The 134025-nt window shown below is 38.7% G+C and overlaps 9 protein-coding genes and 2 pseudogenes across 9 annotated transcripts; 2 read left to right on the forward strand and 9 right to left on the reverse strand.

Moving 5' to 3' along the window:
• Nucleotides 1-9088: 9088 nt before the first annotated feature.
• On the reverse strand, nucleotides 9089-12180 carry LOC143563686 (clavaminate synthase-like protein At3g21360). Its single transcript, XM_077051176.1, has 3 exons — nucleotides 11747-12180; nucleotides 9838-10091; nucleotides 9089-9521 (listed from the first exon to the last, which is right to left on the reverse strand). The coding sequence occupies exons 1-3, from the start codon at nucleotides 12131-12133 to the stop codon at nucleotides 9161-9163; spliced, it is 1002 nt and encodes a 333-aa protein (XP_076907291.1). The 5' UTR covers nucleotides 12134-12180; the 3' UTR covers nucleotides 9089-9160.
• Nucleotides 12181-22922: 10742 nt separating this feature from the next.
• On the reverse strand, nucleotides 22923-26360 carry LOC143563688 (clavaminate synthase-like protein At3g21360). Its single transcript, XM_077051177.1, has 3 exons — nucleotides 25909-26360; nucleotides 24728-24981; nucleotides 22923-23372 (listed from the first exon to the last, which is right to left on the reverse strand). Exons 1-3 carry the CDS (start codon nucleotides 26281-26283, stop codon nucleotides 23015-23017), a joined length of 987 nt encoding a protein of 328 aa, XP_076907292.1. The 5' UTR covers nucleotides 26284-26360; the 3' UTR covers nucleotides 22923-23014.
• Nucleotides 26361-28172: 1812 nt separating this feature from the next.
• LOC143563709 (clavaminate synthase-like protein At3g21360 pseudogene) lies at nucleotides 28173-54326 on the reverse strand (annotated as a pseudogene).
• A 2854-nt stretch (nucleotides 54327-57180) lies between these two features.
• Nucleotides 57181-59703, reverse strand: LOC143563689 (clavaminate synthase-like protein At3g21360). Its single transcript, XM_077051178.1, has 3 exons — nucleotides 59325-59703; nucleotides 58063-58316; nucleotides 57181-57593 (listed from the first exon to the last, which is right to left on the reverse strand). Exons 1-3 carry the CDS (start codon nucleotides 59691-59693, stop codon nucleotides 57239-57241), a joined length of 978 nt encoding a protein of 325 aa, XP_076907293.1. The 5' UTR covers nucleotides 59694-59703; the 3' UTR covers nucleotides 57181-57238.
• Nucleotides 59704-64374: 4671 nt separating this feature from the next.
• LOC143563690 (uncharacterized) lies at nucleotides 64375-68652 on the forward strand. Its single transcript, XM_077051179.1, has 4 exons — nucleotides 64375-64706; nucleotides 66378-66479; nucleotides 66580-67438; nucleotides 68250-68652. Exons 1-4 carry the CDS (start codon nucleotides 64494-64496, stop codon nucleotides 68459-68461), a joined length of 1386 nt encoding a protein of 461 aa, XP_076907294.1. The 5' UTR covers nucleotides 64375-64493; the 3' UTR covers nucleotides 68462-68652.
• Nucleotides 68653-69856: 1204 nt separating this feature from the next.
• Nucleotides 69857-75188, forward strand: LOC143563710 (MMS19 nucleotide excision repair protein homolog). The gene is made up of 15 exons (XM_077051197.1): nucleotides 69857-70005; nucleotides 70093-70155; nucleotides 70632-70686; nucleotides 70780-70877; nucleotides 71358-71516; nucleotides 71602-71661; nucleotides 71740-71928; nucleotides 72017-72067; nucleotides 72156-73244; nucleotides 73336-73409; nucleotides 73485-74388; nucleotides 74485-74596; nucleotides 74673-74749; nucleotides 74827-74907; nucleotides 74999-75188. The coding sequence occupies exons 1-15, from the start codon at nucleotides 69931-69933 to the stop codon at nucleotides 75080-75082; spliced, it is 3171 nt and encodes a 1056-aa protein (XP_076907312.1). The 5' UTR covers nucleotides 69857-69930; the 3' UTR covers nucleotides 75083-75188.
• A 1254-nt stretch (nucleotides 75189-76442) lies between these two features.
• LOC143563691 (protein PAF1 homolog) lies at nucleotides 76443-80103 on the reverse strand. The gene is made up of 12 exons (XM_077051181.1): nucleotides 79218-80103; nucleotides 79050-79118; nucleotides 78774-78881; nucleotides 78493-78676; nucleotides 78320-78393; nucleotides 78121-78240; nucleotides 77947-78052; nucleotides 77764-77848; nucleotides 77604-77674; nucleotides 77458-77529; nucleotides 77212-77352; nucleotides 76443-76722 (listed from the first exon to the last, which is right to left on the reverse strand). The coding sequence occupies exons 1-12, from the start codon at nucleotides 79883-79885 to the stop codon at nucleotides 76576-76578; spliced, it is 1845 nt and encodes a 614-aa protein (XP_076907296.1). The 5' UTR covers nucleotides 79886-80103; the 3' UTR covers nucleotides 76443-76575.
• Nucleotides 80104-83742: 3639 nt separating this feature from the next.
• LOC143563692 (histidine-containing phosphotransfer protein 4-like) lies at nucleotides 83743-84718 on the reverse strand. The gene is made up of 5 exons (XM_077051182.1): nucleotides 84647-84718; nucleotides 84396-84526; nucleotides 84173-84313; nucleotides 84010-84082; nucleotides 83743-83927 (listed from the first exon to the last, which is right to left on the reverse strand). The coding sequence occupies exons 1-5, from the start codon at nucleotides 84707-84709 to the stop codon at nucleotides 83880-83882; spliced, it is 456 nt and encodes a 151-aa protein (XP_076907297.1). The 5' UTR covers nucleotides 84710-84718; the 3' UTR covers nucleotides 83743-83879.
• Nucleotides 84719-92991: 8273 nt separating this feature from the next.
• On the reverse strand, nucleotides 92992-97497 carry LOC143563715 (protein phosphatase 2C 56-like). The gene is made up of 4 exons (XM_077051200.1): nucleotides 97114-97497; nucleotides 93855-94127; nucleotides 93343-93454; nucleotides 92992-93272 (listed from the first exon to the last, which is right to left on the reverse strand). Exons 1-4 carry the CDS (start codon nucleotides 97495-97497, stop codon nucleotides 92992-92994), a joined length of 1050 nt encoding a protein of 349 aa, XP_076907315.1.
• A 4408-nt stretch (nucleotides 97498-101905) lies between these two features.
• LOC143563716 (transcription factor MYBS3-like) lies at nucleotides 101906-105611 on the reverse strand. Its single transcript, XM_077051201.1, has 3 exons — nucleotides 105371-105611; nucleotides 102501-102697; nucleotides 101906-102415 (listed from the first exon to the last, which is right to left on the reverse strand). The coding sequence occupies exons 1-3, from the start codon at nucleotides 105609-105611 to the stop codon at nucleotides 101906-101908; spliced, it is 948 nt and encodes a 315-aa protein (XP_076907316.1).
• A 9082-nt stretch (nucleotides 105612-114693) lies between these two features.
• On the reverse strand, nucleotides 114694-116183 carry LOC143563693 (UDP-glucosyltransferase 29 pseudogene; annotated as a pseudogene).
• Between the last annotated feature and the right edge of the window lie 17842 nt (nucleotides 116184-134025).

Raw genomic sequence — 134025 nt, forward strand, 5'->3', positions numbered from 1 at the left:
TATATAATAATATATAGGGGTCTAGTTATTTTTAATATTTTTTAATTAATTGGAATAGACTGTCACATACACATCACCACATATTTATTTTAATAAAGTTTTAATATTTTTTAAAAGTTATGAAATTTGAAGTTACCATATTGTAAGGTGATTTAACTTTTAAGTAAAGAAAGATTAAGAGTGAAGGTATCAAGTGCATTAAGTCATTAACATTAATTTTCATAGTATGTTTGTCTATCACTATTTAAGACAAAATTATAACTTTAAAGACATATAAATTACAATAAAAAGGTCATTTCATGTATTAATTGTTAGTACTTAGTAGTAACTTCATTGTCAAACAAATTTGACAACAACTATTTAAGTTTCATCCCGCGTGTCAAGTACCGGTTAATCACAACACGCTTTTATGTGATATTGCGAAAAAATCAAGCGAAGATTATGAATAATAGATTTAAGACTGGAGTTAAAAACTCGTCTAACATAATCATTTTTCTTACTTATGTGTATATAATTATCGTTTGATACAATGTGTCCTATTTGTAGATCTATCTTCAACATTCTATAATGGTGTAGTAACATATTGATTAGTAATCTTGTATATACTTAGGTAATATTTCTTATATTTTATGCTCTATATCTTTTTATTAGGGGTGTGTAGTATGTTCAGTGCGGTTTTTGACTAAAACTGAATCAAAAATCAAACTTTCGGTTTTATGATCTTTTAAAACCATTCGGTCTCGGCTTTTGATTTTTGGGTTCGGTTTGGTTTTGAATGCGGTTTTTTCGGTTTTGCTAATCAAGCCAAAACTTTTTGGACAAAAAAACCCAAGATATTGAAATTAGGCATGCTATTTTTTTAAACTAATAATTAATAAAATATTGAATATTTGGAATCAAATATTACAAGTTAATAAAAGATACAATTAAAATTCTAAATCAAAACCTAGTAGTATTAGTTATTAACCATATCTAGAATCAAATATATTTGTTATTAACCATATGTTAACACTAAACAAATAGTCATCAGTAGATTTTGCTTTAATGGTTACGAACTAATGGTAAAGAAATTTTTTAGTGCTTCAATTTTTTGTTATATCGGTTCGGTTTTTTCGATTCTTAACAAAATACATAACCGAACCAAAACCAATATTTCGGTTCGGTTTTTTTGTTTTTTTCGGTTTCGATTTGGTTTTTTCGTGTTTATGCACACCCTTACTTTTGATGACCAATAGTCAATTGTTAATTTATGATTAAGAAAAACTAATAACTTATAAAAGTAAACCATGACTTTGTTGACAATGGGATTAAGATGTTAGTTACCCTAGGGGTACTCAATGAGATGACTTTCAAAATTATCCTTGAAAAACAAGATGAAAGTTGGGTACAAACTCGTGTGCATTAAGTTGAGTTTAATAAGATATTCAATTACGTGTCTAAATTTAATACCCTTTGGGTTTCTTGACTTTTTTGTCAATCCCATCTTGTCCCCTTAACCTCATCTTGTCACATTGAAATCCAAATTCACACGACAATTAATGGAACATGTTCAAGATCAAAGGATGGTATAGTAAGTAGGTCTATGTAACTATGTTCCCTTCAAGTCAAACATTTTTATAAATGTTCATTCAATTCATGTTTAAAGTTGATAACTTGATAAGATAACCACTTAACCAGTACCTAATTAATCCAAAACAAGTAATTAGCGAGTGAACTCTAAAGCCTAAGTCGGTTAGGAACAAAACTATCTCTTTATAGTTGATTTAAACCAGCGTGTTGCCACGGGGACGCGATGATAACTTGATAGGTATCGGTTTAGTTCGTTATAGTACTGTCAGAAAAGTATTTTCTGAGCAAGGTTAAAAGTGGAAACATGTTGGGGGTATAAATGAAAAAAGTTTTTTTGTGACTAATTTGTAAAAGTCTTAGACTTTGTGATCAAAGTTGAAAAGCTAAAAGTTTTGTGTAATTTTAAAAAACGTGAAAGTTTTATAGCCAGTGTTGAAATGCTAAAAATCTTGTGTCAAAAATGTAAAGACATAAAACTTTGATGGTAAAAGTTTGAAAACTAATAACTTTAATGGTCAAAATGAACTTTAAAACTTTTTAACCTGTCTTTTAAACTTTGGTGGCCAAACTTAAAAACTTCAAACTTTGTAACTTGCCTTACAGATTGAAAAGAGTTGACTTTAGATAAGGAAGAGTAAATGAAGTTAAAGTTGAAGGATGCTATGTGTAAATTGCAAGGGTTTTACTGTTTTAAGACGACACAGACTTTCTTTTTTTTGGTTTAGATCACCGTACTCTCCAATTTGGAGAGTCTGTTGTCCCACTCTGGACAAACTATGTTGTATTAATCGGACTCACGCTGGCTTCAAAGTTTGGCTTGGGCGTTCCCTCGGGAAACCATTCCGCCGGCTGCCACTTGACTATCTGATGTAACACACGATGAGACGAAAATCCGGGTGGTCTCGAGACTTGTGCTAACAACCTTGCAAGGCCTAGCTCAAATCGTTCATTGCAAATATCTACCCAAAATGACACAAGTAAGGATCGAAGTTGGATCTCTACTGAAAAATTCGAGTCTTCCTGTCACTTGACCACAATTCTAATTTAGCAAGGGGTTTTTATGTGTTAAATTATTGAGATTAGGCAGGTTTGTTCTCTTGTAAAGCTCCACATAGTTTGCCATATTTGTCCATATACTGACTTTTTTGTTGCTGAAAAAGCCATCAAATAAGTTGTCTTGTTCAAAATAGTGCAATTTACTTGTTGAAACTGGTTTCCTAGTCCACATGGCCAAAGATAAACAAATAAATACAATGTTAGATAGTGTATCTAGCAATTTTTTGACATATTATTTTGTCATATCAATATCATCTATTGACTTTGAATAAATGAAATTTTAACTTCACACGTGCAGTGTGGAGGTCCTTGGGGGCATGGACGCCGACGTGAACTATTAGGCTCATCTCTAATATTTCGGATGCCCTGATCGAGTACTTTAAATATAGAAAAAATTCAGGCATCGATTGATAACCCAATGTCGGTGTTCGAGCTTTCTTAGTTGGTTCTCAAATACAATACTTGTCTGATTTAATATCTGAATGCTTATTGTGAACTAAACAAAATAAGTATTGAACTCTCTTAGTTTGTTATTATTGAGTTACAAAAAAGGTTGGAAGTGATCACTATTCCTTAATGTCTTTGAAGTCATCTTCAAGTAGACTCCAAAAGTTTGAATGAATATGAAATTAAGGATGCTTTGTTAATTCATAATCCCATACATGTTTGATTTTATCCTTTGTGAAATAAGAGATCAAACTTTATGTGTTGATGAATGAAAATTTTTAAGACCCCTCCGCCTCTTCGAGTTTCAGTGAGAAGTGGAAGTGAAGTGAAATTTTTGCATGAAAAAAATGGAATACTCCCGCTTTGATGCCATGAACATAGAGAATGAATTTTTATTTCAGAGATAAACATGAGCTTGTATTCGTTTCTAATTGTAATCGAAACTTTATAAACCCCAAAAAATTATAGTTAGAGTAATGGATAATTGAGCAAGTTTTAAGTTATTTTAATATTAATAAAATTGGTGAGTCGTATTAAATATTCTCCATGTGTTTAATTCGTGCCAACTAATCGACTGCTAGTTCAACTCCCGACTCCCATCAGGGCCGGCCATGGCCTATGGCAGGGTGGTCGACGGCCATAGGCCCGACTACCCGCTAGGCCCGAAATTTTTTTTAATTTTTTTAATGTATTTTTATGAAAAACAATGTGTATACTTAATGTTTAAACTTAATTAGATAAAAACTAACTTGGTCTAGTGGTAAAGAGGTATAACTTTCAACCCAAGGGTTGTGGGTTCAAGTCTCATTTGAATCATTTTTAAGCCTATTTTTTATACAATAGTTTTTTATACAACCAAAATCATAAATCATAACCAAGAAAGTCAAATTAAAAATTAAATTGTTTAAACCCAACAAAATCCTTTTTTTTTTACTTAAGGCCCAAAATATTTTTCGCCTTCGACCCAAGTTTTTTTTTTCAATTCTCGGAGCCGGGCCTGACTTCCATGACTATAAAGTAACAAAAATTAAAGGTCAAAGTAAATAATAATAAAAGGAAGTGTTATTACGTTTCTCACCTATGTAACATTTTCTCTTTATTTAGGATGGTATTCTGTTAAAAGACTAATGATCGACCATCAAACATTAACGTGCTGCTATGACTATGAGGTCGGCAGTATTATTTTTAGTAGAATCTTTGTTATTGTCTCACGTCTTCAACCACTCTCTTCTAGTAACCTCGTGATTTACACGCGCAGGGTAACAAGAGTGGTGATGAAACACTACGTATTATTCCACCTACATCCTTCATAAATAATAAATGAATTACAAGTTTATTAGTAAAATATTATTTGCTAGATATGAGCTCACACTCTCGTATATAGGGCTATTGACATACTAAATGTACAAATGCGGCATAAGATATATAATTTCTTCCGGTCATCTGAGTCATAGTTACGAATAAAGTTAACTAATTAGTAACATATATAATTAATTACGCATAAAATTAAATAATTACGTAATATATGTAGATCCGGTGAATCCCTCAACAGATGGACCGCTAGGGGCTCCGTCCGTCCGGACTAATGGTCGGCTCGGACTACCTTTAGTCAATGGTGACCGCGTACGAAGTACCCGGCATTACTTAGTTCAAAAAAATATATATGTAGATGACCACCAACAATAATTATGCAATACAACTAAATAATACATAATTTATAATACAATAAGGATGCGACCTATGTTAATAATTACGCAACTTATATTTAATCATACATACACTTTGTGTGTTAGCAATCATTTGTATATATGTTATAATATATTAATAATGACTTATATAATTATATGATTCTCATGATTATTAAATTAGTTATAATGATCAAAGACTTAAAAATATCCTAAGATGATAATAATTCGATGGACGTAATTACTCATACTATTCTAATTGGATTTTCCCTTGTGTGTATATAAATCAAGAGATAGTTAGAGAGAATTAGGTTAACGAAATCATCACAAAGTCCCCCCCCCCCCCCCTCCTCTCTCTCTCTCTCTCTCTAGCCGCCATCATTTCGTACACCCTAAACAGGAACCGACTACAAGTATGAATCACGTCATCCCCCGTCTCTGCGTTAGCGGGATTAACATGTACACAATATATTTCTTGTTTTCTATTAACATGTTAAAAAGTTGATCAACACGGGTGATATACGAGTAAACATCAAGAAAGCCATTTTTAAACAATATTTTTTTATCTTTTATATTGTAATAATATTTGCTTGTATATATACACACCCACACACATGTATGTAATTATCGAATTATATATATATATATAATTTTATGAATTACATATTTATTTAGTATTTTTTTACAACACTAACTTTTTAAAGTTACATATGTTTATACATTCATGCCACTTGATAGAAATAGTTAGTTAATTTGTTTGTTTGAGAGATTCTTTAATAACGTACCATTATTTTTATATTTATTTTATTTTAAAAATTAAAAACTGGGCTATTCAAACTAAATTATTAAGTTTTCATGTGATTTTACCACAAATTTATATATGGACGGCTTACTAGATCATAGATAATTGAATTTGTTTACAAATACTAGTGGCATGGTTTCATGTTGAAGATTTAAAGTGTTATTATTTACATGACGGCGTATACTATTTCCCCACATCTTTATTTGTGTGATTTAAATAAAATCCACGTTTTCAACATCCAAAAATCAAATGTGTCATCATCTCACATCCACCCAAAAGGTGTTGTCACATTCTTCATACCCACCTTTAGTTATTTCGGCTCAAAGGATAAAGAATATATTCTATTACTAAGTTTTTTTTTGTTTTTTTTTCTTAAAACCAATAGAATGCTTCAGATTTCGAGTATTATATTAAAGTGTTGGTAATTTCGGGCTCCAAGACTTCAAGTTATAAATGGTTAACTTAAAAAACCAATATTAACAAATATGTCATAGTTGGTTATGTTTTATAATTATAATATGTTTTATAATTTCATTATAATTAAAATTGGTAGTGTTTTAGCTAACAAGTTAGGTTGGTAGCATAATATTTAAACCGAGTTAATGACATCTTAAAAAAAATTGGATCTAAGAGTATCATAATATTTGTTAAAGGGAATTAGATACATAAAACAAAAGCGAAAAATTGTGCGCTAATTTTGCATTTTTTCAAGAAAGTTGAGGGGTAGTCGGGCTACCTCTAAGCCCTTCATAGATCTGATTACCGAGTTATGGTTGGACATTGCATAGCAACCTACTAATAGGGGTTTTGAGTTAAAAGTTTCCTATATAATATACTAAGAGTTATTCAATATTCATTTCGTGTGTGGCTTTTTGTTTTGACTAGCTATATCAATTTGTTCTTGAATAAGTTGTTTCTGTATCTTTTATCAAATCACGAATTCCAGGTTTTACAAAATAGCAAATTGTTTTCTTGTTCTAATCCATAGAATATAGTTCAATCATAGATAAATCATGAAATGGAACAAGTAAACAAAGTTATTATTAACTTATTAACATGAAACTTATATGGATATCCATTTATTACATAAAAGAGACAATAAGGATAACTACAAAACCCCTTTTGAATAAAGAAAAAAAGAGCATGAAGCATCACTTCCTTGGTCATGAACAACACCACCTCACTTTATTATCACTATATGTCTAGTGTAATCTTTAAAGCTATAATCATAGGTGAAGAAACACTAAGTGACCTCGACGGATTATGGATAATCTTAGGGTTAAGTAGATGTTTCCCACGAGGGTTAGGTCATGCAAAGATGGTTATTATTCTAATGACCTGCAAAACAGACACCGTGAGCTCGTCACTGAGAAGGGGGGGGGGGGTTCCTCCTTGTGACCACCCTCCGGCGTGAGAATCAGACTAGATTGCTCTGAATATAAGTGTATATTGAGAGAAATAGCTAGGGAAGATAAGATAATATCAGATGATATGTCATGATACCGTTCCAAGGTGTTGGAGTATTTATAGCTGAAGGTAGGTTTCCAAGCAGGTACAGCCAGCTGTATAATATTCCTTTTCCACTAACTGTGGGCTACGTACGTGCCATGCTGGTGGTTGGTGGGTAGGCAGCGGCTGATAGTGACATGGCCGGCTGTGTACTATTCCTTTTCCACCAACTACAGGCTATGTACGTGCCACGATGAGGGTTGGTGGGTAGGCAGCGGCTGATAGTGACATTTTGTACTGGAGCATGCTCCTCCTCGTACTATTATTGGTGAGCTGTCACCCTGTGATTGGTTCATGGGCTGCTTTGGTCAGATCTTGTCTATTTTGTCCATACCTTGGCAGGTATAGTACAAAAGATCTTCCAGAAACATACGGACTGGCTCTTTTGGGCGGGAATATTCCCGCCTTGCTCATTCCTTCTTCAGGTGACATTGCTGAAGTATTAAGAGTTAGTGCCTTATGCGTGTAGCTTTACTGTTAGTGCGGGTAGCCTTCCTTCTCAGCTTGTACCCATAGCTGCGGGAACAGGCAGGGTATTGTACCAAGGGAGGCTTTCCTGCGGGAACAGCTGGCTTACTGCGTGTAAGGTCTTCATCTCTCTGAGCATGGTGGGTCTTGCGGAACCAGTTGGTCTTTGCGCAGACGTACCCCATCAAGGTGTGTCTTGCGGGTCCAACTGGGCTTTGCGGGGACCTACCTCTTTAACAGGATAGGAAGATAAGCATACATGATGTTAACATTTTACTTATTTTGAGTATTAAATACAGGCAAACAATTGTTCTAAGTTCTAAAGTTACTAAAAAAAGTTAATATTTTGGGTGGTCATGAATAAGAAGTACACATGCAATGAACCCTCAAAAGTGGATTGGCTTAAGGGAAAAAAGAGGATTTTGAGGCAAGAAAGGAATGCCCTTTTTGAGATGGTTATCATTAGGGTTGGCCCAAATTTGTGAAATGGGTCATTAGTTTATAAATTATTGATCCAATCAATGTGAGTGTAATCATTTGTAGTTTTAAGAGCTTTAAATCCTATATTTAGTTATTAGAGCATCTAAGAAAAAATAAAATGTGATTCTTTTATTGACAAAAATATGTCATATACAATCATTTGTAGATTTAGGAGCTTCAAATCATGTCTTAGATTTGTTTAAAGATTGCGGGATTTTTGGATAGAGTTTTCGTGGTTGATGTTTCGGACTCCAGTGTGTTGTTTCATTGATCTTGGAGGCACTCAGTGCCTCGGTTAGAAGAGGGAGAGAGACGGCTGAATTGGATAACATTTGTATGGACATTAATTTTCCATCTCGGTTGAGAAATGGTGATGAAAGGGCGGGGATAGACATGATTTGGTCAGGAATGTCATTTTTGATGTGTTAAAACGAGCGGGAATCTTGGCAAGAAAAGAGGCTCCTGTGAATTTTTTGTCGGATCCGCATGAAGGAAGGTCTACTCTCCGACCAGCGAACATTCTTGTGTTTGGATGGGCTGGGGGGAAGCATGCTTGTGTGGACCTTACTGGGGTGTCCCCTCTTGTAGGGCGTAGGGACACCGGGTTTGTTGCTAGGCAGGCCGTGTTAAAGGCAGAAGCAGGAAAAATTGCTAAGCACGAGAAGGCGTGTGTGGAGAATCAACACGCCTTCATTCATTTTGTTTTTAATACATTTGGGTCTCTTGCTCCCGATGCCGCTACGTTTCTAAAAAGTGTTCAGCGGGTCGTGCACGGTAACTCAACGACGCCAAATAACGATAATTTTATTTTCAGTATGATCGGTTTTGTCATTCAAAAGGGGATGACAGCGCAGCTTGTTGCCCGCTTACCTGCATCTTTGTTATAATTTGATCTTTTTATTGAAAATGAAAAAGTTTCACTGTATGACAAAAAAATTGAATAGTTACCCGACGGATATTTGCCTAGGTGGCACTTGATTTTGTAACTATGTATAAGACTGAGATTACCAAGTCTTAAAATTCACAAGTACAGCACCCATTTGATGAAAATTATAAAAAGTGAAATTTTATTTAACTAAAGGTTTAAAATTTAAACAAGGGTTTAAACACAGCTTCCACACAATCATCATCGTCATAATCCTTTTCACTGACAAAGAGAAGCCAAAACCCTGCGCGGCGGCTCAAAAGGCCGACGAGCATGAAGAACCGCCAAGTTATCGAGAAGCAAAACGTCTCCTTTCTGCCACGGAATTGCCACACTTTCTTCCTCCAACAATTTCAAGCAGTCATATATCACATCTGCTGGCAAAGGCGTACCATCCCCGAATGTCACCGCCTTCGCTGGATCATTCCTTGCATCTTCCCAACCGGTATAAGCCGCCACCATGCTATTGAACCATGTTTTCCGGCCTCGTGTTTCATCAACTTTGATCGCGGGAATCGGCCCCATTATCATCTTCACTCCATCGTCCGTCCACTCTAGCTTCATTCCAAGCTTCGCCGCCCTACAATTTAATAACATAGAATAATAAAAACCACGTGAGGTGCAATGTATTATTATTATTATTATTATGCATAAACTATGATAAAATAATAAGTAAATTCTATATATTATATTATTATGTTACATATAAAAAATATATTAAGAAATTTATGTAGAAAAGTATAAATATAAGTAAGTAATTATAATTTATAATTAATAAACGAGTCGAGCCCGAATTAAACTCGAGCTTAAAAACTACTCACGAGCCGAGCTCGATCCTTAGAAGGCTCAACCTCGGCTCGTTTACACCCCTATAACACACAGGATTATTTGCAGACCTTTCTTCAGCGACGGCTTTGTCTTTCGTCAAGAATGTGGATACCCAACCACGACCGATTGGAGACGAAGGATCATCGTCTTCCCCAAGCACTCTTGTGTAGATTAACCCGTGTTGTTCCAACCGATCAACGAACCCAGGGTGTTTCTGCTTCATCTTGTCGTAAATTACATGGCTGAGTACTATAGGTGTTTCGCCCCCAACTTTCGGTTCTACTTCGCAGAAGAAAAAAACCTTAAATGGAAACTTAGGAACCTGTTTCATAACAATTCATGTTTATGATGAGTTTCAGGCTATGGAATTTATGTAATATTGTTTAAATCTAGGGGTGTGAACAAGCTAAGCTATTTGAGATATGCTCGAAAAAAAACTTGAAACAAGCCAAGCTACTCGTGATTAAATGAGCCCAAGATTAAAAATAAGCTTGTTTAGTAAACGAACAAGATCCCGAGCTTCACTAATTGAGCTTGAGCCAACTCACGAGTCTAAACGAGCCCATTACTAATAGAATCTTTAATTCAATCAATCATGCCCAGTAAAAATCCCATTAATAGCACAACTATTAGCAGGATCTGGAGAGGGTGGGATGTATGCAAAACCGTACTTCTATCCCAAAGAATAGAGAGGTTGCTTCCAGAGAGACCGCAACTCGAATATAATTTTTAACTAATAAATTAAATATATCTTTATATACTATAGTTATTAATTTATAAAATTGTGAAAAAAAGAAATTATAAAGTCATTAATTTATAAAAATTTATTAAAAATAACTAAAATTGATATAAATTAATTAATAAACAATAAACGAGCTAAGCCCGAGCTCTCATAACTTAGACGAGCCGAGCTTTAGAAACAAAGCTTGAATCAAGCCAAACTCGAGCTCTCATGATTTAAACTTGCCGAGGGCTCGGCTTAGCTCGTCTGCACCCCTGAAAATATTATAAATGTTTTTAAGAGTTCAATACTTCATATATTAAATAAAAAGATCCAATTACAATAGAGAGGTGGATAAGCGGGCAACAAGCTGCGCCGCCACCCCCTTTGAATGGCAAACCCGATCCTACTGAAAACAAAGTTATAGTTTTTTGGCGTCGATAAGTTACTGTGCACGAAAACAAAGTTATAGTTATTTAAATCAATTGTAACTAATTAGAAACCCTAAGATAAGCAATAAACGAGCCGAGCCGAGCTCGTCTTTAGATACAAAGCTCTAATCAAGCCGAGCTGACCCTCGGCTCGTTAACACTCCTAACTTAAAATCAGTTGTATCCTAAAAAGCTACTCACGAGCTCGAGCTTTACAAACAAAGCTCGAATCAAGCCGATTTAATCAAGCTCGAGCCTGGTCGAGTTCAGGCTAAGATCGGCTCGTTTACATCCCTAATTAAACCTCAATGTTGATTTCGATTTCGATTTTGACTAGGGGTGCAAACGAGTCAAGCTACTCGAGATTGGCTCGTTAAAACGCTCAATCGAGCCCAAGCCAGAGCTCGAGCCTAAAAGTAAGCTCGTTTAATAAATTAGCCCGAGCCCGAGCTTCACTTATCGAGCTCGAGCCGGCTCGCGAGCATATACGTGACTGCCATTTATATAAAATTTTAAAATATATATTTAAGAATTATTAATTAATATATATAATGTTATGGAAAAATAAATAAAAATAACTAAATAATATATGTTATTTTATACATAAAATATTATAATGCAAAAAAATATATAAAATAATTATAATTATATAACAAATAATTAATAAATAGTAAACGAGCCGATTTCAAGTTTGAAAATCTATTCACGAGCTCGGCTCGTTTGCACCCCTAATTTCGACTACGATCGTAATCAATTAGAAACACCAAGATTCTAAGATTATAAACTAATAACATCAATTCAATTCAATTACATAATAACAAACACCTGAGCCATCTCATGATGAAACGGGATTTTCTGATCAGGCGGAGACTCATTCGACGTAAAAACCCGTCCCACCACATTCGTCCGTGGGGCCGCCCCACCCACGTACGGTAACTCATCGTAACCAAAAGCTTCAACCACTTCGTTAAACTCTGAAGCCGAGTCAACCGATGAAAACCCACGGAACAATATAGCTCCGGTTTTATGTAGCACGGACTCCAGCCACGGCTTCTGGTCACGAATAATATGTTTCAGATCATTATTATTGTTGGGTGTTAATACGCTTGGAAAGATAAGAGTGTTGTTGTTGTTGTTGTATGTTTTTTGTTGAGGTAAGGTTGATTGTGTGAATATGGTTTCTGGCATGCTTGGTTTCAGTGTTATGGTCATCAAGTTTGTGTTATGTTTGTTTACAATAATATTAATATCCTATCGTTTTAAAAGATATTAATGGAGGAAGATGAGTTTGATTTCGCTTTTGACTGGTTTTGAGTCCAGGTTCGTAGATAAAGAAGTAACTGTCAACGTGCTTATCTTTAATGAAATTAAAAAGGAATTATTTTTTAAATATTCGGATATTTTCCTAGGATGGAAACACTCGTTACATTATACGTTTCCGGTTCTTGTATTTAAGGGTATTCATGAAACCGAAAAAATCAAACACAAAATAAAAGGTTGAGGTTCGGTTTTATGTTCTTTATAAAACGAAATTTCAGTTTGATTTCGGGTTTGTGTGTAACAAAACCGAAAAACAAAGTTTTTATATGAAGTATAGTGGAGAGAGTTAGTAAATAAAAAATACCGTCACATTGGTGTCACGTATGTGGGGAGGGATTAACTAATTAGGTTTCCAAAGGAAGGTAATGATTTAAAGCTCCTTCACAATGTCATGTTATCGTATGTAGAAAATAGGGTCGTCGAAGCCCTTCTTCATAACGCCCCGATGTGATATATACATACATATATACGTATGTGTGTGTGAGAGATGGGGAGAGAACGACGTCCATCGTTGTGAAGCCCCCCCCCTCCCACCCACCCGGTTCCGTGCCCCTCAACAGTGTGCTACGCCAAGGTCGCTCTCAAGGGCGCCCATAGCGGACGGTCTTAGAGCATTCCCAGCTCATTCCGTATATTATTCCCTATAATTTAGCTAAAAAATATCATTGCATAAATTTATCTATCGTTTTTCAAAAATTCTTCACATTTAATTCCCCGTCACATCAGTGTCACGTATGCGGAGAAGGATTAACTAATTAAGTTACAAAAGGAAGGTATTGTTTAACAAAAAAATAATTATTTTTTAATAAAATATAAACATGTATTTTAATTGATTGAATTTGTAGTTGGTACGAACATTAGAGCCCTTACTCCATTACTATAGGGCTCTCCGGAAGGGCATTTACTACTTTGGGACCGCATCTTCACACGTAATGGTTTAACACTCAAAAAAAGATGTGGCATTGAGTTAACACCTAATATCCACTCCATTTGGTTTTATAAACTTGTAGATGTGACCATCTCAAGACACGTAAAACTTATGGGTTTGGCTTTTTATGTACATAATATATTTATAATTCATATGCTTGAAAAAGATAACATAACAAACATTGTTTGTTTGCTCCAACCGATAAATCATTCAAGAAAGATAATGTATATTAAATAGAAAAAATTATCCGTTAATTTGAAATCTCGATAACGTTGAAGAATCGAGTGGTTGGACTAAAATGTCAACATTTTACATTATTGGTATTAAATCATAATTGTTACCTTTTATTTTATTTATTCTATCTTGAAAAAAATCAAGATTGGGAATCATAATATAAAAATTTACTTTTGCACTATTTTAGTATGAAAATATAAATAGCAATAACACTAAAGGATCTGAATAAATAAATGGTATAACATTATTTATTTCAGATGTCATTTCAAATCAAACTTCTTTTTATCGGTATTTTGTAACTATCCCATTACCTGAATGAATATTTCCTAGACGGGATGCCAACCTTTCATATTTATTTTAACGCTCAAGAATTAACTCGTCCGAAACACAATCAAATAGGAAACACATCACATAAGAAAACCCCTTGAGTCTGGTTTCAAACTTAAAACCTTAAAGATCTTAAGCCATAACCGTATATTACATGAATTAGTTTATGCTATAATACATGTAACTTATCTGAAGAGGTAGGTCCCAGCAGAGCCCAGTTGGACCCGCAATACTCACCTTGAAGAGGGACGTCTGCGCAAAGACCAACTGGTTCCGCAGGACCCACCATGTTCAGAGAGATGAAGACCTTACGCGCAGTACGCCAGCTGTTCCCGCAGGAAAAGCCTCCCAATGGTGAAGTACCCCGCCTGTTCCCGCAGCTGCGGATACAAGCCATCAGGGAAGGCTACCCGCACTAATAGCAAGGCTACACGCACAAGGCACTAACTCTCAATAATTCAGTAATGTCACCTGAAGAAGGAATGAGCAAGCCGGGAATACTCCCGCCCAAATGAGCCAGTCCGTACACTTCTGGAGGATCTTTTGTACTATACCTGCCAAGGTATGGACAAAATAGACAAGATCTGACCAAAGCAGCCCATGAACCAATCACAGGGTGACAGCTCACTGACAACAGTACGACGAGGAGCACGCTCTAGTACTTAATGTCACTATCAGCCGCTGCCTACTCACCAACCCTTGTCGTGGCACGTACATAGCCTGCAGTTGGTGGAAAAGGAATAGTACACAGCCGGCCATGTCACTATCAGCCGCTGCCTACCCACCAACCACCAGCATGGCACGTGCGTAGCCCACAGTTAGTAGAAAAGGAATATTATACAGCTGGCTGTACCTGCTTGGAAACCTACCTTCGGCTATAAATACTCCAACACCTTGGAACGGTATCATATCTAATCTCATACCATCATATCTTATCTGCTCTAGCTATTTCTCTTAATATACACTTATATTCAGAGCAATCTAGTCTGATTCTCACGCCGGAGGGTGGTCACAAGGAGGTACCCCCCACTTCTCAGTGACGAGCTCACGGTGTCTGTTTTGCAGGTCATCAGAAGAATAACCATCTTTGCCGGACATAACCCTCGTGGGAAACATCTACTTAACCCTAAGATTATCCGTAATCTGCCGGGGTCACTTAGTGTTTCTTCATTGGCGCCATCCGTGCATAAAACCTAGAACTAATTCTTTTTCAGTTTTTTCAAAACCTCTGGAAAGATGGTTAAGGTTACTCCGGTGCCAAGGCCAGCGAGTGACCAATAAACCCCGGTAACCACAACCCCAACTACTGGGGGGAACACCGGCGAGTACACAATTTTTATGAACACTACCCCGGTTACCCAAGCCGGGGCAAGTGCAGTAAACAATCCTTCACTGGGATTCACCGATACCCAGTTGGAGAGAGAACAGACGAGGCTCCCCCGCCAAACACTTGATCAAGTTAAAGCGTGGGCAGAAGCACGTCAGAAAGAATTCCAAGCTGAGTTGGATGAACGTTTGCGTTCACTCCAACAGGCTAATGACGAGTTCGGAAACACTCAACAGCTCAACATGAGTAATGAGTGCGAGTATGATGAAGATTGGAAAGAATCTGACAGTGACGCAAACCCGCGCCATAGGGCGAAAGGGAAGCGTAAACAAGCAGATTTCCACAGAAGAAATTTTGGAGAAACCTTTAAGCCAAAAAACGCGGGTGGAAACCCACGTGACTTCTCTAAAACCTCAGACCAACTGTTGCAAATGCGGGAACGTCCAAATTTGCAAGGGACATTGCGGAAGCAATTGCCCCGAAAAGTGCCAAACAAATGTCCAACATAGGCACATATGATGGTATATCTGACCCAGACGATCATTTGAACAGATTCATAGCGAGGGCAACCGTCAGCAATTGGACGGAACCCACGTGGTGTTACATGTTCCAAATGACGCTTGTTGGGGCAGCCAGAGCGTGGTTCGACCGTCTACCGGTCCACCACATCTACGATTGGGCAGACTTCCAGCAGAAGTTCAGCCAACACTTCAGTCAACAAAGAAAGTATACCGAAGAGCAATGGACGATCCTCAACTGCATCCGAGAGGAAGATGAGTCTTTACTAGACTTCATCACGCGCTTCAATTCAAAGAAGCTAAGTCTGGGCACTATTAGCGAAGATCTTGTTCGCGCTGCTTTCATCCAGGGCGCGGAAGACCCAGAGCTCATCCGCACCTTGACGGGTAAAGATGGCATGCCATCCACGTGGGATGCCATCATGACAGCAGCTAAACGCTTCGCGGAAACGGAAAAGCAACTGGGTAGAGATCTTCCCCAGAGCACAAACCTCTACACCCAGAGGACGAGAGAAAATAACGTCTATACCGCCCGACAAAACAAAAAGAGGAAGCTTGGTATTTGGCAGTCAAGGGTAAACTTTGACACCTCATCCAGCTCTCGCCCTCTCTTAGGCGGAAAGGACAACATGCAGTCGAACCAGAATCCCAGATGGACGCCACTCACCAAAAGCGTCACCGAAATATTTGCCACCGAGAGGCTCCCATGGCCAAAGGCTCCAATAGTCCGACAGCGTCACAACGCTGATCAGAGCAAGTCCTGTGACTTCCACGGGACAAAAGGTCACACCACTGAGGAATGCATATCCTTGAAAGATGTCGTCGAGACATTTGTCAGAGATGGGAAACTCACACACCTCGTGGCGTAATGGACGCTAAGTAGGCTAATGCGTGTAGAACCCCAGTTGGGGAAAACACGAATGAAACTGCAGCTTCAATGTTGGAGACTACATACTGCGTAAACAACGAGATTCCGAACCAGGTGCATATCGGCTCGAAAGGCTCGATGACACCCCCTTCACAAGAACATGGAAGGGAGCTCAATTACACAGGCTGCATGTAGATCAATTCCAAACTTGTAAAGAAAAGGCCTAGAGCCACTTCTAATGGAAATGATTCTCCTTATCACATTGACGCTGATGGTCTTACATTTATACTTATGATCAAAACACTGATATGCCGGTATTCACCGCATAAATAAGTGGGGAAGTAAGTCGTTGCGTATGGAAGGCGGCAAAACCCGCATAAACACAAAAAACGGCAAAAATTTCTAAGGAAAAGATGAGGAAAACCTTCACGCAGGTCAGTTAGAGGTAAAGTTTGGTCATCCCACTAAATGAAAGTGACGGTCCTACCCGCACAATCATGATAGAGGAAACTGAACATTAACCTATTGACAACCGCGCGTCGAAAGGTTAACTTATTCAAAACACTGATATGCCGGTATTCACCGCATAAATAAGTGGGGAAGTCGTTGCGTGTGGAAGGCGGCAAAACCCGCATAAACACAAAAATCGGCAGAAATTTCCAAGGAAAAGATGAGGAAAACCTTCACGCAGGTCAGTTATAGGTGAAGATTTGTCATCCCACTAAATGAAAGTGACGGTCCTACCCGCACAATCATGATAGAGGAAACTGAACACTAACCTATTGACAACCACGCGTCGAAAGGTTAACTTATTCAAAACACTTGGAAAATTGCTAAGTTAAACTAAAGTATGCACGAGCGAATCATATATTGTTTATGAGGCAAAACAAGTGCCAAATTAAACTATGATATGCATGAGCAAGTCATATAACGTTTATAAAGCAAGTCATTAAGTGAAAGTGACGGTCCTACCCGCACAAACATTTCAAACATTACAAGAATGGCCAGGTATCTACCCGCCTACAGAAATGTAAATCTATCCTAACGGTGGGAAGGGATCTCAAGGTTCAAACTTCAGGACCACTCCCTCCAAACCCACTCGAACCCGCACCATCAGTTGGCTGTGGCGGTTCAAGGAAAGCCTTGAGAATAGTTAGCCCATCATCAGCAGCAGCAATTTCGTTCACCTTCTCCACCACCGGATGCGGGAAGGCAGCATACTGGTTCACTGCTTGGTCGTAAGCAACTTCAGTGTCCACGTCATAAAGAGGGAAGTTGGAAGGCGGGATGCCCTTCTCAACAAACCCCAGACCAAGCAGGAAACCAGCCTTTTCCCCATCCTCATGGGAAGCATTGAGAGCTGCGCTCATGGCATCGTCATAAGATGTGTTCGTGAAGATCCGATGCACAACCTACGAAAAAAAATATATATATATGTATCAAAAACTTTTCTAAGTATAAAGAAAAGCTTAAAGATATTATGAAGCTACGCATACCTGCGACAACACTTCTCGTAGAAGCCATTCCTTGGTGATCAGAGCTTCCTGGAGGGCAGTTTGAGCTTGGTCACGGGCGCGTTCGGCTTCATTTTTGTTAAGGTTGGCAAGCAACACTTCCTTAGCAGCAGCCTCTTCAACGCCCTTCAGCTTACGCTCAGTGTGGTCAAGCATACCCCTCTGGTCCAAGATCTCTTGGAGCTTTTTGGCATCTTCTAAAGCCAAAGCATCATGAGCCTGCTGAAGCCTCTCTAGTTTGGCTTTAAGCTCCTCATTCTCAGCGCGCAAAGGTTCAGCAATGGCTTCAGCTCTGGTGGCCCTCTCGGTCGCGTTCCGCGCAGTTTCCTTAGCCAACCTAAGCTTTTCCTTAGCCAACCTAAGCTGTTCGTTAACAGCTTGGGTAGCCTTGGAACGGGCCTCGAGCCGGGCCTGAACTTCAACCTCGAGGGCCTTGAAGGCCTTTTCCTTCTTCGCAGCAATGGCGGCAAGTCTCCTGTTCTCCTCCCGGATAGCCCGCGCCTGAGTCACTTCCTGGCTACGCGCCGCCTTTAACTTGTCGTTTTCACGACAAAGCAACTCGACGCGCGGCTGCATCCGGGCAAGGAGAATCCCAAGCTCATTCATCAGCCTACCCTCCTGGTAGCTAGACATGGCTTCCCCCAACGCACCACTTGGGGCTGCGTGACGCGCCCACTCGACGCAGTCCACAGCCGTTCGAAGGGTTGTTCCCCGGCGGATGTTCCACCGTGGAACATACACCTCATTGGAATCCGAAACTTCAAAAACAAAAAGCGGTTAGGAAAAAATGATAAAAAAAAATAAAATAAAATAAATAATAGGCCAAAATAACCCTACGCACCTGTAGGGTCGACAACAGGCCGGTAGCCGCCAAACCCATCACCCGAACCTAAGGGATATCCATCCAAGAGGTCAGGCAGATGGGAAGGAGGCAGAGATTGGCTAGAAACCCCAACCCTGAACATACCTGATGAACCGGCCGGGGACAAGGTAGTCGCCGGCGCCGGAGGCACGGTTGAAGCCGCCGCGGTAGAGACCATCGGAGGTGAACTCACTGGAGGTGAACTCACAACCGAGGCCGCCGCTGCGGAGGAGCCCGCAGAAAAAATCACCGCCGGCTCAGTGAAGGATGCAGTAAAGATGGCACTGACAGCCGGCGGAGATGACGTCACAATTGGAACAGTTGCCTCAACGGGATGAGCAACTGAACCAACACTGCAAACAGGCGCAGCCGCCTGGGTCATCGCCTCGGGTAGATTGACCAAACCTACCGTCATGGGTCCAGAGATGCTCCTTCCCGCTCCACTTTGAAATGCGGTTGCATCCACGCCTGCATGAAGATAACAAAATATTAAAAACAATGGCGGAAAGAATTGCGGGTAAGATTAATTTATACTTACGAGTTTTCTTGAGCTTAAGGTTCTGACAGGCGGGGACGAACCCGATGGAGCCGGCCTCTTCAAGCCGGTCACCGTCGTCGTACTGGGCTGCCCGGAGGTGACAGCTGTCTCAACCTCCGGAACAGTAGTCTCACCATCACCAGGGTTCCCCACTGCCTCCTCGCTTTCGGTCTCCGAGTCGGACCGATTTCCCTGATCGGCGGAGGCGACCTTCGCCTTGCCTTTCACGCCGGCAGCTTTCTTCTTCCTCACGAAGAAAGGCCCATCTGCGGATCCCTCATCAGAAGATGATAATATTAGGGAAACTCCAGCAGAGGTTTGAGCATGAAGAGGGCGAGGGTTAAAGAATCCCTTACCTGGCCGCGTGGCGCTCAAAATCTCGTGGCCGGGCGGGTAGACCTCCACGAACCTATCCGCCGTTTGCTCCAAGATGGGCAACTCGTTCTCATCAAGAGCACGAGTACCCAGCCGAGCAGGACCACCGCTCTCACGCGGTTGCAGAAGAGATTGCAAGTTGTTTCCCTCTGAAAATAAAAGAGAAACACTTAGAAGAAAAACCCTAAATCAACAAAAAAGACGGAGCATACCGTAGGGAATAGAATTCAAACCGTATTCGAGGATGATAGGTACTTGCGGCGTCCCAGAACCGGCATCCTTCCATACCCGGCTCATCCCAAGCATCACCATCCCAGACTCCGCAAAGCGGTAAACCACAGTATGGATCCGGGAGATCTTGGTAAACCATTCCGCCTCCTGGTAGTTGGAGGCGTGAAGGTTCGGGAGTGCCCTCCCGTTCTTGAATGTCATCGCAATAGGGACGAAACGGGCAGAGATATAGAAGAACTCCCGCTTCCAAGACCGAAGACTGCGCTCGGTAGCACAGATCTTCAAACCCTTGATCCGAGTGATCAAGGTGTACCAGCCCTGGATGCACCTCCAGGGGTAGAAGGTCATCAGATGGTCGACGCGAGGCTCAACGCCCAGAATGTGGCACACCCATTCAAAGTGGCGAACCTTAGCGATCACCATTGGGTGTACCTCCGTCAAATGTATACCGTGTTTCTCCAAAACACGGTACACAAACTTCGTCAATGGGAACCTGAGATTCCCATAGATGAAGAATGCAGCATACACCCCTATCTTGCCCTTGGGGGCATCATACACCGTCTGGTGAGGCTCAGGAAACTCAGGCTCGAAAGGCTCGAGCATGAACTTCTTGACGATGTACTGATAAAGGTCGACGGAAAGAGCACACTGGCACTCGCCAGCAGTACTCTTATCGTCCTTGTCAGACGCGGACATCGGGTTCTCAGGGTATACGTCGGACTCTTCGGCAGTAACCTCAGGATCATGAGTATAAGACATGTTGAGGTTGGAAAGAAGAACGATTTCAGGAGAATGCTCGACAAAAGTTAGAGTATTCGCCGGAAATCGCTTAGAAGAAGAAGTGAAAGTGTGAGTTGAGATGCATCCTCTTCCCCCTTTATATACCCATCGCAATGAATGCGATGAATTTAATGCGGGGGAGAGGGAAAAGCGCAGACACAATGAGACAACGACACGTGGAAAGCAAGCTGGCAACAGCTGTCGACAGGACGCGTGCCGTAAAATTCGCGCCCACACGCCCGAAAACTCGCGCCCACGTGCCTGAAAAAGCGTCTGGAATGACCATATACTGTCACGTCGCCATAACTTCCTGCACGTCCTGAAACTGTCAGAAGAAACCGTCGGACGACGCTAACGTCCCTTCAACAGTTTGGACTATTCTTATCCTTTCACCAACTCTTCGAATTTCAAAAAGATTCAAAAAGATTCAAAGATTCAAAAATAAGAGGGAATATACCCCCCTTACCTTGGTAACCAAGAAACCGTAAGACAAGTGCGGGTACAGTGTCAAGGCGAAACCCTTCACATACTTAGCACCTGCAGGGAATTGAAGCCAAGAATACCTTGGTAACCAAGAACCCGTAAGACAAGTGCGGGTACAGTGTTAAGGCGAAACCCTTCACATACCTAGCACCTGCAGGGAATTGAAGCCAAGAATACCTTGGAAGTCAAGTAACTATAAGACGAGTGCGGGTACAGTGTCAAGGCGAAACCCTTCACATACTTAGCACTTGCAGGGAATTAAAACCAAGAAGGATCTTCTGGGCCATGCTTGTGGAAAGGGAAATAACATCCCCGCATAGCGGGAACGTTGAGAACTAGATTGTTTGAAGCTCCAAGATGGAATTGGTTGTTTAACATAATTGATCACTATGTCTAAAACTACCAAAACCTCGTGGAGAATCTACACAAGTGAAACTCAACGCTCCTGACTTGCGAGGAGGTTACACACCTACCCGCATCATACCCTAAGATCAAGCATAAAAGTCGGGAATTTCTGCACGTGACATTAGGAAAACCGCGGGAAGAATCCCCACGGAAAACCTTAAAACTAAAAACCCTTTTCAAAACCCCTTGCTTAAGTCCAAAAGTTCACCTCACTTATTAACAATTCATGAGAAGAACATTGGACTGGGGGGACTTGAAGAGGTAGGTCCCAGCAGAGCCCAGTTGGACCCGCAAGACTCACCTTGAAGAGGGACGTCTGCGCAAAAACCAACTGGTTCCGCAAAACCCACCATGCTCAGAGAGATGAAGACCTTACGCGCAGTACGCCAGCTGTTCCCGCAGGAAAAGCCTCCCAATGGTGAAGTACCCCGCCTGTTCCCGCAGCTGCGGATACAAGCCATCAGGGAAGGCTACCCGCACTAATAGCAAGGCTACACGCACAAGGCACTAACTCTCAATAATTCAGTAATGTCACCTGAAGAAGGAATGAGCAAGCCGGGAATACTCCCGCCCAAATGAGCCAGTCCGTACGCTTCTGGAGGATCTTTTGTACTATACCTGCCAAGGTATGGACAAAATAGACAAGATCTGACCAAAGCAGCCCATGAACCAATCACAGGGTGACAGCTCACTGACAACAGTACGACGAGGAGCACGCTCTAGTACTTAATGTCACTATCAGCCGCTGCCTACTCACCAACCCTTGTCGTGGCACGTACATAGCCTGCAGTTGGTGGAAAAGGAATAGTACACAGCCGGCCATGTCACTATCAGCCGCTGCCTACCCACCAACCACCAGCATGGCACGTGCGTAGCCCACAGTTGGTAGAAAAGGAATATTATACAGCTGGCTGTACCTGCTTGGAAACCTACCTTCGGCTATAAATACTCCAACACCTTGGAACGGTATCATATCTAATCTCATACCATCATATCTTATCTGCTCTAGCTATTTCTCTTAATATACACTTATATTAAGAGCAATCTAGTCTGATTCTCACGCCGGAGGGTGGTCACAAGGAGGTACCCCCCCCCTTCTCAGTGACGAGCTCACGGTGTCTGTTTTGCAGGTTATCAGAAGAATAACCATCTTTGCCGGACATAACCCTCATGGGAAACATCTACTTAACCCTAAGATTATCCGTAATCTGCCGGGGTCACTTAGTGTTTCTTCATTGTCAGTAATTATTTATATAACACAAATAAACAGCACCCAATACAAGTATTAAACTCCAATATTTGAAATGATATTTATTAAGGTACATATATTTGAAACGATACTTATTAAGGTACATATCAACACCATATTCCAAATCACAAAACTCACTTGCAAAACGATGCCAAAACACGACGAGGCAGCGTGATCAAGGGTCGTCGGGCATGCAAAACCGCCAAGTTATCTAGCAGCAAAACATCACCCTTCCGCCATGGCAACGCAACACACCCTTCATCAAAGATCTTAGCACAGTCATCAAAAACATCAGGAGGCAATAGCTTACCATCACTAAACACCACTGCTTTTAAAGGATCATTGTTTAGGTTATCTTCAAATCTTCCCGCCACACTATTAAACCAGATTTTATGTTTCTTAACCTCAACGTATTTAAAACCAGGTTTCGGCCCGATTATAACCCGAAGTGCACCTTCCATCCACTCTAGTTTCATCCCAAGCTTTGCAGCCCTGCAAGTTTGTTTTAAATAATAACAATAATAATAATAATAATAATAATAATAATAATAATAATAATAATAATAAATATGTTCATTAAACTAGGCCTGTAAATGAACCGAGGATTCAGTGAACTATTCGTTGCAGGAAGTTCGTTTATTTAATAAATGAATGAACATGAACACATTTTTGTTCATATTATTAAACGAGCGAACATGAACACATATCCTGTTCTTTCTTTTATGTTCGTGAACGGCATATTAATATAATATAATAAAATATTATTTGTATTTTTACAAAATATATCTCCCTAATACCTATTAAAATATTATTTATTCGTTTTTGTTCATTTAAGTTTGTTTGTTTATTTATGTTTGTTTGTGTCCGCTTACGGTCGTTCATGTATGCTCATTTATGTCCGTTTAAATATGTTCGTGAACTGTTCGTTTAAATTTTAAATGAATGAACATAAACTGTTCCTTCTTTTATGTTCGTGAACGACATATTAATATAATATAATAAAATATTATTTGTATTTTTACAAAATATCTCTCCCTAATACCTATTAAAATATTATTTATTCGTTTTTGTTCATTTAAGTTTGTTTGTTTATTTATGTTTGTTTGTGTCCGCTTACGTTCGTTCACGTATGCTCATTTATGTCCGTTTAAATATGTTCGTGAACTGTTCGTTTAAATTTTAAATGAACGAACATAAATTGTTCCTTCTTTTATGTTCGTGAACGACATATTAATATAATATAATAAAATATTATTTGTATTTTTACAAAATATATCTCCCTAATACCTATTAAAATATTATTTATTCGTTTTTGTTCATTTAAGTTTGTTTGTTTATTTATGTTTGTTTGTGCCCGCTTACGTTCGTTCATGTATGCTCATTTATGTCCGTTTAAATATGTTCGTGAACTGTTCGTTTAAATTTTAAATGAACGAACATAAACGAGCACGAAAATGTTATATTTTTTAAACAAACGAACATGAACACAAATTATATCTCCCTAATACCTATTAAAATAATTGAATATTATTTATCCGTTTTTGTTCATTTAAGTTTGTTTAATTTATGTTTGTTTGTGTCCATTTACGTTTATTCCTATATGCATATTTGTTCGTGAACTATTCATTTAAATTTTAAATGAACGAACATAAATGAAGACGAACACGTTCATTTTTTAAACAAATGAACACGAGCACAACTTATTATCCGATCAACTGTTTATGTTCATGTTTGTTTAAATTTAAATGAACGAACACAAACATGTCCTTGTTCGTGTCGGTTCGGTTCGTTTACAGGCCTATGTTTACTCATCTTCTGAACGGTGAACGATGAATGATGAATCAAACCTTTCTTCGGCTACAGTTCTGTCGTCGGTCATGAATGTCTTCTTCCAGCTTCGACCGATTGGTGATGAATGATCAGATTCATCTCCAAGAACTCGCGAGTAAATCAATCCTTTTTCTTCCATTTCTTCAACAAATTTCGGGTGTTTTTGTTGCATCTTTTCGTATATTACATGACTTAATGCTATACATGTTTCTCCTCCTTTTCCTGGTTCTATTTCACAGAAGAAGAACAATTTGGATGGATACATAGGAGCCTGTCATAAGAAAGGTGGGTGAGTTATAGGGGTGTAAACGAGTCGAGCCGCTTGATACCGGCTCGTTAAATACTCGATTCGAGCCATGCTTAAGCGAGCTCGAGCCTGAGCTTAAAAATAAGTTAACCAACCAAAACGTACTTCATATCTCATTAAACACAAAACGATTGCAATAAAGTGCAGACAAACGGGCAACAAGTTGCGTCGTCACCCCCTTTTGAGCTAACACGCGAGCCTATTATTCTAGTTTTTATTTAATACAACAAATTTATACTTTTATAATAATTCTTATTATATATAAAATTATAATAAAAAATTAGTTAATAATATGTTTTGTGTTATATATAAAAATTATCATTAAAATATATACAAAAAGTAGGTATAAAAATAATTAAAAAAATAATAAACTAGTCGAGCCCGAACCCGAGCCCAACCCAAGCTTGGAAAATCACTCACGAGCTAAGCTCAAGCATTAAAAATAGAGCTCGATACGAGTTTGAAAAACTACTCACGAGTCGACTCGATCTTGAAAAACCACTCAAGCTTAGCTGAGCTAGAGCTGGAGAAACTACTCATGAACCGAGCTCGAGCTTGAAAAACTACTCATAAGCCAAGCTCAAAATAGAGCCCGAACTGATCCAAGCTCGAGCTTTATGAACAAAGCTTGAAACGAGCCGAGCTCGAGCTTTAAAAACAGAACTCCAAATGAGCCGGGTTCAAGCTTTAAAACTAGAGCTCGAAACAAGCTGAACTTGAGCTTTTAAAAACAAAGCTTGAAGTAAGCCGATCTCGAGCTTGAAAAACTAAATATATGTATAGTAGACGAACAAATCAAAATCAATATATATTTAATAATTAAATATATATCTATCACAATCCAAATCAGCCGGAATATTCTGTTCCGGCGGATGACGTAATCATACATACATGAGACATCTCGTGATACATCGGAATATCCACTTCCGGCGGAGCTTCATTAGCCGTATACACTCGACCAATAACTTTACTTCTAGATCCTGCACCACCAACTCCGTAGCTGAAGTCCTCATAACCAGAGGCTTCCACGACGTCATTAAAGTCCGAAGCGGATGACACGTGGAAGCCTCGGAAGAGAACTGCACCGGATTGATGGAGTAAAGAGTCTAACCATATTCTGTTAGACTTAACAGCTTCTGTTAAGTTTGTTACGGGTTTGGTTATTTTGTTGGGGTTAGGAGTGAGAAGGACTGGGAATGAAACTTCACCGTTGGATTTATGGTTTGGGAGTGATCCAACGGTGAAGAATAACGAGTCTTCGGACATGTTTGGTTTTACAAAATTTGTAAAATTGTAAGTACTGAAATGTATAGATGATGATGATCTTTATGTATTGATCAATAATGAAACTAGAAGTCAAAAAGCAAGTCTAGAAAAACATGTATCTTATTCTTACATTATGAATGTGACATTTATAAATATTTTATTTAACTTATTTGAATACATAACTGTTTCATTAGATTTAGAGCATATGTAACTTAGTCAACGGTACTTAGTCAATGACCATTATCTATTAACCAAAGTCTTAGAACTCTCTCCTAACCGGTAAACGAACTGAACGTTCACTGAAATGTTAGTAAGAAGTTTGTTCGGTTTAGAGGTGGGCAAATAAACTGGTTAACTGAATCGAACCAAAAACCGAACCGGTTTGAAACCGATTATGTAGAAACCGGTTTGTAATTTTCTCCCCTAAAACCGGTTAACCACACCGAAACTGACCAAAACTGAGCAAAAACCGGTCAAAACCCGAACCGAAACCGATTAAAACCCGAACCGAACTGATCGCAACTTGGTCGAGAAACGGTTTCAACCCGAACCGAAACCGATCACAAAACCGGTTTTGACTTTTGTTGACCAAACCGAACCGGTTTCAACCCAAACCGGTTTTAAGTTTTAAACCGGTTTGTGCACCTCAAGTTCGGTTCGTATGGAGGCTTATTCTCCCCTATCCGGTCTCACCTTAGCGTGTTTGAATTGAAAACCCACCGCATCGACGAATTAGGGATTTCGGGGATTGGGTTACAAAATTTCTTTTTACAATTCTATAAAAGATTATTATTTTTTATGTATAGGGGGCATGTTACGGATCGGCGGCGATACTGGGGCGACACGAAGCGAGACAGAATATGGGAAGTCGGAGAGGTGTCTGGGTGAGAGGTAGGAGTTGATTCATGATGACACGATGCACTAAAAATCAAAATTAAACCAATTAGGATTAGAAATTAATTGGTTTGAGTCATGGTCATAGAGTTTTAAAGGGTGAATAGTTAGACTAAAATAAGAAATTGGACTATCTATTACGCTACAAATTATGGCTAGACACTACAACTTATAGCTAGACGGTGGGCATTGGGGCCCACCCTCATTTTCCTTTGAATATGCCTGATAGTGATATTAAGGGGCCTCATTCGGGTGATTTTTCAGAATTTAGCTTGATGAAAATCAATGTGCAAACCGACCCAATGTAATATGGGTTGATGGGTTTCGGGTTATGGAGATCGTGTTAGATCGAGTTCGGTTGTATGGGAAACCAAGATTGAGAGTAGTAGTAGTCATAAAACCAAGATGACAAAGTACCAATGATACAAGTATTTTATATCATGACTAGTTAAAAAACAGTTAACATAAACATGGTTGTAACTTGATTATTAAGGCTTGGCATAGTAAGTTTCAGGCTTGAATCAAACAATCGGTTATGTTGTGTTCGAACTTAGAATTCAAATGCAACCGAATTGATAATTCTCAATAACGAATAAAACATGGAAGAAAAAACTCATAAAAGAAGCATAACTTGAGGCTATGAGCGAGTTTTATGGCTTATAAGTAGTAGACTAAAAGGTCTTGTCGAGCCAGCTAAAGACAATTTGTCATAGTTGTCGTACCCAAATTCCATCAAAAGACTATGACTTCATGATTGACGATTTTCCACAATCTTGTATATTTTTAATCTTTTATCGTATTAATTTTCGCATTTATTCCAATATTTTAGTTTACACTTGGCAATTTTGAAAATTTGGCAAAGCCACTATACAAAGCACTCTCATGTAATGTTTACAAGGATCCTATAATATATATTATTTTCTTTAATAACTTTTTATATTTATCTTTCGTATTTTCACTCTTCGTACAAAGGATGCAAAGATTTTGATCTCGCATCACTTGCAAAGGGATGCAAGGATGCAACGAGGTGGCTTCAATAGCGGAAGCCTGCTATGAAGGACCATCATATTATTAACAAGCATAACATCACCTTTCTTCCAAGGTATTATAACACATTCTTTTTCCAAGATTCTCAAGCAGTCTCTCATGGCCTCATCAGGCACAACTTCACCATTTCCAAGCTCAATAAACGTATTATCATCATAAATTTTACCTTCCCCGTTAACAGGACCAACCAAATTATCGAACCAAGTTTTGCGTTCTCTTTCCTTGTCGAGTCTGATAGCTGGCAGTGGACCGGTTATGGTTTTTACACCATTCTCCATCCATTCCAACTTTGTTCCCAACTTTGCCGCTCTTTCTTGAGCAACTCTCTTGTCGTCGGTCATGTATGCAGACTTCCAACTACTGCCAGTGAAAGACGATGGATGTTCGTCGTCACTCATTATCATTATATAAGTCAGTCCATGCTCCTCGAGTTGTGACACGAAATCCGGATGCCTTTCTTTCATCTTTTCATATATTATATGACTCAAAACTATCGGAGTTTCTCCCCCACTTTTGGGTTCTTCTTCGCAAAAGAAGAATAACTTGGATGGACAATCCGGAACCTATTAACAACAATGAATTTGAGAATATTTTTTTAACATCTTGATTTTTAGGCGGATTTTTTTAATTAAATGTAGAACTAGGTATGTCAAAACACGAGGCTTGAGAAGCAAAAAGTGAAGTCACGTAGGAGTGACTTTCACTTCCGCAAAAAAGTTAAACTGAAAGTCACTCCTTGTCACTTCACTTTTTGTGTGCATTCCTCAAAGCCGCTGAAGAAACACTAATTGACCCCGGGCAGATTACGGATAATCTGGGGGTTAAGTAATGTTTCCCACGAGGGTTAGGTCCGGCAAAGAAGGATGTTCTTCAGATGACCTGCAAAACAGACACCGTGAGCTCGTCACTGAGAAGGGGGGGTTCCTCCTTGTGACCACCATCCGGCGTGAGAATCAGACTAGATTGCTCTGAATATAAGTGTATATTGAGAGAAATAGCTAGTGAAGGTAAAATACCAGATGATCCTACCGTTCCAAGGTGTTGGAGTATTTATAGCCGAAGGTAGGTTTCCAAGCAGGTACAGCCAGCTGTATAATATTCCTGTTCTACCAACTACGGGCTACGCACGTGCCATGCTGGTTGGTGGGTAGGCAGCGGCTGATAGTGACCAGGCCGGCTGTGTACTATTCCTTTTCCACCAACTGCAGGCTATGTGCGTGCCACGACAAGGGCTGGTGAGTAGGCAGCGGCTAATAGTGACAAACAGTACTAGAGCATGCTCCTCGTACTGTTTGTCGGTGAGCTGTCACCCTGTGATTGGTTCATGGGCTGCTTTGGTCAGATCTTGTCTATTTTGTCCATACCTTGGCAGGTATAGTACAAAAGATCTTCCAGAAGCATACGGACTGGCTCATTTGGGCGGGAGTATTCCCGCCTTGCTCATTCCTTCAGGTGACACTGAATTATTTAGTGCCTTGTGCGTGTAGCCTTGCTATTAGTGCGGGTAGCCTTCCCTGATGGCTTGTATCCGCAGTTGCGGGGACAGGCGGGGTACTTCACCATTGGGAGGCTTTCCCTGCGTGAACAGCTGGCGTACTGCGCGTAAGATCTTCATCTCCGAGCATGGTGGGTCCTGCGGAACCAGTTGGTCCTTGCGCAAACGTCCTTCTTCAAGGTGTGTCTTGCGGGTCCAACTGGGCTCTGCTGGGACCTACCTCTTCAAGTCCCCCCAGTCCAATGTTCTTCTCATGAATTGTAAATAAGTGAGGTGAACTTTTGGACTTAAGCAAAGGGTTTTGAAAAGGGTTTTAAGTTTTAAGGTTTTCCGTGGGGATTCTTCCCGCGGTTTTCCTAATGTCATGTGCAGAAATTCCCGACTTTTCTGCTTGATCTTTGGGTATGATGCGGGTAGGTCTGTAGCTCCTCGCAAGTCAGGAGCGTTGAGTTCCACTTGTGTAGATTCTCCATGAGGTTCTGGTAGTTTTGAACATAGTGATCAATTATGTTAAAACAACCAATTCAATCTTGGAGCTTCAAACAATCTAGTTCTCGACGTTCCCGCTATGCGGGGATGTTATTCCCGTTTCCGCAAGCATGGCCCAGATCCTTCTTGGTTTCAATTCCCTGCGGAGTGCTAGGTATGTGAAGGGTTTCGCCTTGACACTGTACCCGCACTCGTCTTATAGTTACTTTACTTCCAAGGTATTCCTGGCTTCAATTCCCTGCAGGTGCTAAGTATGTGAAGGGTTTTGCCTTAACGCTGTACTCGCACCTGTCTTATAGTTAGTTGGTTGCCAAGGTAAAGGGTATAGTCCCGCTTACTTTTGAATCTTTTTGAATCTTTTTGAAATTCGAAGAGTTGGTGAAAGGATAAGAACAGTCCAAACTGTTGAAACGTCGTCCGACGGTTTCTTCTGACAGTTTCAGGACGTGCAGGGAGTTATGGCGACGTGACAGTACATGGTCATTCCAGACGCTTTTTCAGGCGCGTGGGCCCAATTTTTTGGGCGCGTGGGTGCGGATTTTACGGCGCGCGTCCCGTCAACAGCTGTTGCCAGCTTGCTTTCTCCACGTGTCATAGTTTCATTGCACCAGCTCTTTTCTCTCTCCTCCGCATTAAATTCATCGCATTCATTGCGATGAGTATATAAAGGGGGAGAGGGTCCTTTGTAATCCACACTTTCACTTCTATCTTCTCCTTCTAAGCGATTTCCGGCGAATATTCTTTCTGAAATCGTTCTTTACCTCCAAAACATGTCTACTCATGATCCAGAAGCTATCGTCGAGGAGTCTGACTTGTATGTCGAGAACCCGATGTCTACGTCCGATAAGGACGATAAGAGCACTGCTGGTGAATGCCAGTGTGCTCTTCCCATCGAGCTCTATCGGTACATCGTCCGGAAGTTCATGCTCGAGCCGTTCGAGCCTGAGTTTCCGGAGCCACACCAGACGGTGTACGATGCCCCCAAGGGCAAAATAGGGGTATATGCCGCCTTCTTCGTCTATGGGAATCTTAGGTTCCCATTGACGAAGTTTTTATACCGTGTTCTGGATAGACACGGTGTGCACCTGACGGATGTACACCCAATGGCGATCGCCAAGATCCGCCATTTTGAGTGGGTGTGCCTCATTCTTGGCGTGGATCTCCACGTCGACCGCCTGATGACCTTCTACTCCTGGAGGTGCATCCAAGGCTGGTACACCCTGGTCACCCGGATCAAGGGTTTGAAGATCTGCGCTACCGAGCGCAGTCTTCGGTCTTGGAAGCGGGAGTTCTTTTACATCTCTGCCCGTGTCGTTCCTATAGCGATGACATTTAAGAACGGGAGAGCTCTCCCCAGCCTTCACGCCTCCAACTACCAGGAGGCGGAATGGTTCTCCAAGATTTCCCGGATCCAGACTCTGGTTTACCGCTTTCCGGAGTCCGGGATGGTGATGCTCGGTATGAGTAGGGTGTGGAAGGATGCTGAGGCGGGTGCACCACAGATTCCCATCGTACTTGAATACGGTTTGAACTTTATCCCTTACGGTATGCTCCGTCTTCTTTGTTGATTTAAGGTTTTTTCTAACTGTTTTTCTTTTTATTTCAGAGGGAAATGACTTGCAGTCCCTCCTGCATCCGCGGGAAGCTGACGGTCCCGCTCTGTTGGGTACTCGCGCTCTTGACGAGAACGAGTTGCCCATCCTTGCGCAGACTGCGGATCGGTTTGTGGAGGCCTACCCGCCAGGCCACGAAATACTAAGCGCCACGCGGCCAGGTAAAAGACTATTTAACCCTCGCCCTCTGAATGCTGAAACCTCTGCCAGAATTCCTCTAATCTTGTCATCTTCTGATGAGGAATCCACAGATGGTCCTTTTCTTGCGCGGAAGAAGAAGGCTGCTGGCGGGAAGGGCAAGGCGAAGGTAGCCTCCACCGCCGACCAGGTGAACCGGTCTGAGTCAGAGACCGAGAGTGAAGAGGCGGCGGGGAACCCAGGTGGTGTTGAGACCACTGCTCCGGAGGTTGAAACGGCTGTCACCTCCGAGCAGCCCAGGACGACGACGGTAACCGGTACGAAGAGGCCGGCTCCATCGGGTTCGTCCCCGCCTGTTCGCACCTTCAGGCTCAAAAAGACCCGTAAGTGTTCATAACTTTAACTTCATATCTTTCCGCTATTATACTTATATATCTTGTCTTCGTGCAGGCGTGGATGCTACGGCATTCCAAAGTGGAGCGGGAGGGAGCAGCTCTGGACCCATGAAGGTAGGTTTGGTCAACCTACCCGAGGCGATGACCCAGGCGGCTACGCCTGCTTGCAGTACTGGTTCAGTTGCTCATCCCGTTGAGCCAACTGTTCCAGCTGTAACCTTATCCCCGCCGGCTGTCAGTGCCATTTTCACAGAATCCATCACTAAGCCGGCGGTGATTTCTCTTGCGGGTTCTTCTGCAGCCGCGGCCACGGTTGTGAGTTCACCTCCGGTGAGTTCACCTCCGTTGGTTTCCACCGCGGCAGCCTCCACCTTGCCTCCTCCGGCGCCTGCGACTACGACCAGTCCTTCAGGTACGTTTGGGGTTGGGGCGTCTAGCCAATCCCTGCCTCCTTCCCGTCTCCTTGACCTTTTGGATGGATATCCCTTAGGTTCAGGTGATGGGTTTGGTGGCTATCGGCCAGTTGTCGACTCTACAGGTGCGTAGGGTTATTTTGGCCTATATCCCTTTCATCATTTCTCTCTTAACTGTTTTTTGTTTTATTGCAGTTCGTGATTCCAACGAGGTGTACGCTCCTCGGTGGAAGATCCGCCGGGGAACGACCCTCCGTACTTCTGAGGATTGCGTCGAATGGGCGCGTCACGCCGCCCCAAGCGGTGCGCTGGGGGAGGCCATGGCCAGCTACCAGGAAGGTAGGCTGTCCAACGAGCTCCGAATTCTCCTCGCCCGGATGCAGCCGCGCGTCGAGCTACTTTGTTGTGAAAATGACAAGTTAAAGACGGCGCGTAGCCTTGAAGTGGCTCAGGCGCGGACTATCCGGGAGGAGAATGCGAAGCTTGCCGCCGTTGCTGCGGAAAAGGAGAAGGCCTTCAAGGCCCTTGAGGTTGACGTTCAGGCTCGTCTCGAGGCCCGTTCCAAGCCCGCCCAAGCTGTTAATGAACAGCTTCGGTTGGCTAAGGAAACTGCACGGAACGCAACCGAGAGGGCCACCAAGGCTGAAGCTGCTGCTGAGCCTCTACGCATCGAGAATGAGGAACTTAAAGCCAAATTAGAGAGGCTCCAGCAGGCTCATGATGCCTTGGCCATGGAAGATGCCAAGAAGCTCCAAGAGATCTTGGACCAGAGGGGGGGTGCTTGACCACACTGAGCGTAAGCTAAAGGGCGTCGAAGAGGCTGCAGCCAAAGATGTGTTGCTTGCCAACCTTACGAAGAACGAAGCCAAACACGCCCGTAATGAAGCTCAAGCTGCCCTCCAGGAGGCTCTGGTTACCAAGGAATGGCTTCTTCGAGAAGCGTTGTCGCATGTATGCGCAGTTTCACAATTTCTTTACGCTTTTCCTTACACTTTGAAGAGTTTTTGATATACTTCTGTTTTTTAGGTTGTGCATCGGGTGTTCACGAACAGATCATATGACGATGCGATGAGCGCAGCCCTCAACGCTTCTCATGAGGATGGGGAAAAGGCTGGCTTCCTGCTTGGTCTAGGGTTTGTTGAACAAGGCATTCCGCCTTCCAACTTCCCTCTTTACAATGTGGATACTGAAGCTGCGTATGACCAAGCAGTGAATCAGTATGCCGCCTTCCCGCATCCGGTGGTGGAAAAGGTAAACGAGATTGCTGCTGCTGATGATGGGCTAGCTATCCTCAAAGCTTTCCTTGAACCGCCACACTCTACTGATGGTGCGGGTCCAAGTGGGAGTGGTCCTGAAGCTTGATACTTTAGATCCCTTTCCACCATTAGAGTAGATTTTTATGTTTGTAGACTTCTAATCTTGTATGCGGGTATGTACCCAGCAATTCTTGTAATGTTTGAATGTTGATGGAATAAAAATTATTTGTTAATGCCTTGCCTTGTTTATTTCGCGCATATTTTGTTTTAACTTAGCAATTTCTTGAGTACTTAGATAAGTTAACTTTTCAACGTGGCAGATAATAAGTTAAAGTTTTGCTTCCTCTTTCGTGATTATGCGGATAAGACCGTCACTTTCACTTAGTAGGATGGCTAAACTTTACCTATATCTGACCTGTGTGGAAGTTTTCCTCATCTTTTCCTTTGAAATTTTCTAAGTGTTTTGAATAAGTTAACCTTTCGACGCGCGGTTGCCAATAGGTCAATGTTCAGTTTCTGTTGGTACATGATGTCAGTAGTTCAGTGTCGAGTGTCTGTAATCGTGTTAGTTAGATTTGAGTTTTGTATGTAAGCGAAGTTGCTAACAAGTTCGCTTATATGGGCGAACTTGTTAGACAAGCGAAGTTAGGGACAACTTCGCCTGAACATGCCAGGCGAAGTTGTCGTGTCTATATAAGCTATTTGTTTACGGCTTATTCGACATCAAGTTAATTCAGTTTAGATTATTCGTGTATTTGAGTCAGAGAGTTTTGTATCAGTGATCATAGCATCACGTGTTTACGGTTGGAATACAACGTGTGTTTGGTTATCGTATCGTGTGTTAGCTCGTATTGTTTTCTATACTCGTAACGTCTTACGTAGGGATTCCGCACCTACGTAGAACGCCATATCTCGTGTAGATCCGGCTGGGAACCTACAATTGGTATCAGAGCAGTCAAGGATTAATCTTATCCAGACCCAGGCTATTCAGCGCCTAGTTGCAGAGAATCAGATGCAGTCGTCCCTGCTGGTACAACATGGAAAAATCATAGATGCTTTCAAGGAGTTCTTGGCATCTCAGGGGGAGACGAGCTGTAAAGGCGATGAGTTGAGGACAAAGAGACGAAATGATTGAGACGATGATCCCAATGCATCGAAAGATGCAGGTGGTGAGTTGCCAAGAACTGGTCAAGCTCTTGGAACTTCCACAACTCAGGGGGAGTCGACAACTGCAGCTGGTGGTGATGATGTGGTGGTAGTGGACGTAGAGGAGATGGATGATGGTTTGGTTGGTGATGATGCCCCCCAATTGGTATCAGAGCTTTTGCTCGATTGTGTGGTTCGGGATTATCACGCGGGTATAGAAATCGTTCCGTTCGACTATTCGCGGGACGAGTTTTCTGAGTTTTTATGCTATACTCACCTCCTACAATCATAAACAACCCATAACACCTTCACAAACCTCGAAAAACCCAGAAATCTAATCTGCAGAAAGTTCGTGTTCATCAGGCGAAGTTGCCGTCACTGATAGTAGGGTTTCGGCGAAGATATAAGGTTAAGCGAAGTTATCCACAACTTCGCCTACCTCTTCAAGTTCGCTTACCTCAAGCGAAGTTACCCACAACTTCGCCTACCTCCCAAGTTCGCTCAACTTAAGCGAAGTTATTCTCAACTTCGCCAATTCGGCGAATTTAAGAAAGTGAGCGAAGTTACAAATTCAAGCGAAGTTATCCACAACTTCGCCTACAGTGTTGTTTGAAAATAAAATTTTTGATTTTCGGATTTCTTTGAGTTTTGAGAAAGATGTCTTCGATAAACATTACCGAACTGGTAAAGATGGAAGTAGAAGCGGGTTCGGCTACAAAGGCACCTAAGATGCTTAAGAAAACTGATTATGTAGCGTGGAAAGATCGTTTTGAACAATATGTCAAGTACCAAGATGCTAAGATGTGGGTGTGCATACAAGATGGTTACATTCCACCTACTGCTGAGTATGAGGGTCGTGATCAGATCAAGAAATACAAAGAGATGGAAGAAGAGGAGAAGAAAATGTATGAGGCCGAAAGCAAAGCTCATGCAGCAATTACAATGGCTCTTCCACAAGAGATACTTCACACCTTCCGAAAGTATAAAACTGCTAGAGAGCTTTGGGAAGCACTTGAGAACCGGTTTGAGGGCAATGTGGGAATTCGTGCCTCGAAAATTAAACTTCTAAAAACCCAATTCTCGGTCTTCAAGTATCTGAAGAATGAATCACTTGATGATATCATCACTAGATATTATCATCTGATGACTGAACTCAGCAACTATTCAATTGCTTACAAAGAAGATGAGATTGTTGAAAAGCTTCTTGATTCTCTCCCACCGAAATGGGAGATGTATACTGTGTTGATGAGAGAAGACAAAGACTTTGCTGACTTTGACCTGGAGACAGCAGTTAACAAGCTAAGAACGTTTGAACTGAACATGGTACGAAAGGAGACACCTACCGATCAGGTTCAAGATCCGGGTATGTAGGGTGCAAAGGTTAACTCAGGATCAAGTTCGAAAACTGAATCACTTGCTTATTACTCTAAGGGAGAGTCAAGCGCTAACTCAACACACGAAGGACATGTATCTCTCAACATGAACGGTGATGTGTGCTTTGTAGCTGGAGGATCAAATGCTTCTCAACCTCAAGCGACCAAGAGTAGTTTTTCCCCAAGTGTGTCAAACAACAACTACTCGAAGATGCCCATGAGTGTTAAATCTGCTGAACAGCAGTTTGCTCTCTATGTATCTTTTATTGCTTCGTATGAGAACTACATTCAGGGTAAGATTGTTGATCCTGCAATTTTGGATGAAGACTATGATCAGATCGATGCTGATGATCTGGAGAAGATGGATCTGCAGTGGCAGATGGCTATGATTGTCAGAAGGGTGAAGAGGTTCATGAAGAAGACTGGCGGGAAGTTTGTCGGAGAGAGGCCAGGGTTTGATAAGTCGAAGGTACGCTGTTACAACTGTCAGCAGAATGGCCACTTTGCAAAAGAGTGCAAAAATGAACGTGAAGAACGCAGTCAAAACAGATCTACACAGCAGAGTGGTAGTGGTAATGACTATAGAGCCATGATTTCCAGACAGAATGAGGAGTACAACTGGAATCTGCATGTTGAAGAAGTATTTGAACAGGCCAATTTGGCAAACATCGAAACTGCAGATAGTGAGAAGGGAACTGGCAAAAATAAAGCTTACATGGCAGATGTGGCAGACCAGCTCTCCGAGGTAAGTACCGAACTCCCTTGTACTAAGTGTGAACATCTGTCTGAACAACTGACAACTATAACTGATCAGTTTGTTAGTTTGGATGCGCAATTTAAAACTTTAAAAGAAGATCATCATTTCACTAAAGCTAGAGAAAATAGTTACAAAGTAAAAATTAAAGCTAGTGAGAAAGATATTAAAAGTCTTAAAGCAAAGCTTGCTGAAAAAATTCAAGTGATTGATCTTAGCTATGAGGTTCTAGAAGAGAAAACCAAACTAATAGCTGAAAGGGAAAAACAGATAGCTGATCACCAGGTAAAAGTGGTGGAACTTAACAGGAAACTGGAGCAATTCAGAAATTCCTCCGCTATACTTGATCACCTCGTTAGTGATCAAGGTTCCCCAAAAAGGGGAGGAATTGGTTATCATGAAGTTCCACCACCTTTCAATCATAATTACACTTATGATCCTAGTAATCAGAAATCTGTTGATGTTGACTATGGTCAGACAGTTCCAGTTAAAGAACCAGAAGTTAGTAAGCCTGTTGCAAGTGTTAAGATTTCTGCTCCGAGTCCTGTCTCATCTAACTCAGACAAGTCTTCTGAGTCGAGTGAGACAAAACAAGAGGAAGTGTTACCAAAAAGTGGAGAGAAAAATAAAACACCTGAAAAGAAGTCTCCACTAAACCCGTATGTCCCACCATATGTGAGACAAACGGGCAGTAATACAGCCTCAACATCTAAGACAACTTTTGATAAGAAAGTTGAACACATGAGTTGTTTTAGATGTAATCAATTAGGACACCTTGTTGCTGATTGCCCTCTGAAGCAGAAATTCAGAGGTGTGAGGACTTCAAAATCTGAGAAAAGAACTAACGTTAATCAATATAATGGTAAAAATGAAAACCCATCAAATTTCAGAAAATGGACTAATCCAGGTTTTCAAAGAAATAGATCTCAGTTTTACACTGCTAACAACCAAACCTTAAGTAATAATTCTTTTAATTCACGAAGGTTTGGATGGCCTCATAGTCAATCCACAAGAAGGTATCCTGTTAGGACTCACAGAAATTATTATGATACTAACTTTGGACAGCCAAGGTACGAAATGTATCGACCCAAGACCAATCGGTCTTGGGTCCCCAGATTTTAATCATCTGCTTTAATCGTGCAGGAACAGTTGAACAGGGCTGCCAACAATCAATGGGTTGTGGATAGCGGCTGTTCCCGGCACATGACGGGTAACAAGAAATTGTTACACGACTTGAAACCTGTTCAAGGAGGAAGAGTGAGTTTCGCAGGAGAGAGCGGTGGAAGGATTACAGGAATAGGGACGGTGTCGAATGGAAAGATGACTTTGGAGAAAGTAAATTTTGTTGAAGAACTGAAGCACAATCTGCTGAGTGTTTCGCAGATTTGTGACAAAGACTACACCGTACATTTTACAAAGAATGAAGCGATTGTGTTGTATCCTGGTTTTAAGATACCAGAGGATTGGATTGTTATGAAGGCTCCAAGAGTGAAGAATACGTATATCATGGATATGAGGTCGACTGAGATGGCCACAGAAGAATCGTGTCTTCTGTCAAAAGCAACTGAATCGGAGTCCGAGTTGTGGCATAGGAGAATGTGGCACATTCATCTTCGGAAAATGAACTACCTTGTCAAAAATGGGCTTGTGCTGGGTGTTCCCTTGAAGAATTTCAACTTTGAAGACAAATGCTTATCATGCAAAAAGGGAAAGCAACACAAGAAATCCCATCTCACTAAGAAGGTCAATTCAATTGTCAGTACCCTAGAATTACTTCACATGGATCTCTTCGGTCCCGTGAATGTAAAAAGTCTAGGAGGAACATCTTACTGCTTGGTGATCACTGATGATTTCTCACGATATTCCTGGGTATATTTCCTGAAGTCAAAGGATGAAACAGTGCAGATGGTAAAGAACTTGATTACCAAGATTGAAAATATCATGGGGAAACGGGTTAAATTCATCAGGAGTGACAATGGAACTGAGTTCAAGAACTACGAGATGGAGATCTTCTGCTTACAGAAGGGGATAGAACACCAATACAGCGCACCGTATACACCGCAACAAAATGGAGTGGTTGAAAGGAAGAACAGAACCTTAATTGAAGGAGCCAGAACCATGCTGGCTGATTCGAAACTTCCCGTGGTGTTCTGGGCTGAAGCTGTTGCAACAGCCTGTTATATCCTTAATAGAGTGTTAACTGTTAAAAGATTAAATAAAACCTGTTATGAACTTATGCATGGGAGAAAGCCCAGCTTGAGTGGTCTTGAACCATTCGGGTCCCCATGTTCGATATTAAAGACCAATTCTAAATTTGGTGAAGTAGCCGACGAAGGAATCTTAGTCGAATACGTTGTTGGGACTCCCAACAGACGGGTCTTTAATACATCGAACAGCAAGGTTGAGGTGGTGTGTAACACTGATATCACAAGTTACAAATCACCAAAACCAAGCACGGGACCGGCTGGGGTTTTCGACTATGATAGACTCTTTAAATATTTTAACATGCCTTATTTGGATTTTTGCAGAAGTTGAGGAAAGAATTGCTACGAAGATGATATGCGACGAGGAAGACACTTTGGTGAAACGACCACAGTATGATGAATGTCAGCCTTCCTCGTCAAATGCTGTCAATACCCCTGCTTCCTCTACTGAAGAGGAATTCATCAATCCGTTTCACTCTCAACATCAATCACCCATTGATGAGCTATCTTCGAACTTGGAAGATAATCTGAATGTCAGTTCGGTTCCGACAACGAGAATTCACAAAGATCATCCTTTGGAGAACGTGATAGGTGATCTGTCCGCCGGTGTACAAACAAGACAAAGCTTGAATGAGCACACCTGTGTTTACACAAGCATTAAAGAATCAGGCATTATCAACGAATGCTTGTACACCTGCTTCATCAGCCAGATTGAACCAAAGAACTATCAAATGGCTCTTAAGGACAGCTCGTGGGTCGAAGCCATGCAAGAAGAGTTAGCTCAGTTTAAGAAAATGGAAGTGTGGAACTTGGTTGCAAAACCAAGGAATGTGCATGCGATAGGCACGAAATGGGTCTTCAAATGTAAGAGAGATGAGAAAGGGATTGTTATCAGGAACAAGGCGAGGCTGGTTGTTAAAGGCTTTAATCAACAAGAGGGGATTGATTACAATGAGGTGTTTGCTCCTGTGGCAAGATCGGAAGCCATTCGTTTGTTTTTGGCATTTGCTGCTCATAAGGAGATGAAGGTCTTTCAGTTGGATGTGAAGAGTGCGTTCCTAAACGGTAAAGTCGATGAGGTTGTGTATGTTGAACAACCTCCGGGTTTTCCTGACCCTGACTTTCCCGATCACGTGTACAAGCTAAGTAAAGCGCTGTATGGACTACATCAGGCACCTCGTGCCTGGTATTCAACCTTATCAGATTACTTGCTTGAGAATGAGTTTGAAAGAGGTAAAATTGATAGCACATTGTTCTTCAAGAGAAAGGGTAGCGACTTTCTGCTGGTGCAAGTCTACGTGGACGACATTATCTTTGCTGCATCAAAGGTCGCCATGTGTCAGGAGTTTGAGGCCGTCATGAAGAAGAGATTTGAAATGAGTGCTATGGGTGAACTAACCTTCTTTTTAGGATTGCAGGTTGATCAGAAGAAAGACGGGATGTTCATTCTTCAGACGAAGTATGTCCATGATGTTCTCAAACGCTTCAAGATGGAGGACAGCACTCCATATGATACTCCAGTCTGCGTCAATCACAAATTGGGTGCTGATTCAGACAACGATGCAGACGTGGACCCAACCCAATATCGGGCTATTATAGGTTCTTTAATGTACTTAACTGCTTCTAGGCCTGATATAATGTTTGTTGCTTGTCTTTATGCACGCTTTCAGGCAAACCCAAAAGAATCTCATTTGAAGGGTGCGAAGAGGATACTGTGGTATCTCAAAGGCAAGCCGAAGCTGGGGTTGTGGTACTCGAGAGGAGGAGACTTGGAGCTAGTCGCTTACACAGATTCTAATTATGGAGGGTGCAATCAGAGTCGGAAGTCTACAACTGGTGGATGTCAGTTTCTTGGTGGCAGACCAGTGTCGTGGCAATGCAAGAAGCAGACCTCAGTCGCAATTTCAACCTGTGAAGCAGAATACATGGCAGCATCCAACTGCTGCTCCCAGGTTCTTTGGATTCAACAACAGTTGCGAGATTATGGTATGAATTTCTCACTTACTCCTATTTGCATTGATAACACTGCTGCTATCTCAGTAACTAACAATCCCGTAAAGCACAGTAAAACTAAACACATTGACATACGTCATCATTTTATACGGGATTGTGCTGAGAAGAAACTGATTGAGCTCGAAAAGGTTGACACGTTAGATAATTTCGCTGACTTGTTCACGAAAGCGTTTGACAAAACTAGATTTCAAAACCTTGTTGAGCTGAATGGGATGATCAATCCCGAGTAACCATGTCATATGTTTGTGTTTGAATTAAAAAAAAAAAAAAAACGTCACTATCGCTTCGAATTATGTCGGTTGCCTCAGTTTGAAGGACATGTCTTCGGATATGTTTGGTCCTCATTTCTACTTGTAGAATATGAGGATAGCCATTAACCAGATGACTGAAAGTGACCGGGGCGGTTTATGATGTGTTTTCATTCTTTCGCTGAAAATTAATCGATCATACTTAGTTAGAAGAACACATACTAGTATGTGGTCGGTCCAGCTGATCCATTGGATCTTCGGGATAGCCGTTTACCTGAAGACTTAGATTTGTTCGGGGCGATTGAAGTTAAATTTTTTTTCTTTCCGGGAGATGAAATTATTTTTCAAGTCTACTACTTCGTAAGAAGTATCTTTACTATGTTTAACAGAAAATTGATCCAACCTTGGAAAGTGATAGATATACTGATTCTGTGTGCTTAACTAGTGAAGTTATTAGGCCTAAAAGACTTTAGAACAGTCATTGTATGTCATGGTAGCTTTTTATGGTGCGTAAAAGTAGAAGTGATACTAACTAAATCTACTCGATTTTATGTGGAAACTCCTTAAGAGTTGTGCATGTCTTCATACATATCTTTCCGAATGATAGGCAGAAAAGCGTTTACCCAGTCATACACGAGCCCGTGAGTGTTCTGATTCCCGTGAAGATAGCGTGTCAAGACGCTGCAGTGATCCAGATTCGGGACTTGCAGTTATTTTCTACTTGAAATTGTGTATATATTTGATTATATAAAAAAAATGTATTCTAGAGTTCATAATGTTAATGATTATCAATCAAGACGCAAGAAGGTGAACGGGAAGCAGAGTCTAAGATCGAAGAGTAATTGTTACTTAATCAGACACTGCGAGTCGATGTCAATTCGGGGTGACTTGGGGAAAGCCAAATACGCCTTGAGAATAGATAGGAGGCATCATAATCTCTGAGTTGTTGCCCACTTAAGTTTTGAGCTTAATTGAACCTAACTCGTATCACATAAACGATGAAAACCATTTTAAGTATATTACCTGCTTACAACCTGTTTCTTTATGTCATAATACAGCTGAACACGGATCTGTGTGACAGTCACGTAATTAGTATGATTCCTGTTCGGATCTTTTCTAAAACATGGTAGTCCCTGTCGAGACTGAAATTTGATCCCGTGTACTTTAATTTTTAAAATTTTTGTTACTTTTGTAATTGTTTGATTTTATACCTGGTTACTTGGTCTTGATCGTATCATTTAACGCTTTAAAGGATGTTTTTAAAACTTTATTGAAAATTGTTAAAAGTATAGGGGTTTGTTTTGTAAATACCGGCGAACTTGTTCATAACTTCGCCTGGAATAGGCGAAGTTATCGATAACTTCGCCTGTACTAACTTTGACCCTATATAAAGAGGTTTTAAGGTCAAACGATTTATTATTTTCCAAAAACCAGCGAACTTACTCTCTGTCAACCTAAGCGAACTTATCGATCATTTATTCTCGATCTTCTGTGTTTAACCTTACTTCGATTCAAATCAAATTCAAGGTGTGTAGGGTTCGATTATCATATTATCAATGTCTTTTGAGGTTAATCATCGGTCGTTTCGACCCGATTCACGACCTCGTTCTTTCGAACCTTAAACACCCGATTTCAAACTTGTTATTACGTGATAGTAAACTACTTGAACGTCTAAAACTTCATAAAATCATGTATTTCGGAGTCCTCGATCTCCAAAATCATCATATACACGTCGTTCGAATACCCTATCTGTTGCCGATTCGAATTCGGCGAAGTTACAGTTTAGGCGAAGTTATCCGTAACTTCGCCTGAGGTTTAACTTCGCCTGATTATAGATGAAACAGTTTATGAGGCGATGTTGTGATTAGGCAAAGTTATCATTAACTTCGCCTGGACCATTTTACTTAACAGTTATCAGACGAAGTTCAAGTTGAAGCGAAGTTGTTTCCCAACTTCGCCCCACCTTTAACTTCGCCTGTATAGAATAGATCACAACTTCGCTCTTGGTAACAGGCGAACTTGTGATTCGCTTTAACGTTTATCTGACTTAACCTGTTTGTTGCAGATATGGCTGCTGTTGCTGGAGCAGGTGGTGCAGGCGGTGATGACGGAGGTGATAACCAGAGGCAGTTCTTCCCGGGTCATAACATGTACATTACATTAGACCCGGAGGCGAGCGGAGTTGATGATTTCCGCGAAATCATCACATTTCTGTTACGCTCTCGGATATTCCACGCGATTACAACAACTCTGCCAATATCCTTGCCCAATATTGAGGATTTTTGGCAGACCGTGGAATACGACTGTAGAGTCGAGCCCCCGGTGATGCGCGCAACAGTCAACAATCAGATTGTTCAGTTCTCTTCTGAACAAATCCGGGCGGCTTTACGATTTGGGAATGAGACAAGGGATGACTCAACAGAGTTTGTAGCTCCTTTCCGTGATGGAGCGTTTTTGAGAATGGGATACTCTGGTCCCTTAGGAGATACGCAGAGAAGGAAGGGTTTCTTACTTGACCAGTGGCGCTTTCTCATGCATGTCATGATTGTATGCATGTCAGGGTGAAAGGCGGGCACTGATGGCATGGGCGCGACCATGCAGTCAGCGATGACTGCTCTGACTTACAACAAGCGATTCAGCTTTAGTCAGATGGTCTTTTATGAGATTGATCGTCAAAGAAGAGCGATGGCCCGTGAGCGATTCATCATGTATCCAAGATTCCTACAAATGATCTTGAATCATGTTGCTCCAACGCTTCCTCAGCGCCGTGCGATCCGATATGTAGAGAGTGTGAACAAACGGATCTTCGCGCAATGTAGATCCTCCAGTGCGAGGAGCAAACCTGAGCTCCGTCCTCGGCATACTCCACTCTTTGGGTACTTGATCAACCCGGGGTATGTGCCTGCTCGTGGGGACGAGTTTAGGGACCCGGCACCACAACAGGCAGGAGCATCTCAAGCTATACCTGCTGCTCCTGTTGTGTCACCGGAGGAGAACGTGGACCTTGATGCAGAATTTGGTGGTCAAGGCTTCTTTGATATGGATTGGGTGGATCCAGAGGAGAACGTACAGGTCTCGGTAGCCCAAGTGTCGACTGTGAATGTTACTAGGACAGCTGCTACGGTGGCTGGTTCTGATTCTGATGATGAAGTGGCAGAGGCGAGAAGGATTATGGTCACTCGAGAAAGACTACATGGGAAGAGAAAGAGAACTGTTGATGACAGCGAGTCAGATTATGAAGAAGAGGTACAACAGTTGATCCGGAGGTCAAGAAGGGAACGGATAGGTGCAGGATCGGGAGCCGGTGAGAGCTCTAGGGTGGTACGTTTCACTCCACCATCACTATCCGGTATGACAATGGTTCCCTCATCACTACATGTTACAAGGCCAAGCGCTACGGTTGTTCCCGTGGTGGCTACCTCATCATTTGGCATCCCACCCACTACTTTCTAACTTTCGACTCCTGAGATCGTTTCATTGCCGCCTCCGACTGTTACTCCATCGGAGGTCGTGGCACAATTTATAGAGTCGACTGTTGTGGCCACTGCAGGGCTATCGGTGACGATACCACCTGCGGTTACGTCTATTTCTACTTCTGAGGTCCCGGTGACATCGGAAATCCCTCCTCAGTACACTCAAGATATATCACATATGAGGTTCGATTTCGATGCAACCCTATCAGACTCTGAACGAATAGCAGCACTTGAACGGGTCGTGGCAGAGCAGTCAAGGATTAATCTTATCCAGACCCAGGCTATTCAGCGCCTAGTTGCAGAGAATCAGATGCAGTCGTCCCTGCTGGTACAACATGGAAAAATCATAGATGTTTTCAAGGAGTTCTTGGCATCTCAGGGGGAGACGAGCTGTAAAGGCGATGAGTTGAGGACAAAGAGACGAAATGATAGAGACGATGATCCCAATTCATCAAAAGATGCATGTGGTGAGTTGCCAAGAACTGGTCAAGCTCTTGGAACTTCCACAACTCAGGGGGAGTCGACAACTGCACCTGGTGGTGATGATGTGGTGGTAGTGGACGTAGATGAGATGGATGATGGTTTGGTTGGTGATGATGATGTACTACCGAGGGATGAGATAGAGAAGATTGGTGAACAGATAGTGATTGATAATGAGATTGAAGAGGGAGAGATAGTAGAAGAGAATGTGGAGCATGAGATACCAGATGTTGAGAAGATAGATATGAGTTAACAGATTGGGAATGATGAGACTGAATGGGAAGAGCAGCCTAGATGGAAAGAAGGCTATGCTCAGTGGTTCGTCAAAACGAAGAAACCGGCGGTCCCCACAATGTTTAAGAAGAGTTACAACATTAAAGGCTATGCTGAAGCGAAGAAAGGGATTATTTGCTGGATATATGATGAGCAGTTGAGGCTCTTCGTGATTAAAAGGTATGACGGTGTTCAGTACTTTAGAAGGATGTTGAGATCGTTGAATACACTGCCAGAATGTGAAGTGAAAGACTTAGCCAGATTGGGATTGATAAACAGAAGTGACGATAATATGGCTAGAGTCATTGGGAAGATTGTGTGGAAAGAGAGTATAAAAGAGAAGAAATTTGAGCTGTTGAAACCACAAAAGGGAAAACTTGTTGAAGACAAGGATAGAGGTTTGAGAGCTGATGGAAAGCCTTGGATGATTATGAAGTATAAACCGATCCGGTGTTTGAAAGAAGTACCGATGAAGCTAATGCCCAAGGATGTGCTTAAAGACCTGAAGTGGTGGTTTGTAGATTGTGAGACAGCTGAGGCAGTGATGGAAGACGAGGATGAACAAGAGGTGCTAAGAGTTTACGATCCGATGCACTTGGTAAACTTATCGCAAGCTGATTTGCAGGTGTTGAATGATAAGAAGATATTTTATATTCCTGCTTGGAAAGACGAAGCGAGGAAATATCAAAGAGTTGTCTCGGTTTGTGTTCGAGAAGGAGTGAATGCTTGAAGATAGAAGATTGAAGATTACTAGACACGTGTTTGAAGCTAAAGAGATGAAGCTACTGCCAAGGGGGAGTCTGTTGGTGCATGATGTCAGTAGTTCAGTGTCGAGTGTCTGTAATCGTGTTAGTTAGATTTGAGTTTTGTATGTAAGCGAAGTTGCTAACAAGTTCGCTTATATGGGCGAACTTGTTAGACAAGCGAAGTTAGGGACAACTTTGCCTGAACATGCCAGGCGAAGTTGTCATGTCTATATAAGCTATTTGTTTACGGCTTATTCGACATCAAGTTAATTCAGTTTAGATTATTCGTGTATTCGAGTCAGAGAGTTTTGTATCAGTGATCATAGCATCACGTGTTTACGGTTGGAATACAACGTGTGTTTGGTTATCGTATCGTGTGTTAGCTCGTATTGTTTTCTATACTCGTAACGTCTTACGTAGGGATTCCGCACCTACGTAGAACGCGATATCTCGTGTAGATCCGGCTGGGAACCTACAGTTTCCTTTATCATGATTGTGCGGGTAGGACCGTCACTTTCATTTATTGGGATGACCAAACTTCACCTATAGCTGACCTGCGTGAAGGTTTTCCTTAGAAATTTTTACCGTTTTGTGTTTATGCGGGTTTTGCCGCCTTCCACACGCAATGACTTACTTCTTCCCATATTTATGCGGTGAATACCGGCATATCAGCGTGGGAAGTTCATAAGTATAAAGGTAAGGCTATCAACACAATGTGAAAGGAAAATCATTTCCATTAGAAGTGGCTCTAGGCCTTTTCTTTACAAATTTGGAATTGATCTACATGTAACATTTGCGTAATTGAGCTCCGTTCCATGTTCTTGGGATAGGAGTGCCATCGAGCCTTTCGAGCCGGTATGCGCCTTTTCCCAAAACTTCTTTGATAATGTATGGTCCTTCCCAGACCGGTGCCAGTTTTCCTGGGCGCTCTTGGTTTGAAGCCTCGTTGTTACGCAATATGTAGTCTCCTACATTGAAGTTGCAGAGTTTTACCCGCGTGTTGTAGTACTTTTGCATTTGTCGCTTGTAGTTTTCTTCACGCGCTGCGGCTAAGTCTCTGCGTTCCTCGGTTAGCATAAGGTCTAACCGTCTTTCCGCATCATTGTCTTCTGGCTGAATCAAGACCCTTGGTGAGGGCAAACCAATTTCGACTGGGACCATGGCTTCAGTGCCATAAGTGAGGCTGAACGGGGTTTCTCCCGTACTGGCCTTTTTCAGCGTTCTGTTTACGTGTGGAACTTCGTCTACCCAGCCGGATCTGTGTTCCAGGAGTCTTTTCTTTATGCCTTCGACGATGCTTTTATTTGCTCTTTCCACCTCACCGTTACCTTGCGGGTGTGCCACTGAGGTAAAGGTGTGGGTGATTTGAAGTTCTTCTAGCCACTTTTGTAGCTTCTTGTCAGCAAAGTTGGTGCCGTTATCACTCACCAAAGTCTGTGGAAGTCCAAAACGACAAATAATAAATTCCCAAATAAATTTTTTAATATGTTTTGCGGTTGTTTGGGCTAAGGGTTTTGCTTCTATCCACTTGGTGAAGTAGTCGATGGCTACCACTAGGAACTGAACGTTTCCTGCTGCCGTAGGAAATGGGCCTGTCACATCGATGGCCCACTTCTGAAATGGCCATGAAGAGGTGACTGGAACAAGTTCATTCTTCGGGCGATGCGTGTTGGGTGCGTAGAGCTGGCAAGACCTACACTTTCTGATGTATGCCATCGCATCCGTATGCATCTTTGGCCAAAAGTATCCCGCGTTGTTTAGCTTAGCTACAACAGCGCGTGGACCTGCGTGTACTCCACAGATGCCTTCGTGTACTTCCCTTAGGAGGTAGTCAGCATCTTGGTTGTCCACGCATCTTAAGAGTGGGCCAAGAAAGTTACGTCTGTAAAGGATGTCATCAATGAGTTGATAGTTTAATGCTTTACAACGTATTTTTCTTGCCTGTGTTTTTGACTCTGGTAGTATACCCGCTGCAAGGTAATTTATTATTGGTGTCATCCACGTTTCTGTACCGGTTTGGATGACACAAATTTCCTTGTGCGGGACCGATGGTGCTTCAAGGAGTTCAATGCGGATGTCCTTTCCCAAATGGGTGAAGGCTAATGATGCAAGCTTGCTTAACGCATCCGCAGATTTGTTTTCGCTACGCTTGACGTGTATGACTTTACAATCATTAAAATCGCGCATAAGGGTTTTTGCTTGTGCGACGTACAGGGCCATTGTGTCGTTCACGGCCGTGTACGTTCCGTTTATTTGGTTGGCTACTAACATGGAATCCACGTGGGCTTCCAAGTTTTTCACTCCCATTTTACGCGCAATTCTCAGCCCTGCCAAGAATGCTTCATACTCGGCTTCGTTATTCGTACTTGGAAAATCCAGTCGAATAGCGTAAGTGTATTCTTGGCCTGCTGGGTTGGTTAATTTCAACCCTGCGCCTGAACCCTCGTTGCTGGCTGCTCCATCAGTGTAGAGTCGCCAGACATCATTGATGTCCTGTGCTGGGGAGGGTTGAGCCTCCTCCTGGCACTCTTTCTCCCGCGAAGCGGGGACTTCTGCAATAAAGTCGGCCAAGACCTGGCCTTTCATAGCTGGTCTTGGCTTGTACTTTATCGCATATTCCCCCAACTCAATTGCCCATTTGGCTAGACGTCCCGATAATTCGGGTTTGCCTAGAACGTTTGCGAGTTTGAAGTTGGTGAGAATGGTGATTGGGTGACCCTGGAAATATCGTCTTAATCTGCGTGAAGCTTGTACAAGTGCTAAGACTAATTTTTCCAGGGTGGAGTACCGGGTTTCTACGTCTGTTAGGACATGGCTAACATAGTAAATAGGCATCTGGATACCTTTCCGCTCTACTAGCAGGACTGCCCCGGTCGCTCTATCTGTGGCAGAAAGGTATATGATTAATTCCTCCCCCGCTTTTGGTGCTGTGAGCGTTGGGAGTTCGATCAAGCGTGACCGAATTTCCTGAAAAGCTGCTTCCGCTTCTGGTGTCCAGCGGAAGTGCGTTTTCTTTAAACAGTTTCTCAATGTTGACACGAATGGGAACGACCTATCCGCATGGTTTGACAAAAAGCGGTTAAGTGCGACTAGGCGTCAATTCAGTGTCTGAGCTTGCTTGATGGTAGTAGGTGATTCCATTTTGATAATGGCTTCGACCTTTTCAGGGTTCGCTCTAAAGCCATCTTTAGTAACAATGACTCCCAAGAACTTCCCTTCTTCCATCCCAAAGGAACACTTGCTCGGGTTGAGCTTCATGTTTATCTTTCTGAGCGTGTTGAAAGTTTCTTCGATGTCTTTCAACATCGCTTCTGGCTCAGGGCTTTTGATGACCAAATCATCCATGTAGACTTCCAAGTTTCTCCCAATTTGGGCATGAAACTCTTTGTCCATCAGGCGTTGGTATGTGGACCCTGCATTCTTAAGTCTGAATGGCATCATTTGATAACAAAATGTGCCATCGGGCGTCCGAAATGCGGTTTTGTCTTGATCATCAACAGCCATGTGGATTTGATGGTACCCCTTATACGCGTCAAGGAAGCATTTAAGACGAAACGGTGCTAATGAATCCACTTTGAGGTCAATTTCGGGTAACAATCTTTGGAGTATGCTTTGTTTAAATCTTTGAAATCTATACACATGCGCCATTGTTTGTTAGCCTTCGGTACCATAACGGGATTTGCAACCCATGTTTTATATCTACTAACGCGTACGATGCCCGCGTCAAGGAGTTCCTTGACTTGGGTTCTACACGCGTTAGCCTGTTCCGCCCCCATTACTCTGCGCTTTTGTATGACTGGCGTAAAAGCCGGGTCACACTTGAGCTTATGCTCTGCTTTACTTCGAGGTACACCAGTCATGTCAGTTGGTGTCCACGCGAAGATGTCAGCGTTTCTTTGTAATAAGCGTTTGAGTAAGGTGCGCGTAGGATCATCGATTGTTGGGCCAATTGTAACAGCCTGGTCAGGGTATCTGCCATTGAGGGCCCATTTTTCTTGTTCGGTAATGGTTGGTTTAGCCATCTTTGGTTTGGGTTTAGATGAGACGGATGCGATGCATACCTGGGGGATACCGGTGATCATCGCTACACCCTCAGCAGTTGGCCATCCCATCATGCCGTGGACAGAAGATACCACAGCGTTGAATCTTGCCATCCCGTCTCTCCCGAAGAGAATGTCGTATGTGTGATGTGGCTTCCTCATTACGACGAAGTCCACGTCTTCTGTGCGGGAGTATTTCCCGTCTTTGAGAATGACGGGGAAAAATAGGATACCCAGGGGGGTAATTGTGCTGTCGTCGAACCCTTCCATTGAGGCGTAAACCGTTTCCAGGCGTTCTTTGTCTTCGTCGTCTAGCTTGTCGAAGAACTGCCTGTACATAACCGTTGACGAGGCGTCGTTGTCAGCAAGAGTGCGGGAAGTTATGTAATGCCCCAGCTGGCTTTTGATGACGATGGGGCCTTCCTTGCTGGGTCGTCCTGGCACTCGCGGGAAGCGCACCTCAGCTTCCTTCCATTCGCATGGTTCTGTCGTTCGTCTTTTTCTTCCTCTGATGTTGCCATGAACCATGTGGATGCTGATGTCAACGGGCTTTCGTCCATTGCCTTTATACCGGTTATCATTCCTTCCTCCATTCTTGATTGATGCCACAAGGTGTGCAAGTCTTCCATCCTTGACGAATGTTTCAACAATATCCTTCAAGGATGTACACTCCTCTGTACTGTGACCCTTTGTCCCGTGGAAGTCACAGAATTTGCTCTGATCCGCATTAGGTCTTTGTCGGATCATTGGAGCTTTTGGCCATGGGAGTTTTTCGGTGGCAAATATCTCCGTGACGCTTTTGGTGAGTGGCGTCCACCGGTGTTTTCGTCTTGAAGGGTGCGTGTTATCCCTTCCGCCAACAAGAGGGCGAGAGCTGGATGAGGTGTCAAAGTTTACCCTTGACTGCCAAATACCTAGCTTCCTTTTCTTGTTCTGCCGGGCGATCCGAACATTGTTTTCTCTGGTCCTCTGCGTGTAGAGATGTGTACTCTGGGGAAGATCCCTACCCAGTTGCTTCTCCGTCTCGGCAAAGCGCTTGGCCGCCGTCATGATGGCATCCCATGTGGATGGCATGCCGTCCTTACCCGTCAACGTGCGGATAAGCTCTGGGTATTCGGCGCCCTGGATGAAAGCGGCGCGAACAAGATCTTCACTTATGCTGCCCAGACTCAGCTTTTTGGAGTTGAAGCGAGTGATGAAGTCTAGTAAAGATTCATCTTCCTCTCTCACGCAGTTGAGGATCGTCCACTGCTCTTCAGTATATTTCCTCTGTTGACTGAAGTGTCGGCTGAACTTGTGTTGAAAGTCCGCCCAATCATAGATGTGGTGGACCGGTAAACGATCAAACCACGCCCTGGCCGCTCCAACCAGCGTCATCTGGAACATATAACACCACGTGGGTTCCGTCCAGTTACTGACGGTTGCCCCCGCTATGAATCTGTTCAAGTGATCGTCTGGGTCGGATAGACCATCATAAGTGCCGATGTTGGACATCTGTTTGGCACTTCTCGGGGCGATTGCTTCCGCAATGTCCCTTGCAAACTTGGATGTTCCCGCATTTGCAGCAGTTGGTCTAAAGGTTTTGGAGAAGTCGCGTGGGTTTCCCCCCGCGTTCCTTGGTTTGAAGGTTTCTCCGAAATTCCTTCGTTGGAAGTCCGTTTCTTTACGCTTCCCTTTCGCCCTATGGCGAGGGTTTGCGTCAGTGTCGGATTCCTCCCGACCATCGTCCGAATACTCGCACTCACTGTTCATGTTGAGCTGTTGTCGAGTGCTCCCGAACTCGTCAGCCTGTTGGAGTGAACGCAAGCGTTCATCCAACTCAGCTTGGAATTCCTTTTGACGTGCTTCGGCCCACGCCTTAACTTGATCGAGTGTTTGGCGAGGGAGCCTCGTCTGTTTCTCCAACTGGGCATCATTGAACCCCAGTGAAATATTGTTTACTGCACTTGCCCCGGCTTGGGTAACCGGGGTAGTGTTCGTAAAATTTGTGTAACCGCCGGTGTTCCCCCCAGTAGCTGGGGTTGTGGTTATCGGGGTTTCTTGGTCACTTACTGGCCTTGGGACCGGAGTAACGTTAACCATATTTTCAGAAGTTTTGAAAAAACTGAATTAGTTCTAGCTTTTATGCACGGATGGCGCCAATGAAGAAACACTAATTGACCCCGGGCAGATTACGGATAATCTGGGGGTTAAGTAATGTTTCCCACGAGGGTTAGGTCCGGCAAAGAAGGATGTTCTTCAGATGACCTGCAAAACAGACACCGTGAGCTCGTCACTGAGAAGGGGGGGTTCCTCCTTGTGACCACCCTCCGGCGTGAGAATCAGACTAGATTGCTCTGAATATAAGTGTATATTGAGAGAAATAGCTAGTGAAGGTAAAATACCAGATGATCCTACCGTTCCAAGGTGTTGGAGTATTTATAGCCGAAGGTAGGTTTCCAAGCAGGTACAGCCAGCTGTATAATATTCCTGTTCTACCAACTACGGGCTACGCACGTGCCATGCTGGTTGGTGGGTAGGCAGCGGCTGATAGTGACCAGGCCGGCTGTGTACTATTCCTTTTCCACCAACTGCAGGCTATGTGCGTGCCACGACAAGGGTTGGTGAGTAGGCAGCGGCTAATAGTGACAAACAGTACTAGAGCATGCTCCTCGTACTGTTTGTCGGTGAGCTGTCACCCTGTGATTGGTTCATGGGCTGCTTTGGTCATATCTTGTCTATTTTGTCCATACCTTGGCAGGTATAGTACAAAAGATCTTCCAGAAGCATACGGACTGGCTCATTTGGGCGGGAGTATTCCCGCCTTGCTCATTCCTTCAGGTGACACTGAATTATTTAGTGCCTTGTGCTTGTAGCCTTGCTATTAGTGCGGGTAGCCTTCCCTGATGGCTTGTATCCGCAGCTGCGGGGACAGGCGGGGTACTTCACCATTGGGAGGCTTTCCCTGCGTGAACAGCTGGCGTACTGCGCGTAAGGTCTTCATCTCTGAGCATGGTGGGTCCTGCGGAACCAGTTGGTCCTTGCGCAAACGTCCCTCTTCAAGGTGAGTCTTGCGGGTCCAACTGGGCTCTGCTGGGACCTACCTCTTCAGGCGCTCCCACGACTTAACTAGTTCTACATACATTAACATAACCAGCTACAATTTCTTTAAGTAGAAAAATACTAGAATCGAAAAAGAATTTACATATGTCATCTCATGATGGAAAGGAATCCGCATTTCTGGAGGGCATTCATTTGCAGTGTAAACCCGACCAATGACTTTGGTTCTAGAGGCTCGGCATCCCACGTATAGTGACTCTGGGAAGCCGAAAGCTTCCACAACGTCGTTGAAATCAGAAGGAGAGATAACAGGAAAGCCTCGGAAAAGTATGACACCATTTTTCTTGAGTAGAGATTCCAACCATGGCTTGTGATATCTTATAGCTTCTTTGAAGGCACATAGTTTCGGTTCTTCACTAGAATTAGGGGATAATACAACCGGGAAGAGACCTCCGTCGTTGTAAGTTTTTTGCTCAGGCAATCGTAGTTCTTGGAAGAATCTTTCGGTGGCCATTTCGATTGTGTGTTTAGTTTCTTTTGATCTTTTGCCTCTAGTGAATGAGTGTTTTGTGTGTATATATAGAGATATATATTAATAAGAAGTTAAAGATTCTAGGAATGCGATGATAACTTGGAACTAATAAGTAGATAATCCAAGAATTGATGAATTAATATTTGTTACATTTGGAGGCTGGTGAGCTAAAAGGTATCAAGTATCAACATAAAACTGATATAAAAACATTTGCTCTAGTTGAAGTTACATAAGTGATCTATAGTAATGTTTAGAGATGTGTTAATATGTGCATGACTTGATAGATGACTAGTTAACAACTATATATCTAATCGTGGTCTTGAAATAGTTCACGTTCGTTACAAAATCGCAATTCTTCTAAACAATTTTTTTTAAATGACTTTTTAGGCATTTTTACAACGCGTCAAAAGTTGGATAACTTAAAAATAAACGCGTGTTTAAAAGTTAAAGCACTTTCAAGAGTAGCAACAAACTAGCCAACACTAAGCATACAAGACAAACACAATTCATAAAACACTTTCAAGAGTAGCAACAAGATGCCAGTCACAACTAATAAATTGGCAGCTGACGGTTTCATCTTTTAACATATCTGTTCCCAACGGTCCGCGAACAACATAATCCTAACGTCGGTACTTGTGGGTCGCCGGAAAAAAGTCTGGGCAGAAAAGTCGCATTTTTTTGCTGGAAAACTTAACATGAACACCGCCACCACAACCAACTGACTTACCACCAACCAACCACCACCACTTAAGCACCGCCAACCGATTCCGACAATGGTTGTAAGGTACCAACGACCTCAGTATTTTGGGCTTTTACTAGAAAAGGGTTCCTAAAGGTCCGAACCCAAGGTTACAAAGATGCTTGTGATGAAAATGTTGAGTTTTTCGGGAAAAACGTGAGTATTCAGGCCAAAAACGTTTTTCCATCGACCTGCAACTAACATCGTTATAATTTGTTAGTCACAGACCGTTGGAACAAATACATTGAAAGATGAGACCGCCAACAATCAATTCATTAGTTGGGACCGACGACAACCAAAAGATGATAAATGGGATTAACAAAAACCAATATTCCTCATAATTTTAGTAACTTAATAGACAAGTGTAACGATTAATAATGGTCACTTTTGACAAGCTTTAGTGGGCATTTAGATGCCTATATCTTAGCTAGAAGTTGGGAGAAATCATTATATATTATATATGTTGAGATTGATTATATCGACCTAAGCTCACTATGTACTAAAAGAATCAACTCGTTATGTTCATTTGATTCTAGCTAGGTGGCCGTTAATAGGATGTGCTTGATTTTTTTTATCTAAACGGCAAATTTCTTTAAACCCTGTCATAGTCTGAATACATAGTGTTTTTCTCAAATAGAAATAAACATAAAATACGCTACAATATATGTATTTGTTAGAATCTACACACACACTAACTGAACACAAATGAAAAGCGATAAACGAACATGAGGATTTAATGTGTTTCGATCTAAATCGACTTACCAACTAAGAAAACGGGTCCAAACAAGACATGCGAACTTAGCAACACTCGTAGGCTAAATGGGTGTAGTGTCTAGTCTAGTCCTAGTTGTTATATTGTTGGTAGTAATTGCATATATCAATGTAGTTTTTAAAAGACTGGGTTTTGTAATTCAAAAAGCGTTTACCTTTCATATGTGATAATGTGATGGTGATGTTTGATGTGATATTGTTTGTTTTATTTTTTAAAAAAGTTTATTGTGTTATAAAATAAAATAAAGGGTTAATTATATGAATGATAAATAGTGTTATTTGTACGTAAAAATAATGATCCCCCCTAATCCTCCCCCCCCCCCCCTCAACCACCACCACCCACACCCCAAAATAAAAAAATTTGCGTCACGAACGTTCCCATGAAAAGAAATCCTAGGTCCGCCATTAATGTGATAAAATATCCAAGCTTGTTTGTTACGTATTTTGTTCCTAGCTAGATGTTACTTTGGGCTTCTCGATTCATGAGTTTGAAACTAGTATATATTTCGACCCACAAAGAAACGTGTTAGGTTAAAATTTTCCGGATCTTTGATAGTTATGACTAGATATACTATTATTATTATTATAATATTAAATTATTATTAATTATTCAAATATTAAATTTGATTTGATTTAATCACTAAATGGGTTTTTTCCAAAATGGGTAGTTGTGTAAGATAAATAAAAGTGACCCTTATAACATGTTAGAGCTCAAGAAATGAAAGTAGGATTGAGAAGTATTTACAAGATAAGGTGAAGATGACCTGAATACGACTCATTTAGTTAAACGTGACTTGTCTAATAATTGACTGGTTATATATGATACTCAACCTGTTTAATTTGTGTCATGTAAAATTTGTGAGGAAATGTTTTCAAAATCACATGCAATGATATGTAGTTTTTGCGCTTTTAATATATATGTTTTGGCGTCTTATTTTCTCACGAAAATAGGCACACCAACGTAAACTTCTTATAAGTCGTGAAAGGCTTCGCAAATTGCTGGCAACAAGACAATTGCAACCGTTTTGTGACTGAATATGCGGTCACAAAAACCCTATTGTCTAGTAGTGTCGGGCATTATAGTATAGATTTAAAAAACTTAACTCAAAATTTAATTAGTAATTCGATTAAGCTTTATTCGATTTCGGTTCAGTTTTATTCAAGATTGTAGGTGACTTCAGTAAGCATGCAACAAATGTAAGATCTTTAGCATAATACATAGTCTTTTAGTTGTATTGGTAAAGTATATGTCCTAAGTAATAATATATTTCTTGAATAGTAACACACAACAAACTAATACATGTTTTGCACTAACATTCCAATACTACAACATTTATTTATGTCTTATGTCTTATGACAACATTTTCTTACAAAAATCATTAAATCACTTGCATAGGGAAGCCAGTATCCGACGAGGAGGCTTTATTAGTGGTCGTCGGCTATGAAGAACCGTCATATTGTTAACCAAAGGAACATCCCCATTCTTCCAAGGTATCGCAACACATTCTTCTTTCAAGATTCGCAACAAATCTTTCACATCATCATCCACCGGGCCACCATTACCCAACTCCACCCATGTATTCTTCCTCTCACTCGTCCCAACACTACAAGTAACCACAAGGCTATTAAACCATGTTTTCCTCCCACTCGCCTCATCATACCTGATCGCTGGAACCGGACCTGTTATTGCTTTTGCAGTGTTACCAATCCATTCTAGCTTTGTTCCCACCTTTGCCGCCCTATTATTACACCATTATCAATACTTGATAAGTAGGCCTGTAAACGAACCGAATGTTCGGTGAACTGTTTGACGGGAAGTTCGTTTGTTGAATAAACGGACGAACATGAACACAAAATTTGTGTTCATTTAATTAAACTAACGAACATGAAAACATGTTTCATTCTTTCATTTATGTCCGTGAACATTCATATATGTTCGTTTATTTATGCCCATTTGTTTATGTTCGTTTACATATTAATAGCAAGTAATTAAACATTATCCTGAAGAGTTAGCTGCTTAATGGTTTTATATTTGTTCATTTGTGTTCATTTAAGTGCGTTTATATATGTTCATTAATATTTGTTTGTGTTCATTTACATTTGTCCATATATGTTCATTTATGTTTGTGAACTGCCAGGTTCATTTACAGGCCTATCGATACCACAAACATGTTAAGGACGGTTTATTGCAAAGATAATAAGACACACCTTTCCTCGGCAATATTCTTATCATTAGTTTTGTATGCGGTCTTCCAACTACTACCTGTGACGGATGTTGGATCGTCCTCCTCGCCTGCTAGGTTTATATATGTTAATCCATGATCCTCGAGGTGTGCAACGAATTCCGGGTGTCTTTCTTTCATCTTTTCATATATGATATGACTCAAAACGATCGGTGTTTCTCCACCTTCTTCGGGTTCTTCTTCGCAAAAGAAAAATAACTTGGTGGGGGATTTTGGAACCTGTTATAAGCTCAACTATGTTCAGGTATGACGTAGAGCAGAAACACAAAAGATATATAAATGGTAATACGGAAACACCAATTTGATGCTTTTAGATGCTTTTGGATGGACATTTTGGACATTTTGTCTCTCCAAAAAACAAAAAACATTTTAAAGAAGCAATCCCAAACATGCCCTAATACTTATCGAACTTAAGACCACAAAATAGACGTGAAAATTATACCAAGAAGGCTGTGTATGAAACCCAAAAAACCGAATCAAAACAATAACCGACGGTTTGGTTTTATCTTTTCGTTTCTTTATATTTTAGCAAATAAACCAAACCAAATTTATAGTTTTTTAGTTTCTTTATACTAAGTTTTAAGTAATTGTAATAAGTTATTAAATGCTCAAACCCAAATATATTATCCCAAATGTATAATAATAAATAAATAAATAAAAATATTTATGCCAAAATTTATTATTTTGGACCAACTTCTTTTTGTCCCCAAATTGCAAACACAGATGACAAAACCGAAATCGAAATAAAAACTAGACGGTTTTCAAAAATTCAAACACCTAAATTTTGGGTTTTGGTCCGGTTTTAGCCCAAAACCAACTGTGCACCTAGGGTGCAAACGATTCAAGCCACTAGTTAGCTACTCGAGATCGGATCGATAAAAAACTCGAAACAAACCAAGTTTTTTTTTCCAGCTTGAGCCTCAATTAAAGCTCACTTAGTTATCAAGCACGAGCTTGAGCCTTATACAGTATGCTCGTTCAGGCTCGTCAAACCTTAATGAGTCATGTGTATTTTTAAAGTATACTTCTTTTGAACTTGTAAACTTGTATGTATTCATTTCACACCTCACAGTCGAGCTCAAGCCAGGCTTAGACTCTCGTCTAATGACTTTATTAAAATTCTAAAAATCACTAAAAGCATATATAAATTAAATATTTTGTTAATAAAAATGACTCGCTAGCCGAGCTCGAGCTCTGGTAAGTTAAAGTCACTTAAAACGAACTTACGTAAGCCATCTCATGATGGAAAGGAACTTCCTTATCTAAAGGACTCTCATTCGCCGTATAAACCCGGCCAGCGACTTGTTTTCGATAGGCTCGACCACCAACATATGGGAATTCTGGGAAGCCGAAAGCTTCGATGACATCGTTGAAGTCGGAAGGTGATATAACTGGGAAACCTCTAAACAAAATAGCCCCACTGTTAACTAGAAGTGACTCTAGCCATGGTTTATGGGATTTGATTGCATGTTCAAAAGCCGCGAGTGTTACTGAAGCGGAAGAGGTGGGTGATAATACTGTCGGGAAAAGTACGTTGTCGTTTTGAAGCTTTTGCTCCGGTAACACGACTTCTCGGAAGAATTTTCCGGTGGCCATTTGGAATGAATATTGGTTCAAGTTCAAGTGTTCAAGTGTTACATTGATATTGATATATTGTATATAGAGGAGTTCAAAGATGGAAGTAAACGCAAAAGTGTAACACGTCTCATGGAATAGTGGAACGTGTATTTTAATATATAAAGTTATATAACATCTTTAGACTCTTAGGCTATGTGTAGTGGATGGGCTATAAAAAGGGGCGATTTACATCATGTGACGCTCAACCAGCTAAGGGTGAGTTTTAGTTTTTGGGGTATAATGGTGTTGTAGCCCCATACATACATAACACACACAATATTAATAAACACACACACAAGATCAGGCGAGGAGTATTTCTCGCCCCCCCCCCCCTTTCATCGCCCGGGGAGGGGGGGGGTGTTACACAAGATCAGGCGAGGAGTATTTCTCGCCCCCCCCCCCCCCCCCCCCTTTTATCGCCCGGGAGAGGGGGGGTGTTAAAGTTGATTGTCGCCCCCAAAAGGGGTTGTTTTCTCGCCCACTATAGCTTCCCTTTGAGGTAAAGTAATATTTGTTTATAAATTTTCCTTACGTTGTTATATACAAACCTGACTTATTTCTAGTATGCGAAAAAAAAAATAATAAAATTACGAAGTGAACCAGCTATTGTTCTTTTGATTTTTTTAAGCTCCTGGCATATTTTAATGTACATTTTTAAGTGGTTGACATACCAAAACGACTGTAATATTAACGTACAGGTTAATCAATGTTCTTCTTGATTAATTTGCTATTGATCATATGAACATTCTTGTTGATGATTGGGAATGTATTGTATCAACATGACAACATACAAATTGTTATATCCAACATTTATATCTTATTTTTTATATTTATATTGTTATCAAAATAAAAAGTATTATATGTACCAAGAAGAAAAAATGAAAAATAATGAGTTTTAATGATAAAGCAATTGTCACACCCGGGGAGGGGCGGATCTAGTATGTAAGTTGCGGGTTTACGGGAACCCACTAAGTTTCGGATTTTTAATATAATACCTCAGGGTGGCAACCTTGACCCAAACCATTCCAAATGGGTCAATTTGGGTTGTTTTAAAATTCAAATGGGTTGATTTGGGTCATAGGTTTTAATTAAATTGGTCAAAATGGGTCACTTGAAATTCCACATTCTTATTTTTGGGTCAAAATGGGTTGACAAATTTAACTACATGGGTGGATGTGGGTTAGTGTCTTAAGGAAAAGTGACATGTTTGGGTTGAAACGGGTTTTAGATTGGAACGATATCGGTTTAGGTTTCGGCTCGGATCAGCTTTCGTGCCGACACCAGTTTTAGCACTGGACGGGTTGGGTTTCGGTTTCTATCGAGTTTTCGCACTAGACGGGTCGATTAAGGTTTTTGATTTCTTTTTCGTCGACATTTCGGTTTCGGTTAATTTGTCGGGTTTTTTTTTTTTTGATGAACGAGGATAACGGCGAAAATATTTTAGTTTTTTTACTTTTTTCGTTATTCGTTTATATTTTGAGTTATGATTTTTTATTTGTTTTTTTGAAAATTTTTTTGAGGGATTTTGATCTTAATATAAACCATCAAAAAATATTCAAAAAAATTAATAAAAAAATCATAACTCAAAAAATAAAACAAAAAAAAAAAAATGTAAAAAAACTAAAACGTTTCGTCCGTTGTCCTCGTTCAAAAAAAAATCGACAAATTAACCGAAACTGAAAAGTCGACAACAACGGAACAAAAACATGCTGAAACAAGCTGTTAAGTGATGAAAGGAACTGAAAAATCGCTAAAGCAAGCTGTTAAGTGCTGAAACGAACTGAAAAATCGCTTAAACGAGCTATTAGATGCTAAAACGAACTGAAAAATCGCTTAAACGAGCTGTTACGTGCTGAAACGAACTGAAAAATCGCTTAAACGAGCTGTTACGTGCTGAAACTAACTGAAAAATCGCTTAAACGAGCTGTTACGTGCTGAAACGAAATGAAAAATCGCTTAAACGAGCTGTTACGTGCTGAAACGAACTGAAAAATCGCTTAAACGAGCTGTTACGTGCTGAAACGAACTGAAAAATCGCTTAAACGAGCTGTTACGTGCTGAAACGAACTGAAAAATCGCTTAAACGAGCTGTTACGTGCTGAAACGAAATGAAAAATTGCTTAAACGGGTTTTGACCCAAACCCGTTTTGACCCGTTCTAACCCGAACCTATTGACCCGAACCAAAACAACCCTTTTTTAAGTGACCCGTTTCGACCCTAACCCGTTTCAACCCTAACCCGTTTCGACCCAACCGCAACCCATTTGCCACCTATTAATACCTGTATAAAAAAATTGAAGTGAACCCACAAATAAAATGTTAAGTGAACCCACACAAGTTTAACAATGGTTAGATGGTAAAGACTCTTTCCTTTCTCTGAAAGAAACCGAGTTCGATCCCCCTTCTGATTGTGTATTTTGGTTCTTTTTGCTCTCATATGACCATTTCAATGGACTTATGGAATGGACATAGCTGATGAGAATTTCATATGTTATACATCTTTGTAAATAACATATGTTAGGTGATGAAAAAGATACGAAATTCAAATCAAACACCAAAGACTATGCTGTAACATTTTTTAATGTTATATTTGATTCAAGAAAAGTTTGTATCTCTGTATCAAGTCTTTATGGCTAAGAGTGGGAGGGAACAAGAGATAAGTCTATCGGCTTGTTGTTGGGATATTGTATGCAAGTGATTACATAAACAAGTCGTGAACTTAAAAACAACATTGTTTTTTATTTTTCCAAATAAGTGTGAGGCAATCAACTAACTTAGAATTTAGGAATTGTTAAATCTGTACTTGAAAGTTAATGTGAGACGGAGGCAATATCTATTTAGGCAAGTTACAAGCAAAAGATGATAAATATGAACACATCCGAGGCATTCAACTACTAAAAAGCATACAATGTTAAAAATGTGTTTTCTTCTTTTCTAATAGGCAGGTTCCATAGTTTCAGATGAATGATAATGTTGTGAAGATGGTTTGTTTTGACAACAATATGTTTAAGAGTGTGATTTGTTATGTTTTTTATGCAAGTTTTGTTGCTTCAAGTAAGTGTAAATATCTACAATTTCTCTTCATGAGTTTTGTATTTGGATCATGAAGTTACAAGAATGTGGTGGCTTTTGTGGATAGAAAATCATTATTTCCTCTGCATGTGGTGGCTTTTGGATTAAGCGTTGAATGTCTACAATTTATTTTTAGGCTGTAATTCTGTAAACATTGTCCTTTATTTTCTGCAACGATATAGTGTTATAATTGCCTAATTAGGATTACCCGATCTGAATTGTCAAACTGATCCAAAATTTTTATGTATGGTATTTTATGAAATTGGAGCATTTAAAAACAGTGAACCCACTGAAAAAAATTTCTGGATCCGCCACCGCACCGGGCAACCACAAGAGGCCCATTGATTCTAGTCGACCACACGTTTTTAATAGTGATATCTTGGTTGACGTATGCTTTAGTTTGTTTGACACCTTAAATGATTGTACTTGTAACCAATTGAAGTTAGAGGAAAATGAAAAGAGAATAAAATATATCGACAACTTTTTTATGAAACAAGTTGAAAATCATATGTTTAGGTACCTTTCAATTTTCAAGAGAAAATGATATGTTGATATTTTTATTAATCTTTCAATTTTCAGGAGGAAAACAAAGAGTTTTCTACTCTTAATATAACATGATTGGATTTCGTTCATGTTGTTATTTTTTCTTTATAATTCATCGTACTTTTTTAGCGGTCAATAAAACATAACTATTTGGATACATCTATTGACAAAAGGTCACTCACAAGTCACACCTGTGATTACAGATAGTGTTGGTGACCCAGCCCACCACCAATTTAGAGGAAACTCGTCATCTGAAAGCCCACTGTGATAAAATTTTAACTTGACATGACATTTTATCACGAACAACTCGAACCGGCGACCTATCTTATAAAAGGGCACCGCTGTATCACTACTTCTTTTGGTAAGATGAAAATACCGAGACATAATAAATCAAAATAAGTAAAAAAACCAATTTTTTAACGACCGACTAATCATTCAAATAAGCTACTGGCTAATTCATTACATCAGGATACATTCGCCTTTCAATCTGAGGAAAAACTCTCACCTAAGACCAGCGCGCGTGAACACTCGCCCGAATGCACAACAATGCAGTGAGATAAAACACGTTCATTCAAGGATCCAACTAGTGAGCGACATCTACTCGCATAGTCTCCCATCATCACCATAGTGCCGCTGAAACTAAATGCTCATGGGCTACCGAAATATATTAGAAAACAAAAAGCATTGGTTATTCTCACACCACATATGTGACTTGGACACCAGATTCACCTATATAATTCGTATAGGGGCTATATGGGCCACATATGTTCAGAATTTGTCGAGAAATCTCTCTCGATACGGGTCGTATAGCCCTTATACGACTCGATAGGTCACTTGTGGTAAGTGAGCTATACGAGCCATGAGATGTATATGACCTATATAGTTGAAAATGCCTATATGTAATTATAGCCCATATAAGAACTGTATAGAGTTAGTAACACACCAACGTAATGGTGTTTGAATATAACGACCCAAACAAAAACTAAATAATAAATGAAATTAAAATGTTATTAAAACAATAAAATCGACTATAAATATTGTAAATATAAAAAAAACATGCCATTTGACATTTGTCTGAATTCAAATCAAACCCCCAATCACCCAATATTCAAAATCAACCGCTCACTCAAGTTACCGTTACCGTCAAAAACCCACCGGACGGAATATGCCAATCACCGGCGGCAAATCCAAATCCAGAGCCAAGAGAAAGCCTCTCAGAGACGTATCTAACGGCGAGTTTAAACGTCCAGTTACCAATTCAATCATGAACAACAAGTTTAAATTAAACCCTAACCCCCAAATACAACAACCCGTACCGAGCGACTCTCTCGATCGGCTTCTACTTGTTCACTCCGATCTATCAGGTCTTATTAATCAGGTAATAATTTAATCGTAGGGTTTTGAAGTTTATTGTTTTGAATTAGGGCTTTTATTGTGTGTTGATGTTGGATTAATATAACTAGGGATTTAGTATAGCACCGACGATAAACATGACGCGATACGATAACTAATCGTGTCATTTCTAACAAACACGAGCACGAAGCTGTTTAGAAACAGGTTACTATAATTAGTACATAATCAGTACCGCTTTTGGCAGATGCGGCGACGGTCTTGATCGGCTTCTACTTGTTACACTCCAATCTATTGGTTCTTATTAACTAGGTAGTTTAATTGTAGGAGATGTTTTGAGGGTTTTAGAGTTAGGGTTTTGAAGTGTTTTGTTTTGAATTAGGGCTTTTTGTGTGTATGGATGTTGGATTAATAGTTTAATACAACTAGGGATTTAGCATAGTAGGTCAAACACGATACAATAACTAAACGTGCCATTTTATCAAACATGAACACGTTTAGAAACAGGCTACACAACGATAAATATCACGTATATGCAGTGAAACAAATGTTGTCAAAAGTTAATAGAAGTCTTAGGTAATTAGAGCATATATTTATAAAAGTCTAAAATCAAATCATAGCATACACTAATTAGAGCATATATTTTATTATTATTTTTTTTCGAAAAATAAAAAATATGAACAGGTTTAAACCTGTTATTAACAGGTCAACAGGTTTTTAACCTGTTTAGACATGAATCTAAGCAGGTCTCAAACTTGCCGACTTGTTTTTGACATGAAATCTGTTAAGCGCAAACCCAAACTTGTTTAACTCCGTGTCGTGTTAATAGGTTTGTGTTAGAAATTGCCAGCCCTAAGGGCTTATTAACGAGAGAGTTTATGGTGTTCTAGTCTGCCTTCATTTGATTTCAACTAACATTAGGGTTTTTAAGCATGATTTATGACTGGTAAACTTGAGGAAGTTTCCTGGTGATTATAGACTATACTTTAGGGGGCAAACGCTCTTTAATATCTGATTTGATATGACGATAACTACAAAATGAAAACTTAACCTTTAGATTTTCATTCGTGGATAATACCAGTTTCATTTTTGCACTGTTTTTTTGGGAGTCTTTTAGTAGTAATGCACCTTTTTGTATTCACTTGGCACCGTGGAATTAATGTGACAATCCACCTTTGAAACTTTGAAAGAAAAACTTGATTAGGTGTATGATTATGACCAAACAACGGTTAAGACCACATGTTTCTCTGGTAGAAATTGCATGGAACAGTCTCCTTTTTCTTTACGTTTGTAACTTTCTACTGCACCAAAAAAATGTTGATGCTAAACTTGTTGCATGTATCGATTCAGTATTAGAATGCTAGTAGGTTTTGACAAGAAGAATGTTGTCTTTGATAAATCTCGATAACTCATTCATAAAGTTACTCAGCATACATACGCACAAACTTCATCGAAAGTAACATGAACTTTGAACATGATCAATCAGAGATGCTGAACAAAGTTATAAAGGGGGAGGGCCAGTTTAAGATATCTTTTAATTGTGATGGAAAAAAGTTATATTGATAGAGGTTTTGATCAATGGCAGTCTTTGGATTACATTTATTGGATTTATTATGGTATCAGTTAGTTTCAATATGCAATTCATAGTTCATTGAAATTGTTTATTATTATATTTAACTGGTTGAATAATTATGTGCAGATTGATGAACTCGTTGCAAAGGCGTTGAAAAAAGAAGTGAGGAATGAGAAGGAAATAGAATCTTTTGCCCAAGTATTATATGAAATGCAAAGTTCATTAAAGGTTGATACTTTCAAAATATGAATATTTTCTATTTATCATTTTATCATATTATCCATATTTAAACTTTGCGTTTTTCTGACATTTTAAATCCCAAATACAGCCATGGGTTTCAAGATTCCAGAACATTCTTCCAGCCCCTGTTACAGAGTCCAAGAGTCAATTAGAAACAAGTTTTGCAAACTTGAAAATAACTCCTTCCATAAATGAAGAGCCAAGCACAAATCCTGTCAGCCCATATGCTGACAAGTTTGACTTTTTGGTCTCCCCGTCACCACTTGTGTCTTGGCGTGCCGACTGTGCAGCAGATGGCGGTAGAAACCTTTTCATGCTAACACCTCTGCCTAAACACACACCGTTTCCATCAAGATTAAAGAAATCATCCAAGTCAGTATTCGAGAAGATAACAAGTGATGTTACTGTCGGGCCTGCGCGCCCAGTGGCGGATAATAGTAACATTGGCATCACTACAAAAACTGTTGTGGAGATAACCAGTGATGATACTGTTATGCCTGTGGGCAAAGCGGAGAATGTGTTTTCATCACCTGAAAAAGTGGTAAGAAGGAATGAACCGATTATTGTTTCAACTCCTTACATGAAAATGTCACCACCAAAATCTTGTAAGTTGTTGGAGCCATCTTCTGAATGGTGCAAGAAGACAAATGGGACTCAAAAACAGGCCGTGGATCCTGTTGGTGGTGGGTCGGGTGATTCTGACCCGTCTTCTGAATGGCGCAGCAAGATAAATGAGACTCATCTGGCTTTGAAATACCCTGAGCTTTTTGGAATTAGGTCCGGTTGTAAAATGGGGAATTCAAAAAAAGCGGTGGAAGCATCACCGAATTGGAGTATGCTAATGTCACCCCCCAAGACTTGTGTTATTTTGGAACCGGGTGATGAGAATGATCAGATCAAAGATGTTGAAATAAAGCTGAAAAATGCTGTTGCTTCATGCAAAGAAGGTATGTCTCTTCTAGAGGTGCAAAATTGGGCGGGTTGGTAGGTTAAACGGGTCAGATCAGACAGGCTGGGTACAACAGGTCAAATGGGTTAGGTCTGATGGGCGGGTTGGGCAGGATGGATTACTGGCCAAATGGGTTTGGGCTATAAATGTAAATTTCTTAATACAGGTCAGGTCAGACGGGCTGGGAACAGGTCAAACGGGTCTGTGTCAAAACGGATAAGTTTTCTAATACTGGTTAAAACTAGCTGCGGTTGGGCTGTGTTAGGCCAACCAATGATATTTTTTGATTTGTTTTTTATAAATAGTTAATGTATTAAATAAGTTTATTAATACTATCTTCAAGATTGACAACATTTAAGATATATAGATTTAGGAGGTTTTAAGCATTTTAACACTTTGATTAACTTTTGACCCGGTTGATCCATTAGTCTATTTGACTTCTTTTCGTTTTAGATATGTTTTAAAAGTCTCCCCGTTTGACTTCTTTTTTGCCCTCATTTTTGTATTTTATAAAGTCTCTAATATACTATATAAGATTATAAAATACTATCTTCATCTTGTTATAATAATAATAATAATAATAATAATAATAATAATAATAATCAAATTTAGTTTTCTAGAGATTTTAAGCTTTTATAACACTTTCGTTGACTATTGACCCGTTTAACGTAGCTGATTCATTTGATCCGTTTCCATTTTAGCTTAGTTTAAAATTTTGCTTGTTTGGCCATTTAGAGATTAAAAAAACTCGGGCTCGATACCGTCACTTCCTAGCTCTTTACATTGACATTGTGTGTATATATTTGCAGTGATTGCTAGCACTCCAATGTGCAATGATCTTGACACCACAATTTTAAAAGGCAAGCGAGCTGGTGAGAACACTTTGAAGAAAGAGCTGTGGACAAGATTTGAAGCAGCAACCGCTCACGGGTTCCGTTTTAAATCATCTTTTGATCAAGATAATGATAACAGCTCCGGTTCCAACAAAGGGTTTATGGACTTGTTAGAAGAGGTTTCTTGACTGAAGTTTGCAAAAGCAGAAAATGTGTATTCACTTGGCCACACTTGCAATGTTTGACCATTGAAGAAGGTTCATAATGGCTTGTACTTTCTGTTAATGATTTCGGTCCATTAGAATACTACTTGATGCTCTTGAATTTTGAAACTTGAAACTTGTAATCTGTATGAAGTTGCAATTTGATACAAATAATATTCCCATTTGATTAACTGATATGCACCAAGTATTATTTTGTCAAGTAGTTTAGTTGATAGGGCTCTGTCCGAAAGCATGGCTCCAGACTCGACCTTAAGTCGATCGATGTCGTTGGTGCACATGTTGACTTGACTTGCATACGTTAAGAGACGTGACTTATCTATATTGTAGAACGAATAATGGCTTTTGTCGCGTGGACTTGTATGAGCCATTTGGAGATGTCTACTTCACTTGGTAGACCCTCATTTCCAATGACTAAAAGTGGTCCGGCCGTTCGGGTGCTCAAAGAGTTCTTTGAAGTCTGAATGGAACCCTATATGTTGTGTTTTTGGTTTTTGCATATAATAGGTGTTAATTGGTGTTTATGTTATTATGCAACCAGTTTATACAAACATATATAATATTCTCAAGATGAATGTAAAAAGAACAATTACTCATAATATAAACAATGCACTATACTTAGAAATAAAGGAAGCATATGTCTAGTCTTAAAAACCATTTCAGAGAACTGGATTCTTATGTGGAAATTGAATTTCTGGATGAATATCACTAGATGACACATCTATTTGAATGTTTGTTTGTGTGCGTATGGAAATCCAAATACAAGCGGATGGTGAGTCCTTCTCGCTCATACATGGTGTTGTAAAAATTGAAACTAGTCGATGATTAATTTTTGGGTAGTAGGCCAGAAATCGGTAGTCAGTCCTAATCGGGCCTTAACCCCGACCTTAATTTCGACCGATTTTCCGGCGATTTGCAACAACTTCCGACCAATTTCCAGCGACTCTAGCAGTTTCGGATAATTTCCGACCAAGTTTCGGATACATATACAAAAAAATGTGTATACATATAAAAATTACTAATAAAAATATGTGTATGTATTCAAATTACTCAAATATATATAAATCACGTATCAAAATGTGTGTGTATATAAAACTGAAAAATATATATATAATTTAATCAAACTAATCTCCCGACTAAGACTAATTTTGATTAATCTTGATAAATTGCTAGTCCGTATTATATTGTCCGACTAACCATTAGTGATTTCTGCTCATACCTGTATGTCATTTTTCTCTCGGGGAAATACTAAATTAATATGATTGGGATGGAGACTTGGAGATATGGTTAATTTGGTTGATGTGATATTTTTCACTTTTACATAAACAAAAACACATCCAATAAGCTTCATTTAACAACCACTAATTATGCTCTTATTATAAACACCAAAACCCTTGCTACAGCTACACCCAACCATTCAACCAACCGAGTCGCCGATGGCCGATTCAACTCAGATCAACTTCGTTCACCACGTCGAGTCCTACGTCGACTCTGGATCTCCATCTCAGCAGGTTAATTATTAACCTAATTGTTAATTTCACTACGCGCCGTTAATTCCGTTATAATAACATTATTATAACCTAATTGTTTGATTTCAGGATGCAAGTTTACTCGCACTTGCAAAGCTCGTAACGAACGATATCATAACTCTCGAATCACTGGTCTGTTATTACTAACCATTCTAATACAAACTAAATTAACGCGCTAACTGTGCGAATCTAGTAGCGTAATTATATATACAACGTAGTGAGATTAATTATAGTGTAGTGTAATTACACTATGGTGTAATTACATAATTAGTTAATTACACTACGTGTATATAATAATTACACTACTTGATATGCACAGTTAGCATGTTAATTTAATTTGTATTTGATCCAAACCGTAGGGGAAGTTAACATACAAATTAAATTAACGTGCTGACTGTGCGAATCAAGTAATGTAATTATATATACAACATAGTGTAATTATAGTGTAGTGTAATTACACCATGGTGTAATTACATAATTAGTTAATTACACTACATGTATATATAATTACACTACTTGATTCGCACAGTCAGCACGTTAATTTAATTTGTATGTTAACTTTCGCCTATATTGATGTTGGTTAACAATTGCTTTTTAATTTTTTTTAGGTTAGGGAAATGGAGATGTATTTAACTACTACGGATAATATAATTCGAGCTAGAGGTGATTTATTTATTTATTGCTGTTTAGTTGTGATTTAGGTTTACTTATTGAGCTTGTGGTTAATGTTAGTTGTTGACTGACCTTGTTGTTTAGGCATACTTCTGCTTGCGGAGTTGTTGACTCGAATTTCGTCGAAACGTTTGGAGAGTAATACGGTTCATAGCTTGATAGGGTTTTTTGCAGATAGATTGGTGAGTTTAATCGAGTATTAGTTGCCCGTCAACTACTCGAGCTCGAGTCTTGTGTTTTTTTAAGTTTGAGCTCTTTTGGTTTTCTATGTATGAATTTTACACTGCACAACCGAATTCGAGTCGAGCTATGGCTTGTTATCTCGGCCCAAGCTTAGGCTCGTTTAAGGTTCTCTCAAAATATATAAAGTTAATTAAAACGTGTAAAATATTATTAATAAGTAATAAACGAGCCGAGTCCGAGCTTGAAAAAACAATTCGTGAGTTGAACTTGAGCTTTAAAAAAAAAGCTCGAAACGAGCCGAGCTCGAGCCTAGTTAAACTTGGGCTCAGCGCGGATCATTTACACCCCTATTTCTAATTAGATTTGACTAGCAAGTATATTCCACATTGCACAATCCACATTCAAACACATTAATATTGTTTCTTCTCTTATGCTGTGGTTGAACTATGGCAAATAATAAAAATCTGCAACATTATCAGTCAGATTGGCGAGCATTGCGAGGTGCCCTTGTAGGATGTTTGGCTCTAATGAGGAGGAAAAGTGACATTGGTGCAATCACTGGCAGTGATGCAAATGCAGTTGCTCAGTCGTTTATGCAAAATCTGCAGGTTCAGTCTTTAGGACAGCATGACAGGAAGGTGATACATATGTACAAGTTTTCATCCTTTAATCTTCACTGCTTTAACGATTCAAATCTTTATCTAATGCTTTTTTTTTGTTCAGCTTTGCTTTGAGGTTCTAGAATGCCTTATAGATTCTTATCCTGACACATTGTTGTCGATGGTAAACCCCAATTATTCAGTATTTACCTTTTATTTAACTATATGATTCGTATGTGATTCTAATATATTAATTGTGTAGGAGGATGAATTTGTTTATGTAATATGTGAAGCTATAGATGGTGAAAAGGACCCACAATGTTTGTTGCTCACATTTCATCTTGTGGAAAGATTGGCACAAATGTATCCGGAATCTTCTAGTTCGTTAGCAAGCTATGCTGAGGATCTTTTTAACATTTTGGGATCTTATTTCCCCATTCATTTTACACACGTGAGCCTACTTTGAAAATTTTATAAAATAAATAAAAAACCCCATTCCTAGTACTACTATCAACTCATGTTCATATTTTCATTTTCAGCCAAAAGGTGAGGATGAAGTGAAACGGGAGGAGCTCTCGAGGGCATTAATGGTATTACATTATTACATAGTTTTTAGTTTTTTCAAACAGTTTTTAATGTTTTTGTTTTACAGTTTATAACCTTTTTAATTTATTTCAGCTGGCTTTTGCATCTACGCCCCTCTTTGAGCCGTTTGCTATACCTTTGCTTCTAGAAAAACTTTCTTCATCTCTTCCATCATCAAAGATTGAATCTTTGAAGTATCTTAACTATTGCATGGATAAATATTCTGGCAACGGAATTCAAGAGCAACATGAAGCTCTTTGGTCATCACTAAAAGATATAATATTGACTTCTGCACCGTCTTTATTGACTTTTGGCCCGGGACACCTGGAGAATAAAGTTGCAGATGAAGCTCTTGTTGTTGTACAAAAGCTTATTCAGAAAGATCATGACTCGGTTTTGTTTCTAAAGTTGATTTTGAAGGATGTGGACGTGAACACAACTCTAAACAACCTTTCAAGTTATAGTAATTATGATGATATTACCGTGACAGATAAGCAAAGATTAAACGCAGTTAGTCGAATTTTACATGTGTCGGCTGCAGCTTCTGTTGCTTCTTGTACTGCAATATTTCAAAGTTTTTTCTCGGCATTAGTAACTGGTTTGCAATCAGCTTCTGATGGACCTAAGTTCGGGTACCTTTACGTATGTGTTGACTTACTTACCGCTTGTAGAACTTTGATCAAACCTGCAGAAATAATTGATCTTGACAAAGAGACATGGTGCACCATGCTTTATAACTTCTGTCCTTTGTTAACTTGTTCATTTGTCAAAACCATGAAAGAAAGCACTCATGATATTGCAGTTACTGGTTTAAAGATTTTGGCTTCATTTCCAGGAAGTTTCTTGCCTGTGTCAAAGTCAACATTTGAGGAAATTTTGGTGGAATTTACTTCAATTATTGTTTTCAAGTTTAATAATGTGTCTATTTGGAGACCTGTATTAGACGCATTAGTCGAAATTGGCTCGCTTATTGAGAAATCTGATTATTTTGAGAAAATGGCAAGCTTTGACATTATTGTTGTAGAGAGAATGCTGACTTTATTGTCTTCTGATGATTTATCAATGCCATTTTCACTCAAAGTGGAAGCAGTATCCAAAATTGGCATGACTAATTTAAAATATATGCTGAAAATCGTGCAAGAATTTAACACAGCTATCTCTACCAACTTACAAAAATATTGGGTATGTGACTACGTATAAATTCTTCTATTATTTTGGTTAAACATAATTTCTTTCTTATTTTTTCATTTTATTAACGCATTTATATTTGTAGCTTGATGGAAACTCAAACTCAGCTGAACATGCAATGCTCCTTTTGGAATGCTATGTTGACAAAGTGCTTCCATGGTATGTCTTTTTTATTATATATGTTTGACTTTGTTGACTTCTGGAAATAACATGAACCGATGGTTTAATGACTAGGTTTCAGAATATCAAAGACACAAACAACGTACCCACGCAATTTGCATTAAAAGTTTGGAGTGAAATAGAACACTACACACGGTTTTGTGACAGCCTCAACGAAAAAGTAAGTGTGTTGTATAAGAAGCTTCTAGAAACAACCATGAACGGAATGAAGCACGCGGTAGCAAGCTGTTCAGAGGATAGTCAAAGCATGATTCTTGATAAAGCCTTTAGCGTACTTTCTTCAAGCACGAGTTTTCAAGTCAACGGATCCACACAACCTGTTGACTTTTCTTGCAGAGACGAGTGGGTTATATCATTATTCGATTCGGTAATAATCGCACTTCATCCAAAAACACAAGTAAAGAACACGAAAGAAATGTTACATAATATCATGAGAGCTCTTTCAAACGGGCATATTCCATCGGCTCATGCATTGGGATCTTTATTCAACAAGATGCAGTATTTTAGTTTGGAAGAAGCTATGGATATTACATTTAACAAATACATAATGGGTAATTCGAGATTAAGCAATGATATTATTATTGGATTAGCCTGGGTCGGAAAAGGGTTACTTATGCGGGGCCATGAAATAGTAAAAGACATCATCAAGTTTCTTCTCAATTTCTTGATTTCAAATGAAAGCATAAGTTTGTTTGAAGACCGTGAAGACCTAATGAGAGCTGTTGCAGACTCATTTAGTATTATAATGAGTGATTCTGAAGCTAGTTTGAACAAAAAGTTTCATGCAACCGTTAAACCGCTTTATAAGCAACGACTTTTCAATATGGTAATGCCAATATTACTGTCGTCGATAGTGCAATCGGATTCATCAACACGTTATAAAGCCGTTGTGCATCGAGCGCTTGCACATGTAATATCTAATACTCCATTGAGTGCCATTCTTGGTGAAGCTAATAAAGTAAGTTTATGTCTTTTATTTATATAATAATTTTGCTTAGTTTTACTTGATAATGTTTAGTGCAATGAGCTAATGATGGGGATTTTAATTTTTCAGCTCATCGCATTGATGGTAGATGGTTTAACGATCCTGAGTGAAGATGTTGAAAACCGAGACATTGTATATAACCTCCTACTTGTTTTATCAGGGATATTGACTGATAAAAATGGTGAGACTTCTTACATGTTTTTTTTTTTTAAATTAAATTGGGAGTTTGTTTATTTATATATTCTTTGAATGTATAGGTCAGGAAATTATTGTGGAAAATGCATATATGGTTATAATGTGCCTCAATAAACTTATATTCTACCAGCACATGATGGTATGACATTTGCTTTGACTTACTTTGAAGGCCTAATCTATTTTTATAATTAAATTTATTTGTTTTGTGACATGCAGTTGGTACGTGAGACGGCGGTTCAGTGTCTGACTGCAATGTCTGAGCTGCCCTATTCTAGGGTATATCGGTTCAGGCCAGAGGTTGGATTATGTTACTAATCACCAACTGTTAGTTATCTAATTATACATTTATGTAATGTTTCATTAAACATGAATTTGTTTTCATTTTCAGGTGTTACAAGCATTATCTCGAGCACTTGACGACCCAAAAAGAAGTGTCCGGCAAGAAGCTGTTAGATGTCGGCATGCATGGTAATATATATTATACTTGATAATTTGTTTTTAATATTAATGCAGACATATAATCGTTTCTGCTATTCGTTAATCAGGGCCTCAATCTCATCTAAAAGCCTTCATATTTAAAACTTGGGTAAGATTTTCTATCCTTCATAGACGACCCGCGAATCCCAACTTCACCGGACAATGTACATAATTCATTCTGTTATTAAATGCTGCAGGCTCATCATCTAATACTGAAATGTACATATAACAAATTCGGAGGGCGTCTGTTGCTGCATATTCATCTCATATTTATGTAATTTTAACTTAGATTCTTTATTTTTTCCCAAATTATTATCGAGTTTTAGCTTTGTGTGAATTATTGTTTTTATTCGAGACGTTTATGTGGGTTCTCGTTATTCAAAATTGAAATGCATTCGTTTTTTGGCTATTTTGTTTGTGTTGTGCGTTTGTTTTTGCAAAATGACGTCTTTCATGAATAGTATTAAGGGTTATAAACGAGCCAAACCCAAACTTGACTAAACTTTAGTTTAACTCGTTCAACATGAGAGCCCGAATCTGGCTAAGTTCGAGCTCAACTCGTTTAACCTGAGAGCTTGAGCTCAAAAGTCATCTTGACTTATTTTACAAACTTGATTCGACTTGTTTGTTATTTAATTTATTTTCATGTTAAATTATCCTAATTATTTTATTTTTAGAAAATTGGCTATAGATGTTTGGAATTGAACTAAAAGGTGTTTCTACTGATCCGTTTTCGTTTTCGAGTGACGATTGCTCCATCTATTAGGAAAGGACGCGCGAAGCTGTTTTATGATGAAGAGGGCACTTTCTACTCTGATGTGCGCTATATTATTGTGTTTTATTTTTGAATGAGTGATCCGGGATTAAGCCACGTGGCAATACCTGTCAAAAGGAGTGCCTTTCATACCGATTGGAGTACCAAGATAATTCTTCACTACACTAAAATCTAGTGGATCAGGTTCCATATTCATAAAAAGCCAGGGTTAAAACATGTTTTGCAACTAAAACTTATTTTACTAATAATAAGAAAGAATTAGACGTCCCCAAGGCCTATAATAGAAGCTTTACCAACTTGCCAAATAATATCACTCATAGCAAAAACTAACGGTAATGTTTTATCGTAGTTTAAACATAGTTAAATTTAATATGTATTTGTAAACTAGATTGTAATATAGACAATTAAGTTTTAGCTCAATTCAACTTTTAAAATTTTAGTGAGTCAAGTAGCACACAAGCAGCTCGACTAGTTTACGCCCTAAGAAATATAGTTATAATAGCATTATAAAATTTACTCCAAAGTTCATGTAAATAACATTTAAGTATATGCTAAATGGCTATTTCATATGCTCTATCCCACTATGCTTAATGCACACCTGCCACCACAAACAAAATTTTGCAAACTAACTTATTCCACTGTTAAACAATTATAGCCTATTTTCTCCTATCATTTTAACTGATCCCAAAAATCTCTAATCTTCATTATGTTAATCAGACATCATATTCAGCTCCACTGAATTGACCCATATCACCTTCATCGTCATCTTCCGTCTCCTTTTGTTCTCCGTCTTCCATATCCATTCTTCCATCATGCCGATAACTTGAACTTGTATTCCTCCTCTTTGAACCTACATAACTCTGCACAATTTTCCCGTATCGGAATAAATGGAATTAGGCTTGGAAACAAACCGAACGTTCATTGAACTGTTTGGCAGGAAGTTCGTTTATGTTCATTCATTTAGTAAACAAAAGAACACGAACAGAAAGTTTGTGTTCATTTAATTAAACGAACATTTACACATGTTTCATTCGTTCGTTTATGTTTGTTTGTTAATGTTTGTTTACATATCAGTAGAAAATAATTATACATTATTTATTTTTTACAAGTTATATCATCCTAATATGTTTTATTTCTGTTCATTTATGTTCGTTTATCGCTGTTCAATTATGTTTGTGAACTGTTCGTTTAGCTTTTAAACAAACACGAACATGAACACAAGTATTTGTCCAATTAAGTGTTTGTGCTGTTCGTGTCCGTTTAAAGTTACATGAACAAACATGAACATGCCCTTATTCACGTTCAATTTTTATACACACACTTTTGCAAAATTTAAGAAATACGCGTACCTCGGGCTCATTCATTTCAACTGAAACCGTTGATCTTTGCCTTACTGTTATACTTGCTGGAACAGGGAAATATTCCACCTCATCACCGGTTTTTCCTTCTCTACCTCTCTTTTTTCTAAACATGAGTTTTGTTGGCAGAGGCTGTATAAAAAAAAAACCGAAAACTTGTCACAAAATGTTACAAAAAAAAATAATATGATAAGAAAGTCAAAATCTAGTTTTTTTTTTTTTAAATTATTATTTTACCATGTAGCGAGCCTCCGATTCACCAAATGCCACAAGATAATTTGTAGGGTCACTTGCATCCTCACCCCGAACCTAGTAAACCAACAAATGTAAATAATCACAGTAATATTTATTAAAAGAAACAAATGTAAATACGCGTAACATACATCCCAGTGATATTCGCGAACCCATGTGTAAGAAATATCCTCATTTTCATCATGCACGTCCTTGGATAACTGCAATCATTAGTATAATTCACCATGAATTAAAAGAAAAAAATACTAAACAAAATAATTAAATAAGAAAGTTAATAAAAAGTTAATATACCACCGACTGAAGGAACCATATAAGCTAAAAACTTATCCGATTTAGCTGAACTCGAAGCGCTCGTCACAAAACTTTTCATTATCGCCTGCAAGTTTTAGAAGTTTAAATTTTTAACCATATATGATCACCGATGACCGAACTTCTAAATCTGTAAAAATAATTATAAAAATAATAAGATTTTACCTGAGATTCATGAGCTTCACGAACCGACGTGTCCATCTTATTATAGCTTTCGGAATCAGCAGTTGGAGCACCGTCAAATGTTGCAACAAGATACTGATCATTCCACCTGTCAATATACGTAAACAGTTTGGTCAAAAGTCAAAATAATATTCAATAATAACTAAAACTCCTTACCGTTCAAAATCAGGAAATAATGGTAAAATCTCCACAGGCTGCAGCTTTTTATTAGTAGCATGAACAGGACGTGATTTACACGCCTCAAACGAAGCCTCGATATCCTGTATTTTCCTTTCCCTGTTACAAGTCAAATGTCGGTTATAATATGCAAAAACAACACGCCTTCTATTTCCTTAAACATATAAATAACAAGTACCTGCTATTAAAACTGTGTAGTAGATTGTGTCCACGGGTTTCCTTGAGTCGTTTTGCTTGTTTTTCACTTAAAGACTGCGAATTTCAATACAATAAAGAATGTGGCAAACCACAATATTTTAATTTCAATACATAAAAAGTTTATTAATTTACTTTTTACACAACTATACGAACCTCTCTCGTGGCATCTGTGCTAATCGGGGATATATATTGTGTTTTAACCAACCAAGACATGCCTTTATCCGTAGGACGTTCCTTTCTTTTTATGCCGTCTCTTTTAATAGGCGTCACCGAAATATCTTCTTGCAGTAGTTTTTCATCCTCTGGATCAATATGCAATATTTCATCTTTCGGAGCACTAAAAATTCGTGGTTGAAAATAAAGAAAGTTAATAAAGAATGGACTTTAAAAAAAATGGAAAACTTGTAACGAATGAATATATAATGAGGTATTACTTGTATACACTAAGAACAAGTAGGTCAAGCGGTATTCCAAGATCTTGCTCAACATGTAATTGAGGCTTGTGAACTTTTTCCAATGAAGTGAAGGTGTATTTAGCAGCTCTGTAAATATCAATTGCAAAATATATAAAAGAAATGTGTTAAATAACTTAGCGATACTGCGCATAGTTATATAGATCTTCTATTTAATACTTTTACCAAAAGATCGTTATATATTAATATAGTGTATTTATGATATCAAGATTCGCGGTTTCAAACGTGAATGCGTACCTATCTTTGTCTCTTCTAAAAGACATAAGCTTTGGCTGTGCTGACGTATCTGGCAACCCATCCCGGAACCTTAAAAAGAATATATTGGCTTATTAAATGATCGTAATAAAAATCAAAACAATAATAGTGCATATAACGGATGTAATGTTACTAATGTAGCATACTCACTTTAGCTTGCAGATAAAAGTTGTCGGCTTCCTTAACCGGTTATCAACCCGTTGACCACCCAAAGAAGATGGAGCCTTCTTCTCACCTGCATGAGAACCGATAATCGAACTGTGCGGTTTATTCTTCTGAGATTCCTTTAACTGCTGCCGATATTTTTCATCGTGTCTTCGTTTCTCCATTTCTCGTTTCTTTCGCATCCTTCTTTCTTCTTCCGTCTCAACCTTGTTCGTCGGTCTTGCGGGAAGCGGAGGCTTAGCATGTTGTTCGGTCGAAACCTTTCGCTCTGCAGACTCTTTATTGTCACTCTGTCTATGTTCCTTAGTTTGATTAGTTATATTTACAGAAACTGTTGACGGGGGCGGTGGAGGCGGTGGCGGTGGCGGTGGCGGTTGCAGAGACTGGTTATTAAACTGAGTGTACTGCGAAGGCGGAAAATACACCGGCGCTGGCGGTGGCGGTACGTAAGCCGAGTCTGGTGGTGGTTGAGGCGGCTGCGGTACCGGTGGATACGCTAAATACTGTTGTTGCTGATTTAAGTTAGGGTTTACAGGCGGAACCGAGTAATTTGCATAATTCCACATCTGGGAATACATATTTCCACTCGGCTGAGGTGTCGGTGCTAGCGGAAGCGGTGGACCGGGCGGCAGATGTAACGGTCGTAACGTCATATAGAAACCCTAAAGCTAATAAAAGCTGATAACTTTATGCTGAAAGCAGATTAATATGAAGAAGAAATTAGCTTCAATGAATGCAATTTCATGTATATATGATCACATTCTAACCCAATTAAACAATCAATACAACGTTATATAAAAACCCTAAATTTGAATATTAAAACCCTAAGTTTAAATTCTATGTTTTTTAGCCGAAGAAGATGAAATTAACTTCTGGGTATTCAAATTCATGTATATATATGATTATAAATTAACCCAATTGGATAAATAATCAATTGAACTGTTCGAATTTGGAAACCCTAGCGTATAAAATTAACAGTTTAATTTGGGTTTAATTGATGGAATTGATGGATTAGAGAGTTAAATGTGAGATTGAATTAAAGAGTTAATGGTGGTACCGGAATCAATGGCTGCTGCTGCTGCACAGTGAATGTTGCAGAGGAAGGTTTAAGAAGAAGAGGGGTTAATAATAGTGATTTTAGTTATGAATTATGATATAAAACAATAATTAATGTGAAACTATTTTTAGAAAAAAAATGGTTAATTTATGATTATGATAAAGTAATATAGTTTTTTTTTTAAACATCAACTTTCATAATTAAATCAATCAAAACCCTTCCTACCAAGAAGGTAGCAAGGGCTGGAATCACAAACAAGCAAGAACAAAAACTACAACACTATCGATTTCCATCTATTCCAATCTAGACTCAAACTATTCGCCATATTTTTTATCCATAAGAAACTCAAAACCTTTATGTCTCCAAGCATTTTATCAATCTTTACCGGCTTATTTTCGAAGATGAACTTGTTTCGAGTTTCCCATAAACACCAAATAGCAGCCATTACAATCGAATATACCATTTTTCTTTTATGCTCCACCTCTGACTTGATTGACAGCCACTGATAGCCCTTGAACGTCTTTGATTTGGGAAGTATGAATGTTACACCACCTACCAATTCTTTGCCACACCACACACGCAACGTAGCATGAAACAAATATATGGTCCACCGACTCCCCCGCCGCTAAAGAATTACAACATATATCCAGGCCAAAAAGAATCTTCCTTTTTTATCAGATTATCACACGTGGGAAGGCTGTTTTGGATAGCTCGCCAGACGATCACGTTCACTTTCATCGGCACCCAACTATTCCAATCTAGGATACTGTTCGGACATGGTTGATCAACTCTATATAATAATTTCTTCATTGTTGCCACCGAGAACGAATCTAGTGCCTCACCACCCCAAACCCACTTGTCTTCTCCTCCTTTAAACCTGAAATAATACAGTAAATCAAGAATTTCTATCAGTTCTTTAACCGCCACTCCGTACATAGGCTGCCTTTTCCAATTCCACTTTATCGAGTAATTTCCATCCGTTACTATGCATCGATCAGCCACCACACATGACTTCTTCGCTTCTAACGAGAACAAAGTAGGGAACCGATTTTTCAATCTATCTTCCGTTAGCCATATATCCAACCAGAACCTGACCTTAGACCCATTTCCAACCTGCCCTTTAATAGAATCTGTTAAAGAAACTTGGTATGTTGCCAACGACTTTTCAATCTTGACAATTTTGTCCCATGTACCATTTAACCTTTTGTTGTGGGAAATGATCGGCCACGATCTAGGCGTATGGTGAATGGACATTATAACCTTTTTCCAAAGGCTATCCTCTTCCACCTTGAATCGCCACCACCATTTTGATAAAAACGCTAAAGTAGAATCTTTAAGAGGGCATAAACCCAACCCACCATCTTCCTTGGCCGAGGTTATTCTTTTCCAAGCCACCCAACACGTTTTCTTCTTTTCCTCGCTTCCTCCCCACAGAATTCTCCTTCTTTTAGCCTCAAGGATCTCTAAAATCTTTACCGGGGCTTGATAAAGGGAGAAGTAGTAGCTTGGAAGGTATTCGAGAACAGCCTTAATCAACGTTATTCGACCGCCCATTGAAAGAGTACGAGCTTTCCACAATGCTAGTCTTTTGTCAAACATATCCACCACATTTTGCCAATTATTAATTTTATTCATATTAGCTCCCACTTTAATTCCAAGATACAAAAACGACACTTCCCCCGCCTTACAATGAAAAATATCCGCCATCGCTTTGACATTTTGAAAGTTCAATATAGTTGTAACAAACATTTAATATTTAGATATTAATCAATTATTTGAATTTTGAGTTTTGATTACAAAAATTCAATTAGTCTTTGTTAAATGGTACAAGTTGATGGTTTAATGCTAGAGATTTTAAGGGTTTTTTTTAGTAATGAGTTATTTTTTTATTGAAGGTGTTTATTTATGTGTCAGTCAAAATCAGTAAAAATGCTTGACATCTGGTTTAAAAATGCAAGCTCAATTGTTGGGGTAGTTTCAGACGTTGTTAAAAAAGAGAATGTGAATTTATATTTGTATGTTTTTATAATAGGAATTTGCATTTGTGAATCTTTTTATGTTTTATTAAGCAAGGGGTTTGATAAGGTTTGATTTAACGTAAGTGAAAGGTGTATCTAAATTTATAACGGTCAAGAAAAAAAAACCTAGTATATAGGTTGCGTTACTTGTGGAGTTAAAGGACAACGTCCTAGACAATTTACAATGCATGAGTTTGTGATTTTGTATCAAAACCATTATATCATTGTGTAATTTGATACATGAAGATATACACATTAAAGTGATTCTTAACTTCTATAAAACTAATTTGAGTTTTTATAGTCAAGATTTTGTAAGTCTAAAATACATATGGAAATTAATTTATTTTAGAAGTTTTTTTAAACTACAACCTCAGTATACACGGTTTGATCAAATAGATAAATGACAGTCTTTTAATAAAAAAGAAATAGTAACACTTAGACTATTTGTTGTGGTTGTGAAAGGGGTGTAAATCTAGCGTCACGTCCGACTAAAAAGTGTGGAACATGAGGAATAGAAGGCTCTTGTCCGGACAATAGGCTTGAAGAGTTGTGAAAGGTGAAATCACTCATGTATACTGTGTGACAACACCTTTTTTTTGTTGATCACACTCACATGAGTATAACACAATCTTGTGTGTTTATCCCATTTTACGTAGTCAAAAGATCACTTTTTACATTTTTTTCAGCACCCTAGTTCTAAGATTCCAAGATATATATAATTTATTGACCAATTGTAACGCATAAAGATACGAGAGATATAATGAAAATAGATCATACATAGTTGATGGACAATCTAACTATAACACCGACCATTCAGGTTGTGATGAATATTTAGATTCTTTCTATCTCACACTTTATTTTTAAACAACCTTTTTTAAGCATTTGTAAAACATATTCAAATCACAACCTGAAACGGTGACCTCACAACATTACAATAGAAAGTATACACTAGTATCTATGATCTTCGATCACAATCTTAGAGAGAAGACTAAAACTACTCTAGCTTGGTGGAAGCTCAATTAGTGGTTGTAGTGTTGATTTGTTAACACTCACAATACGTCATAGTACGTCGTTGTGTTTGCATGCTATGATATATTTCTCTCTCTTTCTAATTTGCCTTTTTAGACAAATAATTCATTAAGTTGTTATCAAACTAATGACAAGATTCTTATAGATTTAAAAATAACCTAACGAGTATGATTATTGATATCATTATCTGGCCTACAGATTATCATTAAAACAATCACTTTTTGGTTACATTTCAAGTACATTCATTATTAACTTTCACAAAAGAGAAGCGTAATACAAAATTACAAGTCAGACTGTATGAAATATAGGAAAGATCAAAGTATAAATAATATAAGAAAAACTAGTAATTATAGATTAAAAGGAAGATTAGTTGGAACCCAAAAGTACAAGCAGATCATCACACGTCATACCATCCTATGAAGCATCCACCCTATTTCACATAAGACCTCGTTTTATGACAACATATAACTACTAGTCCACTACTACTACTACCATGGTGAGGTCTAACGGGTTGTTATGCATAGTCTACTACCCGGAGCAAAACTATCTGGACCGACATGCTGTCTCAATAGGTCCAACTTGTCTTGACATCTGACACATGGATAAAACATCAAAATTTTAGAATATTTCAAGATGAAAGCGATTAGGGCCGCTAATTACACGTTTAAAAGACCTGAAAATAAGCTTCAATCTTCTTTCTAAGAGTTGTATACTCTTTCTTGACATTTTGAAAGGTCCTCTTGCATCTACATTATGTCACATTTGATTATTTTTTAGATCATTGGTAAATAATAATATATAAAGTTGAAATGGTAGGAGGTGTTAAATAATGATACCCTTCAGCATTTCTAGCATTGCAATAATTTCTGAAGTGTGTGCACTCGGTTTTGACCTTCTTGGCTCCAATGCTAGTGCTACTACTCTTAAACTGATGCATCAAGCTATCTAATTTATTGAAGTCCAAAGGCCTTTTTTCCCTGTTCATCATAATTTTCATTGATTTAAAAAACAAATAGAAACAAACCTTTATTTTAAATAATAAGAAGTCAAGTTTCGTACAACGCTTGATCAAGATTCGAGAGAAAACGAGCAGAATCACGATAGAACAACGTGACAACTTCCTCTACAAAGTTTGGATTAGAATTGTCTTGCAACTCCTCCAATTGTATGAATTGTTCGTCGAGATATCCCTAAACATGAATAAAAAAACCTTACAATAAGTAAGAGAATGCTAAAAATCTTTGATTAACAAAGGAAAGTAGTACTTTACCCCATTTTTTAATAGAAAACCGATACTACCAAGAACTAACCTGGTCGAAAAGAGATTTGCGAGTGTTAGCAATATGCCTATGCATTTGATTTCTTTGATCCATTGAAGTGTAATGAAATGAAATGAGTTGATGCTATAATATGGAATGAGAGGAAGGGGTTTTATAGGCCCATGAAAAAAGAGAAATGTCATGTCACATATGAAATAAATTCCTTTTTGTAAGCATAGCATCCATATAATAGTTATGATACTATTATTTTAATACATAAATGGAAAAAAAATATGTTAACATATTGGATTTTTTTGTACTAAGTAACAAAAGCCGCTTATCCACTTTTTGCATACGAAATTCCAATTCCAATTAATGCAAGAATAATGAATATTTATTATTATTTAATTTCACTTCAATGTAATATAAATAAATAAAAATTATGGAATTGGAATATATACATTTATTCAGTTAGTTTTCAGAAGTAAGCAATGGAGGGAAAATGGAATGCAGAAAAAGCATTTGGCAAATGACAATAATAGTATGTGTTTGAGAACATATTTCAATTCCTCAACGGAATTGGAATATTATGATTTATTATTATTTTAGTATATTACGCTGCATTAATCCACCAATATATCTTATATTCTCTTTACCACAAAACTTTATAGTGAGTTGTACGATCAAGCTATTAAAAAACTGCATTTTAAATAGATACTCGAAAGTGGTATTCTTGTCTAACGTCATGAGGGTGATGGTTAAGACTTGGGATCTTGAGATCTTAAGGTATGATGATCAAAAGCTTATTCAAAATAGTGAGTTTCTTCCTTGATGGTGTTCTTAGGTGAGTCAGATCTGAAGCGTCAAAATTCGTATGGATGACTGATATCACATCTCAGGATCGCTCACTTAAGTATTGATGGACGTTCCAGACACAATTAAAAAAAATTAAAAAATAGACACCCTCTATTTTTATTGAAAAATTATCAAAATGAACATAGTAAACAAAGAAGTAAGCATAGAAGTTGCTTAAGAAGAGCCAATCACAATGTGCCACGTAGTAAAACGCTAGCTAAGATGCCTAAGATGGAGCCATCACATAACAACATGATTACATACGATATAACCATCTCAAGGTAACCAAAATCTACCGCGCTTAACGTATTACACGGTTATGTAGCGGTAAAGGCTTGGCTCAATAATAAAAAAGGGCGCCAACTAAACAAAGTCCATGGTTTTTTTTAAATAGGGCATAGGCTAACTAAGTTTTCTATGTGTTACATGTTGATTCCTGGATGGCTCAATAGAAATAGAAGGGAGGAAAATGTCAACTGTTCATACTTCATAGTCATAGCCCATGTATTTTATTTTCAAAATAAATATTAAGTCAGACTAAGCTTTTTATATATTACGCGGTGACGAACTGACGATCGGTTGGCTAGATAAGAAAATTGCCACGAGCTACACAAAAGTACACAACTCATGCTTTTTCATTAAAGGAAAGTAGTAATAAATGGTAACAAAGATTTTTATGTGTCATGTGACGGCGCACGGTTGCTTAGCCTGATAGGGAAAAAATCGTCTACACATAACTTGTGCCCTTAGGTGATCGCATATGTTTTTCTATGCCGGCGCTCCACCTTAGCCACCATAGTCGCCTTTTCACTACGTGACATTGTGCTTGACTCATTTGGCCACGTCTTTACGCGAAAAGTTGATTTCCATGTCTATTTTGGTAAGTATTCTGGTCACCATATCCATTTTGATAAAGTTTCATATATTTTTTTTCAACTTCGGCTATAAATAATTTTGTAATCAGTTTTGATATAAAATCATTAATATGTTCAAGAAGTATAACAAGTAGCTTGGTCCAATGACATAAGTGTATGTTTAGCTTACAACTAATTGGTTGTGAGTTATACTTGAGACATAGGGTGAAAGGTGGAAAAGAAATTAGGTATTAGCAAAGGAAAAAATACGTTCAAGACGTGCATTTGTTTTCTACATCATAACACAATATACGAAAATTTTGTAATGCTTAAGTTAAATTTCACATATGCCGTAAACCAACAAGTATTAGTTAATAATGAATAGGGGTGAGCAAGATAAGGGTCGGACCCTTAAAACCCGGTTACCCGACTCTTAAAAGCCTTAATTAGACCCGAATAAATAATATGGGTCGGGTAAAGGGTATTTAAATTTCACCTTAAAGGGTAAAAGGGTTTCAAGGGTCCGACCCTTTTTCAAACCCTTGACCCGTTTACTAGATAGATATACATTAAATTCACGATTAATCTGAAATTTATGAGAGGTATTGTATTTCATATATGATTCATCAGAAATTTCCTAACTACTAAGAAAAATAAAATTTAAGGCCATACTACTGAATGGAAACATATATATGGAAATCACCGAATTGTTTTCTACATGTAATTTGTGAATGTGAATATTGTTTGCATCAGTTCAAATGGTTAATAAACTTTCGAACTTAGACTTTACTATGTTATTAAATGGAAGTATAATTGTTTTAGAATTCAAATATTAAAGTCATATATGAGATATGCAACTAACAAATACAAAAAAGAATATTTGATTAATGTCTTAAAGGGTAAAGGGTTGGACCCTTGAAACCCTTATTTATACCCGACCCTTTTATTGTTTAGAGGGTAGGGTCTCGGGTTGTCACACCCCGACCAAAGGCGGCGGAACATGCCGAGGTGTAACGATTGCCCATAAGCGCATGACACTATTTAAAGCGACAATATTTAACAAACTCATTTCATTTCACAACATCGAAAATGTCGCATAACCAAATATTCATAAGTCAAATACAACAAAATATAGCAAATCAAATATTGTTCATTTTTGCTAATATCCTAACGGTATTTGTGTCATTTTCTTCACCGAACTCCATAATCAACCTAGATGCAAACCTGTAACATTTCATAAATAAAGTTGTCAACACAAAGGTTGGTGAGCAATTCATAAGTTTGAACAATAGATATATAGTATGAAAAGCCACAAAACTAGAATACAAAACCATAAATAATAGCTATAAACTTGGATAAATTGACAATCGCTAATAGAATTACGTTAGCGCCACCTAGCTACAAGGGATTGCCAAGCAGTCTAGGATTTAATAGAATATCGTTAATTGCATTACGTTAACGGCACTTTGCTACAAGGGGATGCCAAGTAGTCTAGGATTTATAGATTCCACCAACCGAAAGCGATAAACACATAGGCATATAAGCATAGAACACCAAATCGAGCAATTATTCAAGTAAAGTATACAACAACGTTTGTGGTTTAAGACGCAAGTATAAAGCATTTGATTTGAATAAGTATGAAATGTCACCCCAAAACAAAAGATAGAAAACGGGGTATGAATTTACTCACGTTCAAGTATAAAACTTGATCGGTAAAAGATGAATAACCGGATGGATGAAGTTTAACGAGCAAGGCCTAAATGACAATAAAATCTTGGATTTAGAATGGTTGTCTTGAAGATCTTTAAATAAAATAATTGTTGCAAAAAGTAAACAATTAAAGTTCAACGTTTAAAATGTAACTATTTAAGAATTTATAATAACAATCCTTTAAAAATGTAAGTCTGCTCGAAACCAGGTTAAAGTATCTAACCTTAATATTTACTTAACCAATGTTAAGTAATAAGGTGGGAAAAATGCTAAAATGCAAGTTCCTTTGGGACAAAGATACTAAAACGGGTTTTTAACGAGTGTTCGGGTTGTCGATTCGGGTCTTGACAAATGGTCAAACCCAAAGTCAACTTTCCAACATATTAATTGTTATGAGATAACTCATTAAAATATACTAACACTTAACCAAGTATGTAGATCTATTGTTTAGAACTAACAACGCACGTTAAGCGAGTGTTCGGTTTTGTCGGTCCAAACTATGTGATGAGATCAAGTTGGATCCAACAATTCCAAGTACTTAAGAAAATAATTAAAATCAGTTTGTAAACTATTTTCGGTTAAACCGAGGTTAGTCTTATACAAACCCACACCATGGAACTTGTAAATAAGATGAACAAACTAAAAAGGGTTAGTAGTTAGTCATAAGTGATATGTATAATAAGTTATGTGTGTGTAAATATATATCAAGAACACGAAGTCCTCCATGAAGCCTTGCCTTATGACATTCGAAACTTAACCAATCGGAGTCGGTGAAGTAACAAATAAAAGAAACAAGGGGTGTGTATTATATATATGTTGTACCACCATATTCAAGTGTTAGTAATATTAGATGAGCAAGTTAAAATGAAAGACTATAGTTAGTTGACCTTAAGAAATCAAAGTAACAAAATGTTGAAGATGAATACTTGGATTTGAGAGAGATTTTGGAGAAGATGAACAACCAAAATGGTGTATGGAGCCTTGCTTTTATAATGGTAAGAGTATGTTCATACAAATAGGGTAAAGATGCATGTGATGGTTGAAATGGTCAAACAAGTTTTTGGTAAATGACAATAATAGTCCCCAAAGTTTGGTTTAAGTCATTTTAAGGAGTTTTAAGGACCAAAAAGAATGTTTTTAAGACACAACAAGTGTAAAACAATATTGTAACATAAAATCCATCATTTTGATTATATCATAAGCTTTGGTTTACAAAATGGGTCGGTTTACATGATAAACGAATACAAAAACGAATACAAACGAGTCCCGAAATTGACGAATGTAACACGGGTCCACATTTCTTCCTAAAAGGGTAAAGGGTCCGGGTAGGGTATTAGGTAAAAGGTTCGGGTCTTACCCTTTGAACAGTCCTAATAATGAATGAACAGCCTTAAATATCATCAAGACGTTTTTGGACTAGACATGAAAGATACGAGGGTTTTGTCATTAATTAGTAGCTGATCATCAATAGCAACTTGATCATCAATGTTAACTAGTCATAAGTAATAAGTAATTATTGATCAAACAACCAGGATAAGCAGTAGCAACCGCATAATAATAGACAACTAGTGCCTCAAAAAATCTCATCCTATGAACTTTAAGGTGCATGATATTTCAGATTTGATTTTTAAGGAGGGCGAAACAGACACACTTCTTCATGAAGTTACGTTGTTTCAACTTAAACGCATGAGGTTTCCTTACCTGTAAAAGGTAAGTCTTTAGCCTATTAAAATTAAACACGTGAACTTTTTTTCACTCGTTTCATAGAACTTTCTATCTTATCCGCTTAAGATTTCATACGCAAAGAATACTTAACTTAAATAATGAGATTATACACAATTAAAAAGCTAGTGATGAAGAAAACATATATACTAACATACAAGTACATAAGACAAACTGGATGCTAATAGTTACTGAAATAGACACATGATGCTAATATATGAGTGCCACTCAACATTTGTTCATAACAAGTCAGCGCTTTCACCAAATAATATCATGACAGGACCCTATAAATTCCCACTTTTCTTGTAATGTTTTTCTTTTCGATATCAGATTATACGCGGCAGAAGAATAAACACCTAGCAACCATTCTGCCTATATTATGCTGCCAAATCTTATATATGCAGTGGGTTGTAGGTAATATATGCCAATTAATGCCCATAGGCTAAACTCAGTTATGCTGTGTTTTGGAAAGGAAATAAAAATCATAGTTAGGTGTGTTTGAGGATATATAAAAGTTTTAAACCGAAAGTAACAGACATATAAATAAAAATTGGTTAAACGATTATAGAGAGTTATTGATTAACTTGTTGAATGATTATTACATCGACAAGGTCTTTAAATACATGTATATACGTTTAAGTAACCGTTTGACGGCTAGTTAACGCTTATCGTGGTTATTAATTATTAACAGCCATATCGACCGGTTAAGAATGTCCAACTAATGTACTATTATGAATTACAAACCATAATAATAATAATAACAACTAATAGTGTTTTAAGTTTAATATTAACAGGATTGGTGGACTCAAAGATTTAAATTCTGCTTTTCTTCCTGTGCAAAAGAACAAAGATTCCATATATTTCTGTTATTCTGTATCTATAACAAATTGAACATGAAATTAGCTTACTCCACTATTCACTTTTTTTTCTAAATTTATTTAGAAAAATCAAACTTTTGGCAAACTTTAGTTTTTTTTTTCATGTTATTTATATCATAATAGATGAGAAGAGAATTCATGACATCTTAAAATTATCTTGAGAAAGTTCAAATAACTATTTCATATATCAGGCGGTAAAATAGATGAGTTAAGGAGGTCGGGTTGGATTGACCAAGAAACATTAACTTTTAATCGTTCTAAAAATCAACATCACTTGATGCTCAAATCATGATTAGAAATAATCATTCGAACAATTCTAAACTCTTAAGATTAGCTCAAAACTTTTTTTTAAAACCTGACACGTTCATATAAGTCGAAGTTGCGACTTCTATTCAACAAGTATCCGATGATTCGCTCTCATATTTTTTCCACACTATATATTGTATGGTCACATCTATTGCTTTTTACAAAGAACAAAAACATATCATGGGTGGGTGGGAAGGGATCAGAATATGATTTTGTGACTTTTAGGGGACAAGAGGAGGAGAATATTCCCTTTCTCCATCATATTATTGCATTCTTTTAACCTGTACTTTCAGATTTAGCACAGCCACCATTCATAAAAAAACACAGAATAAACATAAGAGTAATAAATTTAATAACCTTTTAACACAAACTATTGTCATGCTGCCCTCTAACTTGGTAAGATTTACGCTGTCTCCGAGAATTGTGAAAAAAATTTGAGCCGTAGACGAAAACAATTATAGGTCTTAAATTAGTTGATTAATTGAGTTTAAACATTAAGAATCATATTTTTTATAAAAATATATGCATAAATTTTAAGAAAAAAAAAATTCAGGTCTACCAGGATTTTGGGGTGGGGTCGGTCGACACCTGGCCCTGCCTCATAACCGGTCTTTCCAAGATTGTACCAAACTTTAAGTCCACAACAATCACGGAAATTATCGTTGTTACATCTCATACACGCTTGTTGATAAAGAAACTTTGCAACATATTCTGTTGCATTTCCGTTGCGTTCCCGCGTACGTTGAAGCAAACCAAAGCCATACTTCCTACTTCCTCAGTAGACATGACATCCCACAAACCGTCAATTGCAATTATCAAGCACTCGTTTTCATATCTGTCCTGATGGTACAAGTCACCTTAGGATATAGCCGCGCTTACATAAGGCTTCATCGATCGATCTCCTGAAAATATTATGTCATATATATTGAAAATTAATATCAATTTTTTTTAAAATAAATAAAAATATGGGAAGAATAATATAGAACCTATTACCCTTGTCATGGCAAGAACACCATCAACTCTCAATACCCCCACACGAGTCTGCGCTCGTACTACAAAACCTCCATTGTCGATAATCCTTTCCTACTCATCTAACCTGTTAGGCTGTTAAAACATAACACTTGCAGGATTTTAGCAAATAGAAACCAAAATACACTTTATTATTGATTGTAGCTATGAATTGCCTCTTCAACTGGCAGCGAGTCATTTTTGTTAGTTATCCAAAAATTACTGATGTGATATATTATGTATCATTTAGTATACATGTATGTTCTGGTCGCAACTGATGTGATATATACTAATTAACCAGCTGAATTGTTGAGCCTGGGTTCGAATCGTCAAAAGCTTGAGCCGACTTGTTTATTATTAACATTTGTAAGATACACATGATACAGAATCTATAAATTGTGTAAATCATTATTTGCATATTTTAAAATTTGGTATGGTATGTAAAAGAATTTGGGTTTTACTTTTATACGAGCCAAGCGAAAGGTTTTAAGATCAAGAGAATAATTAACTTTTCTTTCAGTCATGAGCGAGTCACAAGCTGGGAAGAACTTGACTCGGGCTTGGCTTGTTTAGAAATGACTTGATTTCGACCAAGTCTAGACCGAGCAAAAAACTTCACGCGATCTGTAAGCTTTTTAAATAGCCCTATTTTGGTCTTTTTATTCGGTACACAAGCAGTTTAATTTATTATTTATTCCATTATAAAATATTACTATGTGACTTATATTATGTTATCAAATATACATGTATCTTTCTCATGGCAATTGATGTGATATACAAGTTTCAAGTTTAAGTTCTAAATATATACATATTTAAAACTCATAAGTAACTTTAATTTAACCTTTTTGTTAAATAAGCATTAACTATTTTATTTTTTTTTTGCAAATAATACGGTGGCTAGCATGGCATCAAATGATGCTATCAAGTAAAATCAATTAAAATAAGGTGGTTGCTATAAATATTGTAATGTCTGCCATGGTAACCAACTTCAAGAATAAATAATAGAGTAACAAGCTTCAAACTTTTTAACAAAACTTTTTAACCAAACTGCAACATGCATATCTTAAGACTGCATTTTTAAGTCCACAACAATAACCGAAAAGTTATCGCTGCTACATCGTACACACGCCTGTTGATATAGAAATTTTGCAACATAACCTGTTGCGTCTTCTTTGTGTCCCCGCGTCCGTTGAAGCAAAACAGACGCCATACTCCCCACTTCTTCGGTCGACATCACATCCCACAAGCCATCACTTGCAATTACTAAGCACTCGTCCTCGTCGGTCCTTGTGGTAAAAGTAAACTCAGGAACTGCGCTGACAGATGGCTTCAACGAGCGATCCCCTAAAAATATATCATATATATTGAAAATCGATATCATTTTAAAAAAAACATGGGAAGAATAATATCGAACCTATGGCCCTCGTCATGGCAAGAACGCCATCAACTCTTAATACACCGTACTGGTCCGGGACTACAAAACCTCCACTCTCAATAATCCTTTCCTCCTCATCTAACCTGCTAGGCTGTTAATTATAAAACAAAACACTTGCACAATTTTAGCAAAATCGAAACCAAAATACATTTTATTATTGATTGTATGTAGCTATGAATCGCCTCTTCAACCGGTAACAAGTCATTTTTCGTTGATCATCCAAAAATTACTGATGTGATATTTTACTAACTAGTAGACATGTTGAGCTCGAGCTCAAATCGTCAAAAGCTCGAGCCAACTTGTGGCACGTTGAGCCTACTTGTTTATTATTTAGATTTTACTCGTATTTGTAAGATACGCATAATGCAGAATTTATAAACCGCATAAATTAATTACCATAAATCACATTTTTTTATAGTTTGATGGTTTCATATTTGGCATGAAACACAAATTTAATTGAAATATAAGACAAGGAAGGCTGAAAAAGAAACCTTATGATCTACCGTGAGCGGAATGGTGTAGGACCCGCGAGACAGAACGGCCCTGCTATCACCACAATTAGCCGCCACAATCTGGCAAGGGGAAATAAGCACGACAACTGCCGTGGATCCGGATGAGAAGTGATTTATACAAGCGTGGTCGACATCCCGATAAGCTAGAGAAAGTGCAGACTCCCACTTTCTAGTCCATATATCCGTATCACCTTCGCATTCCCAAGCTTCTTTAACAGCTTGGTCCATTGAGTGAGCACAATACTCACTAACCTGTGCCACATTATCAATGAGTAAGAAAACCATTTAGATCTCCATACTATATTTTGTCAATGCCACCTTCTTAATTTCTAATGGTAACAATTTTTGAAAGATAACTCTTTTATATGGAAAATCTTAAATCCATTCATACAAGAAAACCTAATAATATAAACGCTCGAAATGATGATAAGTATCCAGACTTATATCCTAAATAAAGAAAACGTGTTGGGAGCGTTACTACTTACTACAACTTTTGTTAAAATATACAACACTTGGGGAACAAGAAAAATGGTTGGCAGAATGCTACAAAGAAGGAAGATAATATTAGTTAATAATATTAGTTTGAATTTGAATATGTTTTTAGTATTTGTGTTGGAGTCAAATTAGGAACCGTAGAGTGCAAGTTTTGTTTGGTTATAAAAGCCACTTTAGTTTAGTTATTTTATTGTATTGTTTATTTTTGAGTTAATAAACCAGAAAAGAGTCGTACACAAGTTGTGTACAAAATTCTCAATGTTCATAGTTGCTTAATTCAACACTTTAAAACGTAACAACTTTTATCACATCAATGACGCGACGAACAATTATATAGAATCAAATATCATAGAAATGCATCATTTATGAATGCTAATATTTTCCAGTGGTGTTTCATTACTTTACTATCCATTGTGTGAGAATATGTATTTCGAGCAAGGCATTCCTCTTCTATATATATATATGGAGAACTTGCTCTTGTAGTTTAGAGTGTCTTCTTAAATATTTTGTGTGATTTTATACATTTATTAAGCATTCTGAATTATAAAATTAAGTGTGTTCGGTCATCAAGCAATTTTTAGCATCTTAGTGAGTGGCGGATCCTTCACTACAATTATACTTTTTCGTTGTGATTCCACACAGGGATGCTGATTATTTCTTTTTACCGGATTGAATTGTGATTCCATTGGCGTTTAAAAATCGGGTAAAAACATGTTGTATCTTAAGAAAATTTTACCTAAAAGAATTTAAAAAAGGGAAAAGAAAACAGTGTTCGAACACTTAACCTTTGATTAAAAGATTACAAGGCTAAACACTCCAATGTGTGAGCTTTTAAAACTAGTAACTTAAGAGGCTTTAACATTCCCTTCTATGTGGTATATCTCATTTCATTTATATTCAAAGTCCAAATTCACATATTTAATATCCTGAACTTGTCCAAAACAATATGTGAAGGTTTGAAAAGCACCTCAAAATCAATGCTTTGAAGTATAACTATAGTTTTTGTGAGTAAAACAAACTTTCATACTAAATTAGTTGTATCTTGAACCATATTAATTCATATCAACATCGCAATCTACATCAATGAGCCAATACATACTTATTAAAATTTTATGAAAATACATATACATCTATACATATATCCATATTCATTTTTCATTGTTTCAAATTATACATGTTACATTACTACAATGTCTAGCTATTTGTATTTGTGTGTGTTATTCATGTGTGCTCTTATTAACTTATAACGTAAATGTTGTGTGCGTATTTGTGTATATGATCTCAGGGATCATAGAAGCAATGCCGCATAAAAAGAAGATTTATTGCAATGTATCTCCATAAGAACCATAAATAGAAAGACGTGAAATATTAGCAAAAATATAGATTTTAGACGCAATAGAAAGGAATGCTGTAACCGGGGTGGGTGAACCCTTATAGATATCCGGTGACCACATATATAGAGTCAAAAGAGATATAGAATCCGAAGGGGAGGGGGTTTTTTTTCGGGGCTCGTGAGATGGAATAGATAGGGCCCCACGAGTTTTAAATTCGCCGCTGGTCTATCGAGAGGGAACGAGGAATTTTCAATAAAAAAGTTCAGTCAGTCAGTTTTATCATTTGCTTAAGAAAGTTCAACCTTTTTGTCGGCTAGCTAGGAAGGCTAAAAGCTAAAAGCAAAGTCCCCGTAACTGCCTGCGAATGAAAAACGTTCTGTTTCACTCGGGCAACTCCAAGAGAAGCCGATGAAAGAGCCCGCCTCGAACACAGAAGGAAGGTATGGAGATGGCACTGCTAGAACCAAGGTGCGTAGCCCCAAACCAAAAGCCTTATTCTTCAACAAGAGCTGGTCTAGTACTTCGGGGCAGTAACTCAAGGGGTTTGTCATCAGAATCATTAATCTTTACTATTTTCATGTATCATTTACTTTACCGAAAAAACAATACGAATTTGGATATAGAATCATTATGATACGAATATGGAAATAGATGTATATATGTGTGTGTATGTGTGTCATCGATGAGCCAATGACTACAACATAATCATTTTATATGAAAGCACGTATATACATATATATCCATATTCGTATCGTTTTTTCGTGGTTCACTTACGCTAGTATCTCTTGTATTTAAAACATTTCAAGGGTTTTATTGCTGAATTATTTAAAGTATTGACATAAACTCTAATCATTAGCCCACCAAATCCATGTATCTTTTACACTTAACTAGCTTATGAACTTAGTGATATAACATACGCGAGTGAAACATGTATACCAATATTCATATCCGCTTCGACATCTACCTCCATAATCAAATGTCTATAAGTTAATTAGTTAATCTTCTATAATTCAAACATGTATACACATTTTGTAGATATGTCATTTAGACGATTAAAATTATTTTTTTTAAAAGCCCTAATTCTATTTTAGCTATCCCCAATTAAAAAATAAAAATTCACAATTGGTACAACTAATTATAAATATACAAAGAAAACTATTTTTAGTAAACTTATAAAAATTGTTGTGTCTGAGTTGTAATATAATGATATTAATAATCTCTAACTGAATTAACTCTAGTTTTGAGATATCATATCCAGGTATATGATTATCATTTAAGTATTAATTATTATTATTATTATTATTATTATTATTATTATTATTATTATTATTATTATTATTATTATTATTATTATTATTATTATTATTATTATTATTATTATTATCAGAAAGTTTTTAAGATCTTTTTACCTCCGAACCACCATGACCGTCAAAAACACCAAAGTAATAAATCGGCGACTCCACCATCGCACACCGACACTCCGGCGCCGTACAACCACCGAAAGCATCACATTTCAGCCTCAAGAACCCCGGAACAACCGCCATCATATCCTCCATATACTGCCGACCACCTTGCGCCTCGTATACCCCCCATAGGAACCCATTATTCTTCCCAACACACACCCCGTTTTCGCTAGCACCCGATCCATTGCTATCGCTCCCATCACCTTCTCCACCAACTGCCAGATCACCTAAACCGACCACCACGTTGAGGTGTTCGTTGGGGAGTATGTAGATCTCGGTATCGGAGTCCGATGAGGAGTTGGTTGATGGTGATTTGCTGCTTGAAGCCATTGATTAATTGGAACGAAGGTTAAATTTGTAGAGAGAGAATGTATGTGTGTGTGAGAGAGAAAGAGAGAGAGAGATATGTATGACAATGTGTTTTGATCTTTAGGGTTTGGGTGACAATATAAAGGGGTGACAAAGATTTCATGTACTGACACGTGGAATTGAAGTAACTAGGTTGTGAGCTGTCTGACACAAAGTTTGTTTCATGTAAAAACAGTGATTACTTGTATACTTATCAAAACATGTTTTGACAGCTGGAAGAATGTACACAAATTGTGTGCTTACTCTTTGACTTTATTGACCAAGAAAGTTGATAAATGTGTGAGAAAGCCACTTAATGTGTTGAAAGTGTTAGTAACCGAATTTAATAAAAGACAGAAGTTGTTAGAGAATGTGTGAGTTATCATTGTTGTTTTTAGCGATCAACAAAAGTGTGAGTTATTGTTAAAGAAAAATATTTAATGTTTGTTTTCTTTTTGTAACCTAAGATATATCCGCTTAAGCTACTCATAAATCGGCTTGGGCTGCTAATTAACGTTACGAAGGGGAACAACATTTAACATTTACCATTAAAATTTAATATAATGAAAAGAAATTGTTCATTGAATTCTAACGTGTCATTGTGTTAACCATTTTCGTTATTACTATATGAGTACGGAGGACTATTGCTTTGGTTTTATCATTTATGAAACAATGTGTGGTTGCTCGAACCCGTAATCAATCATATTTACGATGGGGGCATTCTCTATTTTAGTTGGAAAAGAAAGTCAGAAGTTTATATGAACTGTCCAAGGAAGAATAAGAGGAAAACAAAAAGTAGAAAGACTTTGGTAATTTATATCATAATAGGTATTTATGTCCCAGCATTAGAAATAAGAATAATGAAACATAAGGAAGAGAGTATATCTTTTTTTGTATAGGATGCAAGTGAAGAGGCGGGGGCTCTCCATCTTAAGGAAGACTGTATTTAGGATTTGGTAATCTAAAGCTTTTCTTACTCTGTTAGCTCGTATTAGACTGTGCTTTATAAAATGTAGTCATTCCCACCCCATTTTCACGGTTTAGACTGCTCCTATTTCGCTTGTTGCTACTGAGAGAATCGATTTTGCCTCACATGTCTCAAAACTTTGGACCCATCTCACATCAATAATCGATCCCTACCGCCTAAGTAGTTTAAGACGGGTACTTTTATAGTATATACCCGCATGCCAAATATGGTTCGTAACAACAATGGTATATATTGAAGTGTGCGTCATCACGAGGGCAATTTAAGTGCAACGAAATGCCTTAAGAATATGGTTCGCGAAGTATCTAGCTTATCGGTAATCTCCCATTTCCAATGTCGAGAGACTTAAATAACTATGCATGACAAAAATGGGAAATTATATGAAAAAAGACAAGAATCAAGTAATTTTCTATGTAAAATGAAATATTTTCGATCATTTCTCCCCTCTAAAAGATTTTTTTTTAAAGAAAAAATCAAAGGCAAGACGTAAAATATATGTTTATCAAATATCTAAATTTAGATTTAAATAAAATCTATATACAATTTATTAAATACATAAGCTATACATATAATCTAAAAGGTTATATGAGCAACATTCTTATGCATAATATATTTCTCTGTATAATGGATGTCTTTTGCATACACCTCAAGTTGTTTTTACCTATATGCCCCAAATGCGCCTTTTATATCGGACATCACTTCAAGCAGTCAAAAGCAATATTGGGGTGTATGTCTCGCGCCTATGCATGCTTTTAAATCGAAGATGTCAAATAATGATTATGAAGTGAATGTTTTCTTTACATGTCACGGTTTGTTTCATTTTTTGTCGTTAGCGATGGATAGTGACGTATACTTGATGATGAAAGTGTTTCGTGGTGACGTGAGAGGTAATTGATGACGGACTCCTAAAGTAACATGTGGTAGAGTTTGGAGATGGATAAATTCCTTGTAAACTGTATAACGATATATGAATAATAACTTGAAAATCAAATTAGAAAGTTTAAAAACGATCTAAGAATTTAAAATCAAATCTATAACGAATTTATAAACATTATATAAAAATATGTTAATAATAATTCAATATATCAAAATTTATTAACAAAAAATATTTTATAAAGCTTTACACATCAACTAATCACACATATTTAAAGTGAATTATAATTATAGGTGCAACCAAAATAAACAATTTAGACTATATATTGAGTTAATTTCATTTACACTTTTTATTTATAATAAACATTTAGTTTTTTAAGTTTATTTCATTTAACACTTTAATTTAATAATAAACATTTTAGATATTTTAGTTTATTTCGTTTAATATTTTGTTTTTATGATAACAAACTAAAAATCATATACAAATAGTCACTTTTATGGTTTTGGTGAAAGTTATGCTAAATATTGTTAAGTAAACACTTTAATTTATTGTTGATGGCCACTTGACCCACTGATATTTGATGTTTATTTCGATTAGATTAATTCGGGTTTTTTTTAACGGCCAACTAAGTAACGCCGGTTATCCCGTATGCGGCCTCCATTGACTAAAGGTAGCCCGAGCCGACACTAGTCCGGACGGACGGAGCCCCTAGCGGTCCACCTGTTGAGGGATTCACCGGATAAAACCCGACCCCCACGCCCGCCAAACGACACGACAGCGAGGAGCCGGTAAAACCGGGTGAGATCAGGACTCGAACCTTGGCAAGCCAGGGTCATCCCTCATATCTCCCATATAAGTTGGTGATAGTGAGGTTTGATCCCCCTACACCTCTCACTTGTAAAGTGAGTGCTCTACCATTAAACCACAACCAACTTATAGATTAATTCGGGTTTGATTCTCAAAAGTGGATAATTAATAAGTAGTATTTTAGAATAGATTTATGAGAATGTGTTTTTGTCATTAATCAAGTATTTATGAGGGTGTGTTTAGGAGATTACCTCGTCTAAATTATTAAATATGTAATACTTTCACAAATGTATATCATTTTTTTATTAAAGAAACCAACAATGTATCGATCATTATTTACCCAATGGCTTTTAGACTTTCTACAACGGCGTCCTTCGAGAAAAACCTTGGCCTATATGACGTATGCCCTTATAAGTTCCGAGTTAGAGATATTTGCCCTTAATACATTAAGTTTTTGGAAGCTCGAAATCCGTCCATTAATCCGAACAAGTGGTGGGGCCAAGTAGAAATAATATATTTTTGGTTTTATATATGTTTTAAAATTCTTCAAATGCATTAATTAATCACTTGTATGTATATCATGTAATTTAACGAGTTTTACATTACATTTATTTATATATTTTTATACCATTTTCATTCCTTTTATACTATAATTTCTATAAAATATTTTATATTAGCGAAGCTTTTATTTATTATAATAAGTTAACTGAAAAAATTATAAATAATTAGTGAGGAAATTTAATGGTATTGACGTAAAGAAAAAAAGAAAATAAGTGTTTTTAAGTAGCGGAAATTTAGTCTAACATCTAACGTAAGAGATGCGAATAGTCTTACAGCAATTACCGAGTACCCACCTTCACCCATCCTTGCATTTTCATGTCATTTTTAATTAATTTTCACAATTAAATTATTTGCTCTACTAACTTAATGAATTTTTTATATCCTACAAACAAAAAAATCTGTTATATCAGAATATTATATTATTTAAAAAAACATAGAATCGAGTCCTTGTGAATGCGCAGAGCAATACATAATACTACATGCTTAAACATCAAATAATCTGATGGAATATTTAATATATGTACAAATATTCGTTACGTTTCTGCACAAATTTGTTTGTAACCTTGAACGCCTTAACATAATTGGTCAGGATGAAAACTATATAATGTGACACGTTCATAGTCGTATATCTGTCATCGGTGAACACCCATTACATGTGCTTATAGTAATCCTACAGATATTGTGCCTAATGAATTAATGCATCTTTTTAAGATCAGTTTTGATCCGAACTTATTTTAAAATCAACCAAATTATTTTTTTTAAGAAACTCAGTTATTAAACTCAACCAAATCGGTCTTTTTTATAAAGAAAATCAGCTAATTATGACCCTTTTAAAGAAAATCAGCTAATTATGACCCGAACCCGTCCTGACTTGTTTACCCGATCATCCCGACTCCTCCCTTGCTATTCTACACAAATTAAACAAACACTGGTAAATCTATGTCTATGGTTGGGTCTTATATACTAAATAGTTATTAACATGATAACATCAATCAAAATACTGTTTATATTACAAAAAAAATGTAATTATTGACAAACACCACCTCGATATTATTTTTACTATCACATTGACACAGAAATAAAAGAAATTTCGAATAGTTTGGATTCAGATTTTTGGATAATTCCGATACGAATTCGGACCTCGTCTTTTAACCTTAAGCACATCAAACAGCCCCGAAACCATCTCCGTTACCGCCACCGACACTCTTGTTTACATGAAACGCCGACTGCCTCGAGCGTTCGGTCAGTAACTTCAACGACAGCGGTGACGGCTCGATGTTATGATGATGGTCGGAATCTTTTAAGCTTAGTTGTTTCGACATCCCGACTAGTTCATCCAAACACATGGGCTCTTTTAATAGACTCGGGATTGGTTTCACAACCCGATGGTGTGATGCATCGGGTCCGGTAATGTTATAATTAGTTGATTCGTCTAACCAGGACATCATTGATGGCCACACCGGGAATGGAATCGGTATGTAAGCGGGGTAAAAAGCTGGTATTATTGGCGGAAGCTCGTTCGCAGGTGGTATTAGTGCTTCTTCTTTAATGTTTTCATTTAATATTTCACTTGTAGAAGCTTCAGTTTGTTGATTTGGTTCATTAGAGTTGTCAGTATGATCCGCCCTGGCTGCTGGTGGCAGCAAGAAATGGTCTTCCGGTGGTTCTGCAGCCTGCGGGACACACCGTGTTAAACAATCTATGCACCATAAACTTATGGAAACTAATTAATTTTATATAAGAAGCAAGACAAATTACCATGTCGAAAAGACTATAACACCTTTTTCGTCGGGTGGAACTGCATTGTCGAATGAAGTATTTTTGCGCATGACTTGCAACTTGTGTAGGAGTTCTCGATAAGACATAATTACGGGCTATGCCACGCCAGTCACCTTTGCCTAATTTTTGGAGACCAAGTAGGAACAACCGATGCTCATCTTCTGTCCACGGTGTACCTACAATAATGCAGCCATTTATTGCATTAATTTACCAACTGTTTATTCTTATCATGGACCAAGTGTTTATCTTCATGTGCTGGACTTATGTCTACTGGTATTAAAGTTTTCAAACACAATACAACCTCAGTGTGCTGATGTGTTTCACAGTTTTAGTAAGTTAGGTTTATAAGTTACAATGGTAGGTAAATCACTTAATGATGATTAGCATATAGATATCAAAATATCCCATATTTAACCGATAGAAAACAGTTAATGTCACGCGGACTTGTTAGCATGGCAGTGAGTTAAAACAAGTATGGTTTGGCCTTAAAACATTTCGTCTTTTAAATAGATCGACGCGTTTAAGGCATGTTAATAACTTTACATTCGTGTCTAAGCAGGTGGTTAAACACCTGTTAATGAGCTGTTCAAACCTGTTTCTGTTTTATTTATTTATAATTTTTATAAAAAAATAAATAAAATACATGCCCTAGTTAGTGGATTCACTGTGTGATATTATCGTGTTCTTAAACAGGTCGCTAAACAGGCCATCATGCGTAACCTATTTCTAAACATGTTATGTTCGTGTTTGGAAAAAATCGACAAGATTAATTTTCTTGTCGTGTTCGTATAAAGCAAAACACATAATCGTGCCTAGCACATTACTTATAGTATCGACACCAACCGTGCTACGTAACTAGTCGTGTTCTCTGGTCCAACCCGATAAAAACCGAAAACTGTGAAAGACACAAGATCCCGAACAAAACCCGCATATTCGTACGTTGACCCCAACACGACCCATTTGACTCGAGCTTATATTATTTTTCGCATATCAATACTTCAAATTTACATTTTACAACCAAAAAAGAAAAGTACAAATTTATATAAAATAGACAGAATTACAGAAATTGTCCTTTATGTTTACCCCAAATTTCACTGGTGGTCATTTATCTTTCAAATTGATGTTTATTATCCTTTACGTTTTAAAAAGTAACACTTTTTGTCCTTTAGGCCTAACCCAGTTAAAAAACTCGTTAAGTCTTGTCACGTGCTTCTCACGTTGGGGTATTTCCGTCATTTCAGGTCCGGTTATGTTTCCCCCCATTAAATACCCAATTCCACCCCTAATCAAACCGGACCTGAAATGACGGAAATACCCCCACGTGAGAAGCACGTGACAAGACTTAACGAGATTTTTTAATTGGGTTAGGCCTAAAGGACAAAAGGTGTTACTTTTTAAAACGTAAAGGATAATAAACATCAATTTGAAAGATAAAGGACCACCAGTGAAATTTGGGGTAAACATAAAGGACAATTTCTGTAATTCTGTCTATAAAATACTCACATTTTAGTTATAAAATATTGTGTTAACTTAGTTTTTAGTTTTAAATTTTGGCTTACCCAACCAATTTAATATATTACATAAAACACATTAATAAAATATACAATAACATATAAATAGGTTAAACGGGTCAACTCACAAACCCGCCAGAGTTGACCCAACCCGTTTAGCTAAACAGGTTCGCGTAGGGCTGTAAACGAACCGAACGAACACGAACAAGGCGTTGTTTGTGTTCGTTCGTTAAGGAAATAATGTGTTCACGAACACTTACCGAACGAGATTTTATGTTCGTGTTCGTTCATTAAGGAAATTAGTGTGTTCACGAATAAGGCTGGTAGGGCCCTAGTCCTGTAACCATTTAGAAGGGGCAATGATAATTCCTAACTGAGAAGGAGGATGTATAGCTGATATAGGATCTTGTGGAACCCTCTCCCCTTGAGGATTGGATTGACTTGGTTATTGCGGAACCAGCGTTCTCACTTTGCCAACTTTGGGAACAACCGTATGATGGAAAACGACTTTCACGTTCGGTTCAGAGAGCACTTTTTTCGTTGAGAATTCCTCGGGCTAAATGCATGGCTTCGACTCCTAATTCTACCTTTAAAGGGCTTCGTTTCGGCCTATGAAATCTCAGTTCTGTGGTTCACGAACACAAACAAAATCGGCAGAGCCTAGAGATTAAGACCGGTGTATTCATCAATGTGAATAATTAAAACATGTAAACTAATTGAACGAACACGAACAAGGGCATGTTCATTTCGTTCATTTAAGTATTTAACTTTAAACGAACAGGGACACTTAATCGAACAAATATTTATGTTCATGTTCGTTTATTTAAAAAATGAAAATTTGTGTTCGTTTGTTTAAAATCTAAACGAATATAACTGAACAAAGACAAATGAACATGTATGAACACAAACAAACATAAACGAACATAAGTGAAAACACTTAAATGAACACAAATTAACAAATATAAAACTTTAAGTAGATGATTTATCCAAATAATATTTAACTATTTTTTATTAATACATAAACAAACCTAAATAAACAGACAGAAACGAACATAAATGAACGAACGAACCATTTTGTTCATGTTTGTTCGTTTACTAAATAAACGAACTTCCCGCCGAAACAATTCAAGAACAGCTCACCGAACGTTCGGTTTGTTTACACTTCGCGGGCTCAACCCGAACCCATTTATACCAAACCCAAACAGTTAACAGTTCTCTGGTTACAACTACGGAGAAAAGTAAACCAAACCAAATCAAATGAAAACAAAATCAATGGTGATAAAAGGCAAAATAGAGAGATTTAATTGCAACATATATATAAATAATGAAAATTAAAACCTTTTTTACGATCGGCTCGGCGTTTAGCTTGAGCCGGATCATCAGACATGTAACCGTCGTCTATATGGTCAAAAGTCACAGGTGAAACGGCGGCTTGAGCCGATAGATTGCCCATGCTGGCACTCTTCTTCATGATTGAGCCGCCGTCGGTGAGTCTGACGCCGAAGAGCTTGACGCCACGTGTCGGACACGTGCGTGAGTTGTGGCCGTTGTGGCTGCAATGAGAGCATCGCCGAGTCATTTGTAGACTCGGCTTGGCACGGCTCACGACGGTCAACGATAGCCGGATTGACTTTTTAATTTGATTGCATGAATATGAAGAGAGAATAATAATAATATTATTAATAATAATAAATTTGGGTGGATTTGGATTTGGTTAAGGAAGCGGTGGGTGTACGTATCAGATAACGTCATGTTTTTATACCATAAATGAACGTATACATACCAAAATGGTACACAATGATGTATTTTAGTATTTATACTTAGAGGTGAGTAAATAAATCGCGGTTAACCGAACGTCCGAACTGATCCAAAAATTGAACTGGTTTGTTAGTGATTACGTAGATACTAGTTTGAAACTGATTGAAACCGTATGTTTAGAACAAGTTTGGAATTTTCTCCATCAAATTCGTTTCCAAACGGGCTAACCGAACCAAAACCGGCTTAAACTGAGCAAAAACCGATCATAAACCGGTTTTAACTTTTGTAGACCAAATCAAACTAGTTTTGAGTTTAAACCGGTTTGTGCACTTGTATTTATACATACATACATAATTAAGATTGTGTAGTTATCTATATCTATATCTTGGATTGACAAATGGGTTGGGGAAGCTCCTTTATGCACAAAATTCCCATCATTGTTTAATTTGGAGAGAAACAAAAGAGAGAAAACGTTGGAGGGTTCTTCAATTAATGGTTGGATTTGGACATGGATTATGGAGCCTGCCACCTCTCTAGAATTACAAGAATTTTGGGAGTGTCTTGATTTGTTGCCGGGAAGGACTTTGGGCGTAACGAAAGATAAGTGGAAATGGGCACTTGGAAAGATAGCGAATTTACTACAAAATCGGTCCGAGACCAAATTCAAAAATCTAGGGCTGGGTCGGTTTTTGTAATCGATTGGAATAGGTGGGTTCCGTTGAAGATCAACCTCTTTGGATGGCGGGCGGAAATAGGTAGAAATCGGATGCTCTCTTCAAGAGGAATGCTGTGAATGAGATATTATGGTGCCAAACTCGAAAGCTCTCTAACTTTCCTTCCCCATTGTTATAGCAGGCAGGCAGGTAAATCACTTTCTCTATTGTACGTTTACATCTGGTTTGTTTTTTATCTAATTAAATAAATTCTCCAATTTGTTACTACTATTTGCTTATGTTCAGTTGTATACATGACAATTAAGACCCACCCTGCAAGTGCTAATTGATTTGTATTTATGTGTTAGAAATGTGCTAATTTGATTTGTTTTATTTTATCCGGACTTTATTTTTTGTTGATTCTGATTCTACTTTATTAATCTTTCCTTATAAGTTTATGTTTCCGTCCTCATTCATGCACTACATGGTATTATATATGTTTGTTAATAAATTTTGCAGTTCGAAAAAAAAAAAAAAACATTTGGCATAGAGAAATCATAAGCATTTGGCATTTGATATTGTTCTCTATGTATCTGTAATCAAGATTATTAAATATTTGTTACGTGTTTAATCACTGCAGGATGAATGTTCCAAGGAAACTGACACTTCCATCCCTTTTCCAAATCTTGTCCCGTTCCCTTGCAAGCAAAAGACAAATTTGTCCTTCGCTTTTTAAGGAGATAGAGAGCCAGGTAAGAATTGATTGCATCATTCATTCATATTCATTTCAAGATTCGTTTTATTTGTGATAGTTTGTATGGAGTTGCTGATGCCTGATAGTCCCTCTTATAGTTGACTTTTTAATGGGCCTCATACACACAGAGGTCAAACTACTCTAAGTTTTCATGATTTAGGTTCATTGTTTGATATTCATTTTGTACCATTATTGCATATATTCATGTTGCATAATTGATTTTGGTGTGCTTGCTTATATTTTAGAAGAGAGAACTCTTTCAAGATTTGGATCCGTTATTGTGAAACTCCTTACTCTGTTACAGGTATGCCTCATGTTACACACACTTTACTTCCACTTTATGTCATTATGTAACATTTTCAAACTAGAAGTTGTTAGAATAAGAGCTGAAATTGTTGATGCACAGGGGATGTTATACATGCTGAAAGTTTTATGTGTCAGCCGATTGAACAATCCACATTTAAATTTGACTGCAAGTTTTATGTGTCAGCCGATTGAACAATTTATGGAAGAGTAAAAAAAGAAGATAGGATTATGTCTGTTTGTCTTGAATGTTGATTGTTCCATGAAGGTATATAAGATCTTGATAATGTTATTTAATACGAGGCAAGATAACAATCCACTTTTTTATTTCTCTTTTTGAGTGGATAAAATATTCAAGTGGTGAACTTGACCATTGTTTGTTATCTCACACAGTTAATGGAGTCTCTAAAGCTCATTATGAATTGCTAAAAACATGAGTATTTTCGGTAATCAATTTCAATATGATTTTTATATTACATCTTAGATATTCATTTTCAAGTTTCTTTTTTACTTATATGGTTAGCTGGTATGGTTCATTTTGAAATTCTATAGCCTCATAGCTTACAAGGGTATTAATATTTCTGCTATTAGATGTTTCATTTTTAATATTCCTTGAATTGAAATTTTTTTTAGTTTTGGTTTTGGAAAAAAAATGTTTAGTAAATAAGAAAATTACCACTCATGGTTTATTTGCAGGAATTTTATGAGTTATGACCTGAGAAATTTTACTACAAAATAGACGGAGCAATGCAGGTAATTTTGGACACTATTAGTTGTAATATATATTCCTTTAAGAGTTTAATATTTATATGAAAAAATTGTTTTGTTTTTGTTGTTATTATAGGCATCAGGTACGTGAAGCATGAAAATTTTTTATGTATGAATCCTATAAATGCTTACTGCTTGTCAAGGCCGATGGATCCACAACGTTCATTTTATTTTGTGTTTTGTGTGTTTGACTTTAAAAGTCAAAGCAGTACAAGGGTCATTTTATTTTGTGTTAACTTTAAAAGTCAAAGTATTAGAATGGCCATTTTATTTTGTTTGTGTTGCACATGTGAATATAAGTAAAAATTAAGCATATTATTTGTGCACGTGTGAATATAAGAAGTAAATTTAAGCACTTGTGTCTTGTGATATATATTTTCCATACATAACTATGATGCATGATCATGGCTAACACATCCGCATTGATGTTCCCGTCTACCGGAGGAGTATTGGTTTCGAGATTTTAGTACTGTAATGTATCGTCACAAAATTCACCCATTGTTAGTCAAACTGAAAGTTTAGTTTAGGGCATTGTTGGTCAACCTTCGCTACCGGAGGAGGTCTGGACGGAAAGAAAAACTTTTTTGGGTTTGATAGTTCTGACAAATATATGCAGCCCAATTGACCCATTTATTAATAGACTGAAGTACAACTTCTTGCCACAAAAATGTTTTATCAATCGTAAAGCCACTATTTGTCTCACATAATTGCCTATCATGTAACAAGTATATCAGCTCATATTATTGCATGACTAGTAACCCAATATTGTGTGGAATTTATGTTTATATGTCAATATCGCTTTCATTATTTGCATTGGAGAACCTCAGGCATTTGAGAAATACGAAGGGCCGTATCCAAAAATTTAAATGTCTCGACCGAGCTGAAATAAAAACGTCCGTAAGTCCTAACGAGTATCGAAATAAAAAAAACCCGTAAGCCCAATATCTCATATGAGTTATGTGTAAATAAATATGTGGCCTAATATCTAATAAAAATATTAAGATTCGTACCTATTATATATTATATGGCCAGAGAATAGTGAACTTCAATGTGAGCTTTAGAAAAAACTTGATGGAATCCTGACCATTGATGTAACAGTTTCTAAGCAGTTTTCATGGTGGTTACCATTTTTCTCACGTTATAATAATAGGTTATAGGCATTTTACCATCCCTGTCACGTCACCCTCTTCCATCCTATTCAATTTTTTTATATTTATTTGACTAATGACTCTATTGTTGTTCAACAAAGATTCGATCTTTGTTTGTGAAGAAGTTAAAAATCATTATGCATCCTAAATAACAATCCTTTTAGTTTAGATATTAAGAACAAAAAACTTATATTCATATGCTATTCACTTCTATAAGTGAAGACAAATCATATCCACGGGTAGTCTTTTGATGGATAGGGGTTGCATCATCGGATGGACGGGAAGCTCGAGCTGTTCAATCACCGACAACTTATATCTACTTGGTTGCGCAATACTCCAAAATGTGGAAAATAGACTCCTAACTCTCCGGCTAAACCATCATCTTCTTTCCAGCCATTAATATTCTCCATATTCTTCCACCATTCATTGGTCTTTGCTCAATTCATTGCTATTTATGTCGACTGACGTCCATATATACTGAGGATCTCCTCCTTCATCTAGGTAAACAATTTCTTTTCGATTATAATTGCCTAACAATTCCGGCTTCCTAACCCTAATCCAATTGTTTCTCTACTGCTTTCGTCTCTCCGACTTATCGGTTCGAATCTCACTTACCGGAACTAATAGTTCTGCTTATGCTGTGAGTCAATTGTTGTATGTTATGTTCTTTGATTTATCTGGGTTTAGCTAAATTAGGTTGAATAATGTATAATTAATTTAGCTTGAATATAAATTAGGTTAGACCCAGATGTGGGTTTTATTAAATTTAGGGTTTTGGAATTTGTAGGACGAAGAGGGTATTCCGCCGGATCAACAGAGGTTGATTTTTGCCTGAAAGCAGTTGGAGGATGGAAGAACACTTGCGGATTACAACATCCAGAAAGAGTCAACACTTCGTCTTGGGTTACGGCTGAGAGGTGGAACTCTGACCAAGGTCAAGACTTTTAAAACTATGCTTTTTTCCCCAAATTCTATTTATGTTCTTACGCCGTATTTGTATGTTTCGACGTCACTTTTAATAGAAACGCTAACATACAAGTTATTAAAACTGTGTTGTTACTCCATGGTTTCACTTTTTTTTATTCATAAATGTGTTTATAGTTTAGGATTACCTTTTGTAAGAATTCTCTATATATAGTTAATAGCGCTGTCACGTTCTTAGTTAATTTGCATTCTGATATGATTATCCAAAACTGAGTTACCCGCCAACGCGCGGGCACTCTTACTAGTTACCTATAAAACATATTGGATGTCTAATATGGTAATTATACACATTCCGGCGAGACGCCGTTAATTTTAATGCCCTGCCTTGTCTGCAAACGTTACACTTCAACTTCAGGCTACATTAAAGTGCTCTCCGACAGCATTAACTGTAATCATAAACAAAAATGAAACTGACGTTAAAAGGTCTCTCTGAACACTCGATCGCTTACCCTTCCATCCTTCAACTTCAATTGAATGCTTTATTATCAGTTTTCATAAAAAACCACAAATCAATTTCTTCTCTCTGAAACTTCTCCACGCATCCACCAAGCAATAGCGTCTTCCTGTGGATTATGTTTCTCAATTGGAGTCGCTTATGGTTGAGGGAACCGTTTTTTCTATCTCTAATGGATTTCCGGTTGCTGTTATAGTTTCGAATTAAAGTTCAGACATGGTGCAAATAGGTTTGTCTTCATCATATCGAGTTTGATTTAGGTTAAATTCCTGTTGGATTTTGTTATCATCTCTCTGATTATATTTGTTCTTTATTTCCGGTGTTATCATCTCTGCATATAGAAACTTGATTTAGGTTAAATTTGTGTTTGATTAAGGGTTTACTCACAGTTTGTATAGAACTAATTTGTGGGAAACTTCATAATATTAGATTTCTGCTGTAAGTTGGATTGATTCCAAATCTTGTTAAATGATTCTTGACAACTTTGGATCTGCACTATCAATCATCCAAAGGCAGTCTAAGTTTGATTGTTTAATAGGTATGATTTAATTTGTATTGAATCAAATTCAAATTTGAGTTGTTTGATATCATCATCTTCATAAGAATTTTTGTTGGCGGTTGCTCAATTTTGGAACTACAAGTATAATTTGTTTTGAAATACTAATCTTACTTCCTTATGGTATAAGATATTTAGTTTAAATCTTATTTGTTTGCAGTGGTGGCTACAACATCACAACATGCCCTGGTTGTTCTACATAGCTGATAAGTTTGACATGGGTGGTTCAGCAGCAGTGTTAGGTGCTGCAAAAGCCCGAGGTAAAATATAAAACCCTCCGGATTAGAGGTGAGTCAAACGGGCTATAAGGGTTAGGGTTTCATCCGTGTGCATACATAACTAGAAATGGCCCATAGATAACTAACTACTTGGCTACTAACTTTTTTTCTTTACTTGTTTTATCATCAATAAGTTAATGTATGAAACTACCTCTAAAAATATGTTTTTAAAACAATAATCATTTGTTTAATAAAAAGATTACAAGAGGCTGTAACACAAATTGACTACACCTGCGTTTTGACCACTTTGACCGGTTTAAGAGTTTAGTGTTTTGGTTGGCTTATCTATGTTTTTAAAGATTTTTATAGTTGAAAGAAATATAAACTGAAATGGGTCAAGTTACGGGTTGTTTTGGGCCTTTGGCCTTTGGAAACTTAAAAGTTGTTTCGGGACATGTTGCTAACACGCTAGATTTGTCTACTAAGACAATTTTGGTCAAAATTAATTAATTGATTTTCTAATTGTATCCGGGGGCTCTTTAGGTATTGTGGACAGTTTCGGGATATTTTAATTTTTGGTCGGGGTTGTTTTGGGTTACATGCAGATTGACGTAATTGTACTATAAGCAAGGTGCTACTATTCTATAGTACATTACATCTCATTGTTTGCAAATGATCACATTCACAAAGGTTATCGGATGACCTGTTAGAGAAAATAATAGAAGTGGTGAGACATGAAAGTATAGAATTTGCAGATAGATCTCTATTCAAACTGAACCTACTGTGGCAACAACTACCCATCTTTTAATCAAGGAGAGAAGGTTTATATTTTATATTACCATTTGTTTCACATGCTCAAACTTCAATTTTTCATATAACTTGGAATCTAACCCAAAGTCTGAACTCTGAACCATCTAACAGTGGGTTATTCGGTGGAACAGGTCGGTTGAATACAGGTTGGGTTATGAGCTAGAAAAGGTGGAGATGAACTACAAGATCCTCAAATCAGGTAATATAGAGATTTTAAGGCTAAGGGGTATTTAGGTAGTTTAACAACTACCCTTGAAATAAAATGTTATCAGGGGCGGATGTGCAATAATATGAGGAGCACCCGCTACCCCTCAACTTATCTGGCGAAGTGGAATTTTTTAATTTTTTTCTTTTAACATTTTATGTATTAGGTTACACCTGAAATTACACTACCCCTAAAAAATTTTAACACCCAAAACTTCACCTTTCAAAGTTTTATTGCAAGCCCCAAAATAATTAAAAGCCTACTATTTAATTAAACTCCGTGTGCAACGGGCAACCATACGGCGGCATGCGCCAAACGGATAGTCAGTTACCGATACGTGCCGAACAGGTTACCCCGCGCCGGTACACAAATTCACGAAACCGGGCCTGGGACACATGCTTAACTGGCCACATTTACGAGTAAAACGGGTGTCGGTACACTCGAAACTGGTAATTACGTGCCGGTACACGCGAAACGGGTAACCCGTCGCCGGTATGCTCTAAACACGAAACCATGCCCGGGTCGCATGAATCACGTTACCTTGCCCAGGTACGCGCGAAACACGAAAACAGGCGCTCGTACTCACAAAACGGGTAAAAAAATGTGTTGTATAAAAAAAGTTATGCTATCCCCGAAATAATGTTCTAGATTCGCCATTGAATGTTATCATGTAGGTATAACGTTGAATGGAAGCACAATAAAGAGAATATTGAGTCTGGAAAACTTGGTATATTAGTTTTTAAATTTTGATTCTTGATTAACGCTAACTAAATATGAACATAAAGAAATGCTATAGACATAAAATATTTTATTGTTATGTTCATTTTGTCCTGATATATTAAAAGGAATCATACATTCGCAACCACACCTGAACACCACACCTTCGACCTGCAGAGTTTTTTTTATATGCTAATAGTCCGTGTGTTAAATGAGCCGCGCTCGCGGGAACCTAAGACGAACTCGAAAACATGAAACGGGTTTGAACACGAACTTACTCTTAACTATCCTTTTCTACGCTTAAAAGTTTAGAGCAATGATATGAAATTGTGATAACGAAATGAATATATGGCTGCTCTCATTCATTCTATAGCAATTGTTTAGAAGATAGATAGAATTTTGTAACAATTATTATTATTATTATTATTATTATTTAATTATTTAATGATTTGATTTGTTTTGACTTTTGATTAGAACCCGCTTTTAGATTTGTATCCGTCGAGGCGTGATCGATTCCGATAGTTCTTGAAGGCGTATGATTAAGGTTAACATATTTCTAAAGGCCTAAGTCTTCCAGGTTATTTCTTATATTTGGTGCTTGCTCTAAACAGTTTTACGTGTCACTAATTTCTGCAATGCCATGTTAAATATTTTGATGAGGAAATGGTAATGTCTTGATTCAAAGTTTTGGAGCTTCAAATTAATTTAATGAAAATATTACGATTTGGTCGAGTTTGCATAGATTTTTAGGTTGCAGTTAGGTGTAGCGAATGTTTATATTTTTATATTGTTTTTCTATTAAGAACTAGTATTTCGACCCCCCGCGTTGCGGGGGGTTGTGAAACCATAGCAAAAACAAAACCAAACAACATTTCATCGAACTGGTGTACACCCAAAAAAAAAGGATATCTAAAACCTTTATCCAAACAAACCATAAAAAGTCCAAAGTCCAAAAGGAGAGAATTTTGATAACAAACACATAGAGGCAAACAATTTTTAAACATCATATTTTTAACAGCCTTTAGAATTAACGCAAAGTATTAATTAGAAACTATACAATGATCCTCGCAACACGATCTATAGTGTAAAGTACTTAATAAAGAAACACATCCGTATATCCCATGAATCCACCATCTCCAAGTGTTTTGCTTTCTCTATCAGTATGACCAGAATTAGAAAACTTGATGTATAGAGAAACTTAGAAAAGCACAAAACTTGTTAAGGTAATAGCAAATTAGCAATATCAAATAAAAAATAATTAAAGGCTAAATAAAACTTCTAAATAGTAACATATTATCATATGTAATTTAAGTAACTCATGAAGATGGATGACTCCTACCCTTGCCTTCTCATCTCTTCCAAAGTCTTTTTGATAAACCTTTCAGCCCTTTCATCAATTGAATCTTCTTCAATTTCGCCATCGCCGCCATCGTGGGCCCCACCAGTCTTGCATAACTGCAGCAGCTCCTCCACTGCAGCCTCAATATCCATCTCTCCTTTAACCCTCAATGCAGCACTCATTTTCTTGGTTTTTTCCCTCACATCTTCCCCTAACTTACTCACCATCACATTCTGCACAACCGCTGCCACGTTCCTGCGCCCGAGCCGCCCATTCCCATCCCTCACCACCTCCACTCCAACCCCAACTTCGACAACCAACCGAGCGTTGACCGGCTGGTCAAACTGCATGGGCATGGCTATTATAGGGACACCAAACTTCATAGCCTCCATGACTGAACTCCAACCACAATGACTCACAAAACCACCAACATTTTTGTGTCCTAAAATTCTTGTTTGTGGGGCCCACCCTTCAACTAATAAACCCCTATCTTTTACCCTTTCAAGAAACCCTAATGGCAAAGCTTCAGAAAGCTTTATTTCTTTTAGCCCTTTTGGGAACCTTAAAACCCATATGAAATTCATGTTACTCATTTCCAACCCATGTGCAATATCTTTCAAATCATCACTAGTAAGAAAGTATTCACTCCCAAAAGAAACAAAAACAGTGGATCCAGTGGTTTTTTTGTCAAGCCACTCGATCACATTGTTTTCTTTCATGTTCACCTGACGCGGGTCCACTACAAGTGGACCCAGATGCACAATCTTTTTACCGGTCAACATAGAAAGATAATCAGAATTCTTACCTTCGATCTCATTAAACGATTTAACAAGAATAATACTTGTCGAATTGTTATAACATCCAATGATACTCCCTAAATCCTTACGGTTTTCTTCTGTGCACTCGACACGATAGGTATTATTAGCAGCAGCAACACTAGTGGTGATAAACACCACCGCATGGATTCCAAGGGCGGCAGCCGCCTTTGGAGCCCACGGTTGTAGAATATCATAAATGAGAAAATCAGGCATTAGGGTTTGCAAGATTTTTGAAAACCTAGGGCTTGACATGTCAAAAGCTTGTTTGAGAACAGGCATAAGATGGATAGGGAGGCCATTGGTGGTATGAAGGTGTGGTGGAAGTTCAGGTAATGTGGGAAGTTGGAGTTCTACGAATCGAATCGAGGCTAAACTTCGCTCGTTTTTCAATGTTTTGGTGACCGAATTGAGGTTAGCAGGAGTCGAGCAAAGGTAGACGTCGAAAAGGTTCGTGTTACTCAGTTTTTTGGCTAGTTCTAGGAAGGGTGAGATGTGACCATGGCCTAACCATGGGAACATCAAAACAGTAAGCCTTTGGTTATTCATTGTCATTCTGAAACTCAAAAGACAAAAGGTATGCTATATGAAATTTGATTTGAAGGTGGTTGTGTCTGTTTGAGGTGATCAACGCTCGTGTATATATATTAATTTTGCAACTATGGAAAGTTGCTTTACACATGAATGAAATTGCATGAAATCTTTTATTTACATGCATCGGGATTTTAGGAGTTGATATTTTCCACATTTTGTAACCGTGGAACACATGACAAACATATATCTTGAAAGGTTTAATTTCTAGTTAGATATTTTGAATCTACAATCAATATATATAACTTTATTTTGGCCATAAAGAAAAAAAAATAACATGTTAATTAGTACGTTTTTTGGATATATGAATTTACTAAATTGGACAACTAAATGTTTGCCTGCATGTTAAAATATTCCTTTCACAGGACAATACATTATTTTGGATGAAAAAAGTTCTAATAACGGGTCTGGTTGAGTACTCTAAAACTGTCTTCATTTAAGTTGGTCGGACTAGAAAAGTGCCTAACCCGATTAAGTACTTTTGAACCGTCTTCTTTTGCTATAGGGTGTGGTTTGGCCGATTTTTAAAACATACTTTTCCATATTTTTTTTAAAAGAATCAAAATCAAATTTTCCTAACGCACTACCATAAACTAGGTACTTTATTTATTTTGGAAAATATTTTTTTTTATTATTACCAATCATGGCTTACATAAAAGGTAGTTAGTTTTATATTTTTGTTTCTATGTATAAACGTTACGGTTGTAAAAACGATCCAAGGGCAATCTCACGATCTTTCAATTTGTGATTGGAAAGTTATTGTAATTAATTGGACTTATTATTCGATTGTTAATAAAAAGGGCAATCTCATGACCATTTTGTAACTATAAAGTTGGAGTGTTTGTCATATTCGTTACATTTATTTTTTAAATCAATCAAATTGTTCTTTTCAAAATTTATAATTAATTAAATAGTTTATATAAACTTTGCTAACTCGATTAATTATCTCATTGAAATATATGCGGGTTATATATAGAGTACAAGATAGGAAGATACAATAGAATAGAGAAATTAGTGGAAACAAATCAAATCGATCTATAAACAAAGGATATATACATAATATTTTACACCATGTGACGCCTAGTCAGCTTTTAGGCATTTTGCAAAATATAGGTGTAGTGGAAAAAATAGTCCAAAACACCTCTCTCTCTCCCTCCTCCACCTCTTTCTCACAAATTCCTCAAAATTCGTACATTCTTAGCGCTTTGTAGGAAACGTTTTATGAAAACGCCAACCCCAAAACGTGGGGGGGGGGGGGGGTGTTTCCCGCCATGAACTACGGATGGTCTTAGTAGTAGGAGGAGAACAAATACACACAATGGATCTGAACTGCTGAATAACCCCTTTGTAACAATAGGATCATAGTGATTGCCAATCAGAATGTGTAATACACAAATGTACCTAATCTGTACATTTTTACAAACAAAATGCATGTCAATTTCCACATGCCTGTTACCTTTATATTTTACACGATTGCCCAAACAATACATAATAGAAATAACAAGTTTTTTAACCCGGCGTGATGCGCTGGGCCATGTTGGTTCTGTTTATGTACCCGTCGTGTTATAACGGTGCACTAATGTGAGTTCGAAGGTGTGGGTTGGGTTTGTTAAGAAATCAACACTAAATAAAAAAATTAATCAGTCAATGTAGAAAATAGTATTGACGCTCATATAACTTATAACAATATAATTAACATATTAATTAAAGGTCGTGACGTTAACGACACTGATATTCCCGAACACGCTGCTCGAAGACTCGATCGGTAAAAATCGGGCGTTCTAGTGTGGCGAGTCAACGCGAATTCGGTCGGTATTAACTATTGTTATGGTACTTGAAATAAACTTAAAAAATAAATCCGTAAAACTAACATATTTAAAATTAAAAAAAAACACAAAAAAGTAGCGATACTCGTATAACGTATTATAAAAAAAGAATATAAAATATTTACAATAGAGTTTGTTAGGTCGGTAAAACTCGGTCGTTAGTAAAACCCGAGCGTTGCAGCAACAAGTTGACACGTATTTGGTCAATATTGGTTATGATCCTAACAGTACCATATTTAAACCCAAAAAATAACTTTATCTAATTAACATATAAAATTAAATTGTTAAAATGACGTTCATATTCGGTCGGTAAAATCCGAGTGTTGGTAAAACTCGAGTGTTGAAACAGGGGTGTTGTTAAAACCCCGACAGGTTAAAACTGAGTGTTACGACGACAAGTTGATGCGAAATTGGCCAATATCAGTTATGTTCATTACGGTATTAGCAACGTTGGTAAAACACAAGCGTTAAACCTAAGAAATAAATTCTTCAAATTAACTTATAAAGACACGAAATATTTAACGACGTTTATTCAGTCGGTAAAACCCGGACGTTCATAAACCCGTGTTTTCGGTGCCGAACGTTGGGGTGATGAGTTAGTAAAACTCAAACGTTGGTAAAACCCGAGTGTTGTTGGCCTTGGGCGTTGCGACGGTGAGTCGATGTGAACTTCTTCGGTTTCGGTTACGTTTTCAAGGGCATATGGTACTGGAATTAAAACAAAAATGTCAATAAAACACGGTTGCTGGTAAACCCCGAGCTTTGTCGTCCCAGGCGTTGCGACAATGAGTCGGTAAAACCCGAGCTATGTCGGTCCCTAATGCTGATACGACACGAATAACCGTTTAAGTATCAAATTATAACAAAAAGAAAAAAAACAATATATATTACTGGGCATTATCCAACGCTACCAAGTGGACCAATATGAGTCCAACGTCACCAAACTTCTTCTTTATTATATATAATGTAATAATTTTAATTTGGCACAGTGTAAAAGGTTTGTTAAAATCGAAAATTTATTATCTTATTATGATGCTCTTAATTAAGAATTACATTTGAAAGTCATATGAAAAGTGATTTTGATGAATAACTACTTAAGGTTTAGTGGTTTACTTATTACCATCTAATAATAATATTGATATATTCGTTTTGTTTACGAAGTATACAGTAGAATTAATGATTTTCCGTAACTCTCATATTCATCGAAATGTTTTTTATTTGTATTTTCCTTCAGTCAACACTCCCGTTTAAATTAAGTTCATCTGTTTACCGTCATCGCCATCAGTCATCGTCATCACTGCTTTCATCTTCTATAAACTCATTAGCTCAAATAATGAACCAAACCGTTACTGATTGAATCCTTATTGTGTCCCGCCGCAACGCGCGGGCTCTTACACTAGTAATTTTCTTATGTATTTTGATGTTTCTATATACTTTAATTGTTTGTGTATGTGACAGGGTTTTGGTAATTTCGTTCTTATACTGGGTTATAAAATAGTGTATGGTTTTGATACTCGTAATGTATTGTTGAAGGTTATTCTTCGAGTTTGTGGTGATGCTCATTGGTATCGGATGTATGTGTTTATTCTTATATGGTTAAAAAATAACTGTGTTGACATGACTATGATCAAAGTCGTTCTGAAAACTGAGTTGAAATATAAAATACTTGGGGTACTTTGTAGAGCGATTCAATAAGTTGGAACATTTTCAACTTTCAAACAATTGGAACTATTGGTGTGCATGGACGTTGGCTCAATTATTAGCCACAATCAAACTAATCATTCGGTTTTCGCCTTTTCGGTTAACCGGTTCATTATATTTGATTATTTTTTTTCGGTTAATAACCACAATCAAATTTCGGCCAAAATCCTTATTTGGAAATACATGAAAGTAATACATAAATACATGAAATGATAGCATAACTATATGAAACGGGGTATAAAAATTTTGAAATGGTGGTATAATCGCTAACCAATTTTTGGTTAATTTGATATTCAGTTCATTTCAATTAGGTTTTTTTGGTTTTTGGTTTGGCTATTTCTCACCCTTAACTAGAACACTCTATTGAAAAAGAATTCATGGTTCATATAGCTGAGATGGTATTTGTCCAGTATCATTGAAGAGGTAGGTCCCAGCAGAGCCCAGTTGGACCCGCAAGACTCACCTCAAAGAGGGACGTCTGCGCAGTTGAACCCGCAAGACTCACCTTCAACAGGGACGTCTGCGCAAAGGCTAAACTCGCAACCCCTTGAAGAGGGACGTCTGCGCAGAAACCAACTGGGCCCGCAGAACCTACCATGCTCAGAGACGTGACGTCCTTACGCGCAGTATGCAAGCTGTTCCCGCAGGAAAAGCCTCCCAATGGTGTACTCCGCCTGTCCCCGCAGCCGCGGATACAAGCCATCAGGGAAGGCTACCTGCGCAGCAAGGCTACACGCACAAGACACTTAACTCTTAAATAATTCAGTAATGTCACCTGAAGAAGGAGTGAGCAAGCCGGGAACACTCCCGCACAAAGCCGGGAAAACTCTCGCCCAAATGAGCCAGTCCGTACGATACTGGAGGATCTTTTGTACTGTACCTGACAAGGTATGGACAAAAGATCTGACCAAAGATACGACAGCTCACTGACAACAGTATGACGAGCAGCACGCTCTTGTACTGTATGTCACTGTTAGCCGCTGCCTACTCACCAACCTGTCGGAGGACGTGCATAGCCTGCAGTTGGTGGAACAGGAATAGTACACAGCCGGCCTGGTCACTATCAGCCGCTGCCTACCCACCAACCACCAGCATGGCATGTGCGTAGCCCACAGTTGGCAGAACAGGAACACTATTCAGCCGGCTGTACCTGCTTGGAAACCTACCTTCGGCTATAAATACTCCAACACCTTGGAACGGTATGATTATCTTGTATCTTATATCTTATCTCATATCTCATATCTTGATATATTACCTGATATCTGCTCTAGTCATTCTCTTAATATACACTTATATTCAAGAGCAATCTAGTCTGATTCTCACGCCGGAGGGTGGTCACAAGGAGGTACCCCCCCCTTCTCAGTGACGAGCTCACGGTATCTGTTTTGCAGGTCATCAGAAGAACCATCTTTGCCGGACCTAACCCCTCGTGGGAAACATCTATTTAACCCCCAGATTATCACTAATCTGCCCGGGGTCAATTAGTGTTTCTTCATTGGCGCCATCCGTGCAAAACATCCGAAAAGATGGTTAAAGTTACTCCGTTGCCAAAGCCAGCGAATGACCAAGAAACCCCGGTAACCACAACCCCAGCTACTGGGGGGAACACCGGCGAATACACACATTTTACGAACACTACCCCGGTTACCCAAGCCGGGGCAAGTGCAGTAAATTTTACGAACACTACCCCGGTTACCCGAACCGGGGCAAGTGCAGTAAACGATCCTCCCCTGGGATTCATTGATACCCAGGTGGAAAGACAACAGACGAGGCCCCCTCGCCAAACACTTGAACAAGTTAAAGCGTGGGCGGAAAAACGTCAAAGGGAATTCCAAGCTGAGTTGGATGAACGCTTGCGTTCACTCCAACAGGCTGACGAATTCCGAAGCACTCAACAGCTCAACATGAGCAATGAGTGCGAGTACTTGGACGATGATTCGGAGGAATCCGACACCGACGCAAACCCTCGCCATAGGGCGAAAGGGAAGCGTAAGGAAACGGACTTCCAACCGAGAAGGAATTTTGGAGAAACCTTCAAACCAAAAAACGCGGGTGGAAACCCACGTGACTTCTCTAAAACCTTCAGACCAACCGCTGCAAATGCGGGAACCTCCAAGTTTGCAAGGGACATTGCGGAAGCAATCGCCCCAAGAAGTGCCAAACAAATGTCAAACATCGGCACCTATGATGGTATATCTGACCCAGACGATCATTTGAACAGATTCATAGCAGGGGCAACCGTCAGCAACTGGACGGAACCCACGTGGTGTTATATATTCCAGATGACGCTGGTTGGAGCAGCCAGAGCGTGGTTCGACCGTCTACCGGTCCACCACATCTACGATTGGGCAGACTTCCAGCAGAAGTTTAGCCAACACTTCAGCCAACAAAGGAAGTATACCGAAGAGCAATGGACAATCCTCAATTGCATTCGAGAGGAAGATGAATCTTTGCTAGACTTCATCACTCGCTTCAACTCAAAGAAGCTAAGTCTGGGTAATATTAGCGAAGATCTTGTTCGCAGCTGCTTTCATCCAGGGCGCGAAAGACCCAGAGCTCATCCGCACCTTAACGGGTAAAGATGGCATGCCATCCACATGGGATGCCATCATGACAGCAGCTAAACGCTTCGCGGAAACAGAAAAGCAACTGGGTAGAGATCTTCCCCAGAGCACAAACCTCTACACCCAGAAAACAAGAGAAAACAATGTCCTTACCGCCCGATTAAACAAAAAGAGGAAGCTAGGCATTTGGCAGTCAAGGGTAAACTTTGACACCTCATCCGGCTCGCACCCTCGGTTAGGCGGAAAGGATAACATGCCGTCAAACTGGAACTCCAGATGGACGCCACTCACCAAAAGCGTCACCGAGATATTCGACACTGAGACTCTCCCATGGCCAAAGGCTCCAATGATCCGAGAGCGTCACAACGCTGATCAGAGCAAATTCTGTGACTTCCACAGGACAAAAGGCCACAACACCGAGGAATGCGTAGACTTGAAGGACATCGTCGAAGCATTTGTCAGAAATGGGACGCTCACGCACCTCGTGGCGTAATGAACGCTGAGCAGGCTAATGCGTGTAGAACCCCAGTTGGGGAAAACACGAATAAAACTGCAGCTTCAATGTCGGAGACTACATACTGCGTAAACAACGAGATTCCGAACCAAGTGCATATCGGCTCGAAAGGCTCGATGACACTCCCAAGAGCATGGAAGGGAGCTCAATTACACAGTCTGCATGTAGATCAATTCCAAACTTGTAAAAGAAAAGGCCCAGAGCCACTTCTAATGGAAATGATTCTCCTTATCACATTGACGCTGATGGTCTTACATTTATATTTCTACACTGATATGCCGGTCTTCACCGCATACATAAGTGGGGAAATAAGTCGTTGCGTGTGGAAGGCGGCAAAACCCGCATAAACACAAAACGGCAAACCTTCACGCAGGTCAGTCATAGGTAAAGTTTGGTCATCCCACTAAATGAAAGTGACGGTCTTACCCGCACAAATCATGATAGAGGAAACCGAACTAACCTATTGACAACCGCGCGTCGAACGGTTAATTTATTCAAAACACTGATATGTCGGTCTTCACCGCATACATAAGTGGGGAAGTAAGTCGTTGCGTGTGGAAGGCGGCAAAACCCGCATAAACACAAAAAACGGCAAACCTTCACGCAGGTCAGTCAGGTAAAGTTTGGTCATCCCACTAAATGAAAGTGATGGTCTTACCCGCAAAAATCATGATAGAGGAAACCGAACTAACCTATTGACAACCGCGCGTCGAACGGTTAATTTATTCAAAACGCTGATGCCGGTTTTCACCGCATAAGTGTAAAGAAATCGTTGCGTGTGGACGGCCGCAAAACCCGCGTAAACACAATAAACGGAAAACCTTCACGCAGGTCAGTTATAGGTAAAGTTTGGTGATCCCACTAAATGAAAGTGCCGGTCCTAACCGCACAAATCATGATAGAGGAAACCGAACTAACCTATTGACAACCGCGCGTCGAACGGTTAACTTATTCTAAACAGTTAGAAAATTTCTAAGGAAAAGATGAGGGAAACCTCCACGCAGGTCAGATATAGGTAAAGTTTAGCCATCCTACTAAGTGCAAGTGACGGTCTTACCCGCACAATCACGAAGGAGGAAGCAAAACTCCAACCTATTATCTACCACGTTCAAATGTTAACTTATTCAGAACACTTGGGAAGTTACTAATTTAAACTAAAGTATGCATGAGCAAGTCATATAACGTTTATAAAGCAAGACATCCAGTGAAAGTAGCGGTCCTACCCGCACAAAGATTTATATTTCATAATAATTCAAGTATTACAAGAATGGCCGGGTATCTACCCGCCTACAAGAATATAAATCTATACAATGTAAACCTATCCTAACAGTGGGAAGGGATCTAAAGGTTCAGGCTTCAGGACCACTCCCTCCAAACCCACTTGTACCCGCACCATCAGTTGGCTGTGGCGGTTCAAGGAAGGTCTTGAGAATGGTTAACCCATCATCAGCAGCAGCAACTTCGTTCACCTTCTCCACCACTGGATGCGGGAAGGCAGCATACTAGTTCACTGCTTGGTCATAAGCAGCTTCAGTATCCACATCATATAAAGGGAAGTTGGAAGGCGGGATGCCCTTCTCAACGAACCCTAGACCAAGCAGGAAGCCAGCCTTTTCCCCATCCTCATGAGAAGCGTTGAGGGCTGCGCTCATGGCATCGTCGTATGATGTGTCCGTGAAGACCCGATGCACAACCTACAAAACAAAAATACAAGTATCAAAACCTTTTCTAAGTATAAAGAAAAGCGTGAAGACATTATGAAGCTAAGCTTACCTGCGACAACGCTTCTCGTAGAAGCCATTCCTTGGTAACCAGAGCCTCCTGGAGGGCAGCTTGAGCTTGGTTACGGGCGCGTTCGGCTTCACTTTTGTTAAGGTTGGCAAGCAACACTTCTTTAGCCGCAGCCTCTTCGACGCCCTTAAGCTTACGCTCAGTATGGTCAAGCACGCCCCTCTGGTCCAAGATCTCTTGGAGCTTCTTGGCGTCTTCCATGGCCAAGGCATCATGAGCCTGTTGGAGCCTCTCTAGTTTGGCTTTACGTTCCTCATTCTCGAGGCGTAGAGGCTCAGCAACAGCTTCAGCCTTGGTGGCCCTCTCAGTTGCGTTCCGTGCAGTTTCCTTAGCCAGCCGAAGCTGTTTGTTAACAGCTTGGGCAGCCTTGGAACGGGTCTCGAGACGGGCCTGAACTTCAACCTCAAGGGCCTTGAAGGCCTTCTACTTCTCCGAAGCAACATCGGAGAGCCTCCTGTTCTCCTATCGGACAGCCCGCGCCTGAGCTACTTCTTGGATCCGAGCTGCCTTTAACTTGTCGTTTTCACGACAAAGCAGCTCGACGCGCAGCTGCATCCGGGCTAGGAGAATCCGGAGCTCATTTGTCAACCTACCCTCCTGGTAGCTTGACATTGCTTCCCCCAGCGCCCCCCTTGGGGCGGCGTGGCGCGCCCACTCGACGCATTCTACAGGCGTCCGAAGGGTTGTTCCTCGGCGGATGTTCCATCGTGGAACATACACTTCATTGGAATCCGACACTGCAAAAGCAAAAAGCAGTTAGGAAAAGATGATAAAAAAAATATATATAGAAATAATAAAAGGCCAAAATAACCCTACGCACCTGTAGGGTCGACGACAGGCTTGTATCCGCCAAACACATCACCCGAACCTAATGGATATCCATCCAAGAGGTCAGGCAGATGGGAAGGAGGCAGAGATTGGCTTGACGCCCCAACCCCGGACATACCTGAAGGACCGGCCGTAGCCGCCGGCGCCGGAGGAGGCATAGCGGAAGCCGCCGTGGTAGAGACCAACGGAGGTGAACTCACCGGAGGTGAACTCACAACCGCGGTCGTCGCTGCAGAAGGGACCACAGAAAAACTCACCGCCGGCTCAGTGAAAGAATCAGTGAATATGGCACTGACAACCGTCGGAGATGTTGTCACAGTTGGAGCAGTTGCCTCAACCGAGTGAGCAACTGAACCAACTGAAGCAGGCGCAGCCGTCTGGGTCATCGCCTCAGGTAGGTTGACCAAACCTACCATCATGGGTCCGGAGGTGCTCCTCCCCGCTCCACCCTGGAATGCGGTAGCATCCATGCCTACACGAAGACAAGATATTAAAAACAATGGCGGAAATAAATTGCGGGTAAGATTAATTTATACTTACGAGTTCTCTTCAACTTGAAGGTTCTGACCGGCGGGGACGAACCCGACGGAGCCGGCCTCTTCATGCCGGTCACCGTCGTAGAACTTGGTCGCGCGGCTAGTGGCAGCTGTCTCAACCTCCGAGACTGTTGTCCCACCACCACCAGGGTTCCCCGCCACCTCCTCGCTTTCGGTCTCTGAGTCAGACCGATTCACCGGATCGGCAGTGGAGGCAACCTTTGCCTTCCCCTTCCCGCCAACAGCCTTCTTCTTCCTTACGAAGAATGGACCATCTGCGGATTCCTCATCAGAAGATGACAAGATTAGAGGAATTCCAGCAGAGGTTTGAGCATTGACAGGTCTAGGGTTAAACTCCTTACCTGGCCGCGTGGCACTTAGAATCGGGTGGCCCGGCGGGTAGACCTCCACGAACCGATCCGCCGTTTGCTCAAGGATGGGCAACTCGTTCTCATCTAGAGCACGGGTACCCATCCGAGCGGGACCATCAGCTTCCCGCGGGTACAGAAGCGATTGCAAATCGTTTCCCTCTGAAAAAAGAAAAAAAAACAGTTTAGCGGAAAAACCCTAAATCAGCAAAAAGATGTGAAGCATACCGTAAGGGATAGAGTTCAAACCGTATTCAAGGACGATGGGAATCTGCGGCGCCTCCGCCCCAGCATTCTTCCACACCCGGCTCATCCCGAGCATCACCATCCCGGACTCCGCAAAGCGGTAAACCGGAGACTGGATCCGGGAAATCTTGGCGAACCATTCCGCCTCCTCATAGTTGGAGGCGTGAAGGTTCGGGAGAGTTCTCCCGTTCTTAAACGTCATCGCTATCGGGACGACGCGAGCGGAGATATAGAAGAACTCCCGCTTCCAAGACCGAAGACTGCGCTCGGTTGCGCAGATCTTCAGACCCTTGATCCGATTGACCAAGGTATACCACCCCTGGATGCACCTCCAAGAATAGAAGGTCATCAGGCGGTCGACATGGGGCTCCACGCCCAGAATGAGGCACACCCATTCAAAATGGCGGATCTTTGCGATCGCCATTGGGTGTACCTCCGTCAGATGCACACCGTGTCTCTCCAGAACACGGTATACAGACTTCGTCAATGGGAACCTGAGATTCCCATAAACGAAGAATGCAGCGTATACCCCTATCTTGCCCTTGGGGGCATCGTACACGGTCTGATGAGGTGCAGGAAACTCAGGCTCGAAAGGCTCGAGCATGAACTTCCTGACGACGTACTGATAGAGGTCGGCCGAAAGAGCACACTGGCACTCGCCAGCAGTACTCTTGTCATCCTTGTCCGACGTGGACGACGGATTCTCGGCATACACGTCAGACTCCTCGGCGGTAGCCTCAAGATTGTGAACAGAAGACATATTTTGGATGTAAAGAAGAACGATTTCAGGAGAAAGCTCGACAGAAAAGTTAGAGTATTCGCCGGAAATCGTTTAGAAGAAGAAGAGAGGTTAAACTGTGAGTTGAGATGCAACCTCTCCTCCCTTTATATACTCATCGCAATGAATGCGATGAATTTAATGCGGAAGAGAGAGGAAAACACTGATGCAATGAAACTATGACACGTGGAAAAAGCAAGCTGGCAACAGCTGTTGACAGGACGCGTGCCGGAAACTTCGCGGCCATGCGCCCGAAAACTCGCGCCCACGCGCCTGAAAAAGCGTCAGGAATGACCATATACTGTCACGTCGTCATAACTTCCTGCACGTCCTGACACTGTCAGAAGAAACCGTCGGACGACGTTTCAACAGTTTGGATTGTTCTTATCCTTTCACCAACTCTTCGAATTTCAAAAAGATTCAAAAGTAAGCGGGACTATACCCCTTACCTTGGCAACCAACTAACTATAAGACGGATGCGGGTACAGTGTCAAGGCAAAACCCTTCACATACTTAGCACCCGCAGGGAATTGAAGCCAAGAATACCTCGGCAAACAAGTAACTATAAGACGGGTGCGGGTACAGTGTCAAGGCAAAACCCTTCACATACTTAGCACCCGCAGGGAATTGAAGCCAGGAATACCTTGGAAGTAAAGTAACTATAAGACGAGTGCGGGTACAGTGTCAAGGCGAAACCCTTCACATACCTAGCACTCCGCAGGGAATTGAAACCAAGAAGGATCTTCTGGGCCATGCTTGCGGAAACGGGAATAACACCCCCGCATAGCAGGAACGTCGAGAACTAGATTGTTTGAAACTCCAAGATGGAATTGGTTGTTTAAACATAATTGATCACTATGTCCAAAACTACCAAAACCTCATGGAGAATCTATACAAGTGGAACTCAACGCTCCTGACTTGCGAGGAGGTTACAAACCTACCCGCATCATACCCAAAGATCAAGCAGAAAAGCCGGGAATTTCTGCACGTGACATTAGGACTTCCGCGGGAAGAATCCCCATGGAAAACCTTAAAACTAAACCCTTTTCAAAACCCTTTGCTTAAGTCCAAAAGTTCACCTCACTTATTAACAATTCATGAGAAGAACATTGGACTGGGGGGACTTGAAGAGGTAGGTCCCAGCAGAGCCCAGTTGGACCCGCAAGACTCACCTCAAAGAGGGACGTCTGCGCAGTTGAACCCGCAAGACTCACCTTCAACAGGGACGTCTGCGCAAAGGCTAAACTCGCAACCCCTTGAAGAGGGACGTCTGCGCAGAAACCAACTGGGCCCGCAGAACCCACCATGCTCAGAGACGTGACGTCCTTACGCGCAGTACGCAAGCTGTTCCCGCAGGAAAAGCCTCCCAATGGTGTACTCCGCCTGTCCCCGCAGCCGCGGATACAAGCCATCAGGGAAGGCTACCTGCGCAGCAAGGCTACACGCACAAGGCACTTAACTCTTAAATAATTCAGTAATGTCACCTGAAGAAGGAGTGAGCAAGCCGGGAACACTCCCGCACAAAGCCGGGAAAACTCCCGCCCAAATGAGCCAGTCCGTACGATACTGGAGGATCTTTTGTACTGTACCTGACGAGGTATGGACAAAAGATCTGACCAAAGATACGACAGCTCACTGACAACAGTATGACGAGCAGCACGCTCTTGTACTGTATGTCACTGTTAGCCGCTGCCTACTCACCAACCTGTCGGAGGACGTGCATAGCCTGCAGTTGGTGGAACAGGAATAGTACACAGCCGGCCTAGTCACTATCAGCCGCTGCCTACCCACCAACCACCAGCATGGCATGTGCGTAGCCCACAGTTGGCAGAACAGGAACACTATTCAGCCGGCTGTACCTGCTTGGAAACCTACCTTCGGTTATAAATACTCCAACACCTTGGAACGGTATGATTATCTTGTATCTTATATCTTATCTCATATCTCATATCTTGATATATTACCTGATATATGCTCTAGTCATTCTCTTAATATACACTTATATTCAAGAGCAATCTAGTCTGATTCTCACGCCGGAGGGTGGTCACAAGGTGGTACCCCCCTTCTCAGTGACGAGCTCACGGTGTCTGTTTTGCAGGTCATCAGAAGAACCATCTTTGCCGGACCTAACCCCTCGTGGGAAACATCTATTTAACCCCCAGATTATCACTAATCTGCCCGGGGTCAATTAGTGTTTCTTCAATCATACATTCTTAAGCGTGCGAAAAATAAAACAAATACGACATCCAAGTACCCGTTGGCTATCTCGTTACATATTTTTCGAATAGTTATTTGTTATGTCATTACTTGTTTCACGTTTGATTTACATCCCTAACGCAGCCTTGTTTTTTTTTTATATTGGTATGCAACTTCCATAATTTTTGGTGGACAATTAAAGTTTATATGTTGAGCTCAAAGTTTTCATTTAAATATGCCTTTAGTTCACACTCAAGTCTTTTAAAAGAATAAATAAATGCTTATTAATACGTGTTAAATTTTTTATTCTTATTTTAATGGAAAGCTGTGTACTTGATGGAACTAGTATAATACCCACAGATTACTAGTGACATCATTTGCAAACTAATATATTTACAACTTGTGAAAAACATTTAAATAATCATAATAATTACAAACTGAATAATATTATGTTAAGAATAAACAAGTATCCTAATGAAATAGGAGAAAACCACAACATAACTGTATTACAATAATTTAATATTTAAACGTAAGGTTTTGGTTATACCTCATTGCAAAACTTGAACCACACAAAAACCAAACCAAATCAAATCGAAACAAAGAACACCGAACTTGTTTAAATGTTGTTTATTGAAATTGTGACTTAAATTCATCATTTTGTGACAAAAAGTTACATAGCCATATTTGTTTATAAGTTGTTAAAAAATAGTTCAAATGGTTAAAACCAATCTCCGTCAAATTTTGTCTAGACCCGAACTTTTCAAACCCAAACGTAGATCGGGAGCACGTCCATAACAAGCCGAACTCATGTGTAAAGCAAAAACCGATCAGTTTACTAAAACCAGAAAATTGAAACTTCAGTTTGGGTTAGTAACAATTTTCGTACTTTAAACTCGGTTTTTATTGGTTTCTTGTTGTGTCATGTCACATACTTAGATTACATGGGTCATGGGTGGTTATTTAAGTTCAATATTATTGGGCCTACGATTTATGGGCCAATGTGTAGTATCAAAAGAGTTGTATAAAAAGAAAATGTTTATTTTTTTAATAATAATCACTTGAAAATTTTGACAACAAAGAGCCCATTTTGACAAAATCCCACTTTTTTTAACCATGATTTCACTTAACAAAGCATGTCAACATTAAGACATTTACCCCAATGATGCACAATTTAAGTGGATTTGTGAGACACTCAAATAGCTTATTTAAAAAGAGAGATTTTAGATTCAAGTTCTACTTGTAAATAAAATAGGGGATTTCCTTGGTTGGGTTAGGGGGTTTCTCACCTATGGTGAGTTTCCTTCTAAGGGTGGCCTCGAGATTGATGGGGCAGACTGATATACGAGCTTCCCTTCGGGGACGTGCCAGTCTAGCACCCCACAATCATATACTCGGAGGTTGAAAATGATCAAGTGAGCTAGTGATTCGTCAGTGATCCAAAAGGTCATTAAAAAACACTTACTAATCATGTTTCAAAACATGGGTTTCACGTAGCTAATCCTTATGTTAACCATCACAACCGCCGTTGCATCTCTGATCACCAACCAAATCCAGTAGCTAATGCCACATTCTGGCCTCAACTACTTGAGCTAGCGACTGGGCGTCAAGACTCGCAACCTTTAAGACTGGACCCTAGTTCCCGAAACATGCATAGACTATATGTCTATGATTACACTTGACTCGGGTGACAACTGACAATGCCTAAATGAATCAGCAGTCAATTCACCGAACAAATTAGATTGTTCCAAGCCCATATGAGCCAATACTCCAATTTCATCAATTAAAACAAACAAATGCATCAAGTAAAAAAGTAATTAATCTTTGTTGTATTTGAACTATTGAAGAAACAAATAAAAAAATGAATTGAATTTTTAATAACGATAAATCCAATAATTAGTTCATTTGGACTGTTAGCCTTTTCTTTTTGAAATTTTCTAAACATGTGGATTTTTTATTCTCATTGTCTATATTTCTATATTATTCTTGTCTCGTGACGTGTCGCACTCTAGTTTATTGTATGCCAAAATTTATCAAAAGAAACACGATGTAACATTGTATGACAAAAGAACACTCTGGTTTTTAACCTTTCTTGCATCGTTTGTTTTTTTGACACATCAATAAAGGTTTCTTGTATTTTTCAAAATTTTAGAGGCATTTCTGCCCTTAAACGCATTATTGGTGGAATTTGATAGAGACTTAGTGCCCAATCAAATCGTGTGGATGATTTTTATATGATAGCGTTGAGATAAGAGGTGAAAGGAGCAGCTTTGGCTAGTAACACATTTTTAGTTCTGTAATTAACTAACTAATTAAACTACCTAACCCAACTAATCTCAAATACTTAATTATTTAAGAATCAATGATTGATTTTTTAAGATACAATTGACCACTGTAACAAATATATACTTTTGTTTGGTGCCATGACACTAGGTCCCAAATGTTTGTAAAATATTATATATGGTCAGAATAATAATGACCACTAATTATCTTATCTTTTCAGATACACAGGGCATGAAAATATCAACACTTGGCACGCTCGAATAAAGACATGGAAACAATATAAGGCTGAGGGGTGTGGGGCTTCAGCGGGGGCGCTAGAGCCTCTCCGCTCGCGCCCCCAGGCGCTAGCACCACACCCCCGGGGCGCGAGAGGGGCGCGAGCACGGAATTCAAAGCAGGCGCAAGCCCCTTAGCGGGACGAATATGGCGTGAAGATGCATGGGAAAACGTGAAAGAGTCGTTGGACATTTTAATTGAGCCGTTGGGCTCTTAATTTAATAAAAAAAAAAAATTTTTACTTCCTATATATAACCCATTTCATATAAAACAATCACCACAACTTCAAAAAAAAACCCAAAATCAACCCATCTTCCCAATTTTTTGTTTGTTTCATTTTTAGTATGTTTTTTTTTGTAATTTGAATTTTAAAAAAAATTGTGTGTTTTTTTAAATAATTTATGAGTTTTTTTAATAATACGTTTTTTTAATACATTTATAAAAAAATAAAAAAAAAATCCGCTGGAGCCCCTGCTGGAGCCCCTCCACACCAGGGCCAGGGGCTCCAGCGGGGGCTCCAACACCCCCCTTATCCAGTTTCTCTCTCTGCCACACGTCACAATATTATTGGCTGGAGCCCCCACTCGCGCCCCCGTTAGAGCCCCCACACCCCTCAGCCTAACATGTGACCTAAATATAATAAACTATAATAATTTATAAACTGTTAGTCATTGATGTCGCACACAGATAACTTGAAAAAAAATATAATATCTGTTTGGTATTATGTGTAATATAACTTATAAGTATCGTGTCCTTTTCCTACCTACTTTTTTACATTGTGACTGTTTTCTGAGAGAAATTAAGGATTCATAATAATAAGTGCTTTACATAAGCTAAGTTTGGTTTTACTCGACAATGAACAAGTTTTTTTTATAGAAATTAACTCATACCAACTAGAAACTCGAAGCAGCGACGATGAAGTCGAGTCAAGTCAAAATAAATGATGCAATACATAAAATCGACCACCTTGAAAATGCGGCCTCTAAGGTTGCTACCAATTAAATCGCTTCATTGATTACTCGTATTAGTATATTACCTCTAATTTTGTACCCGCCCTCTTCTAAGTTCCAACCCCTTTCTCCTGGTGTCAATAGCTTTAGCTAGTGACTTGTTTTCCCGTTTGGCTCGTTTTTTTGAATGTCGACCCAAACAGTCACAATTTATTCTTAGATTACATATTCTATTACAACCAAGAGACTTATACTCTCACGTTTTGGAAGAATGAAACCGAAACCTTATCTAACTTCTTGGTTGCGCTATTCTAAAGACTCTTTGGTAATTATCTAACTAACTAATTAACTAACTACTTACACAAAAAACTTTTTTTATTAAACCACAAAAACCATTTATGCAATTTTCTCTAAAAAAATAAGACAGACTGAACTTTAATAGTTTAAAATTATAAAATACTAGTTTGAGGCCCGTGTACTACACGGATAATTAATGAAAAATTTAAACTTTAATAATTAAGTGAAATACATTCAACAAATTGATCATATATTGTTAATACAATTACAATTAACATTAAAATTAAAGAAAATAATAGAATGGGACTGAACCAATTTTTTTGGTTTAAAATATCAAATGTTTTTAATTAAGTAATTTATTTTTTAAGACATATTAAATTAAATATAGTTGAATGTATAGAAAAAGTATAAATCAAGTCATAGAATATATGTTTCTGAAGCATTTTGGCCCGAGTTATGAAAGAAAATATTAAAAACTAAATATTGATATTCTTATTGCTAAAACCCTTTATACTACACAAAAAAGTCATATAAATAGATGACAGATAGTTTATAGAGTAAGTCGTTATACATATAGATTATAATTATACTATTCAACTTCAATGATTTAATGCTAAACACCAAGATATATATATATATATAATATGTATTCTTCATGTTTGTAATATTTATACAAAATGTTTGTAGAAAATTAAGAAAATACACATTTCATGAGTTCAAATGCATATGAGAAAATTTTAAATTCAAATTTAAAACTAATCTTATATAT

This window comes from Bidens hawaiensis, unplaced genomic scaffold, assembly GCF_021521415.1.
Source record: "Bidens hawaiensis isolate Kalapana, Puna unplaced genomic scaffold, B.hawaiensis_p1.1 tig00021509_1, whole genome shotgun sequence".
Taxonomy (NCBI): domain Eukaryota; kingdom Viridiplantae; phylum Streptophyta; class Magnoliopsida; order Asterales; family Asteraceae; genus Bidens; species Bidens hawaiensis.

Excerpts from the sequence above, each read along its gene's own strand:
- LOC143563686 (XM_077051176.1), bottom strand. The coding sequence starts at position 12,133 with ATGACCATAACACTGAAACCAAGCATGCCAGAAACCATATTCACACAA. Across the intron at positions 10,092-11,746 it reads TTCATCATGAGATGGCTCAG|GTTCCTAAGTTTCCATTTAA; the intron begins GTGTTTGTTATT and ends GTTATGAAACAG. Across the intron at positions 9,522-9,837 it reads AAAGCCGTCGCTGAAGAAAG|GGCGGCGAAGCTTGGAATGA; the intron begins GTCTGCAAATAA and ends ATTAAATTGTAG.
- LOC143563692 (XM_077051182.1), bottom strand. The coding sequence starts at position 84,709 with ATGGATCAAAGAAATCAAATGCATAGGCATATTGCTAACACTCGCAAA. Across the intron at positions 84,314-84,395 it reads TCGAATCTTGATCAAGCGTT|GGAAAAAAGGCCTTTGGACT; the intron begins GTACGAAACTTG and ends TATGATGAACAG. Across the intron at positions 83,928-84,009 it reads AGATTGAAGCTTATTTTCAG|ATGTCAAGACAAGTTGGACC; the intron begins GTCTTTTAAACG and ends TCCATGTGTCAG.
- LOC143563689 (XM_077051178.1), bottom strand. The coding sequence starts at position 59,693 with ATGGCCACCGGAAAATTCTTCCGAGAAGTCGTGTTACCGGAGCAAAAG. Across the intron at positions 58,317-59,324 it reads TCCATCATGAGATGGCTTAC|GTTCCAAAATCCCCCACCAA; the intron begins GTAAGTTCGTTT and ends AGCTTATAACAG. Across the intron at positions 57,594-58,062 it reads AAGAATATTGCCGAGGAAAG|GGCGGCAAAGGTGGGAACAA; the intron begins GTGTGTCTTATT and ends GTGTAATAATAG.
- LOC143563716 (XM_077051201.1), bottom strand. The coding sequence starts at position 105,611 with ATGACTCGGCGATGCTCTCATTGCAGCCACAACGGCCACAACTCACGC. Across the intron at positions 102,698-105,370 it reads CCGAGCCGATCGTAAAAAAG|GTACACCGTGGACAGAAGAT; the intron begins GTTTTAATTTTC and ends GCATTATTGTAG. Across the intron at positions 102,416-102,500 it reads GTTATAGTCTTTTCGACATG|GCTGCAGAACCACCGGAAGA; the intron begins GTAATTTGTCTT and ends TGTGTCCCGCAG.
- LOC143563690 (XM_077051179.1), top strand. The coding sequence starts at position 64,494 with ATGCCAATCACCGGCGGCAAATCCAAATCCAGAGCCAAGAGAAAGCCT. Across the intron at positions 66,480-66,579 it reads AAATGCAAAGTTCATTAAAG|CCATGGGTTTCAAGATTCCA; the intron begins GTTGATACTTTC and ends TCCCAAATACAG. Across the intron at positions 67,439-68,249 it reads TGTTGCTTCATGCAAAGAAG|TGATTGCTAGCACTCCAATG; the intron begins GTATGTCTCTTC and ends ATATATTTGCAG.
- LOC143563691 (XM_077051181.1), bottom strand. The coding sequence starts at position 79,885 with ATGACGTTACGACCGTTACATCTGCCGCCCGGTCCACCGCTTCCGCTA. Across the intron at positions 78,394-78,492 it reads GCACAGATGCCACGAGAGAG|TCTTTAAGTGAAAAACAAGC; the intron begins GTTCGTATAGTT and ends TGAAATTCGCAG. Across the intron at positions 77,353-77,457 it reads AATCGGAGGCTCGCTACATG|CCTCTGCCAACAAAACTCAT; the intron begins GTAAAATAATAA and ends TTTTTTATACAG.
- LOC143563688 (XM_077051177.1), bottom strand. The coding sequence starts at position 26,283 with ATGTCCGAAGACTCGTTATTCTTCACCGTTGGATCACTCCCAAACCAT. Across the intron at positions 24,982-25,908 it reads TGTATCACGAGATGTCTCAT|GCTCCTATGTATCCATCCAA; the intron begins GTATGTATGATT and ends TTCTTATGACAG. Across the intron at positions 23,373-24,727 it reads AGAACTGTAGCCGAAGAAAG|GGCTGCAAAGCTTGGGATGA; the intron begins GTTTGATTCATC and ends ACAAACTTGCAG.
- LOC143563715 (XM_077051200.1), bottom strand. The coding sequence starts at position 97,497 with ATGGCTTCAAGCAGCAAATCACCATCAACCAACTCCTCATCGGACTCC. Across the intron at positions 94,128-97,113 it reads ACGGTCATGGTGGTTCGGAG|GTTAGTGAGTATTGTGCTCA; the intron begins GTAAAAAGATCT and ends AATGTGGCACAG. Across the intron at positions 93,455-93,854 it reads CGCTCACGGTAGATCATAAG|CCTAGCAGGTTAGATGAGGA; the intron begins GTTTCTTTTTCA and ends TATAATTAACAG.
- LOC143563710 (XM_077051197.1), top strand. The coding sequence starts at position 69,931 with ATGGCCGATTCAACTCAGATCAACTTCGTTCACCACGTCGAGTCCTAC. Across the intron at positions 71,929-72,016 it reads TCCCCATTCATTTTACACAC|CCAAAAGGTGAGGATGAAGT; the intron begins GTGAGCCTACTT and ends TTTCATTTTCAG. Across the intron at positions 73,410-73,484 it reads GTTGACAAAGTGCTTCCATG|GTTTCAGAATATCAAAGACA; the intron begins GTATGTCTTTTT and ends TTTAATGACTAG.